Source organism: Lepisosteus oculatus, chromosome 13 (assembly GCF_040954835.1).
Source record: "Lepisosteus oculatus isolate fLepOcu1 chromosome 13, fLepOcu1.hap2, whole genome shotgun sequence".
In the NCBI taxonomy this organism is placed as follows: Eukaryota; Metazoa; Chordata; class Actinopteri; order Semionotiformes; family Lepisosteidae; genus Lepisosteus; species Lepisosteus oculatus.
Genome location: NC_090708.1, coordinates 11,785,912 through 11,899,203, shown reverse-complemented (window position 1 = coordinate 11,899,203; position 113,292 = coordinate 11,785,912). Strand labels below are relative to the sequence as shown.

The following is a 113,292-nucleotide window of genomic DNA, read 5'->3' as shown; positions in this document are numbered from 1 at the left end:
ACAAATGGGTATGTTGTTCAGTAGTATTTTCTTTGAGATACCAAAATACAGTCCGGAACTCATGTCTTGTGATTTCACAAAAACACCAGGTGCTCAGTGGCTTGAGTTGAGTTAAGATTGTCACAATTTTCCATCTAAACATCCATTATTAGAATATGTTCGAGCGGGGAGTGGCATTAGCGTGTGTGGGCTGCAAAGGAACAAGTAAAGGTTTCTGCCCAGTTGTACTATACTATTAATCTCCAGCAGAGATCACGTTAACAGAAATAAAGGTCTCACCAAATATTGTAAAGCAGGAAGCAACCAGAATTCTAGGATTTCTAGGTGACTCTACCCCAAACAAAAAATATACTGATGGATTCCTGAGAAATATTTTGGACCCAAATCCTTCTAAAATTCTTCAAATACACCACACAAATCCTTCTGGAATTCCTTCCAGGAAGATACTGCTAGACTTTCACATGAAAAACCAAAGGATTGCAGAAGGAAGTGTGAGCATGTTTTTGTTGTGGGAAGTTAAAACGAATGATTTCTGTGTGATTTCTGTGTCTCTGGCACAGGGTGGGAATGTGCAATTCCAATACTTAATCCTACTCTCAGCCCAAAGTAAACAGGGACTGAATGTATTTGGTTGTAATAGACAATAATGGCAGAGCATGGGAGACAAGCGCAAGAAATTCTTTGTTACAAAAGTTTAAAAAATATGACAGTATATAACCTTCCTAACTTAAAGGGTGGGGGATTATGAAGGGCAATATTTAGCTCACTCAGCTCTCAAGTGCCATTCGGAGTTAATTTAAATCTTTGGAATTCTAGTCCATTTTTAGCATCTTTCATGCTTTCTTCTTCCTTAAAGTACCATTTCCTGGCTCCTGCCTGAAGGTCACAGAACAGGCCCTGGGGAACAGAGAGGTACTCGGTCCCCTTCTGAAGAAAAAGTAGCCTGCAACACCAAATGCTGCTCTGGAGCCCTGCGAGTTCGATTTTTTCAAATGAGAGCCTTTAATTTTTGCAGGAGCCCAAAGGATTAAAAAACCTTCAGGCCCCAGGCCTTCTGAAGGGATGCTGAGGGAAGAGTCTGGGAATTCATTATCATGCAGTCACTTTCGAAGTGGAAGTTGTTAAAGACGTAGCCCGGCAATGCGTTTAACTGTCGAAATGGTGTTGAGAAAGTGCAGGGTTTCCTGTTTTGCACCTGCTGGCTATAGATAAGCGAAGCACGTCGTCCTGAACAGGAAATCCACCCCATAGCTGCTCTGTAGCCCAGCAGGAAGGCAGCAAAAAGACGCACACACCACACATATACACGAACACACGACCAAGTCAGAGACCCGAGGCAGGGCAACAGCTGTGGCAGCATGTGTCAGCACCGGGATGAGTTACTGGTGGTGGAGCTTTCCAGTTTTGCGTAAGTGCAATGGAAGGCACAGTGGAAAAGAGCACCGACGTGCCCCTGGGGACCCTGGAGAGCAACCACCATGGTGAGGAGGCAGAGGTGTTGGAGAGATCCTCCGAGGAGAGGGTGAAATTCGATGACTCCGGTCTCTCCTCCCAGCTCCAAAGTGGCCTGGATGCATTACGCTTGGAAAACTCCCTCACGGATGTGACGATACATGTCGATGACAAGGAATTCCCTTGCCACAGGGTTGTCCTGGCAGCAGCCAGCAACTACTTCAGGTAAGAACCATTCCACAGCTCTGCCACAATGTTATTTAAACTCATCTTCATATGGTAATGGCAGCACAAAGAAGAGAGCTGTTCTACTACCTTCTTCCTTATACTCTTTTCATCATTAGACTTTAAAGGCCCAAGCAAACAGGTCATTTTCACATCAATCAAAGCTTTGTCAACCTTCATGATTACTGAGAATTCCCATGCATGGAGCCCAATTGATTTCTACAGTATATTGATTTTAGTAAGAGTTTGCCAAGAGAATTAAGAGCACAATTGATTCAAACAAGAGAGAAGTATATGATTATGGTCCCTAGGTTTCTGAAAACTGTAAAAGGCTGCATCACTTCATCAGAAAGACGGGAGATAGTTCACACACAGAATTTACCAGAATTCATTAATTTATACTGATTTTGCACGGCACTCTGGACATGATAAGTTATTCTCCACTGCAAGCTGAAAGGCATTTCTTCCCATTATTTGCAAGTAAAGCATCATAATTCATAAATTAAAACTTATCTTCCATCAAGACTGCCAAAAAATCTCAATGATTGTATTGTGAAGGAAGCAGTTTTAGGATTTCTGTTTTAATATAATTCAACTTGTGCATATTCAAACATAATTATTGTTTGTCAACTATACGTATCACTTTAGCCAAGTTCAAAAAGGTAACAGTGATTAACCAGTTACTTCAGTTAGATGGAGAAATGTCAGCTTTGACTTGGCACCACCATACTGAATGTAGAAAAAGGCTTGGTGTTACATAGCTGGACTGCACTTTTCTAAATGTTGGACAATCTAGGGCAATTGGTTATGAAATCTACCAGTGTTGGAAAAAGAAAAAAGTCTAATGTTGTGTTTGGGTTGTAACTGGTTTAAATCTTTTTTCATTTGGAAAATACTAATTCACAGAGCACAGTGAATTTTAACATAGTCATTTCTGTTTTCCCACACACAACATGCAAGTACAAAAGTATTTCCACTGGATCAAACAGGTTTCTAAAATCCATTCTATTCTGTGGTACACTGAACTACAAACAGAAGCGTTAGATTAGCACTCAAAGCATATTTAAAAGTGATGTACTGTATTCTGTGCTTAATGTACACTAGTAGTACATGAAAAGCTAATAAAGGAAAATCTATGCATTATCCTGAACATAGCATTTGCTAAACTTTTCAGCTGATATCCCCAATACCTTTTCAACTACTTTTCTTTTCTCCTTTAAAAATTCCCTTTAAGAAATCTGCCCTCCTTGTTGCTGGCCTTCTGTGCTAAAGTGTTAATTACACACTTCTTTTGTAATATACATTTTTTCACTGTACACCTGAAAGCCCCATAACTGTGAGTGGGATGAGTCTCTACCCTGTTACAAATTTAGAAGATTTGTCCCTGAAAACTAATCACTTCCTTTTCAAACGTTTTTAACTTGTACAGAATTCTGCTCTCCAGATAAAGGGCCATAGTGGACAGCTACAAATATCAACAGACTTCTCATTTAAAAATAAAGCCTTTATCTTGTTTAACTGTAGCATGTCATGTTGCTATACTATGAATAGTGAATTCAGAGTTTAGGTAGCCAAAGTAGACACTGAAGTTTTGAAAACAATATTTTTCAGGAAGTACTACAGACAACTTGAGAAATCACAGATAGAGAGGCAAAGGTTATTATAGCTATTACTACAAAATCTTTCTCATCTAGGCAAGATTAACAATCTTTACAAACCGCACCGCTCACAACTGTTCTTAAGGTGCATGAGTCTGAAGCATGAACAGCTAGATTGTAGTAGAAATATTTTCAAATTCTCACATAAATTGTTTGCTGGAGGAACCACTCATTTAGTGTAGCATTATTTAGTTTATTTATAAATAAACATTGATTTGTCATTTTTATATCATTTAAAGTTTAATTCAAGAAATGTTAGGATAGTATTCAAACAACTGACACCTCTTTTGGAGGCTTTACATATGGTGTTTTTATTATTAATCACTTACTGTGATTACTGTTTGTATTTTAATTTTTATAAAACTGAATGTAGCTACGCCCATGCCCTGTATGACTTTGTCTCACATCTCCTTAGTAACATGTCAATACTCTTAGACTTACATCTTACATGGCTGTTCAACCAGCAAAAGCAGTATGGCCTGACCTGAGAGAAAATCCCAATTACTGAATCCTGTAGAAATACAAAATGCTCACAGGACTATGTATTACTTTAATACTTTCTGTTTTTCCAAAAAGTGCAAAACTGATGTATCTATACATGGGCCACACATACCTAACCTCAAGATGTGTCCTATTTTTACATACACTGTATGCAAAAGTTTAATGGACAGATGACGTTTCAGCGGCAAACTTGGTTTAACCAATTGAGTAATAGGTTTATGAAATGGTTTTATTTTGAACAAAATAAAAACTTTATGACCCCAGAGAAGACCTTGTTGAGTCAATAGTCAAATTTAGACAGTTGGTACAGAGGATGAATGTAATATAGTTTTCACTCAATCTGTGACACATCTACAGGCTTCAGCAGTACCATCCCTGATACCATTAAAGGGGAAGGTTCCTTATACTGTAGATAATTTCACAAAAGCAAAGGATAAGGTGAGGAAATATAATGGACAGATATATAGAAGCTGCCATCATTTTACACCCATCTTTTATGCTGCTGTAAGACCAGTTGGCCCGATCAGATTGAGAGGTCAGGGTGTTATTCATTGTACAACAAAAGATCCAGAAGGTGAGTGATGTAGGGACCATTGCCATAGCAAATAACCTTTCCCCATGGGAAGAGTAGTGATAATGAAAACAAAATGGCCTTACGTGTTGCTAGCTGATCCATCGTGTCTTGAAGGATTTATGGAAGTGTCAATCTCCACAGAGAAGAAAAAAAAAGCAAAAGAAAGGAGCTTCTAAAATGATTCATAGATATTTGTTTAGCTGTGTTGGTAAGGCTTTAGCTAAATTTCACTCACACTTTAAGCCAAAACCACACTCAAGGTCAGGGCCACATAAATAGTCTGGGAGACAGCAAACAGATGGCAGCAAGCCTGCTTCCACAGCGCTCTCTTGTGGTCAGGAGGGGAACCAATCTTTCCATCCAGGCATTCACACCATGTGTAAACAATTACCACATTATCATAAAACATGTTTTACCATTGATTTTATCATTCTAATGATAAAAACATAATACACACACAAAAATGTGTATATTTTATGGGAAAATATTGCCGTTATTTGTAACGTTGTGGTTTGAGTATGTGTTTAAAAGGGAGGTTTTCCTTTAAAAGCCACAGTGCAGGGGAGCACAAGGAGGGGCTAACAAAACAAAAGGCAGAGTCCCAGGCTATGTAGTTCTTTTGCAGTTCTTTATTTACCTCCTTTAGTCCCTTTTGGTAGGATGCAACTGTTAATGTACCCCCAATTATGTCATATGTATTTTTGTGTGTATCGTATGTATTCTTCTTGTCGCAGTAAAAAAGGTAAACAGAAGAATTATTTTGCAGAGATCAGAAATGATAGACCGTTTGCTGTCCTTGTGTCGGAGGAAGAACAAATAAAACGGGCTCCTTAATTAAGTTCAATCAGGTAGCTGCGTTAGCATGCGTAGGCTGCAGAGGAAGAAGTAAACAAGTCATTCCATGCTTGAAAAGAAAAGACAACGTTTCGGCTGTATTCACACCAGGAAAAAGGTTCCGCAGTCGAAACATTGTCTTTTTTCTTTTCAGCATTGATATAAACCTTTACTTGTTCCTCTGCTCCTTAGTTAATCCACCTCCTTTATCTGACGTTAGACGCTAAAATCAAACATATCCTATATTATTACAAACTGTGTCCTAACCTTGTTGTGTGTCAGGTTGTTACACGGAGGAAGACATTTTTTTCCCTGTGAATGTATTATGTTTATTTAATCCAGTGACAAAATGCTTTTTACACTATGTAACAGATTTTCTCTCATATGCATTGCATGGTTATCACTGCCATGTGTGTAATCTTGCACATTCTGTATGCAGAGTACCTTCAGAAATGTAGTGGTAACACATTCATAGCAATAACAGGCAACTCATTTTTAAAGTTTGTTTTCTAACTCACGATTCGTGGCAGAAAAGAAAACGTGAAGATATTTGACACTCAGATCCAGTTGAAAACATTAGACACTTTTGAGTGCTTCATTTCCTAAATTCCATTGTCATATAACATGAAAAATCTGTGCAGGTTTGTAAACAATAAAACCTTGGGTTTCACAGCACAGGCTCAATACTCAAGCAAAGCCAGAATGAGCCAGGAAATGCAACTCTTGAGCACAAAAGCTTTCTTATTCTTGACACCTTTGCTATTTTTTTTACATTAGATATTTTATTTTGCAAAGAAAATACTTAAACAATAAGTGGATATGAATTGGACCTCATTTAACCCAAAAGGCACAACACATTTAGCAGCTAACATTCATGGGCTTGAAGTTACAAATTTAAAGTCATGAATCAGAGTTTCACATTTACGGCTAACTAACACTCGCAATCTCTTCAAAGAGATTTAAAACTCTGATAGAGCAAGCACTGCTAATTCACTGCAAAATGTGATTCTCTTAGGTTTCAGTTCATTTTTAAGGATTACCTAAGAGCAGGATTCAGACAGAAAAGGAAATGGAAAAAGAAACAGAGCAAAATATCTTTGAAGAAGTAGTCAGTGTGAAGCAAAACAAGTCTTAGTCAACTTTGGATGATGCGGAAAGCTTTTATTATTAAACTAGATGAATTGTAAGACTTGGATGCTGTGAGGAGAATATAACTGTTTTGATAAAACAATGTGATAGCTAGTACCGCATGTTTTAGAAAATGCATTGCAGAAAACTTGAATCTGCTTTTGCCCATTTGAAAATAAATCAACCAATTCTATCATATAGTCATGTAGGCCAGTTCTTGTCTGTTCTCTGTGTGCACCATTGTGAAAGCTTAATTACTCTGCCAACAAGAAACATTTAATTTTCTAGCATTTATTCTTAATGTTTTTTGTTTTATGATAAAAATGTTACAAAATTTCTACTTTAAGACAAACATGAAGTACTGTATGTTGAATAGCAAGCTATTATTTATATTGAGCTTAATAACCAATGCTAGTATGCTTAACTGTATTCAAAAGAGACACAACAATAAACAACAAAGATTTGAAGTTAAGAAGTGTATCGTCAAAATCCCCATTTGCTTGGTTGACCTTAGAATTGGTGATGCACAAAGCTAACAATTCTATATAGTACTTGAATCATCATATCCATGTTTAGATAAGTCTTCACGTACTTCATGTAAACTCGGAATCGTCATTTGGATACAATGATTGGTCATATACAGTATTTTTTACAGATTTACTCATTTTCCGCACAGCAATGTGCTTTTGGTACATTTCCAGACAGGCAAAATCCACTTAATATTTAAAAATATAAAATATTGTCCTCCTGTAGCAATCGAAGAGGAATACATGTAATCATCCTTTTTAGTGGTGAGAATGCCCTCTACAGATTATGAACCCTTAAATTAAAAATTCATTCTTTAATATACATTTCAGGTGAGGCACATCTCAACATCTGAAGCTAAATGGATTCACATTTAGCTTATTATAGAAACTGAAACAAAATAATCTCCCTTCGAGTTCAACAAAACCTTGTTTGCTTAATCTAAGAGGCTTACGGCACATATGTTTAACTACTAGTAGTGCAAAATCTATATTGAGTTGGAATTAAATTCTGAGAATTCTTTAAATACAGAAGAAATTGCTGTGTGGCAGGAAAATACCTTCCCAGTCATTTGACACAGTGTCAAAGGTATTGAGGTTTCATTTGTCAGAAAGAAAGACACAAAACAAAACAGAAAGATTGACTGATGAAATGTTTAGTTTCATTGCTGTGACCCTTTGTTGTAAAATGTTTTAACATATTTAGAAATTCTAAACATAATTTAGAAATTATAAAAGATAATTAAAAGTAAACTAAAGTTCTAAAACTATAAGAGGGTTCCTTATAGTATTCCTTATATTAATATTATGCAAATGCAAAGTTATGGTATGTTTTTCATTAAAAGAAAAATGGTAGGAACACCAGGTGTTAACACCAGGAGGTTAAAATTCTTGTTAATAGTCACGTCTCAGGAAATAACCTGTTAAACTATTCTGATTCATACAATTTCACTAAAATGTCAATTAAAATGTATACAATTGAAAAAACATCAATTATTTAGTACACGATTCAGAGTCTTGAAAATTGCACTAATGTTTTATTTTTTCTTTTGTCAAAAACTGAGTAGACAATTATGAAGACATATTTCAATGATCTATTCAATAGTATATTTAAAATCATAATCAATGCATAAGAGGAACCTTTTTTTTTCCTTTATCACCTTTGATATTTTTTGTTTTATTATATTTTAATAAAAAAGTGGCCTAGGACAGAACAAAATCAGAATGGCTGTTTTATTCACAGTTCTGTTTGCTTTTAAAAGACCTCTTTCTTGGTTTTCTAGGGCTATGTTCTGTAATGATCTGAAAGAGAAACACGAGGAGAGAATCCTTATTAAAGGTGTGGAAGCAGAAACCATGAAGATTCTCCTGGATTATACCTACACAAGCAAAGTGCTCATTACGAAGCAAAACGTGCAAAAAATTCTTGAAGCTGCAAGCCTGTTCCAGGTGAGGCCTAGCTCAGTGAAGGGAAAAAAACTAAAATCTCTTTAAGACTCTTCAAGAAGAAACAATTCTTTTTCAAAACATAGGCTAGCAAATTACTTTTTTCTAAGCCTTTCCATATCTTTCACAGACACCAGAGTGTGTCTCACAACTCTAGGACTAAGAGGTAAAAAGCCCCCCCTCCCCAAAACCCACATATCTCACACACAGCTGAGGAAAGAACTTAAGATCCATAGTTAGTCTTGTTTGCCAATCTTACAGCCAAGATTCTGTGCAAGCATATTAAGAACAGTTAGTAACACTTAACTACATCAAAGTTGTGGCTTACTGTATATAGGTGTGCGTAACAGTTTCACTTCTTTGACAAGTGTTGAGAATTTTCTCACAATTACTGTAAACAGGTCGAACCTTTCCCACACATTAAAAATGAAACCACATTTCACACCGTTGTTAGGGTCTTTCTTTGAACTAAAAGAAATAAAAGCTTTTCACACTGTATTTAAGCGCGGTTTAACTTATTTTTTTATATGAAGTGTGTCAGGTGAACTGACAGCTATGGAAGGCGTGTCCTGGACACAGGGTGTGTGAGCTTCACACACACAAGGGGGAAATGTGCCTGGTAAACTGAGCATAAACATCAAAACATCATTTCACAACAGCATCTTAAAATGCTCTTTTAGTCCAGTCATGTGGAAGACAGCACACAAAAATGGTAGCTCTAAAACATATCTTATTCTTTCAAATACATTCTATGTGATAACTAAGCTTTTATACTTTCCCACCTAAATAGTAAGATTTTGCTTAACTACAGATATTTTATTTACCAAGATGTCTATTGATATCAACCAGGTGACACAAGTTTAGGGAAGTGAAAACTGGTCTTTCTTTGGTGTGCATTCACAGATTTTATTTGTTTCTATTTCTGCATGGTCCCGGGAGGAAAAGAAGGTGCTTGTTTATTTCTCTGATGAGTCACCAGTAATTATTTAAAGACACCAAGATAATTTTAAATGTTTGTGTATTATAGAAACCTGTACTTGCCGTCTACTTAATTTGCCTCCACAGAAGCCAGAAACGTAATTCTAAACTTCTATAGTTAATTCTAACCCGGATACATTTTCTTCAAAATTTGTTCTAGCAGTTCAAACCAGACTTTGAAGTTTTGCTAGGATACATCGTCTGATAATGGGAATATACTGTAATAGGTTGCTTGGAAAGCAACAGGTTCCACACGTGGCTTTAGTCCCTTAATTACTCAAAGATCCATTTTACCAAGAGCTTAGGCAAAATCAGCAGAACAGATCTTGGGCCCCTACTGTACTCTACTAAGCAAAATTTCAAGTCTAGAAAGTTTTCCATAACATGCCTTAATTCCCATCTCTGGACCAGTTCGTTCCAAAGTCTGGACCAGTTTGTTCCAAAGAAACGATAAGGGCATGCTTCTTTAATTATCCGGACATAAAAATGCAGTTTTTGAGAGGTTTATCCAAAATCTGCTCCACTTCTTGAAAAATACATTTTAGGAATCAGACATAACTGATTTGTAGGCCAAATACCACAAGAGATCTGTCCTGCATTCTTGCTTTCCCCAATACCTTATCCTTTCTCTCAGTTCCTGAGAATGGTGGACGCCTGCGCCAACTTTCTCACAGAAGCTCTCCTGCCAGACAACTGTGTGGGGGTCCTGCGCCTTGCCGACACTCACTCTCTGAGCGGCCTGAAAACGCGCGTCCAGAACTACATCATCCAGAAGTTTCCACAAGTGGCGGCCTACGAGGAGTTCCTGGAGCTGCCGGAGGACGTGCTCTGCCACATCCTGCAGAGGGACGATCTGTGCGTGACGGAGGAGGAGCAGGTGTTCGAGACGGTGATGGGCTGGGTGCGGGCGCGGGAGAGCGAGAGGCTGCCCCTGCTGCCCCACGTCCTCCAGCACGTCCGCCTGCCCCTGCTGGACCCCTGGTACTTTGTGGAGAGAGTGGAGGGGGATGGCCTGATTCGGAGGTGCCCTGAGGCCTTCCCCCTCTTGCAGGAGGCACGGATGTACCACCTTTCTGGAAACGAGGTGAGCTGACTTCTAACGAGCTTTCCCGGAGCACCTCGGTGTCTGACTCCCCGCCATCGTAACCTTTTGAATTTTCCTAATTACTTCAATGATTTCCTACACGTACATTTTTTTTTTCAGTCTTGAAAGCCCATTGTTCATAATGTCCATTTCATTTCTTCTGGAAATGAAGCCTTGGTGTCAGCAGGTAAATGTAATAGCTATTTTTTTGCAAAAATGACTCCAAGACGATTTGCAAAAGAGCGTGCAGAGACAGTAGGCCTGTGTGATGACTAATTTTCCGGGTCTGCTTTGACATTTAAATTTACTGCATTTAGCAGCTCAGTCTAAGGAGGGATAGCACTCTTACATAAGGCTCACAGGGTTTACATTAGAACTTCCATCAGAGCTCTTAACTAATTAATCACTTGGTTAATTAGACTCACTTAACACTTCTCATAGGTCATATGTAGGTCATAATTAAAAAAAAAAACTTTAACTCCTGGACACCTGGGTTACTGTGACCTTGGTTAACAAGGCTGTTAACATTTAAAACTGAATGCGTGGCTGTTAGTGAGTTGTCTTGTGGGAGAATTACTAGAAGAATGACTAGACTGACGTTTTCTGGCAATGTAGTGAAACCACAGCAGTGTTAAAAAAGTCAGTGTGGTCAGGAGGGGTGTCTGCTTTGAGAAGCACATCACAATGAGAACCGTCACAAGTTGCAGCCATGATAAGTCTTCAAGGTCAAAAACATTTTCACATAATTAGTTCAGGGGCAACGCCACTGATCAATTTTAAGCCTAATCTGTCTAAACATTTCTTTACTGCGACAGGTCCTCCATAATGATCATAACAATAAGGCCTCATTTAGAATATTGTGTACAGTCTTGGTCACCACCTAATAGAATCAGCCCAGAGAAGATCAAACTGATAGAATCTGGGGCTTATGGGAATGTACTATCATGACAGATTGAATGGACTGTACTTGAACAGAGAAGACTACCAGAGGACTTGATTCATCCATCCATCCATCTTTCAATCACATCATGCACTGTCGTGTGGGAGTTGGAGCCTATCCTGGCAAGCAATGGCAAGGCAGGGTACACCCTGGATGGGATGCCAGTCCATCAGAGGGTTCACACACAGACACAAACATACACAAACTCACACCAGAGCCAATTTTTCCCTGAAGCCAATTAACTGATCAGGATGTTTTTAGACTCCAGAAACCAGACAACACAGAGAAAATACACAAAAACACTCAGAAAGATTCAAACTCCATCCAGATAGCGACTCAGGTCTGGTAGCAATGCTAACCCCTGTGCCATCAAGCCACCCAGGACCTCATACAATACACAGGTGGCACCACTTTACCCAAAGGGCTGTGGGAGCTCAACTCGGCATTTTCTTGAAGCAGGATCCCTGACCTGTTTCACGAAAGGAACGGAAGAGATCCTTGCATCAATATACTGTTGTCTACCAAACAGCAGCCTGCTCTCACTTGTTACTTTTCGTATATTCTTCTCAAAAACTTTCTCCTTTTGATGAAAACAAATGTGTACTGTATCTTTTTTCAGGTCATTTCGGAGCGCACAAAACCCCGAGTGCAGGAGTTTCAGTCGGAGGTGTTCATGATCATCGGCGGCTGCACAAAGGATGAGAAGTTTGTTTCGGAGGTGACCTGCCTGGACCCCCTGCGCCGGAGTCGCCTGGAGGTGGCCAAGCTGCCAATCACAGAGATGGAGACAGAATCTGAGAACAGGAAATGGGTGGAGTTTGCCTGCATCACTTTCAGGAATGAAGTGTACATATCAGGTATGTCAGTCTTCCAACAACAGGAAAGATCCATAGTTGGCACAGTTGTTATTCTAAAGCATCGAGCGTTCCCTTCTTTGTTTCACTCATTAATCTGAATTCTGTTCCTTCTGTTAACTTCCTGTTAGCCACTGGCTCTTGAACACATGAAAAGGTTGGCATTTAACTTGGATCTTTTTATCTATTTTGATATCATACTTCTGGAAAAAGCCTTAGACTTTTTTACTTGGTTCTACCCTTTACAATCAAATGTTTTCCTTCTTTATGCAGAAACCATTCTATGGCAATTTTCATTTTCTTTTAAGATCGCAGATAATTCTGACAGATCTGTGCTTTATAGTAATAATAATAATAATAATTGCTTACACTTATATAGCGCTTTTCTGGACACTCCACTCAAAGCGCTTTACAGGTAATGGGGACTCCCCTCCACCACCACCGATGTGTAGCATCCACCTGGATGATGCGACGGCAGCCATAGTGCGCCAGAACGCTCACCACACATCAGCTATCAGTGGGGAAGAGAGCAGAGTAATGTAGCCAATTACTCTGTAGTACAAATAGTACAAATGTAGCCATGTAGCCATTACAATAGTAATGTAGCCAATTACTCTGTAGTACAAATAGTACAAATAGTACAAATAGTACAAAAACGTAGCTTGTACATATGTGTAAAACATATTACAATGGTTGCAGAAACCCAGAGCCAGAGCCATATTTACCAGTCTTCTCTAATTGACTCGTTATTTTAAATAAGGACCTTTCTGCTAATGGATAGAAAGGATTTGTGACAGATTATCTACATGATCGGTTCATATTGGATAGCTGCATAAATTACCTTAAATTGTTTAGATTGAATTTTCTCTTCACTGACACAAAGACCATTAACAACAGGAGGCAATTCAATCAATTAAGCCAGTTGAAACTACTGTTACTTAGCAAATTAATTTTTAAAAAGGATCTTATTCAGCTGTTTTTTGAAAGAAGATGATATTAGTTTTGACTATACCTAGAGTATTTGATTTTGAAACCTTGAATGTTTGGATCAACTCGCCTTGGAATTTTCCCTGTTCAAGATTGAAAAGATTCAACTCTTTAAGTCTAACAGAGTAGGGCATTCTCTCAAGCCAGGGAATGTAGTGGTTTCCTCAAGTCTCAACTCATTCCAGAGCAGCAGCAATATTTTTCTTGCAACATGCTTGCCAAAACTGTACACAATATTGCTGATGTGGTCTTACTAGTGCATTATACTATTTTAGCATGATGTCCCTTGATTTAAATATACTTGTAACACGCGTATATTCCCTAATGTTTTGTTTGCCATTTTATTGCTTCTCCATTTTGTGTAGACATTATACATTTCATGTTAAATGATGGGTCAAACTCCTATCTTTTTTATAAGTATCATTTCCTAGTTCAGTTTCTGATTTTGTATCTATAGATTATGTTTTTGTTACCAACATGTAGTATTTATAATTTTTGATTACATTAAACATTGTACAGTACGCCAGGTCTTTGCCCTGTCTTGAATTTTATATAAATCCTTTCAAATTTCAATTGGTACCTCTAGAGAGTTTGCCAACTCTGTCTGCAAACATGATACTAACTATACCCGAATCTAGATCACGGATATAAATTAAGACCAGCAGTGGGCCTAGTACAGATCCGTGGTACTCCACTAATCCTATCACCCCAGATTGCACATACTGTACTCCCCTGTCTGTATTCTGTTTTCTATTCATGAACTAGTTCTCAGTCTAACCAAATGCAATTTCTCCACAAGCCTACTGCCTTTAATTTAAAATTAATCTATTTTGGGTACCTTTCTCAATAGCTTTCTGAAAATAAAAAAACATCATACTGTGTGTTCATTATTGTTTGTTCATAGAACTCTGAAGAATTAACAGACCTTGTCTTTTCAAATCTTAATCCTGCAGTTTAGTCCTAATTGCTTCTATAACCTTACATCTAGTCAACATCAGACTTGTTGGTTGGAGTTTATGGATACTGATTCTTATTAAATGCAGTAAAAACAGTCAAAGCAGCTATAATGACAATGTAATTTGATATATAATAAAATGTTATACTGTAACTATCTCACCAGAAGTGGAATTCTAAAGTTCTATAATGAAGGGATTAATTAAGGTTTTGTGTACAGTAGGTTGTACTGATGGATGTCAGTACGTGTGGTACAAACATGATAAACAATACACTTAATGATTGTGTACAACAAACCAAATGATGGGAAGGTCTATTCAATAAAAAATTCAGTGCACCTTTTTCAGAAAATCGTCACAATTCTAATAACTTGTGATTTTATTGCACTTCTACATTTAATCTAAAACTCAGTGTATAAAGCATTAAGCAACTATACATTCTAAGTCTATGTTACGCAATACACTCTATATCTCCAACAACATTTTCTCACACTATTTTACCGCCTCTTAAGCCAGGGAATGTAGTGGTTTGCTCAAGTCTCAACTCATTCCAGAGCAGCAATATTTTTCTTGCAACATGCTTGCCAAAACTGTACACAATATTGCAGATGTGGTCTTACTAGTGCATTATACTATTTTAGCATGATGTCCCTTAATTTAAATACACTTGTAACAAGCGTATATTCCCTAATGTTTTGTTTGCCATTTTATTGCTTCTCCATTTTGTGTAGACATTATACGTTTCATGTTAAATGATGGGTCAAACTCCTATCTTTTTTATAAGTATCATTTCCTAGTTCAGTTTCTGATTTTGTATCTATAGATTATGTTTTTGTTACCAACATGTAGTATTTATAATCTTTATTCCACCCTGATATGCATCCCACACCAATAGTATATGGAAGATAAGACTCAGGGGAGATTTCGCATATAGCATGAGGATGTGGTTTAGGGTCTTTGTATTTGTTTGTTTTCTTTAGTTCAGGAAATGAAACTTTCCTGCCAGTTGCTTCCTCTGAGAAAACAATACAACACGCTTCTCTCAGAGGTGGGTGTTTTAAGCACAAAATGATACGGGCAGCAAAGAGACGCATGAACTCTGCTAGTTCCTAGGGAGTGATATCGCCTGGCAGCACCGTTAGACCACTGGGTTGGGCTGGTCTGTTGTCTGCCCTGTTGTAGATTGGATCTCAGAGGTACACTGCAGCAGCCATCCACTTGCAGACAACCAGAGCCTACGCCTGCAAGCAGTCCTCCCTCACCTCTCTTGAGCATAGCCAGTTCACCAAAGGCCATGGAGAAAGGAACCATTTATAACTGGGAGACATCAGTAACGGCCATGCCAGTATCACTCAGGCTTGAATGTGGGAATGCGAGAATCCTCTGTGTAGAGGGTTACAGATAGATACACATTGACGGTTTTTATGCCCTGAAACATGGTTCCAGTAGGTTGAGCAACAATCAATGATTCAGCACAGTGGAGAGTTTAAACGAAACCGCTTATTGAAATGTAAGTTCCTTCTTTCGTTCATTAGTTCCGTCATGAACATATTTAGCCTTCTTGCAGGTGGAAAGGAGACCCAGCATGAAGCATGGAAGTATAACGCCTCCCTGAACAAGTGGATCCAAATTGAATACCTTAATACGGGCCGCTGGAGACACAAAATGGCTGTCCTGGGAGGGAAAGTCTATGTGATAGGTGGCTTCGATGGCATTCAGAGGCTGAACAGCATGGAAACATATGACCCCTTTCATAACTGCTGGACTGAGGTAATGCTCTTTTTTTCTTTCACAAGCTCGGTTTGGCAAGGTGACAACTCTCCCCTGACGTTTACCCATCTGCTGTGAAAGTCCCTGAATTTCAGGAAAATAGCAGTTATCACTCACAAATACTCCCACCCCCTTAAGAAGTCTAAAAAATACAAGGAGGATTAGTAAAATGCATATTTCTCACTGATTACTTTTCTTTTTCACAAAAAAAGTATACTAATACTAGAGTCATGCTACTGTATCTATCACTGCTGCAGGATAAAAAGTTACCAAAATTAATATACTTCTACAAGGAAAAAAACACAGAAAGCAGGCTAGGTTTGGGTAAAACATGCTGGTTTAAACAAGTTTGAACCGCGACATGGTAAGCCTTTTACAGGACTATATAGAAGAAAGGTCATACATTCTGAGTATCATTACCAAAAGAAAAAGATCCCAACTTTGTGGTTTCATATTGTATAAATTAAAAACTACTCTCTCAATGCACTAGTCCATCTGAAGCAGGGAATTACTTCCGCTTTCAAAAAGCTGATCTTCAAAATGAAGCACCAGTGCAAAAAGTACTCCCTCTACTGGTGGGCTGTAGATACTTTGTTCAATAGAACAGCTCAGGAGAGAAAGCAAAATTCTGTTCTCACCCTGTGCATAGGCTTTAGGATTGATCAGAACATTTCTGTATTTCTTCACAGGCAGCCCCACTGATACTGAATGTGAGCTCCTTTGCAGCTACAAGTTACAACAAGAAACTGTACGTGATTGGAGGGGGTCCAAATGGCAAATTGGCCACAGACAAAACACAGTGCTTTGACCCTTCAACAAATAAATGGACCTTCAAGTCACCTATGCCTACTGAGGCCAAGTGCACAAATGCTGTGACCTTCAAGGACCACATCTATGTAGTCGGTTGGTTTTATATGGCACTTCTTTTAAACACCAAAGGAAAAGGATGGATTTAACCGTCACTGTAACAAGGCGTGCATGTAGCAGTACTAGTATTGAAGTTTGGTAGGCCCAGAGTTTTAAAAATGCCCTTTTATGGTGACTGAGAACTCTGTGCTATAAGATGTACTCTGTAACAGTAGGATCTTGGCTAGCACCAGCTGAATTCAATCTTGGGCCTGCTCATTCATGCCTACCAAAATGTCCCCCTTAATTCAGTGAAGTAATTTTGCTGCTGCATAATGACTGCCCTATATGTAAAGTACTTTGGGATCCTTTTTAAAGAAAAATACTTTATAAATCCAAGGAATAAATACTATTAACCTTTCTTAATAACAGAAGCTAGGCAAGCCCAGGCCTAAGCTAGAAAAATAAAAGACTCATTAATATAAGTTTTTTTAATCAACATTCAGTAATGCACTCATAATGATTGTAAATGGACTAAAACAAAGGAAATATGTCCTGCTGTGTAGATATTGTTTTTCCTCCCTCAAGTTGGTGGCATCAATTAACAGGTCACTCCAGGTTCTAGAGTATACCATGGCAATTTCAATTAAAAGGATGAGACACACAGAAGTTATTGTACAGGTTCTTGCCACTTGGCAAGTGTAGCTTCGTGAAGCAAATGCAATGAGGTATTGGGAAAAGAATAAGATCCTAGGTGTAAAAGCCGAGTCTACCAAAGCACAATATCAATCTGTTCTCCTATTTCTCCACTTTTTTCAAGGTGGTGCAATGAAGGCTCTGTACTGCTACAGCCCCCTGGAGGACTCCTGGAGCTTAGTCACAAGGTTCAGCCACGAGAGAGCGAGCTGTGGCATCGCCGCCTGCAGCAACAAGCTCTTCATCACGGGGGGCCGGGATGAGAAGAACGAGGTTATCGCCACGGTGCTGTGCTGGGACCCAGAACTGCACAAGCTCACTGAAGAGTGCGTTCTGCCTCGCGGAGTGTCTCACCACGGCAGCGTGACCCTCCGGAAGTCTTACACCCACATCCGCAGGATCGTGCCCGGAGCTGTTTCCGTATAAACTTCATATGCAGTCCGATTCGGGAAACTGACTTTTCCAAAAGCTCCGCAAACAGTGCGCAAAACGTACTTTACCTCGAATTCCTCTTTACCTCAGATTGACGCATAATGCCATGTTAACTGCAAAGGATCAGAAGCATGTTGCCCCCGTTCTTAAGGTATCTCAATATAATAGACGTTCACCCTTTGTGAACCCTTGAATTGGAAACAGTCCTAGTTCTACGGAAAACGTCTGAAGATTTATTTGACATGTATGCTTTTTTTAAAAAAAAAACTACAAAGTATGAGATTTATCACACTTGTCGAAGTTCATGCTGTCTGTGGACTGCTGAAAAACAGCTCGGCTAAGCAGACTTCCCTCCTTCCGATTGCCTTCCCTCCTTCATGTTACTGTGTGGCGACAAGTAACTGACATATGGTAGGAGTCAAATAGATGTTGGACCCTAAACGAATGGGGTAACTAACTGATTCCAGGCATAAAAGATTGGCTTTTACCATCGTTTTATATTTCAGTTACTGAAGCTCAAAGAATAGTCTGTTCCCCTGTCACGGCTGTATTTACCATACTGATTATGGTTTTCAGGCAAGAGATAAGTTGCAATCATAGCCTTACTGACAAAAATAATGAAATCTGATTTAGCTAGCAATCCATCAACAACACTGTATTTTAAGGTCTTTCAGTATTAACCTGTAAATTTTTTTTATAATTAAGTTCAATTGCTGGCCTAGTTACAAAGGTTAATCATTTTAAAGGCAATAATTCCCCAAACATTTGTCATCTGTGCTAAAGTGGTAGAAAACTGTTCCTCACAGGCCAGGATCATTGGTCGATTTCCATTATATATGACTTGATAAACAAATATGTAACGATCAATTAAAGAATACCAACTAATTGAGAAAAGAACGATCAAAAAGCACACCTTCAATACACTATGAGAAATGGAATCACTTACCTTATCTGTACCATCTGGCCTGTAGGCAGGAGATTTCAGATTTGTATTTTCCTTATCTAAACATAGTGGATAAATATTGACCTACAGTGCATGTCTGAAGTGTTCTCCAATATGTAACTACAAGCAGACTTGAATTGTGATTTGCTTTGTACCAAGGCTGAAATCTCTAATCCCCTCATAAATATAAACTGTTAAATTAAAAATCATTTACCCCAACGTTTTTCAGATGTGCCACTGTGCATTGCCCTAAAGATTATATATTTGGCATGTTTTATATTTTTCAATTTCTGTGAATTAACAGAGAGCCACTAGCATTTTCTCAGATGACTAGAACAGAGTGGATGTCAAAGATGGTCAGAAGTCTTAGATTTAAATAAATTATATTTTGTAAAGAAAAAATTGTTTTGTTCATTTAAACATACTGTAAGATTATGCAAACATAAGAAAACTTTAAACAAAAAAATTCTCATCTAGTCTAACCATGGTCTGCAGCCTACTTTCTTTACAAAAATGCTTTCTACTTTTGAGACACACCTCTTATTTCTCAGATAGCACAGTTCTCCAGTCACAGGTGGAGCACTGAGCCACTGCTACCAACTGTCTACCCCAATGAAAGATGGCAAAACTGAACCATACATGCAAATTGATTCTAGGAGAATACAAAGCACCTTAAGTATGAGTCTTTCAATTGCATTTTTTTAAAACTTACTGTAGATGTAATACAATGATAGAACTTGTACATTATATAGAGAAAACCAGTTAATATGGTTCATTGAACTTTTGTTTTTTCATATCTGAAATCAATTTGATGTTGCTCAGGCTGAGTGGTCTCAATGGCTTAAAAAAGGCTGCCGTTTTGTACCACCAGCTGTGTTTACATTACCTGGAACAATCTGTTAGAGGATTACCACAGTCATACTGTAAGCAGCTCTTCCTTTAGCATGCCATCATCATAGGTTGATATGAAGGTAAATCACATCTGTGTACTCTCAGATTCTGCGATAGACCTTGGTTGTTCCATTCCAAATCCTCACACACAGTGATTTAACTTGATGCAGTTGTATATCCAATCCAAGTACTTGATAAAGGTATAGACTCCAGGGAACCCTCTTGTCCCACAGCCTCTTCCCCATGAGATCACTCCTAAAAGCTTGTTTCCGCAGACAAGAGAACCCCAGAATCCCCCTGAAGAGAAGGAATTTTGCAAGTTAATTTCCGTTACTTAATACACAGCATAATCTTTAAACCCCCCCCCCCCCCAAAGTACAATCAGAAATTCTCTTTATGTACATACTTTTTTGCCAAAAGTAAAGCTTTTTTAAATGCCATCCATGTTATTTGCCTATTTCATAAAAGTTTGTTGCATATTTACATGTTCAACTAAAGATTGTCAACACACAGAAGAGCAAAACGTGCCATTGTATTGGAGGCATAACTTTGCATTTATCTGCTGTACTCTAGTTCACCTTTACATGAGTTCATACTAAATGGGTTCTTATTGAATTTGAAGACCAAGCTGACTTCTGTCCCCTCAATACCTTTTCTGTCAAAAAACGATGTAGGTCTTGCAGCCAAATAAAATGGAGCAGGATGTTGCTTTGATTCTAGGAATATACTTATCTGGTTGCTGTTCTCTGCACTGATTCCTGTGCAACCATAATATGTTTTGTTATATGATGACCAATGTTGTACACAATATTATAAATCAGGCCTCACTACAATACCAGTACAATGTGCTCATACATAGTACTCCGGTCTTTATCTAGTATAAAATTATATAAAATAGTCTCTGAATCATTCCTCCCCCATTAAAACCCTGAACAACATTGTTACCTCTTAGACACTTCTCCAATCACTGACTCATCTCCATAAGACTACCCCGAGTCTAAGCTGGCCCTGAGTCATGAATTCCTTATTTTGGAATTGTCTAGCATAACATGCTAAATAATATGAAAAAAAGAACAGGCTCTGTCATTTTCTCAATCTTTTTGGATATTTTAGGCTAGTTTATAAGAAATTTCTTCAGGATTCTTTGGTATTATACAGTATCGTACAACTAGAAGTTGGAGAACTTTTGCTTCTAACCTACAGAGGGCACCATTTCTATACTTATAGGAGATTCAGAGCAAAATCAATTCTGTAGTGTAAACCTACACGAGAAAGGTTACAAGAGATCAGGCAATTGGGATTGTCTACTCCAGTTTTGTTATTCATAAGGATTTGAGCCACAGAAAATGCCCATCATGTTCCTAAAAGAAACCAGAATATCTTCAATTACATGGCTGGGTAGCTTGTCTCTCACAAGCCAGTAACATCTGTACATTATGATAAAAAGAACTTACTCAAATTTGCAGAAACAGCAACAACAATTCAATATAGTTCCTGAACTAGCAAAACTATCTATAAATCATTTGCTCCCTTTTAATGCCAATGGCAGCATGATTATTTAAAGATAATTTCATCATATAATGCTCATATAATTAGGTATAAAAACCAGTGCTTTTTTAAAACCCCTTTTTGTTGGGGTGGAGGATGGGTGGCAGTGAGGGCTGTGAACAAGTTCAGATCAAACAGACTGACACTGTGCACTCAGATCCACAGGACAAAGTGAGCTCCACTGCCTGGACAGGCTCCTACTGGGACCGCAAGAAAAGAGCTTTGGGGAACAGAATGAGAAACAGCAGAGATAGGCAAGGGGTTGAAGCTGTGGTGGGTTGGATGCTTGACTATGAAAAGGGCAAGAAAGAAGAAGAGATCAGATGAAGAAGGATTCATTTAGCAGGTGCCAGAAGAGAAAAAGAGACGTGGTGACCACAAGGAACAGATTAGTTCCCAGAGTGTGTGGAGAAGTAGTGGTCAAACAGCTACATGTCCAACGTGAAGTGATATGAACACGGGTTCCAGAAAGGCCAGCAAGTGTGAGGAAAAGATGGAGCAGGAACCAAGTGAGAAGAGCAGGAGACATGCGGGAACAGCGCAGAATGAAATGTGAAATCTAGCAATGCTGAGAGTGATAAATATGGGTCTGAAGAGAGACAAACGGAGCACAAGAAAAGATGTGCACAAAGGAGGCAAACTGTTTGCAAGTTAGTATACAGTAAGTGGGTGATATTAGAGGTTTGACCTCCTTCCAAGCCTCCATTTACAAACCCCATGAAATATAAGAGACAAGCAAGGTAAAAAGCTTCAAGTGGAACCCTCCTATCTGAAAGAAAGGATGTGAACAGAATTCCAAGTGCCCTGTTTCCAGCTTCGGGAGTATGGTCATACCAAACTTTGGTACCAAAAAAAACATCTCTTACCCAACAGGAGTCTTTGCTCCCCAGCCTGTCTCCAGCACACATGTTTTCAATGATCACTCCCCCATAAGTCCTGTTGCATGAATCCCTGTCCTTCACAGACACATTAACAGCCTGCAGCCTGCAGCCTGCCCCTGGTATTGCCAAAGCCAGAGATGAGGCAGCTTTGTCCTGCCACAACACTCTCTTAAGGGTCAGGGAGTTCAACTTGGTGAATGGAGTTTCCCAGAACTGCTGGCCTGAAGAGCTGAGGAGTTGAAGAGATGAACCGTGAAGTCTTTGAGTTCTCAGCAAACAACATTGATCAATAATCAAGCAACAGTTCATTTGCCTAACAAGATGTCTGTGATAAGGAAGCAAAGTCTAATGCACAGTTGAGAGCATATGAGAGAGGGGATTACATTTATCTAAAGACTAAAACATCCGATTTTTGATCTGCCCATTTATCAATGCCTCCTTTTAAACTTGTAGTGCTCACTACCACCTATTTATAGGAAAGGAACTAAAGCCTGGTGACTAACAAATTGTGCTCTTATCTGATACTCAAAAAATGTTTACTGAACATAACCAAATATGTAGGACCTGAGAGATCAAGCATCACTTGCGAGCGTGATATCAGGTCTTAGAATAAATCATTACTGCTGTAAACATCTGAAGACGAAGATCTCTTAGGCTTGAGAGATACCATTAATAAAAACAAGGGGTCTTGGGAGAAAACATTGTGAAGTTTTAAGCCTTTCTTATCAGAGTTGTTCTTTGAAACTCATGGCAAGTCCTACAAAATGTTTGATAAAACAAAATAAAAGACAAAGAAATAAGCAGTCACCTTGCTTCTTCAGGAGGAGCAGTCCTGTTCAGCCTTCGGTATACCGCTGGAGCTAGGGCTGAGACAAACAACCCGATATCAATTTCAATGGGAAAAAGTTCCAACATCCGGTTTACCTAGGGAACATGGAGGAGGAGAAAAAAAAATCGGTCTAAGGTTATCTAGTAGTTATCTTGGATAAGTCTCATTTAATTTGAGACCAGGGCTTTTTCTCGAGACACTTCTCACTGACTAGTTTTGTTGAAGTTGTACGCCCGTAGCCAGGCGCTGAGGAGTGTTTGACCGACTTTAGCACAAAACCGTGGACGTCCATTCAGCTATAGTGAAAGGTGTCAGCAAATGACCTTCTCCACTTTGCCTGGCAGATCTCTTTAAACGATCCTGTCCCCGACTGCTCAAAAACTCCTTAGTAAAGGATCTGAAATCGTTTCTATTATACAGTCTTGTGCCAGAGGAAGGCATCTTATTATTTTTCTTTCGCATATAAAAAAAAACTATATAAAACTCATGACTATAAAATTATTACGGTAGTCTGATCAGCAGACTACTCAATATTAAAGCCTATGTTTTTTTCCCCGCTTAATGAGTAACAGCACGCAAGGTACATATTTTATAAAGTGAAGGTACTCATTACAAAGCTGGACAAGTTATCATGTTAACAAGTTTAAAATCTAGGGCACATCTCCGGTTCATTGTCTTTATTGAGATTTCTTTAAAAATAGCGATTGCTGCGGAGAGCACCGAAAATATTCACCCGTTGTTACCAAAAGCGACAAGTGCCGGACTCTATTCGTCCTGGATGTCTGTAGATAAACCAAAACATGGTGCCTTTATGACGCCGTTGATTAGGAGGAAACATCCGCAAGCAATTCGATTGAAAGTAGTCGTAGTTAAGAACTGAGGTCTTTAGAACCCATCCCAAACATCAATTAAAACTCGCATTTTGCACGTGCAACTGATGAACATTCGGTATGTGTCGGGTTTGATTTTACGATTTCTAATCTCATTGCTACAAGACTGCTACTGTTATACCATAATTCCATTGGACTTTAATGGAATCCCACTAGATTCCAACAACGTAGTTACTGCGCTGTTCAGAAAGTGAGACTAGGAATATCACGACATACTGTGCCTACGTCCTTTAAATAAACATAATGGACTGGCAATGCGTTCAGAAGCAGAATTTCAAACAAAAGTAGGTAACCATTCCAGCATACTGGAGTTTTACAAGTAATTATGCCGTAATTGTGCAAATTTGAATGGTGTTTTTTAGTGTTAATTAAGTTGCCAGTGCACTTCGGCGGTTCAGTCAAAGTTCCGCAAACTGACATCTTTTGTATTGCTCCATCTCTCGGTAAAAAAAAAAAAAGTTATTGTTGCTCTATTCGACAATCATGTGGTTTTAACGACATGAAAAATAACGACATTGTTCTTTTTTATTTTTACAAGAATGTATCTTTTTGCTGCGAAATGCTGTTTTGTATTTGGAAAAATAACTTTGAGAAAGACAATAGTAAACATCCTCAGTTAACATTAAGAACTACGCACATTCTTTGAACTCAACTACATGTCATTCGAAAATGGACAAGTTAACTTTTCCAGTAGCAAACTGACGCACCTCTTCAGCTTTTTCCATTCCAATTAATTTCACTCCTTTTAGTGTGTATGTCAGGTACAGTATATAACCGATGAGATGGCCCTAAACATTTTATACTGCAGCTTACATCTAAAAATCCCCTCAAGCCATAAAATAAAAAATTCAGTTTGTTTACATTTCCCTTATAAATGGACCAGCGCGGCGTAGTTGAGAATCTCGGTTGAAGAAATGGTAGCTAAAAACCTTCTGGTTGTAATAATCACTCACGCACTCTGAATTGCAACCAAGAACTGGCTGTGATACCCAAGGAAGCATACTCCGATCGAGGGTAAAGATGCACAGTAACCTACCGCTGGAAAAAAAAAAAAGATCATGATGCTGCTTCTACTGCGTTGCAATTGTAATGTTTCATTCTTCGCGCAGATCACTTGATCGCTTATAGATTTATTCTGCACCCACTAGAATCCTTTGGACCACGTGAGATGAATGTGTAATGACAAAGTCCCAGCAGAAAGCAAGCAGCGTCTCTCTGCTTGGCATTTCTGCATACTGGCATGGAGATAGCACACCGACGCAATGTTCTAGGAATGGACTTGGATAGTCACTTTTGGATGTAACGGGTTTTTTTTTCTCGTTTTTTTATTTTCTTCGTCTTTTTTTTTTAAGTGAAACAACATCCTTAAACCGAACATGGCTTGGCCATGCATCAGTAGAGTCTGTTGTCTGGCTCGATTCTGGAACCAGTTTGATAAATCCGACCTCTCAGTTCCCCTGACTATTCAAAACTACTCGGAAATCACAGAGCAAGAGGTGAAAGCCGTCACTAAACACGTCCCGGGAGACCGGGCTCTGAGGGATGACTACCCCACAACACCCGATAACAGAGGATCGCCTACAGTCCAGGAGTTTGGGAACAGGAGATCTTGGAAGGGACGGAAAGAGACCAGCTTCAAACCCCGAGAGGATTATCACCCGCCCGGTGTGCCGTTCCAGAGCGTGACCCAGTACAAGCAGGATTTTAAGCCCTGGCCAATTCCTAAAAAGGAGAATTTTCCTTGGATAAGCAATGGCGGCAAGAAAGACGGGTTCTCTGCCTCTTTGTCGGATAGCCCCACTCTCCACTACCCCAGCGCGGGCCAGCAAAGGGGGGAGAGGGAAGACAAAAACAGACAGAAGAGGGGAGAAGAGCGCCCAGAAAAGTCGAAAACCAGCTCGTACAGGTATGTTAACTCGGAGCTGTTCTTTCAGCACCATTTATTATTCCTGGTCTGCCACCCGGGTGGTACAGCGGAGGTAAAACAGAAAGTGTTATTCTGTCTTTTGTACTGTTAACTTTGTAACAGACGCTTCTTTAAAATCTTTACTACCTGAGTCAATTACACTTTTTCTTGCTCCTTCATATGTACATGAAAGTCCCAATCAGGTCAACGATTTGGGTCAGTTTCACTTGGCTACTGTAGTATTCTGTCCATTTATCTGTTATTCATACTTTGGGGATACTTGTGGTATGAGGTTTTATGATTGTAGCTTTTTTTATTGCTGCCGAGACTACTTTTATCCTATATTTGAAAAAAAAAACATTGCAAAAATAAATATTTTTTATGTAAGAGAATTGTTTTTTATAGTTACGTCCATTCACAATGGAATTATTTATGTCGCGAAATCAGAAATTACAGTCGTATTTACGACTAAGTTTTTGATTACTCTAAGAAATGCATTACATTTCCATTGGTTTCCTTATGTTGTCAACTGAGGTAACTTAGGTGCGCTGCTATAATGCTTTGTGAAAACATACTGCTCTCCGATTTCTGTGATGTAAAGTTTGAGCTGCGTTCTCAGCAAAAGTTGAGACTAACAAAAACAGGCCTGGGTTTAACGTCGACTCATGCATATGTGTACTCGATTCGACTAAACAGAAGTCAAACATTTCTACTTTATTTCATTCATTCTGGTACAGGAATTGAAAGCCCTAAAAGATTCAAAAAGCTTTTCTTTGTGTGGAAGATCATACACGCACATACATCCATGAGTTGTACAGTGTATTTGTCATTTATTACAGAGCTGGCGGTACTTGATCGAATTTTTAGATTGTGAAAAATAATTGCTGGTCCGCGGAGATTTCAGCGACGCATTAAATTCAAAACGCCTCTTTGAGTGATGACGACAGATCCTGCAGGCACACAAAATGCAGATTTTAATCTTACAGATCTCTGTGCATCACAGGGATAGTGGGAGGTAGCATTAGTGTACACTTGCAGTGCATTTTGGAATATGAGCGATTCATTCTGGAAAAAACAACATTTAATATAATGAAACACATTTCACGGTCCCTTTTATTACGATTATTTTTTTCCCCACTTACTGCCGCTTAATTTAAATCCTCCAGGTTTAATATAATGAAAATACAAATAAATCGTATATAAAGTATATATAAGAAGTAATAAAATAGGGAATAACAATAAGAAATAGGGACCAATAGTTATTTTTGCGTGTTCGAATATGAAACAGGTTTTAATAAGTGTCACTTATTTCCTTGATCTTGAGCTAATGCTTTTCAAGTGCACCGACAAATATTAGATCCTCTATAAACAAGAGCTAAATTGAACTACCCAGAACGTCTTAACACTCAATGAAAGCTCTCACTGTCAGATGAATGCTAATATTAATACCACTACACTACACATAGCAGATACCTCAGGCAAGTGTCGCAGAAATTAAGAGAAGTTTAATTCTTCTGAAAGATAGAAGTGAAAGATCAGTTTCGCAGTCTGGGGCTGAACCGGGGGTGATCTAACTAAAGTTGCCCCTAAATTCAATCTGTGAAGTACTTTTTCACCTAGCCACCTGATGTGCTGTGTAGTGGGACAACGGCAGCCATGTCACCAGGGTGTGTGCTGCTTTGGAATGGTGGAAATGAATCCCCTGCCATAAGTAAAGTGCTTTGGAGAAGCACAATACGCACTACATGCGATTAATTAATAAGAAGAGCCCTGTTTGGGTTGTTTCTGTAATTTCTTAGATTGTTTATCTTCTCATTGGAGTAAGTACTCTGGCTACAAGAAAGCAGTTTCTGAAGCATCACAAATCACATGACATGTGGAATATTGGTACAGAAACAGCATCTTTCTAATTTCCTTTTCAGGAATAAACCAAAACTCCTCTGCTATGGAACACCCACTCCTCCTTCACAGTTTAAAACCTCACCCCTATCCCAGCTTCATTGATATGTGCTACCCACTGAAAATAGCACTAGCCTTCCGAACGCCATTACTCCTCTTGTTTATTTGTCCTAGATCATGCATCTTTTTTACTTCATGCACTGCTTTTTGATCTCTCAGTTTTCCTGTTAGTCAAGGCTCTGTCCATTTCAGTTATGCTCTCAATGCTCTCATCATCTATTCTCTTCATATGATTTTCCTAGGATGTCCTCATTGTAACAGAATTATACTGTATCTTTCAAGGCAAAGGAAAAATAAAGAAGGAGTATATACAGTATGATTAAATTATGGTCATCAAGTCCCTTGTACTTAATTTAGATTTGGTATTTAATTTTGTCTAGCAAAAATATATCATTATCGTTCCAACGTTCAGTATGTACAGTATACTGATTTTTGCCAACGTTCTTGTAGACAGGAATTTCGCCCCTGGATGGGTGCCAAACCATCAAAGTCATCCCGAAAAAAGCCGACCTACATGAGCTCTAGTACTGATATACCTCCTGAAACCAGCTACAGGGCTGCCTTTGGTGGGGATGTCTTCAAACAGATGGAGACTCTGCAAGTTGACACCAGCACCCAGAGAAACACCTTACCTGACAAAACAGAAGCAAGCACAGGAACCAAGGGGGAGGTACGTTTCTGTGCTCCTTTGTTTTAAAACATAACTATTTGCTGTCTCTAGGCAATTACCAAAGTGTAGTCCTTTCAGCAAGTTAACTCTTATTGTCCCAAGTATTTTTTCAGATGGGTGGGTAGGCTTGTAACCAAGTTAAGACTGAGAAATCAACAATCTTGAATAGATTTTTGCAGTTGGTCAATTAATTTTTCATTCTCAAAAAGCTCCAGCAAACTGTCAAGTGCAAAGATATTCTTTCTGTTGACTCTTCCTATATATGTCTCCTGTTCAAGTTAAAAAGCATTCAAACTACTCAACTCAACAAACAGCAGTTCAACTAGTTCCCAACTGCTGCGAACACTGTACCAATGGTACTGCTGGTAACAGCATCCTAAGAACCTGTAAGCAACCCAGACCACGAGGGTAGTAATAAGAAATAAAGCAGAAATTATGTAAAATTTTGTATTCCCTTAAATGTCTATGTTAATTGGAAAACATGCACCACTGCAGAGTGTGAAATTTAATATTTATATACAGAATCCACTGCTGAATTTTCATAATTCATGAAATCCCAAGATGTAACATTAGCATCTTTTATCTAAAAATGGTACACAACTTTGTTGATGCACTTTCGGCAAAGATGTAGATAGTGTCTGTTTAAAAAAAATCCTTTCTGCATTGTTAATATGTCTATAAATACATGTTGTGGTCTCATCCCTGCTAACTAGATACCCACCCCCTTCTGACTTACCAGAAGAAAATAAGAATATTTTTCAAATCTAGGTTATCCTTTTGCTTTTTCTGTTTAATGTAAAAATGAAAAGGTTTTGCTAACCTCTTCTGTATTTGAATTTTTAAGAGCAGTAGGATTCATTTTGGAAAAATTAATTGATTTATCAAGGTTCCGAGACACAAATTATTTAAAACACTTCCTCCTCCTCCCTCTTACAGTCAATGAATCAAAGAAAAGGTTTTAAAAAAAACAAAACGGTACATTCATTTCAAGACTCAGCATTGGAAGCATTCTTTTCCGAGAAGCTTTTCCGATCACTTTAGCCATCGTTAAGCCACGAAAATTATTTAGGGGGAGGTTTGAAACTAACATTGTAAATGCAGAAGGTGCTTGACCATACATAATGCTTTTGTTTTTAATGTACAGTCTTTGAAACAAAACATATGGAAGAGCCATCAAAATGCCAACAATGCTTCAAGAAGATAGGACACTTGAACAAAACAAATGATCAATCCATGTTTAGTAGTACAGAACAATAATCCAGTAATAGTCTGATAAGTAGATTTTACTGAACGCTCTGAATGTGATTTTCACATAGCACCAGGTGATACAGATGGTCTACAGCTCCACAATCAAGAACCAATCAATCAAGACACAATCAAGACACAATCAATCAATCTATACTCCTGAGTTATTTTAAAAGTGCAGTGAGTTATCTGGCTAGATCCTGGTCTGATTGTGTGCTTCAGGTTGTGAAGACAGCCCAGACACTATTTTCTTTTTATTTAATTTGAAATCTCTCCTAGCAAGGCAGTAGTTGTGGTAGGAATCCAATAGATAAGACTTGGGGCATCAGACACACTGTAAATAATTATTAGCCAAGACAAGGCTGTTTACAAAACAAGACCAGCATGATCTGAAACCCACAATTAAATGTTTTTCAAAGAGAATAATGGAAAGAAAGAAGAGGAAAAAAAACAGTCCCATGCTTCTGCACAAGAACTTAACCTACAGTCAGTGGATTCATTCAGAATGTTCTTTTACAAACTTTTTCTGCCTTTTCATAATGAATTTAAACTGTAACAAGTCCCATCCCAGTACATCAGATCTACTATTTGCTGGATTGGTATGGATCCATCACTGGGACTGAATTACACAACACAGTAGGCTTTGTAGTCCCACGTACTACAGACATATCACCCTACCACACATACATTTTACAATGCCTTTCATTTACAACTACACCAAATTTGCAATTCATTCTATCAAATGGGATTATACTAATTTTACTCATTGATATACTTAACAAGATGAAAAACCATATACTGTATATACGTACAGTATGGGGTTTCAGTTTGCATGAGTGCAGAAGTACTGCCTGTTGTACATATAGTTTTTGTACAATGTGAAAGCCCTTTTTAGATAGCAAATCATGAAAAAAGAATGAGCTTTTTAATATATGACAGTATTTGGATTTATCTAAAGGTTTGACATAAAGCCTGTAGTCCCAGAAGCATTGTTTAGAAATAGGCAACCTATTATCGCAATTGCATTGTGAAAAAAAGGCTGAGGTTTGCAGTTTAATGCAGGATCAGAGCCTGCTGTGTCAAGGGACTTAGTACAACATTCATGGCTGCTGTTCACTTTTAGCAACCCAAGGGAAAACATGATTATTGTATTCATCACCTTACAGCTGGGATAACATGCCCTAAAGGTACAATAATACATATAAACCATACATTCTGTATGTATATGGTTTTCTAGCATGCTAAAATCCTGTTAAGTATATCAATAAATAAAATTAGTGTAATCCCATTTGGTGGAATAGAATATAAGCAGGCCTTCACAACCAGCTTCCACAACCAGAACAACTGGATCTGAACCAGAAGGGAAACCTGCATCTAATTTACAATACCATCCATTAATAGACAGTCATTTTGAAAAGTTCCAATTCATTCACCAGTTAATTGCAAGCTCTGTTACCTTATATTACCACCATCTATCTGCTCCCAATGTGGCATAGGCAGATTCTGACCACCTGGTGTTAATCACTGTTTGATGGGAGTTAGTTTTGACAGTCTTCTCCAAATGTCTCCCCATATTCCTGTTTCTGACTGTTGGCAACAACTCTGAATGTGTGTCTTAGTGAGCGCTTGTCCTTTGCTTGCCTTGCAACAGGCATGATCTTTCTGTTGTTAATCCTGCTTGAACACTGATAAATAATTGGCCGTCTGTATCTCACTAGCTATTTAAAACTATATTTTAACCAATTTCTTATTAGCTTCTAAAATCTTGATTTTATTGCTGTTTAATGCCTTTTTCTTCAGATCATACTGCATGCATTCTGAAAATTAATTGGTGAATTCTTGTTACAATGCAGGGTACAAAGAGTAATCTCACGTTATACAACTGGTATAGAAATACTAGTGAGATCTCTTGTACCTGTGTATGCAAAAGCTCCTGTACCTTTTGAATGCATCTTATTGAAAAATATAAGCTCCATTGTTTTTGACAGTTCAACATTCTGATATGATTCAAGCATATGACAAAGCTGAATGAAATGGGATGCACCTGTATAACATTATTAAAGATAATCTTCCTCCAGCAAACTTTCTTCCCTGCAAAATTTCTCACAATACACTTTAGGCAGTGCTTAGGTGTTTGTCTGATCCCTAAACAGATGGTAAATAGCAATCTGGATGGAAAAAGCAACAGAACAATACACGAGGAGAGGGACATGCATGAACTACTTAGGAATTCAAGTTTCCCTTTTCCCCACAATGACAAAAACACTGCAGTACTTCTTTTTCATCACAGCACATCCTTCTGAATCTTAAGAAAGTTGCCCTGCAATAGTCATTTGTTCATCTGCTTTATTTTCAAGGAGCAGTTGGTGAAAACCAAGTTATCTCCAAATCCCTCTGCCGTCTTTCAAAGTGGATCACGGATCTTCAACATATGAATAGCCTGTGAACCTCTGATTGTAAAGAGAGCCCTGGGATGCTGTAGTTTTACTCCATACAACACAAAATCTATGCAAGAGGACATTCATCGTAAATGGGCAATGCCTTTAAAGGCATGTCTTGTAATAACTTTAAAGACAATGTCTGTATTCTGTATTACAATTAAGTCTGTATACAATAGGTTTTTTTTCCTGATGATTTAACAAGGTTAAAGGAATGTTTTGGGGATAAAATATGCATGTAAAAATGTCTCGATAAGCTTTTGCAGTTAGACTTCTTGACAGAATGGCTGCCCTGTCAGTTTTGTGTGTGTGTGCTTGTTGAACTGGAATGAAATTAATCTTTTTTTCGTACATACTATGAATTTATTTTAAAGAACATCCAACTTGCGGTTTTAAAATGTACGCTACAACCGGTTTGATATCCTCATTATAAAGTATTAAGTCAGCTAGATTTTTATTAATGGCAAAACAATAAATACTAAATATGTTTTTTTTTAAACTAAACCATTGTTTCCAAATTTTAAATCAAATAAGTGTTGTGTTTGTCTCTATTTTTTTTAAACCTGTTATCTAAGAAAAATACTAAAATGAGCAATGATCATGTAAATATTTAAACTGTGTTCAAATAAAGATATTAGGTTCCTAAAATGTTTGTTTTTTCCCCCCAATACTATCAAGGAAAAATTAAATGTTAAACCTATGATACTAAGAGATTCATTAATTGATGTAAACAATTAAATATACTAAGAGGCATTAAAGTAGAACAAGTGCTATTGGTTCCAAGCACCATGCCTGATTGCCTTGAAGGAAAAATGTTCTGAAAAATGCTTGGGCCATTTCAGAATTTACCATTGTCAGAGAAGAACAACAGAAGAAACTGTCATGTCACTGTATAAAACAGGGTCTAATAAAGAGAATAACTTTCTGAAGTAAGAAAGAAAGAAAAGCTTGTCAAACTAGTGTCAAAAAATTTCCGCACAACAGAATGGTTACCATTGAAAATTCTGTCTTGTCTAGACTTAATTGTGCTGGGCCCTTTAATCTGATAGATTCATCTTTTGCATCTCAAACAATTTACAGAATTTGAAGGAAATCTTTTTTCCAGTATCCCCTACATACAGACATTTTAAGCAACTTCAAACCAGACCCATAAACGTAAAGGTTTAATAACAAAAGCTGTTAAACGACTAAAGACAAGGCAGTGGCTCCTGAAGAGAGGTAGCAGTTAAAGCAGCCACCCTGCAAAGAGATCATCAGGAAGATAAAGGACCAGCTGGTGTGAAGTTGCCTGCAGCATATTTGAAGTACAAATAAAAAAAATACAAAAAGGGCTTCATTAGACTTGTTTTTATATCCTTTTTAAACAAGTGGCAGGCTCTATGCTCAGAAAGAGAAAATTCTTAAGTTATATTTGCCCTTCTGCAGAGGTAAGGGTAAAGCCCGATCTTCAGAAGCCATCCTCCCACTCAGCTCCGGAAGCAGCTCTGATTCAAGTCCTCACTACTCTACTGCACTTGGCAAGATCCCAGACCCACACAGATGAAAGACACCTGTCTTCTGAACAGCATCTACTTCAGTGCCTAACCAACACCAGACATAGATGTATTCAAATTCTCAATCGCAGTATTCTGAAATCTGTAGGCAGTTCAGCTTCCTGTCCAGACGCCCAATTGTGTGATGGTTTTGTGCAATTTGTTTGCTGCCAGTACAAGTCAAACTATATCCCAAACTCACTGCCTTAAGATTTCTCAAAATATGCCCCTCTTTTGATCATCTAAGCTGCTGATGAAAAATAAGCTTCCTTACCGCCAAGGAAGAGCTGTAAAAATAGCAACATGGGTGAGCAAAAATATTATCATCTTATATCGGCTGACAGCTTTCATTCAAAGCAATTCACAGGCACTGCATTTTTTAATTTTAAATATATAAACATACCTGTACCTATTTGTAAAGCTGGGTTTCATGAGCAATCTTAATATGGTATCTTGCTCAAGGATACAGCAACAGTGTCCTCAGTCATGATTTGAACACAACAACCTCTAGCCAGAAAGCCCTACCACTATTTTACACTGCTAGTGCAAGTTAAATTCCTAGGGCTACAATTTGAGCGTGTGCATTCCTTTAAAAAGGTGTGGTGGGTCTGCTGTACACATTTCAAGCCTAGCTAAGAATGCTAGATTCATCTCACTAGTGACCTAGTCAAGGGAGATCTCAACAGATTTTAAGCAGGTAGAAGAGCAAAACATCTTAGTTGTACAGTATACTCTGTATCACAGCACCAGGGATGAAATACTTATTTTAGCACAAAAGCATGTTTGGGCTGTAAGTAAGGTGCTTCATTACAAAATACATTAGACTCTCAGGCAGAGGCAAGGCCTTGACTACTATCCCAGGTCACCATTTTTTACCTCTCAGTACCACTCTGCTCCTTGCCTTCAGGTGTGACAAGAAAACGGACTGGCAGGGGAATAACTGGAAGTAATCCCAGCTGATTTTGACTGGTATACTGCCTCCCTCCCTCCTCTTTGGTAAAAAAAAAACAATAAACAGCAAACTACCCATTTTTGTATTGGTAGTGCCATCTGACCTCAATAACTGTTCTTCACAAAGCTGCTTTATTAATAACCCAGCTGTAATCTCTGCAAATCCAGGACAAAAAAGGGAATTTTCAATCATTTTAAGCTGTAGGGAGGACAGGAAGAAGGGAAGAGAGGATCAACCCCGATACATCTGCTCTCCATCGGTTAATGATTACATCAGCTGCTCTTCATCAAAAAAAGGATTTTTTCCACCGGAAAAGGGGAGAGAAGTGGTGCCTCTCAGAAGAACACATGACCTTAACAAAAATGCTTTAGAATCACACACACTTCTCTTTCCGCCCCAGATTAACAATATCAAGTCTAGCAAAATAAAAGAAGCATCACAATTTCCTCATAGTTTAGTTTGTGGTTTTAATATAAGAATATCAATCTTTGCACATTTGGAATGACAATAAAATGGTAATAAATTTCCACATAATACTAGAAATTAAATATTTGCTAAAACAGCCAATATGACTGTTTATTGTGACTGGGGTGTGAAGTACAAATATAAGCCTATTACTGACGAGAATACACTGCCCATGTAAACAACAGAACAGACAAGAGGGTCTCCCGACAGGCCACAGTATGAATAAGATAGCTCCACACTGCAAGGCCAGTGTTAGTATTGAAACGTCTTTTTAAAGTTTGAGTTGATCCCTTCATATGATGAAGTCAAGACAAGTCCAATGAAAGTCTGACTGTAATCTTCTGAATTACCTGCAACACAGTATGGCATTAAGAGTGAAACATTCACCTACAGATATCTGGTTGGATACTGTTTGAAAAAGCTTGCATTAGTACAAATATAAGATCAATCTTCTTTTGTTCCCTCTGTTGATAAACAGTTAAAATACAATTTTATAATATGCATTCATCTTATTTACCACAGCCTTCTAAAACAATACAAATGTTACTGTAAAATCCAACGCCATTACCATTTACCACAAATAACAAGATGCAGACCTTTGGAAATCGCAGTTGTTAAACTTAATGAGCCTCAAAGCAATATGAAAACACTCTGTCGCCCAGTTGTGACAGTTCAAGATTCATACTTAGGGCTGCAGACATCAATGGCAAAAGAATCCTTGTTCTTCTTAGTTGAAATAATTAAATTCATGCTATTTATTCATACATTTTGCACAACACTGGATTTTCTCTTCAATTCCCACTGTATTGATATTAACACTTTGTCATAAATCTCCGACTCTCATTACTCTCAGGCATCCGACCAGGAGAAGAAACAAGCGCTTGTTAATGCATCATCCTTCTTTCCCTCTCCTACTTGAATACTTGAGGAGAATGACAAAAGGAAAAACCACTTGCAAGGTATCTATGAAGGGATCAAACCACAGGTGTTATACTCAGCAAAGACCACATCAACAGGGGCACAACGAACAAACCCAGAATGACTCTTCATATAGCATCAAATGGCCATCAATGCTATTGGGTTTTGTCCTAAAAGATGTTTCCAGGTATGTGAATACAAGAATTTCTGCAGTTGCAAATCACCCAGCAGAATATTGGAAGGTCCTCGTCCTGAGTAGGTCATTCAAGGTAGAACAACTATAATTGTCTGCAGCGACTTTTAGGAATTCACTTGGGCATTCAGTGCCTCTTAGCTTTTATCTCTAACCTTGGTACTGCTGCAAACTGTCTTTACAGTACTGCTCAATTTCAGGACTATTCAAACTCAGTCTATTCATACTCTAAAGCGTCTCTTGTTTCAGCTCCTTTCATTAACAAGCATGTCAAACTGCAACTCAAAGTCGCATTCGCAGCAAGAGTGGGTTTCAGTCTGCATGGCCCTCCTTTATGAGGACACCCATGTGTTTATTAGTGAGGAAGTCACAGGCTGGAATGGTGCTGACAGCTTGATGGATGTTCATGGCAGTTATCTCTCTGGGTACCCTGTTGGGATGAACAAAGGTTTTTCTTTAACTGTTTCGTGTATACTTGGAAGTAAAAAGAAAACTCTGCATTATCAGTGGTATTAGAAAGGCAAACAATTCTAAAAGCATCCTCACAATTATATTAATTTTCAGAAAAAATGCAGATGTCTTAGGGTCTTAGTGCTTCATATCCACAGTGTTTTAAAAAAGTATTTCGCCTTTTCCTTTTCAATTTACAGCGACATGAGTGTTAACAACAATACCTGTTTTGGGGAGACTTTTTATAGGCCACAGCCAGAGCTTCTCTCAAAACTTCACTTGCAAGCTGCTCAGTTGCCTAAGGAAAACAAAAGCAGTAAACTCTTACCATGCACTGAAAGCACTAAATGTATTGATGGATCATCTGTAACTTTATCACTTCAATTATTTCACTGCCACAAATAAAATGAGAGAGCAAGAGAAAAGAAATGAAGTGTATCAACAGAAGAGGAATATGAGAAAGCATCTAATGACAAATACAAAACAGTTTTCAAATGAAGTTTTACTATACCATTACAGTGATTCATTTCAGTGCTAACAGAAACCTAGCCTAATGGTAAGAGGTGTCTGTTTTTGCACACATACCTTTAGAATCATTTCTTCTACTGCTGGTGCATAAACATTCTTTTCCACTTCAACCTGTTGGAATGGAACTCCAATCTGGAAAACAAGCAAAGGAATAACTGCTCTACCCACCAGCTTCCCCAGATCGAAATTTTATGAAGAGACTTTTACAAGAGCTCTATTGTAACATACAGCGCTGATACTGCTAATCCTGCTTCTCACTTTGTCTTTGGAGTTGGACCATTAAACTTACAGTAGAATGAACTCTTTCTATGACACTGCTCTACCTTCTGTGTAGTATATGTGCAAGCGTGTGTCACAGATTTACCTGCCTGTGACAGTGGTGCTCCTGCTTACTTCACTCTGCAAGACTGCTGAGGTGGCAACAGGGTGTGTTTCTCACTACACTATTCAACACCATTCCAACTATTGTTCAGTGAGTGCAAATAGTGCCAAACCTGTTGGGCACAGTCTCTGATGAACTGGGCAGATGGTGAAGCTCCTATATAGAATTTGGACTCCTGATTGAGCTCCTCTTCTTCCATCTTGATCTCGACCTTGACGGGCTCCTTCACGCTCACAATGTCCAGTATCTCCTCCTCTTCCTCTGGTTCTGTCTTCAGGAGCCTCTGCAGCTCCTCCAGCCTCTGACACAGCTCCCCTGCACCGTACAGGGTGGAAGGGCACTCTGCAGAGAGTAAGGAAACACAGGCAGATAAAGCAAACAGCTACTGGAGGGGGTGCCTGGTCAGCAATGTGGTCATACACACTGACCTGGCTCGTTATCGATCTGAGTCAGAATGTCCTCTATCGAGTCCTCTTCAGTCCTCCTGGGCTCTAAGTCGGGTGGTGTGTAGCCACGCTGACGGCACCACTGCATGACCTGCTTGGTTTTTGGAGGTGCAATGCTGGAAAACTTGGGCAATTTCTCAATCACCTCTTGAACAGCCTTCTTTACAGCCACTGCCCGCTGCAGCTAAAGAATCCCAAACAAAAACACATGATTTCAAGAGTGCAGCTCCATCTCCACTTGAATTCATTAATGAAGACACTGGAAATAGAGGTCTTGTTCACTGTAATGACACTTCAAACAAGCTCTGTATAATACAGCAAATTTAAAAACAGAGTTGGAACTCTACTCTGGGCTCACTCACTCAGGAAATGGCACAAGTCTGGGTATATTTAATACAACGGGAAGTAAAACAAAAATCTACAGATGCTCCATTTGTGGTATACATATGATAGGATCTAGATGAAACAAACTGTAGTTTAAATACATTTAAATTTCAATCCTCAATTTCAAGCACAGAAACCTTATAAAAAGTCGTGGGATGGACTTTAGTGTACTGTTCTGTCGATTCACAGTATGATTTTTTTCTTTTTTTCTATGTGATTTCAGAAATGAAAAGACGCAGATAAAAGTGCCTTTGTAAAGATGTGAAGTAGACGCTCTCTTCTTAAGTACTGAAAAAATAATTAAGAGCTGAATGAAAACCCTTGAAAACAAGAAGAGAAGGGTTCAAGTGGGATTAACGAAATATCTGTGGAATCGAACTGTACCTCTGCTGCCCTTCGTTTCCCAATGTTCCAGCTGTAGTACTGCTCAAGGGAGACTGCACAGAAAGCACTGGAATCTTCAGCTGAAGAACAACAGCTACAATTACTCACAGAACAGTCACTCAAGTCCCTGCACATCCATAGCCAATCCATCACACACTTAGTCCACAGGAAGATTATAGGCAGTAAACCTAAATCTCTTCACTGCATTGCTTTTAAACCGGTCTCTAGACTTCAGTGCTTGTGATGTGCTCTTTTATTTTATAGAATAAAGCACAGTCATCGTCAGAAAACAGCAAATTGTGGGGACAAAGAAAAAACAAGTGGTTAAGAAAAAGTAATTGAAACACTGCACAGAAAGTGCTTACTTTTTTCCGGTACAATGAGTGGAATTTTTTTCACCACAGCTGTTAATAACTGGTGCAGGTTCTCCACATGATCCGTGCTGAAAAAAATAACAGGATAACCAAAAACAAAGTACTGTGTTAGTGATGTCAGTGCTTTACTGATAAAGTCACTAAATCACTGACAAAATTACTGTTTTGACTACACAGAACAAGACCCGACTATGCCTGTTACTTATAACTTTTTGCTAGTTATTAATGATCTCAGCATTGCTATTTCATGAGGAAACACCACTCTGGTAGGGGAAATCACCACAAACGTCCGTACTTGATGTATTCGTGAGGTATCTCAGTGCCTTGCTCGACTTTCACTGTCATGGGAGCCGTCACTGAGGGTACTGCTGCACTACTGGTACTGGGTCCTGCCACACCAGGCTCTGTCTTCACTGCAGCCAAGAAAAAGCACAGGTCACAATTAGCTACTAAACACCAAACAGTTTAGATGGGTTTAATGACCTCCTATTGTCTGTAATCCTGCTTCTGTTCTTGTGCTCTGCAGTCTCAGAAGCACGACTTTTAAAGAAAAGATCACAATACAGCCTCACTTGAAAGGTAGTAGCAATGAAATGCCCCTTGAAAGCTACAGGCAAACCTGCACTTAATACAGTACTATTATTTCATCCGCCAGTACCAAAGTCTGCTTTGAAAAACAACAGTTACAACAGAACAGTTAGAACTGTCTGGAACATTAGTCATTATAGTGCAAAACAGTAATTCTTGTTTCTTTCCATGTTTGTCTTTTATTGGTTTATTTAATGCGCCAAAAAATACTCACATTACATAACATAGGCAAATCATCAAGAAAAATGCACAGAAGCAACTTGAAGTAGTACAACAAAGTACAACAAAATACTACTAAAGTATCAATACGTATTTCATAAAATATATTTCAAAGCGACTTTATGGGCTGCTCAGAATGCACACCTTCACTTTAATTTAAAACCCCTAGGAAAAATGACAACTCCAAAAAGTAGTACTGCTTCATTTATAGTACTTAACACCCATTTTAAAAAATCTTTCCCAAGAGACTCAGCATTATCTTTAAATTATTGCCCTGCTCACAATAAAACTGCATAAGGTTATAAATTTCACAAGGAAGAAAGCACATTAAATAGACAATAATTTTTGCCACCTTTCAGATAAGCTGGCAGTCCTCATATATACGAGATGAAATTGGCACAAAGCTTACAAGAGCAATTCCTCAGTAAATATTATCCACTATCCCTGTATGATAAGCAATGCAAGCAGGATGCATGTTAGGATCTTATTTTTTGACACTGTACTCTCTGAAAGCTGATCTAACAAGCACATGCTTAAAAAGTTGTTTTCTATCAATTATGCTTTGTCCATTCTTCAGCTCTCGTACACAATACAACATGCCTAGCACAACTTCTATGGTGTGCATCCATCGGAAAAGAGAACACCAAAAGATTTTTTCTACCCTCCTAAGACACTGGGGCTCCTATTCTAAACATAAGACTGGATGTGGGAGCTCAACCAAGATCCTGTGAGGGCAGGTGGACCGTAAAGTGATGTTTACATGCCTCCTTATTCTAGCTAAAAATACTAATTTTTGTTAAAGCTAACAAACATACAAATGAAACTGTAATGTGAACAGAGACGCAGGTGCTCTCACCCTGTGCTGTGGATGTCAACGGGGGGTGCTGTGCAGAACCACTGGGAACTGTGCTGGGTGTACTGGCTGCTGTAGGTCCAACAGCAGCTCCTGCCACTTTAGTGACAGAGCTGGACTGCACAACTGAAGAAAATGCAACAGACACAGAATACCAATGTTAGGATGACATTAATAAAAGTTACTCAATCAAAAGTAAGATTATTTTCTTTACGTAGGAACACAAAATACATTTGAGAGCAATTCTTAACTGGTGACGGCAAAAGTCATCCAATAAATCTCTTATTTAAGTCAGATCTTCACAATACTGAAATATTATATCAAACATGATTGGTATCAATTTAAGGAGAACATCAAAGAAGAATGCAACATACATTTATTACAATATAAAACAAAACAAAATTAAATTAAAACACAGTACCTGTAAATTACTCATTTCAGGTATAGCAACGTATGAATGAACTAGGTCACAACCAGGAACTTGCATCTTTGGAACCCAAAATTCACCGTTTTTCCTTTTAATTTCCAGACTTAAAAAAGAACCCTGCACCTGAATTATTCAGGTCACCTAAAACACTTCACAGTCAAAAGGGAATGATTCTGTTCGACAGACCAGAGCTGCTTGATAATTTAAACTTTTAACCAAGGCCCACATGGCCTAATGAGGCTTAAGCTGTAATCAATGAACAAAAGCTCCTTTCTGCTTAGTAGTCTGTTTTCGCTCAGAACACTTAGATTTGTGTGGCAAGTATTTGTATAATCCAACGAACTGGGCTTTTTTTAGAGTCTACAAAGATGTTTTAACACTGCTGTCCAATCTCAGGACACGCTACAAATACATCCAGAGGAATTTGAGAGTTAACATTTCTTTGTTAATGCCAATGTGACCCCATGGGGTCCCCAGTGTTGCTGCAGTCCAGTGAAACTGCATATGATTTCAACTTAAAATCACGTTGCCTGGCAAACAGATTTGCACTCGACAACACAGCACGCTGAAAACATTGCTTGTCCCCTTCACCTTTGCTGACGGGCATCAGTATGGTCTGCACTCCTCCTGTGGCAGTGCTCACCCCCAGCTGCTTGAGCTGGTTGGCAGGGATGGTGAGAACAGCCTGTTGTGTGTTGGACTGGCCTGAGTGGATCTTTAGCATGCCTGGAGAAACAAAACACTACTGAATTGGCATTGGACTTTTGCCAGAGTAAAAATGTTCCAGCTTGACTTGGAAAATGAACAGCTGTCATGTCTTAAAACTCTGTGTGGATGGAAAAAAAAATCTGCATACGACACATCCATACCAGCCAATGGATACACGCACTATGAAACTGTTAATTCAAAAATAACATTCATGGTGCACACCAGGAAAAAAAAGACAATTTACCCATTTATGAATGGATTAAACATTTTTGGATGTTATACGTTGCTTTTTATTGTCCTTGTCCGCCTACCTGAAAGAGTGGCTGCTGTCTTCCCACTCACAGTGGTCCCGCTGGTCACCAGAGATGCTGCCGTGACAAGAGAGGGACTAGCACTCTTAGGGACACTGACCACAGCGGAACTGGCACCCTTGGCGATGCTGACAACTGGCACGTTGACACTTTTAGCCACTGTGACCATGGCAGGGATGGCACTCTTGGCCACAGTGGCTGCTGAGCTGCTGGCACTCTTGGCCACACTGATGACAGCCGCCTGGCTGGCTGCCACAAGCACAGGGTGCTGGACCACAGGCTTTGCTCCTGGGGCCGCCAGACTGGAGCTGCCCACTTCAGGAGGCTGAGAAGAAACAATCGAGAGATACTTAAAGCCTGTGGGACTGTGGGAGGGACAAGTCATATTCTGGAAGGCAGAGTATCGCCTCACTGGCTTAGAACTGCCATTTTCCTCTGATCCATCTGTGCTATCATTTTCAGACTGTAGTGGCTACATAACGGGAAATTTCAGGAAATCCAATTCTGTATCAGCAGAATGACCATAGCTTGCTTCTTGCAGGAAAATGACCTGTATGTTTTTTGACCATTAAGAAGTAACACGTTGAGAGCTGGGAGACGAAACTGACATCTTTGGTGGGCCAGGGGAGATCTTTGATATCTTCAGAGTGAGTGGTGGAGCGTTGTAGTTTTGCAACACAGGAGATGTCGCGGTGGGCATGAAGACAAGTGTTGCATTGTTCACGCCAACTGATGGAAGTACGACGAGGTGGAGAGGAACATGGCTGATGCAGGCTGAAGTCAACCTTACAGCTCAGTAAAATACCCTAACAAAATCTATGCGCTAACATTCTTTCAGTTCCTGCAAGTCAGTCCAAGAGTTCTCCTGTTCTAGCAGGACACTAAAAGACCACACAGGGCCATGATTACAATGGCACGACTTATAAGACAATTTAGTCATGGTCTTGTTGTGGCCAGCCTTTTCCCCTGAAATAATATTAATACCTGCAAAGCATTTTATTCAAGTTAAAACCACAGAAAGAAATACAGAGATACTAAGCAGATTTGCATTTCACTATAAAGATCTCTAAAAAACATTCTGAGACTGAAGTAAAATTGTGTTACTCGGGGGAAAAAAGTAATGGAGCCCATGGGGTCTGCTTTTAACGAGCTGATTTCCATGCGTTTTTCACACAACACTCCAGACTTCATCCATATCGTATATCACAATCAACTTCAGTTACTGCATTTTACTTTCAGTAAAACCTTTGAACAGTCTTTTATTTCTATATAAATAAGCACAGAACCACAGAAGGTTTAAATTGAATTTACTTCTAGTTCAAGAAAGACATTTAAAAAAAATGGATCACCAAGGACGTGTTCCTTAATATTAACTGTTTGGGGAAAATATTTTTAGCAGATCTCTCTAAGCTGTCACTGCCTTGCAAGAAAAATAAAACAGATTTTCTGTCTCGGTCTAGCACTTGTTATGCAACACTGTGTACTGTTTAGTAGCTTCTGTTCACAGCATCTGTTACTGTGTTAGCCGCAGTGCAATCTGTTCTGACATTTCTTCCCTAGTAAATGGGGCCTGCATTCCAAACCTCTCGCAATATTTTCTTTCCATGAAGCAAAACAAATTTCCCCTTTGCTCTCCCCCACAACTTTATACATAAAGAGCACTGGGCTACCAAGCCGTGTTGCGAGTGCACAGCTGTCAGGATTTTCTAGTGCAAAACTGTTTGTTCCAACATCTATGATGTTCTCCGGTATAAATCCCCTGGACATTTTAACACTAAAGTAAAATACCATTGAGGCAAAGGGGAAAAATCTAAAAATAGTACTGTTTTAACCAGGAAAGAAAAAAGATAAAGGATGAACGTCTTTTTGCTGATTGTAAAATTAACAATCCTGGTCCAGCCTGATGACACAGAATAACAAGGTCAGGCAATCAGAAAGGACGACAGCAGGCTCTGCCCCTGAAGCGGTTGCTCTCCTGCCCAGCGGGTGCCCAGCGGGTGTGGAGGGACTGACCTGCTGTGCGGCGGGGACAGTGGCGAGGCCAGCCGGAGCTCCGGCAGAGCTGGCAGCAGTTATCACGCCTCCTGTCATTCGCAGAGTGGTGGTGCCGGGCTTCGACAGGTGAGCCGCTTTGACTGACCCGTCTGACAACTTCACCGTGGAGCCCTGGGTGCCTCCCACCACCTTTAAAACACAGGATGCATTGGACCATAGCGTTCACACACTGGAATGTGAGCAGAGATGCAGGTGCTCTCACCTTGTGCTGTGGATGTCAATTAGGGGGGCAGAAGCACTGGGAACTGATGGACATATGGATTGAATGGATATACAGTAATAAGCAGCTGTCTCAGATACACTACTTTTTCTCGAAAGTTATTCAGGCTTCAAAAATCATCAGATACAGGCAGAATGCTTAGAAATTCGACTGCAGTTTTGTAACAAATATTTATTAGCAGTACGCAGTTTCACTGCCTTTATAGATGAACTTGTCAAGGGTCAGCAATGGACGGATGTGACTAGGGCCAGTTATTCCACAGTACTATGTAAAATTGTGTCACTGCATGATAAAAACCACATAATTAAATCTCAATGTTAAATGGGATTTTCTAAATTAAAATTAAAATAGAAACCCAAATGATCTACAGTTATTAACTCTACGTCTCTGGAATAAAGAAGAGACTCTCACACACCAATATTGCTCTTATCTCAAAACACACTATAACTGCTGACATTTAAACAATTAAACTAGAGTGTAATATATGTGTTCCACTGCCTCTTTGCTTTATCTCTCATTTTTTATGAGAATTGTGACCTAACAAAACTGAGGGGCATACAAAATCCCTTAGTTCATTAGGGTTTAAAAATGTCTTGAAATCAAAACGAACCAATTTTGTTCAGATACAAACCACAAAAGAAAAAAAATGTTTCACAGGAACACAACAGCACAGAAAAATACTGCACTACCTATTAAACTCATAGGTTTTAGCTGTTATCACAGAATGATTAGTAAACATAGCTTAATAACTTTACCTTTACCGTGTCACATTTTCGTAACAAACTATTAAAGAATATTGTTTTTTGCCAATTGGATTTTATTACACACTATGCATAAAAAAGTAAAGTCTTGTGAATGGTCCAACTAATGAAAATATAAAGAGGAAAACAATGAGAAATAATGAGACCCACTGTACCATGCATGTAAGCCTCAATGTCACGGTTGTTAAACTTAATCAGATCAGCTGGGGCAGATCGTTTGATCAGCCAAAGCAGCGTGTGTGAAAGGTCCCTTATTGCAGCTGACTGCTTCACAGTAATCATCGAAAGCATTTCTTAATTGCCCAGGCATGCATAAAAACTCTAAATACAAAAAGCAAATAAACGATTTTATTTAAGAGCCTTGACTTTAAAAAAAGGTAGTAAACAGAGGCATCGCTCCTTGCTATACTTACAGTACTTTTAGTGGTGCAACTCCTGTAAGGATATACCTACAGTAACAAAATGTGATTATTTCTCCACAACGACAATCTCAGTAATTAGGAACCCCCATTCTAGACTGCTCAGCTGCAGTCTCTTTTAGCAAAGATCATATGTTGATGACCCAGATACTGTAAGTTACGAAAATTACTCATGGGGCAAAACAAAATCGAAAACTCTTTTACATCCATCATCTTATGATGTGAGAGAAATGCTAAATGATGCTAAAAATGCTGTGCAAAAACAAGCACGATGGCTTGTTGCATACGTTTGAGAAAAAGCGGTATGATAAAACACTTTAATGTTTCCCTTCAAACTCTTGCCTTTGAAGGTATAACGTTTGAAGGTAAACACTAAAGTGATTTAATTCAAGAGTTGGAATATGATTCTATTACGCTTCTTACTGTTCTATAACAATATTAGGAATAATACTTTTTAAAAAAAGAAGATGCACAATATTTGTGCAGCCAGTAATTTTGAGTTCAGAATAGAAAAGGTGCCAATCTAGATTTAGAAAAGCTATTAGCTTAGGAACCCGCCATCACATGTTTTGTGGCAGTGATTTCTCAGTTCTGCTTGTTCATTCCTAAAATAACCTCAGCAAAAGTGGAATCCTGACATAAATAACATAATATGAAATAAAAACACAGCTCAAAGACAGAAAGTCAGAAGGTTGTAGTGATGTGCTTCGCTGTGGCTTTACCTGAGCCAGAATGGCCGCCTTCTGCCCAGCAGTGACCCTGATGGCTTGCTGTGTGATGGAAGAGGGGGAGGAGACACTGTGACCGGAGGAGCCCGCAGCTCCTTGCTTCCCGGAGCCCTGCGGGGCTGGCTGCCCCACCAGAAATGTCCCCTGGAAACATCAATGCACTGTTTAATCAATATGAACTAAAATAACAGCAACATTCTCTAAAAGCACTGGGGATCCGATAACAAGGGCAGTAGATAGCAGCTGAATTACATGTTACCTTACATAATCATCTCTCCCCCTGGCAAGGGCAAAGGAGTTTTTTAAAAGGGGCAGTATGACACACATGTGAAAAACAGGAACCTCCATGGTTTTGTATATCAAGATGGGCTTCAGACCTGTATGATTTCTTCCATAGTCCTACATACTGTATCTCTGCAGGATATTTTCTTTTCTGGATTAACAGGCTGGTTTTCAAAGCAAAACTCACTCCCCATTTTCTGAAGGACTGTATGGGCGTGAAGGTGCAATGCAGCATGAGACAAAACTGAGACGAAGAAGGAAAACTAAGAAAAGTTTCAGAAATTCAGTTGGAATTTGTTTGCTGTTGCAAAAACGAGTCATCACAATTTACACTTTTGAAAAGAACTACTGAAGTGATTCCATCTGCTGGCCCAGTTCATAAGGCATCCAGAAGAGCACCCACTCTTTCACATCTTCACATACAATAGACCAACAGTGTCTCTGAAACAGCCTATTAGCATTATATTGCTCCTGAAAGAACAAAAACTTTAATTCTTTTACAAAACTCAGGTTAACTCATACATTCACATTTCTTTAGTCTTTAGAATATTGTAAAAAAAGTAACTCATTTTATCTTTCACTAACACTGATGCACTGAGCTACTGTAAATAAACTGAAAGTACAGCCTAGCCATATCCTACTCCCTCTGTGTAGTCAACCTTTACCCTGACACTTGGAAAATGAAACGAAAAAAGCCATGGAAAACGAAACGAAAACAATATGTTGATCGTTGATAGATGATGATGTTGTATTCCATTGTCAGGGGTTATTAACTTCAAGGGGAAATAAGAAATCACATGAAATCTCATGTAGAAAGTATAGTACACCCTTTCTTTAATCTTGCTAATGTTTATCACACATGCATTTTACTGACACATTTCCTTGTATAGCTATCAATAGTGGAAAAAGCGGAAAACATGAAATATTACTGGCTAAGAAGCTAGATGTCTCTGTGCCCATCTATCTTTAGAATGATTGTGATGGTTAACGATCAAAGCATCTATCTTTTTTTGGCTTTTCCAAATTCATTCTACAAGTATTGTAAAGTGGATCATAATCATTAATGTACATAGCACAAAAGCAAAAGTTAAATACGTATTACAAATATTGCACTAAAGTATAACAGCAATTGCACTCCAACAAATTCAGGATTAGTTGAGACACAAATTACTAACAAAGAAAAATTAGATTTAAACTTGGAGCTATTGGAAAATGAAAAACCAAAGATTCTATGAACCACAAAGATAAGAATCTGCCAAATTAAAATCTGGAAAGCAAACACAGCCGGCTCCAAGTACAGTATGTATTCATGCTTGCTTTACTTTGTCATCTAGTAAAAAAACAGTTCATTTGTGATATGGTCCAAATAGAGAAAAGCATGGATCTTATACTGAAAATTAAAAAATCATAAATTTCCACCCAATGTCTAACAGACAATATTAGTAGCTACAAAATGAAAGTCAATGCCCTGCAGAAATTTGACATGGGCAGTTAATAAAAGTTTGGGCTGAAGAGCATCTTCAGAAGTTGCTATAAGTAAGAAAAGCTTTGTATACACACCTGTGGTGTTTGTTTGAGGATGTAGGAGGTACACGATAGGTTTTGGGGGAGACTGCTGCTTGTGGGAGTCTGGGAACCTCCTCCACTTGTGGTAGTAGCACTTTGGGACTGCTGGCCTATGTAGAAAAAATCAGTAAGGTTTCTTACACTATGAAAATGATCTAATACTTTAAGCACTACAACCCTCATTGTAGTGAAACCCAGAATGCTCATTATAATGCAGCCTAATATTGTATGCCCTTTTCAGGTTTGGCTAATGAGGCCTGTTATGTGCCACTGTAAATCCAAACTGCTCAGTTTATCTGCTATAATCAGTCAGTTTATTCTCCTCCCACTAGTGGCAAATGAAAGGGTACACACTACGTTTTCACAGGAAACAATGAAAAAAGATGAGATTAAGAAACCACAATTTCTCCAGTAATATATTTATTAATATGCAACTCTGTTATATCAGAAAGAATAAGGTTTAAGAATTTAAAATTAAAAGTGACTACGTGAAGTCACCATTATCTTTGAAACACTAGGAAAGACCTAATGCAAATGAAGAAATGAAGAAAACAATGCAATCCTAGTGCTCCCATATTGAACATCACAATATACTCCTAATAAAAAAATCACATGGTTATTTGCACCATTATATGGCAGAATCTGGAAAAGCACAATCTAAATCTCAACCTTTCATTGTTGTCTGCTTCGAAGACAGCCAAGATATAATTTGGTCTAGTTTTCTATGAGTAACTAGTATTTATCCAATGGGGGAGTAAAAAATAAAAGATGAAGACAAGGAAAAATAATAAAACAGAAAAAGATCCTCTTGAACAACCAATTTATTAAACCTTAAAACGACACTGGGCACTTGATATCAAAGGATTTTGCGTTCTTTCAACGCACTGAAAAGCCAAAAGAAAACAGAACATGTCAGAACGAGGACAGGGCATCAGCGGGGCCTACCTGAAGGATTAGAAGCCCGCAGTATGGCTCCCTGTGGTATCAGCAGAAGCTTGCCTTTGCCTGAAGGATTCTTGCTGTTGGTTGTCAGGTAGAGTTTTGTGCCTGGAGGTAGATTGGCCAGGTTTGCGAGGTTGTTAGCTGGAAGCTGGAGCGTAGCCATAACTAAATAACAAGGAGGAAAAACAAGACAAAAACACAAAAAATCGATTACTGATGATGTAACCAAGTTATAATGTAGACTATTCTGAAAACAGTTAACTCTGAAGTACTTCAGAGAATGATTGGGCCAGCTTTATGCACAATACCTGCTTGGAATAATAACCACAAGACACTAAAAGGGGAAAAATAATAGAAAACAAAGTCCAAATATTTTTTTATTTACAGAGCTAAACCAAAAAAATATATTTAGGAGTAAAAGACAGTGGAACACAGTATTCCTCTTATTGTAGTAAACTAATTTAAGCAAGTGGAACTTTCTGAGATCCCATGCCTTTCAATGGGTAACATTTTCTGCTCAGAGAATTACCTCTGCTACACATACTTAACACCAAGATTAGGATGAAGTGTCACAAAAGCTAATCTTTCTTCCCACTAATGCAATGTGATACAGTGAAACTCCAGTTGCAGATGGACCATGCCATAATGACACTACAGGGAATACTTAAACTTTAACTGAAACTGAAAATCTCCTACTGTATCACTAAAACACATGAAACAAAATGTAAATAAAATAAAAGAATAGTTTTTAACTGACATCCTATCATGTACTCTCCTGCGTTTTCTGCAGACAGTATTAAGGTAGATTTAGGGTCATGCCTATCAATGAAGCAGCAAGAGCTTAATCAAAATGCATTCTGTCAGGTGCATTATCAGTCAATTTTTTTTTCCAGAAGAAGAATAATCAGAACTTATCTCTAAAGCAATTATTTCACCTTCATGCATTTTTGAATTAGAACATTAAATACATCGAGGCAAATCCTTCCAAATTTCTTCTAAATTAAAGCTAAAGTGCAAATCAACTGTTTGTCCTAATCCAAAAAATAAATCTTTTAATACTAGAAGCAAAGATGTCATCGAAAAAAGCTCAAAGCTGAACATAATATTAGGTAACATGAAAAACTCCACTTTACTGTTAGAAAAATTCCATCACTTTTATCCAATGCAAAATTCCACATTTTCTCACCAACAGATTTTAATTTTGAAAAACAAAAACAAAGAGAAATGCAAGATACAACATCAAACTGTGGGCAGCTTCTCTCCCTATCTCTTGAAAGTGACTTGTTATTACAAAGCAGCCAAATTATCCACCACAACAAAAATCAATGAGTGCAAATCAATATGTAGCACAGAAAGAGAGATCTGAACTATGCAAGTTTCCCTAAGAGAAAAGCAAGTACTACAACCCATGGGACACATACAGGGATTGATGCGCCGAATAAAAATCATTTTAGAATAAAAATAAACAGGATTTTTGTTTTTGGTGTCACCAACATTTTTTAGCTCTTCATAATGTGAACCTTAATAATACACAATCAGACTGTTGGTGCTCCTAATTGAGGTTTTGATCTTTCATGGCTGTCATTGATTTAAACTAATCTCAGGATTAGGAATCTGGCAGCTGTCTTGCCTCTCAGGAAGCAAACCCACATGGACTTCCCAGTGCCACAAACCTGGATGGAAACCTAAACTTGTTTCTTTGGAAACGTGATGGCTATTCACTCAGCAGCAAGTTGCAGAAGCACTGAATGGCTACCTAACCTAGATGACCACATAATCTGGGGCATCATAAAAATAGTACCCTGTGCTGCCAACCAGTCTCAATGTGAAGACTGTGGGTACTGCCAGTGATGTATAACACTTGAAATGTGCTAAACTGTAAATGTGCACTCCTTCTAACAGCACACCCAGATTTGTAGATCTGTATATAAAATTAAATGCTGGCATTTTCAAATTATTCAGAATTTAAAAAAATGGGAAGTCTTAGGAAGTGAGTGTCTTATATTGGGGGTTCATGTTTTCCCGTAAAATCATTTTTGTATTGCCGCTGGTTGGATCATTAGCTTTGCCATTTATGCTAGCATTCTCATTGCTGTACTGAAAAATCACAGCATATGCTACTTCATCATTGCAAGAGATATGACACTATCGCTATAGTAATTGGAAAAAAAATGAAATAATGGATATTAAACATGCCTAAGAAAAAAAAAGCTCCACATCTAGTCTGTAATATAATGTCAAAGATATTCTCCTGCATCTATTATAGGCCTAGTGAATTGCCTTTTGTACTTCAGTGACAAGAGAACTAATATATATTTAATGGCCTTCTAAAACTTAGGACACTGTACTTGCACAGTACAACTATCAGCTATGATAACTACATGTCTTATGAATTCTGAAGTATTCTTTCTAATTTCCAAATAGCTTGACAGAAAAGTAAAATGGAATTTTCAGTTTATTAATTTCACGCAAGATTGCAGAACTGCAGGAAACATAAAATGAAACAAAGGACAATGTCCCTCATTCACACTGCTGATTACAAGAGTGCTTTGTTTCTGAGCCAAGCTTATAAAAACTAATCAGTTCTATTTTATTTGAAACGAGATATCGGGGGTAATCTGAAAAATCCTCCCTTCCTTAAACTTCCTAGAACTCTGTTCTACCCTATTTCTATGAAGTAAAAGTAGATACCTGAGTTTAAATTACTTTGCTTCCATATGTTAATGTATTAATAACAATTCAAAAACTGCATCGATTTTTATAATAATTATTCCTTACACTTATATAGCACTTTTCTGGACACTCCACTCAAAGCTCTTTACATGTAATGGGGACTCCCCTCCACCACCACCAATGTGCAGCCCCACCTTAATGACACGATAGGAGTCATAAGTGAGTACACAGTATGCTCACCACACATCAGTGAGGAGGACAACAGAGTAATGAAGCCAACTCATACATTGGGATTATTAGGAGGCCAATGGAAAGTTGGTTTAGGCTAATGGGTAACACCCCTACTCTTTTCAAGAAATGCCCTGGGATTTTTAATGACTACAGAGTGTCAGGACATGGGTTTGACATCTAATCTGAAGGATGGAGGCTTTTTACAGTATAGTGTCCCCGTCACTACACTGGGGCATTAGGACTCACACAGACTACAAGAGTGCCCTGGGTCCCACTAACACCACTTCCAGCTACAACCTTAGTTTATTATATAATTATAGCAACCTTAGTTTTTCCCAGGAGGTCTCCCATCCAGGTACTGACCAGGCTCACACCTGCTTAGCTTCAGTGGGTTGCCAGTCGTGAGTTGCAGGGTGATATGGCTTCTGGCATTTTGTCATCAAGAACTTCTTTGTCACTCAACAGACCATTAAAACTTCTTACAGTGATGTTATTTTGTGCATTACCCTCTTGGCCTTTCATCAGAACTGAGCCAGGCTTTGAGAACGGACACAATCAGACAAACTCAACAAATCAAACCCTGAGAACGAGTTTCATTGACTGTCAGAACAGTTGTGAGGCATGGAAAAGACAACCAAAGAGCTTTGCAAGTATAACTTGGCAGAAATTCTACACAAACATATTTTTAGCACATGTTTTTGATAATACAATGAGAAAATATTTGTTCTAAAACCCTAGTTAGATTTCATAGAATTTGTACAGAGACAGGTTCTTTATTTAATATCTAAGAATATAATGACTTCAGGGTTTTTTGCTCACACAATTTAGATTTTTTTCTTGTAAATGGCTTTAACAATATAATGTTCTCACAGATGTTATCTCCCTTGTTCCAAAGTATCACTGTTGGAAAAAAAAATAGACTAAAAACACTTGTTATTTTCTGAGAAATAACAAGTGAAAGGACTCTACTTATATTAAATCACTGTAAATGTCATGCCAGAAATCTAAGAACAGCAATGCCCCTGACATTCTTGCAGAATGTTATCTTGGAGATTTCACTGCCTGCACAGCTTCTGAACACTTAATTTCTCATTACTCGTTAATTTTGTGAAACTATACCTGTGAGTCTCTCTCTGAGTCGACAGCAACCCTCTCTATTGAGGAACATTCAGAAGCGCCACCTTGATGAATAAAAGGCACTCTGACTCTGAACACCAGAAGGAAATAATACAGTAGCTTCACAGAGCCCACTAGGATTCTGAACCTATCACGTTACCTGAGCCCTGGCCTCCAGTCTTGGCTGTCCCAGCAGAAGAGCTCTGTGCCTTGGTGACGGTCTGCACGGACTGACCAACAATTGTGCCACTGGCTCCGCTCACTATAGCCTTGGCCACACCCTGGGCGATCACCTGTTTCTGCCCCATCACCTTGGAGGCGGCTGGGCTGGACTTGGCTACCAGGATCTGACCACTGCTGATAGCCACTGCCTGCTTCACTGCTGACTGCAGAGCTGAGCCCACTGGGATACCCACGACCTGGGGGGGAGAACACACAGCTCACAACCACGCCTCTGTCAGGGGAGTGTGGGGGCTACTTATTATAGGTTATCTTCGTTTTCATCATCATCATGTTCCCAACCAATAACTGTGTCAAGCCAAGCAAAAGAGAGCAACAGCACATAGATATGGGAACTTCTGCAGCATCACAATTCGAGTTCAAAACTGTTAGAGAGTGGTAAAACAGCAGATGTTCCAGACCTCCATCATCACAAGGGAATATGTGACTACATTTCCATATAAGAGAATTTTGCAACATAATTGGCTGCTGTAAAAATGGTTTAACCTTTACTTCAAGTTGTACAGTATAACATTGCATATATGATATTTATAGTGGCTCTTGAATTGAAATAACACATACTAATAATAAAATACAACTCAATCTGCAAAACTACTAAGCAGAATCCACTGAAGTACCTCAAAACACGGGTGTTTAACTGTATAGAAATAGTACATTTTTGTTACTAATCTACTAAGGAGTACTGCAGTTTAAAAACATCTTCAGCACTTTTTTTAAATGCTCCACACGTTTTGCAGGTACGCATTAAGTAATCCTTAATGAAAATAAGCTGAATCAGTATTCCAGAGGAGTCAGGGGAATTATGCAACAGTCTATAAGGATCTGACACAAACATGAACATCAGCAAGTGGGGGGATGGACTTATTTTGATGTTGCCTGAAGCAGGCTTCTGAACCACTGTAATAAAAAGAAAAAAAAGGGTTTGAACATCCCCTACCATACCTTGTTACTTCTGAAACAAAAAATAACACTTACAGGATTTAACATGAATAAACTATTTTCATGTACAATATATTCACTAATATTTTGTGTGACTATTTTCTTTTACTATTACATGGCACATGGTATTACTAGTACACAGCTATTAAGGTTAGTCATTTTCAGCTCCAGTCCCTGAATGGAAGGCCCCGGGTTTTTGTGCCACTGCACCTTAATTATTTTCAGACGTTAGCAAAGCTTAATTGATTTTTCATCACGGCTTCAAGTGCTCGATTACATGAATATAAAATGTGCAGAGGTTGTAAGTTTGAGGTCTGACCTACGCATCGGCCATTTATTGTTAATACCAGTGGAAGCAAGCCTGCCATCTGTTCGAAGCAAGATACATCACCAATAGCAACTTCTGTATACTAAAACTCCTTTAAATGGATAGGCAGTTTGGTTTTTGAACGCGTGGGAGTTAGAAATACATGAAAATCATGAAAACTAAAATTCTGGAACAACCGGCAACACTATCCCTCTCATTTGACTCATCAGGATGGTGTGTACATGACAAGAGACTTCAGAGACAGTTGAGAAAGATGATGGACCTTGTTCTGTGTGGCTCCAGCACCAGCAGCACTGGTCTGTTTCTGTGGTGACACAGCAATCATGTGACCACCCTTCACTGCGACAAACTGCTGTGCCGGCTGCTGTGAGGTTGCCGTGGAAACAAGCATCTGCTGCTGTTGCTGCTGTTGAGGAGCCTCCCCGGGCTCCTGTTTAATAATGACCTGAAAAACAGAGAGAGCCCAGGGTCACGCTAGCCCACTTTCACACTGCGATATGCATTCTTTTTTCACACATTGCATACAGCCAATCACCTGGAGTTATTCACACTAGAATACTTGTCCATTTAATGTCAACCCTAAGCTCTTTTTTTAAAAAAAAACAACTCTTTAATCCTTAAATTTATGACCAGAAGTTACAAGGGGAAAATGTGTCACAGCGCAAGCTAAAAAGGGACAATTCAACACTGAAAAGTAAAAATAAAAAAGAAAAAACAATGTTTTGGTTGTAGGGGCAGACATGAATACAGTATTTGGTGAGATGAATACTGTCTTTACAGAAAAGACAAGCTAAAGTCAACTCTCCTGTGAGCTGATATGCAAATCTCTGCAAAATCCAACATGTAAAGCTTTATTTTTGGATCCTCAACTCATGTTAAATCTTGTCATTCTGTAGTGGGTCATGCTGACACCCACGTCATTAGTGCTGCAAAGGTTACAGACAGGACAATATTTCATCTTCACAAGGGAAGAGCAATTAGATACTGGTTCCAGGATTCAATGTTTCCTAAAGGGAATCAAGTTATTCTCTGCAGAGAACATCACTGAGGAGATGTCCTACTTATATAGCTTTTGATGTGAATGGCACATACATGTGCCCAAGATAGCATCTGGTTTATTAGTCTGTGGCGATAAAAGAAAGACATTAGCAGCAACAGAAAACTTCAAAAGCTCCTATGTAGCTCAACCCAGAATGAACAAGACAAGATTATGCCAAAACTGGCAGTGAGTTTGGACTCAGGGATACACTAGAAAAAAAAGGTCAACTTGTTTCGACCAAAAATAAAAACAGTTCTACAAAGTCATAAAACAACTGTAAACACATGCATTACTTTTCTTGAATTGACTTTTCTGCACATTAATCAATAAAGAAACATTATTAAATAAATAATTTTTAGAAAATAGCTATAGTTCCATTCACTCATGCTTGTATAAACTATCATGTCATCAAGTGAAATACACAGGCGATCTAATTACTTGTATTATAAGCACATGCTATGACAGTTATATAGGACTCAAATGTAAAAAAACTAATTGTAATAAATATAATATATTTTTATATTTAAACACCAACATTATCAGTGGTCAAGACTATATGTTTCAACAGCTCTGTTTACACAATTTATTTACCATATATTTACACTGATTCCATATGCGTTTCACATGGACACTGAAATGTAAAACAACATCTGGATATACAGTGCATAGGACCATAGCAGTGATGTTTCAGTAAGATTCTCTAAAGAAGATTGTCCAGCTGATCAAACTAATTCCTTCTTAAAAAATGTAAAAGCAACTTCACAATAGTCAGAAACTCAAGATAATTTACTTGTGCCTGGGTAATTGCTTGGGAAACTGGAAAACATTAGGACATTAGATGGAATGATCAAAATAAATCAATCTAGGATTGCACTGTGAAATATAAAGTACCCCTTCCTTAGAATGCACTAAATTAGTTTCCCCCGAAAGCATGTTTATAGTTATGTGCAACTGCTATATGGCTGATGTTTTTTTAAAATCAAGAAAATAATTCAATAGACCTTTATAGATCTTTTTTCATTTTCAACTTTTCCTTAAAGGGACTTTTTCTCCAAAAGCCTCAAAAGCATTCCCTTAATTTCTCATATATTTATTGCTCTTGTAAAGAAATGTGTAAATGAATAATTCTAAGACTTTAATAAAGCAAAAACCCAAAAGTTATTATCAACAAATTAAAATGACAAGTAAGATCACCAATTACTTTTGTTTTGTTTTTGCATTCTGTGACATACTTTTTTGCCACGTTACTTCCAAAGCACTACAGGGCCTGTGCGATTTTTTCCAACCTCTTAATACAGCTGATTTGCTGGCTCACCTTTGTGAAGGCACCCAGTCCCCCGGACAAAGGCTTTGTGCTCTGAACCTTGGACTGGCTTCCAATCGGACAGAGAGGTGGCATGGCTGCAAACAGTGATTCTTCCTGCCAACAAAACAAACAGGACGCAATCATGACCAGCAAGCACCGGGCTTTCTCCAGTTAAAAGATACGAGAAGAGAAATATGCAAAGAAGAACATGCATATAAACTGTATTTCATGGTTGATAAATGTGTTTAGATAACAGATTGTAGGTTTAGGATAAGGAGGAAACAATTTGTCCCTATGTTGGTCTATAGTGAAGGCTGTATGCTTCACACTTTATAATATCAGTGAAAAACAGAAATATAAATTCTTACTTTTCCTTTAGTATTGTGTACATAATGCAAAAGAAAACTGAAAAATCTGATACATCATCTCAGTCATTTGGTATTTTGGAAAAAAGGCATGTGAAGCAACTATAAATAACAGTGACTCAGTCACAACCCTAAAGGTTTCAGGACAGCCTGCAGTCAGGCAGCTGCTGTTGCTGATCCTCTTTAAAAGTTCAGTGTGGCATCTTCACTGTGCTAAATTAAGGATCCCTTTCTGTCATCAACAGAAAGAGGCTTCCATTGCTTTCTCTGGATAAGGCACAACAATCAATAAAGATTCGACAGGCCATTCCCAGCATGTTTTTATGTCTGTATTACAACACATCACCACTTATTGCTATGGGCATGATGTCAATAAGAGTCAAATGCCTTTAGTTTCAGTACTAAACATTGAGAAACAAGAGCACCAAACGTAATATTAATGTACTGTAAGTGGAAACTTATACCTTTCATATTTTGTATGATGCTGTAACATAGGAAAGGGGGAAGATGGGCAAAAGGGCATTGCTTATTTGCAAGAATTATTTAGATCCACCTTTTATACCAGTAGCCACATCATACATACAGTATAGCACATTACTTAGTCAGAGGTGACAGGGCGTATCTTAAATTGTTACCCCATAGTCTCACCAAGCAACTATCCAGTAGAGGGCACTGCATTTCAATAAAATGTGAAGTTTTCTCCATATTTACTACAGGAGAGGCCCAGCCTTTATTTCTCATACCAACTTCTCAAGTCTAGCACATGTCAAGGATGCAGTGCTCCTTTGTCACTGCGCCATTTTGAAGAGGTTTCGGACAAACACAGCAAAAACTAAAAGCTAAACTAGGCAAACTGCGCCCCCATGTAAAGCCGAGAAGACGAAAGATTATACACCTTGCAAGAGATGATACACTGTAAACTGTACACTGATACACCGTAAAACCATGCACAGTTAAGAAGACTTGTGAAATAAGTTAAAAAGTAAAAGCATCACCATAATAATCGTCAGTGTTCTTTTTCAATTTCAAAATGTTGGTATTGGTGTTAAAAGTAAACAAACGTTTAGTCAGATTTTATCTATGCACCTTATTCCTCCTAATTCAGATTAAAGACTTTTTAATTCCTACAAAGGGTTTTTAACAAACCATCATTGAGCCTGGGAGCTTACCTTCACTCCCGACGTGATGAAGCTGGTGCCGTGGACTTTGGGTGCTGGTGATCGTGCTCCCTGAGACACCTGGGGGGAGCTGGACTGCTTGCCTGTCGGACTTCCTGTGGCAAAGAATCACAAAACTGAACTATTAGCTGTCCCAAAAAAATGCAGTATGTGTTTATCACAAAAGCTTCTCTCAACATCTTTTTATTTCAGAATTCCCTCTTGAACTGGGAAGGACAACAACTTGTTTGGTGGAATTTAAGGATCCTACAGGAGCTCCAGGCTCTCAGAATCAAAGATAGTTCCCGGTTTCCACAACATATGTATTGTTCTAAATTAGCAAGACAATTTTCCACAGGACCCTTTACTCCCACCAAAATGTTGAAATACATGAGAAAATTATTTTAATGCAAGTTCATGAGTTATGTAACTTATTGGTAATATATATATATTTAACTGATTTCACAGTAGACAAGTAATTCTGTGGAAAATTCCACATTAATGCGATTCCCCAGGGAGTGATACAAGTACAGTTCAAGTACCAAAAATACACACAGAAGGGCCGTTTAACTGTTTGTCATGCACAACTTTCAAAATAAAGAAAATGCTTTATCAGCTGCTTCAAATCACACTATATTCATGTAGGACTACAGCATAGATGTAACCAATTTTCCAAAGGCAGGTGACTGAAGTGGATCATTGTGAGGAGTATGTAGAATCAAGAAAACCCCTAACAGCTACAAAATGAAACTATGATACTGTTGTGAGCCTGTTGCCTACCTCCCTCATTGTAAGTCTTTAATACCCACCAAGAGCAGTTCCTTTAGGACTCTCATCTATCCTCTTTAATCTCTCCCTGTCACCAGGCCGCAGCAAGCAGCAGGCTTGTAGCCATAGAAACCTTCAGAACAGTGCTTTCTCACTGCATGTTATCATTTTTGTGGGCTTAGAATAAAGACTGTTTTTTAAAAACAAGTTTCCAAAGGCATGTTTATCACTCTCCATAACTGACAAAGGACAGCTGCTCTGGCTCTGTGCAAGCTTGCTCTTTAATGCATTCATATTTTTTTATTTCTGTACAGTGCTTTAAAACTAAGAAATTGTAAGGAGAGCAGGACAGGTACACTAAAATTGTGGAGCCCATGTATGGGATGCAGCTTTGCACAGCTGAGTTGAGTGTCTTTTAAAAACCAAAAGCGAAAAGAGCTGGAAACACGATTGAGTCTCATTTTTTTCTGCATCAGGACATTTAAGATGGATGAGTATGCAGATATGCATAGTTTTTTTCCTGAACCTACCCCTCAGTAAAGGTTTCCTAAAGTGCTGAGACGTACACAGTGAAGAAACCTTAGTCAGCTTACAGTAACAAAACAAACACACATGTGCCACTTAGTCTGGGAGAAATATTGCTTTTGAAGTGTTTGGTTTAGCATTACTCAAACATGTTAGATACAGTACATTAGGTTAAATCGATGGTACACGGTCATACCAAGATAGATATATACAGTAGATGAAACATAGTAGGCAGATCAAATAAACAATGAAAAAACATACATAACGGAGAAAAAGGAAAAATTAGGTCTGTTGATGGCAGATTGTGGGGACACACATGGATACAGGGCAACAGAAAAAAAGAATATAGACATCTTCTAATGATAAACCAGCAGGATACGGTCTCTAAGATGAGAGAGGTGTTAAAATGTCAGCTAGGGGTAGCTGCTGCAGCACTGCAATAGTGAGAAGGCCTTGCGGTACCTGCAGCCGAGGATGCCATGCCAATGCCCTGCCCAGGCTTGTCCACGATGATGTAGGGGTTGTTGATGACAGAGGAAGCCGGCTTCATGTGCACTGGGGTGGAGGTGGGGGTGCGGGGTAGGGGGGAATGACTGGGGGTGGAGATGGGAGAGCCTGGAGCACAGAAAGAAATAAAGACAAGCATTCAATAAGCCCACTGTAGTCAGCAGCTTCACTGACTGGTCTTGGGCAAGATGGTAAGCCCAACCAGGAGATGGCCGTCCTGTCCATCCTAACCAGGTTGTTTAGGTCTGCTGTGTTATTTGTTACTGCAAGCATTTACTTTTTTTTTTTACCAAATAGCTTCCACTCCACTCCCCAGGTCAGCCTACATCATTTGGTGGATAATACCCAAGTGGAGAAGAAGCTACTTTATGTGATCTTTTAAATATCTCAAGTGAAATGCCACAGTCTGTTACAGGTTGAATAATTTAATTTGTTCCTTTCATCAAGTAGTATAGGGCACAAGTAACTACTTTCTAAATTAGAAACCAGATGTCCAAGCTAGTGGCCTTCAAGCACTTCGTTTTATTAGTATACACAATCAAAACTGCAGAGTGCTGAAAGAACTGATCCCAAAAGAATTGTCCTATGCTCACAACTGTAAACATGTTTTTATAAATACATAAAGGATTACATTACAACAGATAAGGAAGCTAGAAGAACTGTTAAAAAAAAGAAAAAGAAGAATTTGGTCAGCAAAAGATCTGAGTGAGTCACCAACAGGGTTTCTAGTTCTGTACTGAAGTTTTTTTCTCTTGTGTAAACATCCTGCACAAGAGTCTAGGAAGGTCCTCTGTGAGGTTTTTAGAATTATTACTAGACAAGCATGAAGAATAATAAAAAACAAGAGTATCAACAGGGCAGCATCACATTCAACAAATGTAATACAACACGCTTGAAGCAAAGTAACTTAAAAGTGATTTACTTTTAACCAATATAAGACGACACACCTGCTTCAAGAGAACTTGGGTACCTGATACAATCTTGCAGCTCATAGTGATTGGCTGGAAAGACTTCCCAGGGGACTCCGCAGGGTTGGGTGCCTGTCCCTGCGGCACGATTTTACAGCTTGCTGTGATTGGTTGAAAGGCAGAGTTCCCATGGGAACCAAGAGTGATTTTCTCAGTGGCTTTGGGCCGAGTTGGTGTGCGCTCTGAGGAGAGGAGGGTGTAGCCAGTGGATCTGCCAGCTTCACTTTTGATAGGGAATCCTAAAGGAGACAGAAAGTAAGTAAGCTGTTTGTTGGAGAACATGACTTCATAACTGTAGATTAATATGCTCCAGGATTTTCAACCTGCTGCTGAATCACCAATGAAGTAAACCTTTGGCAGGTGAAGAGATCAAGTTAATTCATACCTTTTCTGTTTTACTCTTTGCTGTCTGACACTACTAATTGCAAGATTAACAGCCTTTCATAAATCATCCTTATTAGCATACAGCAATGTTAATTTTGGAAATAGAGAAGACTAAGATGAAGACAGTGGGACATTATTCTGAAAAGGCTTTGAAATATGAGCAATTTCTGAACATTCCACAGCTTGCTATCTCTTATTATGCATTTGAACATCATACTGTAGTATTAATTTATGTTGCCCATGTATTTCTCATATGTCACTTACATTTCTACCCATTTATACACCTAGGCATTAACTAGAGCAAAGCAAGTGAAGTTCCTTGCTCAGGGGTACATCAGTAATGTCCCACCTGGAATATGAACCCCCAGAACAAAGTATTAAGTCCAGAGCCCTGTCCACTCCAATTTTCACATGGCCTTTTAACATTGTGACCTTACACAGCTATTTATGAAGAGGTTCCTACCAACTCCATTTGTGTGTCTTCCTAGTTTTTGAACATCATGTGCTTTCTGCTTAAAACAGAGCTCTGCATCAATTAGGTTTTGCAATAATGAACACAATTCTGTGAAAAAATACCCTTAGAAAAACCTATAAAAGAGGACTGAAGTGAGCAATTTAAAGTTTAGCTCTGTGCTGGCAGTGACATGCATGTCCAAAGAATTACCTCCAATATAAATAACATCTTTTCAGATGCTACTGTGGAATAGTAGAATGGAATTTCAGTATTAAATTTCACATATTGGAGATATGAGTCATGAAAAAAAAATCACACATTAGCTCTATGGACAGTGATAATTAATCAACAAAGATCTCTTACAGTTTGCACATTAAAATGCAATCTGTTTTTATCAAGTAGGCGAAAAACTGCTGTGTGTCTCAAGACATTATCTTCACCCCTAGATTTAACAGGAATTGGCTTTTCAACTTTGGCGAAGAGAAAAATCAAAACAGGAGGGGGCAAAAACAATTGACTATCCCAAAGAAATAATATACTCCACACTGAAGTCTGATAAGCACACAGGGCACCACCTACTTTATCACTGCTTCACTTGAGAAATCATTTCCTCCATGCATTCGTTTTCCCCAGAAAAAAACGTTACGGTAGGAATCCCAGCGAAAAACAAGGGCTGAAATGAAGAGCCTTCCACGCGGACACCTGCTCACCTTTCTCTGCCGTGCTGAGTGAGTCCTGAGTGAGGCGGACCGGGGAGGACGAGCGGCCTGCCGAGGGCCCGGGAGTCTGGGGAGCGGAGGAGGGGGTATCGGGCTGAGCAGATGCTGGCTGGCGGGAGGAAGAGCAGGGGAAAGGGAAGAAGTCCTCCCCCAGGGAGTTTCGGTGCAGCTCCACGTCCACCACCTCCCGGGCAAAAAGAGAGAGGTGAAGAAAGAGTTTTGATTGTGTAAATGAAGAGGGTATTGTGTTTGTTACTATTGGGTGGGCAGCACAGCACTGTCCTGTTAAAACGCCACTAACGGAAAACTGGAAGGGCAGAGAATGAAAGAGAGGGAAGAGTGAAAGAGGGCAGAAAATGGGAAGAGGACTGAAAAAGACTGGAAGGAAAGTTGAAAATAAGAGATCAAGTTCTTATGAAGGCCAGGGAGGAACAAAGAAAGGAAAGGAGATGTAGGAAGTCAGAGTATGCAGTAACACAAGTGAAGGGTGTGACTGAAGTTCGTTCCCAAGCGATACACAACACAAGTTGAAGACAACAAGAAAGGATGTTTTCACAATGAGATGGTTTGGCTCTTCCAAGTCACCCAGTCATTTGCAGCTGCAAGGACTAATTAGGAACACATGCTTCAGTTTCAGATTTCAGTTTTTAGCAGCTTGCTTCGTTTCATTCTGAGGTTAAAACTTGACCAGCATCTTTCAGTACCGCCTAGCCAACTGGTGAGGTTTTTTTCTAATGCTTTTGTTTTTATGCTTTTACATAAAAACAAGGTCACAATAATCACCACACTCTATGAATCATCACACAGATTAAAACGAATGTCACCTGAGACCACTGTTTATGCTTTTTAGGTACACAATAGTCTTTATGAAGTTCGAGGCCAGGAAATCCTAGGAGAACCTTGTAGGCCGTGTAGTGTTAATTGACTAATATCAAAACAGAGAACAAAACCGATAAATCAGATGCTACAAAACAAGGAAAGGTCTATGGCTGCATATTTTAGGCATAACATGATCAAACTGTTCGGCCTCCAGCTCACGGCACCTTACCGTTTCTGCACCAAGGGTCTGCAGACCAGTGTAAGTTCTGTCAAGCTGTGTGAAAAGAAAAGCAAGGGGAATAATCAGGTGAGCAGCTCTACTTCAGAGAAACAAACTGCCTTGCCTAGAAGGCAGCTAATTGAAACTGCAAAAAAGAACAGCAACACAGACTAATATAAATGTATTCCACGCAAACAGCAACAAGAAATGAATATGTCATTATAACAAGTTAGTATATTCAAATAAAAATACGTACACTTTTAGGTGGATTTCAGCAGACAAAGAATATATTAAAAACTGCCTAATAGATATTTATCTGACTTTCATTACATACTGGCTCTCAACAGGATTGTCTGCATTTTCCCGTTTTGCTTTCATTTTTTCTTTTGTACTTCATTTACTGTACAAAAGTCAATGCAGTAGTTTACTAATGGTACTGTCTTTCTCGGTGACCCCTGCTGATCCCACGCTGCACACATCCTCTCTTTTAAGAATGCGAAATGCCAGCGGAAACAGAGACAGCAGACTTGATTTTCCCAACAGCGGTCGCCCTACCTTCAGATGGTGAATGATATCGATGCGTTTGTTTCGGGGGTCCTTGAAGTGTATCTGCACTCGAACGGGAAACTCCCCCCAGCCTCGCCGGGTCAGGTGGAAAGGTGGCTCACTGTGGCACAAAGACATCAACAAAGCACGACACTCAGCTGTCAATTACAGAGCAGTAAAGATACGTCTCAGGGCCAAAGCTGTGATTGATCGCACTCACAATTTTAAAAGCCAAATTCAAAGACACAGTCAAGGTTTACTTACTAAACCTTGAAAATCAGAGCATTTCCCGACCACCACTGTCTGTTTGATTTACCCAACAACGAAAGTGTTTGGCTAAGCTTTTTTGGGGGCATTTGCCTGGATAGTACCTGTTCCTTTTTCTTGTGCCCTGCTCTTTATTTGTTCTGCTCTAAGTTCACAAAATGTTGCACACAAAAATGCTGCTTTCATTGAGTTTCCAGCTAGCTTATCAGTACTTTGAAACACTTTGAAAACAAAGATACGAAACTGCACATAATCCCTAAGAGGTGAAAAATGTAACAGCACAGAAAACGGAATTGAGATAGGAAGCCACATATATCAAGGAACTAACAAGGCACACTTCAAATGAGTATTTAAGAGTATTGAAAAGAAAAAAGAAAAAAAATATAGAAAATCAGATATGACAGACCCTGAAAACTGAATCCTGAGGCTTAATGGTTTAAGTTAAACACTCACCCACAGCAAACTTCTAAAAGAGTTTTCATTGAAAATGAAACAGGACCCATTTAAGATCAACATGCTGTGTCATTAAAATAAGGCTTGCTTTCTAGAGAGGCCTGTCCTGGAATGGCATGATCTCCTGGTCTTTTTACATTAGCGAGCCAGTGGCTGGGGCAGATCACTGTTAACCTTGCTGTGTAATAGTTAATATTTCTTAACAATGTACAGGGGAATGTATGTAAATGTACCACTGGTGTACATACAGTACAGAAGGGGTCCCTGTTATAATTCACTCTGAAATATGTTTACCTCAATAATGTTGTCAAGCTATTGGGGCTGCAGTTAAAAAAATCACTTGCATTTACGTGTACTGTATTTGGGTAGCTACAATCGACACTTAGTCCCAAACCCTACTCTATTCCATTCATTCTTATAGGAAAAACCTCTCTGATTTAAGGTGAATTTAAGTTTATGCCCTTAACATCCCCAACCCTTCATACTTACATTTTTCTTATTGGGAAAACTTTCCCCATATATCTTATCTTGCTATAAGTTACTTTCTTATAACAAATATCGGAGACCCTCTGTATATGCCTTGCTACCATTACACTGGTAATGCTTATTTTAGAAGGTAAATGTTTTTTTCTTCAGTACATAATGCTGGGTTTTCTTGCATACATATGGGTTCTCTCATTATATTTAGTTCCCGTAAATATTTGTATACTAGTTATGTAAGTAACATATCTAGATATATGTAACCATTACGTGCAAACCTTACATGATTAGTATCATGGAAGAATTTAAGATTGTGACTTCACAAGCCACTTGAGGGCAGTGTGAACATAAGAATATAAAGCTTTTTTAGTGTTAGCTTAAATACAGTTTGAATTCTTGTGACACTAAAAAGTACTAAATAAAATATGGCCTAGAATAAACCAAACTGAGTATGCGAGGAATGTCCAGAATCATGTTAAGAAAGACAACCTAGTGACCGGCAGGAACTATTCAAGATGACCGCTGGCACTATTGTGACATTTTTGGGGTCAAATTCCAGTCTTCAAGAACAAATGGGTCTCCCCAGACAAGAAGCACTATTGTCATTATCCTGTATCTAGTCTTTCTTTATCTGTATCTAGTCTTTCTAGTCCTTCTAAGTACTAGTACGTTTAAGCATGAATGAATGAGCAATTCTAGTCAGCAAGAAAAACTAAATGAGTGGCTGCTGAATCTTTCATAAGTACAAACTGAAACTGCAATCAACTATAGGCCTGGTGACAAAAGCATCTCTGCCCTCAGGATTGTCCAAATAACTTCAAAAAAGAAACCGCAAGTCATACAATGAAAATGAACTGTTTTTTTCTATGTAAACACATCCTTATACTGTGGCTGAATTGTTTTAGATTTCTATAGAATACAGCTTCTCTGTCAACTGAAACATCTTCAGCTGGAAAGGAAATGTAGCCTCAACAATTCACTTTAAAAATATGCCAATCAATAAACAACTGAAAGCAAACAGCACAAACGTCCTCACTGAGCACCCCTTTTCCTAAAAAAGGGCCAATGATGGAATCAATCCCAATGACCTGGAGGCTTCTTCTGAACACACCTGACTTCCACCAAATCATTGGGCTTGTAACTGGGATGTAGGAAGAACCAAACTTTTTTGACAAAGTGATCGATGGTGGGCTCTTTTCTGGAGCCCCTGACATAAACCATCCACTTGTGTGTTGACTGGTCATTTTCTTCCCTCTTATCTGGTGGTATGTACCTGAGAGAGAAGAGAAAAAAACTTAAAATTTGGGTGTTCATGACTTGTACTGCTCGCATCTGCTACTTGATCAGCATCAGTCGATGAAATGTTTTACTTGTTGCAGTGTTTTAGATACGACCAAGCATTTCAGTACAAAAAAACATCAAAAACATACGCAGTTTGTTTCATGTGAAATGTGATCAACTTTAGAATAGAACATGCATCTTCAAAGAGTCACGAATGTTCAATGTGCAAGGATCTGTTCTTCTAATTGACATAGGCCTAAATGACATGAAGGAAAAAGTAACAACCAAAACAAGAATTTTGCCTTTGTAAAAGGAATCCAGTCCCCTACTCATGAATCAAAACATTGTGTAAGACGTATCCTTTATAACATCAGACACTTATTAAACATCTTGTGAGATCATCATTATGTGAGACAATGATTCTCATTATGCACTATCTGTCAACAGCCATTCACACAAAGACAAGTTCCAAGAATTCTAGCTAGTCTGCATCCTGTCCAAAAGAAACAACGCAAGACATGCATGGGTACTTCTAAGAAATTGTACCGGAACCTGATGTAAGTGAACAGTTTAATATGACGCTCTATATTCTGCTTAAAATGCTACTCAATCATCGTTACAGGCTGTTATTTGAATAACTGATATGGTATAGAATGCAGTATTTCACTACGTGAAGCACTCAAGTAATATTTACCTTATAAATAGATTCTACCACAATGTAGATGACAACATTAAAGCACCTTTTTTTCCAGGTAAAGCCGGTTTAATATTATGTAACAACTTTATTTTTGTTCTTATTTATTTCCCTGTCTGCACTCTTCCATGTATTTATATCAGGCCCATGATTTAAAATAACACAGAAACAAATTATAACAGCTGAACTGTAACAAGACAATGCATGTCTGACTGTGCAGTTCGAAACGAAAACAGGCAGCATTGGGACAGGACTCAAGAGAAAGCGTCTGGCATACCCTGGAGGTATATATAACCCACATCTGGCATTATATCAGGGTAAACGTGATTCTTCTACCAAGCAGTGCCTGGCTGTGCACATTCCTATCACCATATGGTTTCCACATGATTGTATAAGAGCTTCTGAAATCCTTCAGTTTCTTTCTTCCTTTTTTAAAAGAACTCAACATCATAATGCTGCTATTCTTAACCATAAGTGAAATGGAGAAAGCTTCATAGTAACTGGGGTGCACTTTTACAGACTGCTGCTTCTAACCTCCCTATCTCCACCACCAACAAGCACACACTTACATCATGATATAAAAGTCTCATACAAAATTCTCTCTTAAATTATGAAACTTTTTGAGAATGTTATTGCGAAAGTCACAAAAACATGTTACTAGAACAAGTTTTCTACTACATGTTTGGAGACATGTGGGATCTTGTCTTATTCCAGAGTCCTTTAAGACTGCTGTGGCAAGAAATTATTAATCAAAACAAAAAAGAAAAGTTTTTTTTCCGTAAGAAAATTTCTACTTTTATATATTGGAGTAGTATATGGTGTCTTTGACAAACTCCAAAAGATGCTGCACAACATTAGCTTTCATATTGATTACCAAGGCTTTTAATGATGCACATGAAAAGAAAATATTCTGTTTGAGATTCTTCTACTTTGATCTTCAAAAAAGAAAAAGACTTTCTGAATGCTGTTGAAAATTTAAATTTATTTGAACTGTAAATGTCTTTTATACTGTCTATATAGTTGGCACTATATCTGGTGTAATTTATGTAGTCATGCTCCAATTTGATGTTTCTATTTCTAATGTAAAGAATACAAAATGGCTCACTACTTTTTTTATCTAAAAGATTCAAACAAAATCTCATTAAATATCCAATACAAACTGAAAACAAAACTAAAAACTAATAATAGTAGCATGAAGCAATGCATTCTTGCAAAATGTATGTAGTATATTCAGAAAATGATCACATGTTATTTTGTACAATTGTGACACAGTATCATGAGCTCTGGTTAGGTTTTAAGTAAAAACATACAAAACAGGGGATAGAAAGGTAATTAAAGCAAAGCAATTATTATATTAATCACGTTTCTACTGGTGATCAGTCCTTTAGGAGTCACCCTTTATCTTATTTCTGTATTTTAGTTTTATTATCTTAGGAATCCATAAAAAAACAAACGATGTTCTCATCTCACCGCAGGCTTTCTGATGTCAACTGTGTTACCAGCAGTTATCGACATTGAAAGCTTCGGACAGAAAAGTATGTACAGGCCTGTTCCCAGATTTGTCTTGTCTTAACACATTTGCCAGGAGTATGGGATTCCAGCAAGAACTGCAAGGTACATACTTGGAGACGTTTCCAACAACAATGGTTTTCTTCACATACAGGCGAGAGGAGTCTTCCCCAGTGGTGAGGAAGGTGAAGCGCTGGTCTTGCTCCTGAGGGGCAGAGACTCCAAAGGTATCCTTCAGAGATAAAGAGGCAAAACTCTGCAGCCACGGCATTCTGCATTATATGGCACTTTCCGCAGCCCAATAAACGAATAGGATCATTTAAATGCAATCATGCTCTGAACATATTTTTCTGTTAAAATCATCCCACCATTAACAATATATAATTTTATTTCTCTGTAGTAACACAAGCAATGTAGAATCACTGACTGGCTTTTATGGTCGAGGTGTCAGTGTAATAGATTCTGAAACAATAAAGGTCAGTCAGTGCTCTTCTGTTTTACCCTAAATGAGGTGACTGCCAAGACTCTTGCCTGTATTTTTAATTATGTGACTGTACCTCTGATGGCCTGTATTCTACTTTGCTGTGAGTATGTAGCACTGCACTTTATGGACCGCCTTCCATCAGATATCTCAAGTGCTTCAATGAAACATTTGTAAAAACGGATCAATTACATTCAGGTCATTTTGCAGGGCCAGGCTGCATTTCTAATTCATTTTAAAACTGGGCAGTTTGAATGCAGTACCTATGTAACATCTGGAACACTATCAATATTATAACATCATTTAAATTACGGCAAAATGATCAATGCTCTGCAAATAAGTATAGTTGACTCAAACCGCACAGAGAATTAAAACCAGAGACCCTAAGGCCCTGTGGGACAGGTGTTTGACCCCCTTCCTGCACTGTCTTTCGCTGCGGCCTTGTGAGTTCGCTCACCTTCCCCGTGTTTCTGCCCGGCCTGCGCTCCTGCTTGCTGGGCTCTTTCCAGGAGCTCTCGCCTTCTCTGTCAAGCCCCTCGCTCAGCTGAGTGAGGGACTCGGTCTCCGACGGCACCAGGGAGGGGGTCTCTGAGCCCTGGTTCAACGGAGAGGAGGAACGGGAGGGCGACTCAAGGAACCGCTTAATCGCTGGGTGGTTGAAAACGGAAGGGTCACTCTTTGCCCCCTGCAGGGATAAAAAAAAACCTTCTAACTTCCACGGAAGGTATCTCATACTGGGAAAGTCTGGAATAAACTGCTACCTAACACAGGTCTCCACTTACACTTACTTGAGTTAATGCTTGATTCTTTTTATCAAAGCAAACTGTCATCATTTCGCATTCTCTCTTAATAAATCACTGTGATTATATGAAGGCAAGGAACATGTTACATGTGTAATAAACTCATGAGCTGAATTAGCAACCTGTTTTACAATAAGAACAAAAGACTGTTTTGTTCATTTGGCCCATCTGGTTTGCTGGGTTGCTAATAGCTAATTGATCCAATGATCTATTCCAGTCATTTGTTGAAAGAAGCCAGGGTATCCACTTCAATAATATGGCTACGTAACTTGTTTCAGGCGCCCATAGGCTTTTGTTAAAAAAAAGAATTGATGCCTGAAAATGGTGGTATAAAGCATAGTCTTGACAATAAGCATTTTTGCCTTTTTAATGTTTTTGTAAGTCTGGTCCAGTTTACGAAGTCCTTGATGCATGTTGAAGTTCCTGCCTCAATATTTGTTTTTATTAATAATTGTACACCTGCATGTGTGCAGGAAAGCCTACTTACGCAGTGACACTAGGGAGACAAGAAAACAGGTACTTCAGAACTGGGGAGAGAAGCACTGACTGGCTCATTCTTTTTGAGGGGACACAAGAACCAAGAAACTAATTTACACAGACACAAATATTCAATAATTTCCTGACAAAGACAAATACCTTTCTAGTGTTAACACTGCAAAAATTTCTTGAACTTTTCTTCTTATACTATCAAAATCTGAGGAGCCCAGCACATCCTAAACAACAGCCAGTGTAAATTTGTGCAGGAAATATTCCGATTCACACAGGGAAAACACCAGGGAGCACTACATGTCAATATGGAATGTCATCACATTGCTTCCTTTCCATAATTCCTGCACTTCAAGCCAGAAAAAGTTCAAAATTTAAGTCGCACAACGGAACAAAACGTTAAGATTTGTATACCAATGATCTTTATTGTTTTAGCACTGATGCTTTCGGTTTTCTACAAATGATGTTATCATAATTACAGTATGAATTTATTTAGCTCTAGTCCTAAATGTGTCTAGAGAATAGTAAGCAGTGGAAGTACTGTTAATGCTAATAAGTATCTGTCAATATTGTTAAAGGCGTATATGTTTCAGAGGTGGAAATGTCTTATGTCTTATAGCAGCCATATCACCCTGCAACTCACAACTGGCAACCCACTGAAGCTAAGCAGGTGTGAGCCTGGTCAGTACCTGGATGGGAGACCTCCTGGGAAAAACTAAGGTTGGTGCTGGAAAGAGGTGTTAGTGGGGCCAGCAGGGGGCGCTCACTCTGCGGTCCATGTGGGTCCTAATGCCCCAGTGTAGTGACGGGGACACTATACTGTAAACAGGCGCCGTCATTCGGATGAGATGTAAAAATGAGGTCCTGACTCTCTGTGGTCATTAAAAATCCCAGGGAGTCTCTCGAAAAGAGTAGGGGTGTAACCCCGGTGTCCTGGCCAAATTTCCCATTGGCCCTTACTCTGCTCTCCTCCCCACTGATAGCTGATGTGTGGTGAGCGTTCTGGCACACTATGGCTGCCGTCGCATCATCCAGGTGGATGCTGCACATTGGTGGTGGGGGAGGGGAGTCCCCATTACCTGTAAAGCGCTTTGAGTGGAGTGTCCAGAAAAGCGCTATATAAGTGTAAGCAATTATTATAATTATTATTATTATCAATTATTTGAGTTTTACAGTGAAGAATCATCTATCATCTACAGTGCACAAATTGAAGAAGCAAAACAATTAGTTTCTATGCTTTTTGCTTATGATGAAAAGCATGTGTTTGTAAGACACTGAAGGAAAGAAAAAATAGTGTAGTATGCATATAAATTAGTTCAAGTGTAAGATTTCAGATGAGATAAGAACAAACATAACCACTTATTTAAGTGCATCAATAAAAAATGTGCATCAATATTGACATTTTGTTGTGAAGAGCGATGGTTATTATTGGCTAGGCACAAAACCATGTATTGACATAACAACTAGGTGCCTGGAATGTAGTTCACTTAGCTCATACAATTAAAGACACAATACAAACATATAATACAAAGCCAACAACAGACTGCATCCAACCAACACATTTACAAAGCATCCTAAACACACAGCAGTAATAAAATAAATAACTGGGAAACAGATCAGAGTTGGACCTGATGGAGTTACAATAAGTTGTGCAAAAATAAATTTTAAAGTGACTTTTAAAGTAGTTTATGTATCTCACAGCCTCCAGGTAGGTGCTGTTACAGAACCTAGCAATCCTTCTCTTAATAGACTTTTAATCCACTCACCAGAGGGGAGAGAAGTAAAGTGGTTCGGCAGAGTGAAAAGGAAAGGCAAAGACCTTAAGAGCTTTGCGTTTCAGTCTAGAGTCGTAGAGTGAGCCCACAGAGGGAAGATGGCACCCTACAGTTTTGGAGGCGATATACACTACCCTCTCTAGCTGCTTCTTCTCCTGGGTAGAAGTGTTGCCATTGGACACAGTGATGAATAAGGTCAACACACTCTCAATGGTAGATCTGCAGATCTGTTTTACTGACATTAAGTTCTAGATTGTTTAAGTTTGCACCATTCAACTAATTCAGCTACTTCATTCCTCTATACCAACTCATCACTGTTTGTGATGAGCCCTGTGAAAGCAGTGTCATCAGTGAATGCAAACATTTTGACTGAAACTGAATGTGAAATATAGCCATTTTGGTACAGAGAGTAAAGCAGAGGTCCTAAGACAATCCTGAGCAATGCACATCCTTCAACTTCACCACTTGCTTCCTATCAGAAAGGAAATCCAGTAGCAAATAACATAGAGTTTTATTAACACCCATCTCTACTAGTTTGTTAAAAGGCATGAGAGGGATCGTTTTGGGAAAAGCAGAACTATAGTCAATGAAGAGGATGCTGGGTGCTTCTAGGTTTTGAAAAAAATCATGACTCCCCAGAGAGACTGCGACTGACCTGCTCTGTAGGAACAATGGCATTGTTCCAAGTGGATGTCGGACAAAAAAAAACGGCCATAAGTTGTCAAAAACAGACAAGAAGTCAGGCCAATGTTCTGTAGTCATTGAGGCAATTCACAGTAGAGTTCTTAGGTAATGGAATTCGTAAAGCAGTGCAGTACCTTAGCCTGCTTAAGGGACAAATTGAAAATACCTTTGAAGATAGGAGGCACATTTCAGTGTTGCTTTGCTGCTGTTCTGTTTGCAGAAACTCAGCTTACATCATGGTCCTGAATGATAAAGAGGGGCTGGAGAGGCTCTGCTGCTGTCTAGGTGCAATCTGTTGCATTCTGTTTTGTGCACCGAATCCGCAGTAATTTTCATTCAGCTTTGTCTGTGAGAAAGGATTGTCAACTGGAGCAGTTTGTTTCGGCTTGTAGTCTGTTTTTAGTTGAAGGCCTCAGCTGAAGATTAGTTTATTTTCTACATTGTTCTTATATTCCAATTTGGCCCTTTTTACTGCATGTTTGAATTCATATTTGCTTGATGTGAAGTTGGCATCATACTGTATCTCTTTGAAAGCCCTGTTCTTCTTTTTTCCACAGGGTTTTAACTTCCCTGTTGAGCCAGGGTTTATTATTATGGTAGATGGTGACAGATTTGCAAGGAATGCATTTCAGAAGCAAATATACGATGCTACTGCATCAGTGAGCTCATTAAGATCAAGGCAGGCCTCCTTAAACATGTCCCAGTCTGTGATATCAAAACAATCCATTAGCACTTCTTTAGATGCAGCTGACTATTGTTTTACAGTTCTTTTGGTTGTTTTAGGAACTTTGATCTCTCTTGGGATAAGAAATACGACCTTATGATCTGATTGGCCAAGAGGGGTGTGACTAATGCTCAGTATGCTTCAGAGATAGCAATAGCAGTGGTCCAGTACCATCAAATGGAATTATTAAGCAGCATTGCCTAACATTGTGTAAATCTGCCTCAGAGAAATAAAATTAAAAAACAACCCACTAGCCAGAATATTGGCTCCCCATGCCAATATTCTCACAAATTCTCATCATCGGAACTTGCCATTGGGATCTACAAATTCTCCCCAATGGTCGGGTCCTCAGTGACCTGAACTACAGAGGTTTAACCAGTAACCCAGATGAATAAAACTCTGGGTGTGATCTACAATAAGAAAAATAAAAATAGCTGCAAGGTATAAAATAGATAAAGATATAAAATTGCAGATAAATCAATCCTATTTTTAATGCAATCCCATACACTGTTCTACAATCAACTGAAGGTGTAATTTACCTTGGGTAATGTAGCCCAGTAGATTTACACATTAGTCGGCTATATTTTGAAATTCCTTAAGTATACAACATACAGCTGCCCAGTTGTAAGAGTTTCTAAGAAAAAAAAGCTAAGAATTTAAAATTGTAGCTAGTTATGTTCTGGATTCAAGAGGGACATTGCGGACATAGCTATCGTTTAGGAAGATTTTGCCCGTCTACAGAGATCTGCATGGAGTACTGACATACAGAAGACATGATGGATGGATTAATACCCTCATTCACTTATTTATTTTTTTAATTGTATAATGTTAGCATGCCCAAAGGGGTTAAACAGCCAGTTGACCTTGGACTCCTAGAGCTTTTTTTCTCCTTACTAAGGAGAAGTTTTTGGTTCCTCTTCTCCGTTGTCTTCTGGTCTTTTCTGTTCTGTATTCACAACTTGTACGGTCACTTGCAATGTTAAGCACCTTGAGGCAACCTTGTTGTGAAAGGCGCTATATAAAAATAAATTGAATTGAATGTTCTTTATGTGGTTTGAATCCTATATTGTACATTGTGGGATATAAACCATAGAGTTTATCATGAAGTACCATGTGACTCTGAGAGGGTGTCACATTTTGACAGGGGATTGTATCTGACACGACGTACTGTAACAGTAGAGTGAGGTTGCTTATCACAACTATCTTAACCTCAGCACAGCAAGGTTCAACAACAAAAACATTTCAGAGCCCAAGGTTAATATGTCTTACCTCTGAAACTTTTGGCTGCCCTGCGCTGGCGTAGTAATTAGCCACAATGCAGGCCCTCAGCTTATCCATCATCCTCCTGGCTTCATTAAGACGCTAAAAGAAGAAAATGATTCATTAGAACACTTCAAGAGTTGCATCAGTTAATATCATTTATGTGTTTTTGGAGCACTATCACTTACTACGATACCAGATTTGCTCTTAAAACCACTGCTGAAATCTCTAATTAGAACAGATTTTTTTCCTTATGTTGTTATTTAGAAACTCAAGACCTCATCCCAGAACAAAATTCTAAAACATATTAGCTTACTACCGATTTTCACCAGTAAGTTCTCATTGCATGGCTTGCAAATTGATGACAAACATTTCATCCAATCCCAGCTTTTTAGATCTTGACGAAATTAACAATACACTCTTATTTTTTACATTTCTTCGGTGCTTTACCTGCACAATAACTTCAATCTCATGCTCCTTGTTCTTCAATTCCAAAGAAAACTGGTCTTTTATAATGGCTTCAATCTTTTGTATTGTGGCATCTCGAGCTGAATAACAACACAAACAAAGCAAGCAGGTAATTTCCAAACAAAATGGAAAACGAACAGAGATAATGTTATTCATATTTGAATTTTCATCGCTTAACAGTGCAACACCTAAGTTTATTTATATCATATGTTTCTTAGTTACAATGCAAATTATTAGACTCTACAGGGTAAAAAGATGTTTTCTTGTATAGTAACATTAGGTTGCATCTCGTGCCCAGAACTCTATTATCAGAAGTCACTAGCAGCCTTCCAGCCACAAATCATCCAAGATGTGAGGTGACTGTATCAAAACACCTCATTACAGGTGATCAGAATGTCAGTGTTTTTATACACATCTATTTCGCAGAACAATGCATTTTTAAGGAGTTCAGATGAAGTACACAAAAATGAACAAATTCAGGACCACATGCCATAAAAAAATAGGAGTGATATACTGCATACCTGAGACTGTCAGGTTGTGAACATGAGTAGTATTAACACTACTTTTTTTAGTCTAAATACAACAAAAGGAAAAACAATACAACAGCAGTTTACCATTCTGCTCAACAGCTTTCTGCCTTTTGTTTTCATGTACCACTGAAATGTCTTCATAATCTGGGTCCTTGTCTTCAATTTTCCTTTTGATACCTGACATGGTTTTACTTTACAACGCAAATGCTGTGAACAAAAAAGAGAACAAAAGAGAAAAAAAAAGAACATAAATGAACATTAATATTATTTTTTAGGCTCCGTTCAGTCAAGGCTGGTCCTTTGATTACTCTACCGAGGAATAAATCGCACACGTAAGGTGACCGTATCTTTCCCCTCACTGTCCCTTTGGTACTGACTGCCCTTCCTCTGATGCTTCACTTCAAAAGACTAATTCTTTGACTCTCTTCAGATCTAAACTCAAAACTTGGCTTTTTTAGGACCTGTGTCTGTTTGCCTTATGTTCTATCCTATATGGGTTTGGAAAGGCACTGAATAATAATAATAATGATTATTATTATTATTGTTGTTGTTGTTGTTGTTGTTGTTGTTGTTGTTATTTTATTAATAATAATTTAATTATGATTATTATTTTATTGTTGTTGTTGTTATTCATGTGAACCTAGAAAAGAGCACCTGGGTACAAAAGAAGCTGGAATGGGACTTAGAAAATTGTATCTTATCACTTCTGTCAGTGATGCTTTAAGCACATATTTTACTGCTCATACTCTCTTCCCTGGTTTTTGGAACAACCCTTGGAATGACTTAAAGTTCACACCACTACAATACTGTGTTGCTGCCTGTTTTGTTATACATCATTGAAATAACATAGCAGGACTGTTATGCATCTTCTCTCTTCTTCACATCACACAAACCAACCTAATACATTTTCAAGTTATTGTGATATATTAATATTTACTTAGAATACCTGCATTGGTTTAGGCTGTAAATTCTACTCAAGATTTAAAAAAATCTCCAGGTCAGGGTAGCCCAAATCCTGTAGGATTGCAATGTCTGCTGATCAGCAACTAATGAGCTAACTGCACTATTTATTTGCCTATTTATAGTTTAGGTAATGCTGATTTATAAAGACTTTTAACACCTGCTAGGCAGCACCCTTGTAGAACAGTCACTGAGTACCCACTACTCTTAGGCATAGGAATTAGCTGAACACAAGAAGGCAAACTTTTTCTAACAATCCTTTGTTCATTTTGGGTTTTGTGTTGTTAAATACATGACATACAGTTTCAGTACTGATAAAACATAATAATAGCAAACTTTCAACAGAGAAAACTGCAGTCCACTCAATGGGGAACATTTACAAATTGCAGGCATTGCTCCATGGATGTGGCTGTCACCTGGGAAACTGATCAATTTCTTACCCAAACAACTTCAACATCTAACACCCATCCAGATAAATTAATTGGGCTACGTATGGTTACCTGAACCCAATGAGACAATAAAAAGCAGTGTAAACAACAACCTACAACTTCGAGAAACTATTTCCGATTGTACTTCTGAGTTACTATGTTTACAACATATGGGGATAATTTTTTTACTCGCTAAATTGTTCATATGACACGTACACAAAAAGACCTTTCCTGGATGTTCAGAAACACTACGCAATGTTGTACACTTTAAATACATACACAGTTTCCTAAACTTTAATTTACAAAGAATGCGAAGCCTGGGGAGATTCACATTTGAATTTCTCGAATTAATAAAATAGTGGAACTCCACAATAAAAAGATTAATAATCAAATGCACTAAACTTCGAATCAGTTGTATTTTCGAATAATTACGTTATTTGCCTGAAATCACCGGGTAGTAAACTGTGCTGCGGACATCACTTTTAAAAAACGGTATGAATTGCAAATAACTACAAGATAAAACCATGTGTCAGGCACTAATAACGCGTAACGCTATCAAGCATGAAACTCACACAGCTTGGAGCAGATCCATATTAAAGCAAAAACACACTATATTCTTCCGTTCTGTGTTGCCTTAGTACTGCAGCTACTACCCGGAATGATCATTAATCGAGTCCGGTAAAAGCCTGCGGCCTGCACCGAAATAAAATTTTCAAGCTCGCCGCTCAATTTTATTTTGAGAGATCCTAACAAACGAGCAATAATCTGGTTATACTGCTATTATAAAATCGTGGATTTCGTGATTTATAAAACGGCTGCTGTCAATTCCTTACCCAGTTCCAAGCAGCCCGTCTTCCCAAACTTCCCCAATCTTATGCCCGGGATCAGCGCCGAGAAACTGCAGAAACAGACGGGGATACGCAACTTAGTTTTGGCCTGGAGGTGCAAAGAATGTAAAAGATGACTATTAGCGCGTTGATGGTGGTATAATTCCGAGAAATTAAGCGCCGAAAAGGGTAATATATCACCGGGAGATATGATTCAAAGACAATACTTTTTTTGGACATTAATGTGTGAGCGCCATGAACCTGCAGAGAACGCTAGGCCACGCAATACCGTCAAGTAACCGGTAGAGGACATTGCTCTGTACATCCTAGCAATGTTGTGCCAACGAACACAACAGGTAGTGATAAAGTCCAGTACAATAATTGAAGTTTTCTAACATTTATGGGACTTTATAGTATTAAGCGTTGTGTATGACAGGCAGAGGAATATAAAGTCACTTCGTTTCCTAAGATATTTTTATTAATGCGATGAAAATAACAATGATGTCTATTTTCATAACAAAAAAAATAAAATAAAATATACCCTGTTCTCTGGACCTGATAAGATCGCATTTTCATTAAAAGAGACATTATGAAAATGAAATGTACTTAGGCATTGTGATATTGCCAGTATTCTTGGCAGCAGAAGTCACTGGTTTTACTTAAATGAAGAACAAAAGAAAATGTTATTTCTTCCGTAAAGCAATGGAAGGATGTTTTGTGAAGGATGCCTGCAATGCTATCAGTTGTTGTTTGCTTAAGGTGTGCCCAAATGTTTCCACATCTTTGGACTTATTCATTTTGTAAGCAGACAAAGCTTCTGACTTCCAGTGAAAACTAAAAAGGATGTCCTGAATACAGGAGCTGATTTCACAGTTTCAGTGCCATTTATGCCAAGAACCCAGTGTTTAAGTTATGATCATTGATCAAAATATAGATGTTGCATTTTTAGTGAGGTCTTATTACCTTAGAAGAACACTGGGCCTAAGTACAAGGAACACGATAACAGTGCAGTGCTCAGATGCAGTTATTGCGGCCAATGCAATGCACAACAGCAGTAAACAAATACAAAAGTTTGCATTTCCCAGGGGTTTAATTTGTCCACATATTCTTGTCCACAGAGAATTTTACTTTTTACTTTTTCCCTGCAACACATTTTTAAGAAGTCACTTATTGCATGAATTTACAAAGTGCAACAAGTTCTCACACCATCTTATGGGAAAACTGAAGCCCATTTTAAAGTGAAGGATCAAACATTTACGTCTCTTATTTCACTAATTTGCTTTTACTGTGTAAATCATTTACTAACATAATTTTACTAACTATCCTGCTAGAATAATGGAAAATTACTAACTGCAACTTAAGTGTGAGCCGGCTACATACCTGGAACATGAAGGGCAGAGCCAGCATCGGACAACCTGAACAGAACTGAGAGTGCCCGATATCTGCTTAACCCATGATAAACAAAATCTAGAAGTACATACTGTCTGCTTAAACAATAATTAAAGGAACCCAAGAATATTCTTACAGTTTATCACGTACAGTACCAAGGCTAGCAGCCTTGGCTTTACAATATATATGGCATGGAATTGTACTGGAACTGTTCTGGGTGGGTTTTCTGTTTGTGATTTTGTATAAAAAGCGTCCTTTTGTATCTGAATTGAGTCATTGGCTTTGGCTCCCGTATGCACACGTAATAAAGGTAATAGTAGTTCAGGTGGGTAGCTGCGTCAGCATGCATAGGCTGCAAAGGAACAAGTAATATGTTTATTCCATGCTGAAAAAAAGAAGAAAGAGAACACAACGTTTCGGCCGTGGAGCCTTCTTCAGGTGTGACACACTTGTACTACCGTATAAGCTTGTGAACTAGAAGTAGCTCAAAAATGGCAAATTTTAGAATGAGGAAAATCATATTAAGCTTCACTGAAGGATTGCAAATATCTTGATTACTAATGCAAATTACCAGTGCTATTCTCTGGTTTTATGATATGTGTGAAATATTATCATGCAAGAGATATAGTGTTAAGATATTTGCTTGAAAGCCTAACAATAAGAAACGAAACCCTTTCTCTTGAATTCTTGCCATGAAATGACATGAGGAATTTTTTTTTGCCGCGCTTCATTAATAACCACTCCTGCAGCCTCAGAAACCCTGAGGTTGATTTGTCACAGTTTTAACAAATTAATTAAATGTGGAGAAATCAATTGTAATGTCTTTAAGCATTTTTCTCCATGTAAACCATAACATTTATATATTTAGTAAGAAAATCTGCAAAAACAGCACAACTGCAACTAAAATAAGAACAACAATAAAAGCAATAATTATAGTTGTTGTTGTTGTTGTCATGATTGCTTTGATGTGCTATAGGGTGATGCAAAGCTAGGAAGAGATTAGCAGTATTTATGTAATATGGACTGTAACACTGAGTGGAAAATAAACATCATGGAGTGTACGCCCTGTTTCATATGAATATTACTCACCTGGTCCCCGCCATGAGGACCTGTTCAGGGCACTCCTTTGTTCTGCACACCTTTCCTTCTAGAAACTACAGCACCCTGTGGGATCAAAATACTGCTGACGTATTATTTCACCCTCTGCTTTTCACCTGGATTATGTTGATACAGATATACAGTACACAGATACGCACACTTTGGTCAGTCCCAGGAAGCTGTGGATGAAATCTGCTCTGTTACAAAAATGAAATGGAGTAGTCTAATGTTAGCTATTTGTCATGTTAAAGAAAAGCATACAGTACTGATCATTGTAGACCAACAAGTATAAAATACCATTGAATTATTTTGTTTTCAAAATTAGATTAATATTTTTAACTTGTTCGATAACTAAAAAAAAAGGTACTTGCTAAGTAAAATATCATTATTGTGTTAAAGGAACAGTCTAGTACAGTATGTGGTTCTTTAGATGCCATTTCTACACAACCTGATATCGCGGCACTGATATCTATCCACCTTTACAAAATGGTGCAGATCAAGACAAGAGTATTCCTAGCGTCTATTCAAATTTTCTAAAAACCTGACCATATCTTGGATTAAAGCAACAATATCATGCTTTTGAATCGCTTATTTGGAAATTTTTGTGAAAAGAAAAACTGGATCATTTGAGCCCTTTGTCTGACAAACATATTGACGTCTTAGGTTTCTTTATTATGACACTAAAGACTCTTTCTACACACAAAAGAACAAAGGTCTGCCCAGTTTTGCTGAGGTTCTATGAATGTTGTGTAAACAAACTGGTACAATGAAGGAGCAGTTCTTTAATATTCTGTTTTGAATCTGTTTGTGAGGGCAGGTGTTGCAAATGTTTGACATCTGTCTTCTGGTATTAAATCCTTTGTGTAGACACCATACATTAACCCCTTACTGGAGTGGCACAATATTTCTTTTCTCACATTCTAGTCTTCATGTGTTGTTTTCTGAATCTTGCTATTTACTGTGCCAAACAAAAGTGAAAAGGCATTTCCAGTCTGACTACTAGGGAACTAACAAGGGAAACCAGATTATTTTGCACGAAGCCTGTTAGTGTACTTCTTCACCTCCATTCTTTCTGCAGAACCACATGAAGCCTCTCTGAGGCCCACTTTTCCTTGATTAGAAATGAGCCTGTAAAACAAAATTCTAAACCGAAACTATGATTTGAATCAAATGCAAAAACTGCAGAACCAGAGAGGCAAGCAGAAAGACAAGAAAAACAGGTGTAATTAACAACACCTTTATAAAAAGAATGACTTTTGAAAGCTGATTTACAAATAGTGAGATCCAATCATGTAGTATAAATATATGATTTTGTTTTTGTCTACAGTAGTGTTAACATTTAAGAAAATGCTGGTGTGCATGTTGTAACATATGTTTTGTGTATAGCTTTATTACCATGTTCTAATTACAGTATATGTCTTGAATACAGGACTGAGTAATCAGAACTAAAGTACTGAGCAGGTACAGAATACAATGCAGTAAAGTAAGGCCATGAAGATAAGGTACCAAAACTGTTGAAAATCTACCCCTGCCCAACTTTGGGTTTTGCGACTCGAATATTTGCTCATGCTCAGAAGAACAGTTTTACTGTTTTTGAAGAAAGCACAGTGAATTCAAACAATACACACACCTGCCAGTTGGTGTTCAGCATTCTTCTAATGATTCACCACATCCAAAGTGTTTAGATTAGGTAAACTGGAAACTGAGGACAGTACTGTGGTCCTGGTCCTGTTCCTAGATTCCTCTACATTGATTTGGGGTACCCAGAAAAAAAGGACTATGTTTTGAAAGTTGTTTTAATCTCACCTGACCTGACAGATATGCATGTTGCATTGCTTCAAAGTGCACTTATGATGCCACTGATGCATACATTTCTAGGTCTGACTTTATGAATTAAGATGCTGCAGCAAGGAGCTGTGTGTTAAAATGTCTTGGTTTTAGATTTAAACAATCTTTAAATTCTTCATAAATGGAGTTGTTTACATGTGGTGTCAACATTTTCACAAGCCTGCACTGCTTAAGTTTAAACTTTTAGACTACTCACAATGTTAAACATAAAACATTGTTAAATGTCTAAAACTCTAAATGTTATGTTATACATCATCAACTTCAGATCATTTCATGTAATGCCTAAACAACAGTAATCCATTTAAATGCTACTAGCTAGTTATGAGAGCTTAATAAAAATTTAGAACTTTAGTTTGCAATAGCTATGCTGGCTAAGACTCAACAGAGATTTAATGAAAGGCTAGTCAACACGTGAGGTAGAATATACTGCGGTTTTTGTAGTGCCAACTTCAACAAACTACAGTTAGAAAACAAAGTATATCTTATTTAATACTTCAACATATTACATTTTACACTAGTAGAACCAATTGAACATATTGCTTAAGTATATTCCAGATTTTACATGTATGTACATTTATTATAAAAGAATAACATTTCATTTTCAAATTCAAATATTAAAATATATTTATCTAACTTGAAACCTAATGTAAAGCACATTTGAAAAACAATGTTAAGTCTATCACTGCATGGGTTTTGAAATACCAAGTATCAGTTCTGAGAAGCAAAACACATACAGTACCACAGCTATTTTGGTATATTTGTATAGCCTTTAGCCTGCTATGACATTTGCAGAATTAACCATCAAGTTAAAGAGGTATTTAACTGTTACATTACCAGTTGAGGAAAACAAACATGTCGAAGTGACAGACCTGGCTTTTGTCATCCTTAATGGCTGAGTAGTAGTCTGTAGATTTGACGGATTAGGGTTCATAGATCATCCCATGTGCTCAAATTCAAGTTGGTAGCTTGCACATGATTCACTGAAACTAAGCAGCTGTCTGATGTTCAAGACTACTGTTTCTTACGCAAGATCAACTGGTAAAACAGTTTATACAAAAATATTTTTCTGTAGTGCGCTGTAGGAAAAAGAGTTTCAGCAATACAATGTATTATCCATAAGTAGTCGGTGTTTTGAATTTAAGAGTATATAGGAGTTTGGACTGCTTTTTCGAGGCCTAAAACAAAAAAAGTGCTGTAGGGGACATAAGTTCAAACAGTGGCAGGATGTGGCTATGGATTCCTTAGCCATTTGTACATCTTTCCAAAGTCAGCAAAAGGCCCAGTCATTTCACAGTTGAACCAATATGATGAATTCTTTAGGTTTCTGAAGTTGCATATAACAGGATTACAGAGGAAAAATACAAAATAAGAAAAGAGGACGAGAGTATTTATTGTAAATTCCTCTGCAAACTGTAGGCTTAAGTGTAAAACAAATGATTTCTGAATTTGTTTATGATGGATAAATAACATTGGGAAATTTGACATTTTCAACCCCTTTAATGTACATCAACACTAACAAGTCTTTACATTTTTTTTCTTTAGGCAAACACTGACATTTGTTACATAGCGGCTTGATGTGACTATTAAATAGGAATAAAGTTTTTGTTGATTTATAGGATTTGCTACATTTCAATAGTTATTTTATTTCAGACTCACTGGGCAAGAAAAGGTTTTGCAAATGTTTAGAAGCACGAAAGCAGCCACCACCCCACCAACATTTTCAGGCAGTGATGAGGCCCCTAGCTCTTCAAAGTAAAATTACAACAGAAAAGTTTCAATAAAAATGGCAATCATTTAGGAGAAAGTTACTTTATTAAGGCATCAGTGATACATCTAGTACAATCATACGCAAGTGGCTTAACACACATACAAAATGTTTAAATAAAATGAAAGGTGAGAGAAAAGAAATTATCACGCAATACTATAATGCAACCATTACACAACATGTCAATTACTGGCTTATCAATAAAAAGGTTAACTAGTTTTAACATGCAGCCTTTACATAACAACAATCTCTCCAAATAAAATAATGATTTGTGGAATTGACCATTGTATGGCATACACCATCAACTAAGTTTGCTCCTGAAATTCTTGTGTCAGTGTACCAGTTATGTTATGCTATAAACAGTAAATGTGAGCAGACTAATCAGTACACTTTTCACTTTATTTGTTCTATGGAATTCTTTGATTTACCTTTTACTTGCTAAGTTTAATTTTTCCCTCTCGATATAGGTGTTCTACTTAAACTGGCTTGAATGTTTTCCTTAACCAAATGCTGTGTATTCTCATACTCTAATATTAAAAAACAAACAAACAAACAAAATATTAAATTGATATATAATTTCAAGGCACTTGTGTTGTAATTAAAGGCAAAGTAAGATAACTAGTCTAGTAGAAAATTCAGTAACAAATCAACTTAGCACACCAGAAAAGGCTATTATATCACCTGTCCATGATTAAATGAAGGCATGCCACAATATCTCAGCATCAGTTACAATCATAATTGGCCTTCACTGCATTGTTCTTGAGATGACAGACTATTAATCTTTAAATGTTAAGCATATATAATAAACAGGAGATCAAATAAATCCATTATCTGAATCACAGGGTGTGTAAGCTTGAATCTTTGGTTGGAGAGGCTCAGTTCTATAAAATAAATGTAGGAGGACAATTCCAATAAGAATGGTCTACCATGCAGACAATGTCTTTATTAGCCAGCTGGAGAACTCATAAGGGAGTGTAGTCCCTTCAACACAGTCACAATTAGAACAAAACCACTTTTCTGTCTCCCCTATAGGTATAATATTCCGAATTGCCTGGGAGTGTGTGGTACACCACTCACTTGCTTCGTCTCCCACAAGACTGACATCCCTTGCCACTTCAGACAGCCTCTCCATGTCCACAGGCAGCCTCACCCCTGACGGGCTGCTTTATCCTCTACATTTCACCAGTTTCTTCCATTTTGACAGCGGCATCACATGGTATATACCAATAATAATAAAACAACACTCAAAACACAACTCCAATAACCCATTAAGAAATGAAGAATAATAATTTAAAAAATCTTGTTTAAACCTTTAAAACTTGGCATTCGTGTAAATATGATACTCACTAAACTTGTAGCCACAGCCGCATTGTCACAATCCTGCTCAATCTCACTGGCCCTTGACTGAAACCAGGAGGTGGGAATTACACAGACACACAGAAAGAAATGGGAGAGAAATTATTTCAGAAAATGTATGGTAATTCCTTTCAGTAGACAATTAGAACATGGCATGAAACAAGAGGCAAACCTGTCTGATCGTTCCGTCTCACCTAATCATACACTAGCACAGTATTTCCAGATTTTTAACTTCCTGTAATTGATCTCAAATATTTATGCTTCAAAGTCTTTATTTTAATATTTAATCATTTCTTTGTTGCACTTCCAATAAACTTCAATTTAGATTTCTGTTTATATTATAATCTCATGATTTTAACCCCACGTCTGTAGATATTAATCAGTAGTTGTCCCACTAAAAGTTATTTTGTTAAGGCTTTTTTTTTTAAGACTTCCAACACATCCTCATAAAATTCAGATTTAACATGTTGTCCTTATTAGAGAAATTCTTTCCTTTATAAACTTTAAGTGCACACTGAAAACTTGAGGAACTAAAATTAACTGCACTCTGTTTATCTCCATTACCAAGTCCTTGCCTGATATTAATGACACTAGAAATACCAACATTCAAAAGCAGTCATCCCCAAGCACATTAAATACTATACCTGAAGCTATACGTAGACTGTGAAGTATATAAAATTGTAGCTTAATGGAAACAAAGAACTACTATAAAATCAACAAAACACAATTTGTCAAATACTAAATGCACACAACAGCATACGTTATTACCCAAATGTAATGATTCAGCTTTCTTCCGAACGGCAGATAGTATCACTCTTTCCTACTGTAAAATCACAGGTACCAACTAAGTTCCATGAGGCAAGGAGCTAGGAAAATGCAGACAGGATCCACACACTTCTCTTACATGAACTCAAGTGATAAACGTTTACTGATACAGTAAAAATAAAAAAGTATTTACAAGATATTTCTAAAATATTAAATTAAGTCTACCCAAAAACATTATCTACAGATAGTGGTGTCCAGGTGGGGCTTTGTCAAAAGTTACAGAATACAAAAAAGAAGGACGTAGAAGAGCCCCTGTTATAGAACACTGCTCATGAAAAGTGACAAAATGGCCTGGAAAGAAAGACAGCTTATTCACAGCATGAGACTCTGCACCTAAGACTTGGAAAGCAGAGTAAACGTTTACTGACCAGTCCACATTCATCTCATAGCTCCCATGAAGTAGGTGGCCTTCGGCACAGTCTTGCCCGAAATAATTCTCTCCGGAAAATTGTTAAAATGCGTTTTTTCAAATCTCAGTCTACACAGCTCATCTAATGCAGACTGATTTTGGAGCACGTGAAAATCACTGATCAAATAAAATGTCTATTGCAAAACATTACTGGGTGCATTTATCAAAAGCAGAAGCTAGTCACTACACGTTTAAAATATGTTAATATAAAACAAAAACCGTAGGCCTGCCTCATGGTTGTTACAAATGTGTTAGCTTTTTGAAACAATATGGAATATGGGTCTCAATGCTATGCAGGTACATGTCCTGCATTTGCTCTGTGCTTATTTTATTTTAATGCATTGTATGTTCTGGGTGTCCTGACAAAAGCACAGTGACACTTTAGCATAACTTGCAAAGCTGCTGATAGATAAGAAATCATGTTTTTTTTTCCATCTGCTACAAGTAATTCCTCCCTGAAGCTCCTAGTGAGGGGGAGGGCAAAGGAGTCAGAGCCTACTGGTTATTACAGAATTATGCTTGTTATCAAGATAAAATGTTGGATCAAAAACAACAAAAATGCAAAACATCACTTTATAATAAAAATAACAAATAATTAAAAACCAGACAAAGATAACTGATTATTGTACAATATAAGCTGACAAAAAGACAAGTATAAACATACATGAGAAACATAGATGCATTATAAAAACAGAGCACTTTAGATTACAGGGCATGAACAAACATGATCACATTACTATAAATGGATAATTACCCTCCCACATCATTTAGTTATTACTCAGAACCTGCAATGTTTAACCTACTAACTGCTGAATGACTGGACAATTTCATTTCCTGTTTTTTGTGAGTTGGAATTCTGAAATTTTTATTAGTAGTTTATTGTTCATACTGGTGTAAATGTGCATATCATTGCTTTGGAAGTTCTCACAGTTAGAAAGGACCATGGCTTCTCTAATTATTACAAGGAATTAAACCCCAGAGTTAATCTGACCATATTTAACTTTAAACATGCAGTATAATTACTCAGACCTAAACTCCAAATATTAATATGCTTACAAACTCTAGCATCCATACTATTTACGTTGAGGGTAGCAACCACACTTTCTGCTTCTGCATACAAGATTAAACCAGTTAAAGCGGTGTATTCGCTTGTCCTGTAATCTAAAATGGTACCAAGGCACAAAATATTGCTACTGCTGGCTCAGCTTATATCTACTCTATGGTTTCTGTGGGGGCACCCCTGGGCTTGATGGCCTGGGAGTGCCAGTCCTGCAGCGGAGGCCTGTCTCGGGCAGTGGCTGGTCAGGAGTGGTAGTACTTCTCATTGTAGCGGTGGATGGTCACACAGCCGTGGTAGGAGATGGGTCGTGGCATGGCTGCCATCCCAGTGATGATGCCTGTGGCTGGGTCATAGCACAGAATGTTGTCTGAGGCCTCTCCGGTTTCTCCCCTCCCACCCAGGATGTAGATTTTGCCATTGCAGACCGACATGCCACAGCTCTCCTGCACAAAGTCACACAGACCCAATCAATGGAGACAAAGCTGGACACACTCTTGTGGGAGAATAGTTTGTTGTTGTAAAAATTCTCACAACTTTGGTATAAAATGTAATTAACTAGTTCAAACAAAGACTTTTATTTCTTTTTTTGATCAGACCAGTCTTACAACTGCCAAATTTACTTAAACTTTTCAGGCACTACTTAAGGACTTAAAGGACTACTGATATCCTTCTAATTGTAACAACACCAGACTTCATAAACATGTAACCTACCTGTTTACTGAACGTATGCATCACATGTATCCAGTAATCCTCAATGGGGTCATAGCAGAAGATGGACTTGGTCAGGCCTCCAGACACATATATGAGGTTGTTGAGAGACACTGCAGTGATGCAGCGTTTAGCAATGGGAATGTTAGACCTCAGCAGCCAGGTGTTGGTCTCAGGATCATAGGACTGGACCTGCCAATGAAAACAGAGGTTATATACTGTACTGTATGTACTTTTCCAGCTTGTATAAAACTGCATAAATATACATCTAAACATTTAAAACCTGTACACATTTCATTAATCTTCACAGCAGTCCATTATTAAGAGAGATTAATTTATTGTAAAGACAGTATGACAATGAAACCTAGATGGTGAGCTTATTATATTGTTACTGAATAATTCATTTTGAATCAGAATAACAATCACAGGATAAAACATACTTTACATAAGATTTTATGTTTCTACATTTCATTAGTGCATGTCTTTTCTCATGAATCAATGGATGACAGTTTTCTTTGAATAGTGTTTTATTCCTGTTGTAATACTGAACAATCTTGACACAGATGTGACAGCTCTTGGGGACTGGGTTTATTTTAAGTAATATGCAGATGCAGAACCCGGATATGTGAACTAGTAAACCTCCTGGTTTTCAGAGCTAAAAGGAACACACCACACCCTGTTTGACCCTGGCGGTTTCTCCAGTAAGTGATGTAACTCTGCTCTTTAAAGTTGTGTTTCAGTACAGATTAACATCAACGTTGTGCCACTAAATTTACAATTTCCATGACCTGAGCTCTTCTTAAAGAGAATGACATGATTTGTATGGAATACTAAAATGAGAAGCAACAATTGTTTTGGCCAGCCTGGCTCTTGCAGTAATACAGTGTGTCCTGGCACGACTGTAAGCCAGTTTTTGAGTGCATGACTGGCTGAAACTGGTAGACACATGGTCGTGATTAGCTGTCAAGAGACTGTGGCTATGTTTTGAGTGATGGGGTGGCACCCACTCAGTTCAGACATCACTAATTCAGAGCTATGTAAATAGGAGGTAAAAAGGTTCTCCATTTATCCCTGGAAAGCCTGGTCCTGGACTCATCGAGAAACACTGCCAAAGCATTAAAGAGAAATAATTCTTCTGGTGAAGATGGGCACATTAAGCTGCAGATGAGATGAGAGTTGAATTTATATACAGCATGTTTCAAAAGACAGCAATGAACATTTATAACTAATCTGTAATAGTTTACATTTTTCCTAGTAATGTTCATGCTGGGAGTCAGAATGATAAAACCTTTTTCCTCTAATGTTACAATAAGACAACTTTAATAATCTGTGTTCTTGTAGATACATAATCCTATATGCCAAAATATTATAATATTATGTGTAAGTGACAAGGCCAAACAGTATGTGCTGACATGCTGAGTTCAGAATTACAGTATATGTGCTACATAAAATATTTGAAAATGCATCCTCCACATTCTTAATTTGTTCAGAAAAGAAATACTGTCCACATTTTCTGCACATGGTTTTCAAGCTTGTGTAGAAAATGTGCTGAATGGCAACCTGTCTTTATGTTGATAAAAGATGATGCAACAAATCAAAAAGAAACGGTCACATTCAGCCATCTCCTTCAGAGAGTGTCAAGAATAAATTGGCCTCCATAATCACTGACTATATATGTACTGTATATTTCAGTCAATAAGATCACAGATCCAAGAAAAAAACCTTTTTATAAAAATCTAGTATTATTTTAAAATATCTAGCAGTATTTTATCTGAAATAACAACAAACAAAACTACTGAGGATCTTTTCACTTACCGATCATCATTTAATCAAATGATAGATTCATTAAAATTTAAACAAAAACTCATAATTGTAAGGACTATGACTAAGGCCAGGAAACATTTTGTAAGCCTACAGCACCAAGAAGAAATGATTCCAGATGTGAATGGAAAACCCTCCAGACAGAGCTAAGTTCCCTAGTGTTACAGGCATACTTTAAATGTGTTAAAATAATGCTGGTCTCAAACCTTATAACCACATGCTTTGCTGTTAAGGAATGCAAACGGGTTCTGGCCCTTCTTCAGTTTTTAAGATAGTTTGTCGGGATATTATAGTGCAAGTACACAAAACACTTTACATTCTGTGACAACAAAACAATTTGAAATCATGCACACGGTAGCAGGTAAAATACAAAATATCAGAAAGAGAACACCAAAACCTGTGCGCACAATATTAAACACAATATTCTGAATACAAGTGTATACAGTCCTTTTAAATGGAATAATAGCTTTTGACAAAAAGTGGAGATGGTCAAGGAAAAGGAAATGGATTTAAAGCACCAGTAAATATCACATAGTGTTCTGGAGACGGGGCCATATCCTCTAATTTAAAGATATTCCAATAACAGCCTATGTTTTATGAGCTTCACTTCCATATTATTAAAAATCTATAATAAAAAAATTGATTGTTGCTCTGGTTACCAGGTATCCTACCACTTTAGTAGTATTGTCAGTAACTGTACGCATTGTTCAGTGTGGAAAAACTGAAGATGCACCAGTGCAGGTGTGTGCTCTGAAGCCATTTATCTGTAGGTGAATTTCTCGGACTGAGCAGCCATATGACACATCCCCACAAACATCCCATACTGTAAAGCAGTACAGTAATTAATAGGAAATTCTTATCTGTACTTCCCTGTGTGTGATCATGAAAACGTTTAAAATAGCTTCAAGCACATAAACACAATGCAATTGATGATAAGTTCTAGATTTCAGACAAGTTTTGCTAGAAATGAAATTACACTACTTATGAATCATGATTGCTTGGAGCAACCACAAATTCATTAACATCCAAAAAGGCCAAAGGTGCTCCACCTCGATTCACCTGCTTTCATAGCTTAAATTGTATTAGCAAAAGATCCAGAATTACAACAGACTTTATCAAATGTAGAAAAACAGCAGAATTAACATTATGGGAGCCTATTACCTATCTGTGAAATAGTTGTTAACAACATGCTGCCTTATACCATCATCACATTGCTAACAATTAAGATTACTGGAAGTGGTTCACCTCTAATTCTTCTCACTATTGTAGGTACTTTATTTTAGGAAAATTCACCAATGCACTATGCTGTGTGTCCTGGGCGGCCCTTAGCCAGTGAGCTGTGTGACATGTAAACATGTGCCAACAGATGGCTCTCAGAATGTGTGGCAAGAAGGACCAGAAAACAGATGGAGATTTACACTTGTCTGCAACTCGATACCAGGTCTTTGCTTTCTCATTGTCTGCCTGTTTTCCTGTCAGCCTCAGAGCATACTGGGCTTTTTATATTCCACAATAATTGCCAGCAGCTAATGTTCCTTCACTGTCCTGAATTTTATCATGTCCCAGACTGAAAAAAGGATCTGCTGTCAAATAAGAATATTTCACTAGCAAGAAATTGTTTGCTAATTGCATTCTTTTTAGAAAAAAGTTAATGTCCCATGAACTTTATCCTAAAAAGTGCAAACATTTATTGCCTCAAACATTTATCTCAAAGACCATTATTTATTATACACTGTCAAAAATAAAATCATGGTTTTACAATATGTGTTGTGCCTATTGCCAAAATCCGATGCAACCCTTTTGTAACAATCATTACTCACACATTATTTGTTAACAATTTATTGTCTTCCCTGATATTACAGTACTTAACTTGTGGTTGCCTTAAGACCAAATGAAATTCTAAAGGCTCTAGCTGGGAATTTCTCCGAAAGCTCTACTGAAGATGCTGAAATCAGCCACACTGTCAGCTCACCTTATCGGAGCAGCTGTTGTCATCAGGTCCTCCTCCAATCACGAACAGCTTGTTGACACAGCTGGCGACAGCTGGAGAACTGACGGCCTCTTTCATAGGTGCCACTTCTGTCCAGCGGTTAGAGAAGGAGTCGTAGCACTCCACACTGCTCAGCCGGCTCTGGCCATCATATCCTCCCACCGCGTACACCTGCAGAGCACAGGCATGGACGAACACTCTTCAGACACGGACAACAGCTCCATCAGATGGTTTGAGGCAATGACAACTCTCCTGCGATAATCAGATCATTTTTGAAGGAACTTTAGGAACCCCTGTGTTTTCTTTTCTCAATCTTTAAGCTATAATTCATGTAAGACACAAATGTAAGTTTTACAGTTTACTGAAAGTATGAGCATATTACTCTTTATATTAAGATATACAATTCTTTTGTTTCAGTAAACATAACACCTCTCTTGCTCTCATCCCATTCCTCCCAAAGCCTAACGTCAAGTAAAAAACACACCGGATACCTACATGTACCAGACACCCCACCCTCGAAACAATATTTTAACCTAAACCTTTACCATTTATCATGCTACATGCACTTACACAAGAACTGAGGAAGTGAGGTAAAAAACACACAAAACAGGTACAAAAGGGTATGTGCAGTTAAAACTTATAAATCTGTTTTCACTAAAGCCAGGTCAAATGAAGAGAAACAATCTAGTAGGGGGAATACACAATATTTAAAAGGCTAATTTATAAAATAGTATAGTATTTCTTGTTTTGCAAATTTGAGTACCAACAGTACAATGATGCATTTAAATGACCTACATGTGAACAGTATTAAACAAATTGGCATTAATCCAAACATTTTTTAGTTCAGTGAGTTGCATAGCTGGACAATCATCCAGGTTATGATTTCATAGGTTTAAACAAATGATTTTATAAGACCCTTGGATCAACAGTTAACTGATAAGTATGCTTCTCTGTCTTTCCAGTTATTTCTTCAAACATATTTTAATAGAAAACAATACAAACTACACATTTTAAAAGTTTTTTTAAGATCAAGAATGCAGCATATTCAAAATACACCTACAAGAAACCTATAGCACTAATGGAAATACTGTATATGCTGAACAATAGAAGCCCTGCAGCTTATTTTCAGAGAAACTGGTAGAACAAGTTACCTTATTGAAATGAAACACTACATAAAACAATAAGTTCTTTGATGTGTGCATAAGGTGCACTTTGCTGTTAGTAGTGTATTGAGACAGTATTGTTTGAAAGCTTTCACTGTACTTTACTGCCTACAGAATGAAACAAAATTGGTATTCACATTATAATGTGACGTACAAAATGTAAACATTTACTTTCAATGTCAGGCAAAGAGGTGCGTGGGGTGAGGGATCAAAATTCATACAGTACATAAATAAATGCTGCAAACAGATTCATACATGGCTGAAAAACTTGCACATCTATCTACTCCTAAAGCTCATGTTCAAATACAGATTAAAATTGTGGATTAAGATTTTAATTTTGGACTAAACATTTACTAGTAGAACCTAGTAGATGGTGTATGTTATGCTCCGTTCTATTTCTTTATCGATCCCTTCTGTGAAGGAGGTGTGAGAGCACGACATGAAAAGGGCCAAGCGAAATATCTTCACCTGCCACACTTTGGCGTGCACCTCCGAGCCGTGGTCAAGAAGACACCAAGTGTCAAAACCACCCCGTACGCCACCAATTTGCTTTACTGCAGCCAGCACCCCTTTGGTTCTCAAAATATGTTCTTGCCTCCCTTATCAAAAATCGCTGAAGTAGGTTAGTTTTGTATATACAAGATATATTATAACATATAACTTATTCTATAATTTATTTTAATTACACAGGAAAATTAAGAACACATTAAAATAATATATCATTTTTAAAGTTTACCTTAAAAGACCTAGGTTTGATGAAACAGAGTAGTTGTGCTTGGTTTTGATTTTCTGATGATTAAAAAAAAATCTGGCATGTCTTGCACCTACAGAAAGGGCAGTTCATAGCCCAGGCTAAGACCCACTGCCTTATAGAGTTATTTTAACACTGTAATAAAAATAAACACTGAAAGATACGTGTTGAGAACTGCTCTCTTCACAGGACGGTTCTGGACTGGCCAGTGGCCAGGGAGAGGGGGAAAGCACTTCCTGTGTTTTCCATTACAGTGAGGGGAGCGTAGATTACTGCTTATTGTCTGAAGTGCAGCCTGAGATGATATCCAGTCCTTCGTATTCCTCAGGCCTCTCTAACTGCCTTTCTGACAGCCTTGGTTTGAATCTCTGGTTCAAACGTTTTGTGTAATGTTTAAATTTGAAAGGTTAATTTCAGGTGCTCCTCTGTACTTACTCTCACTTACGGAGTGGAAGAGCAGAATTTAATTTCCAAAGGCCTAAAATTATAGTATATTATGAGACAACAAACACATTCTGACATTATACAATTATTTTTCTTTTAAAATATATATTATTAATAGTTCCTACCTATTAAATGTACAAAACATGGCCACACAAACCCTTATTAATAAACTTTCTGTTGTATCCTGTGATAACTGAAGGACTTCATACATAGTCTATATTTTCAATTAATTTTGTTTATTGTTCAACCCATAATATGAAAAGGTCTTTGGGTGAATAGTGTTTTATGTAGAAAGGCATACAACTTACTTTAAATTGAAAAATACACCTTTTACTCAATAACTGAAAAAGAAAGATCCTTTTACAATGTGACAGGCTTCTAAGTTCACAGCTCACTTCACAGTTTTCACGTCTCAAAAAAACCATCCTTTGAATTTATGAACTGTTGACAAGGGACCATTAATTAAGTGTGAATGGTGAAACAGACAATTGATAGAAAAATCATATAACAACTTAGTAAAATATGTATTTTCACTAAGATTAATCTCCTCATTTAGATTTTTGAAAAGCTGAATGAATTTACACAGCAAATCAAGTTAAAAAAAAAAACTTAGAATAGTGGTTCTTTAAAAAGTTAATCTTCCAAAGAAAATACACTTGTAAAATGTCGACATGAACTGTTGACCCTGTGATAAAATTTAGTCATGACTCCCTAGACACTGTTCCTTAGTTTCAATCTGTGGCTATGTTCCAAGCTGTTGTATCAGAGACAGCTTCTGATTGTCATGACCCTCGGGGACTAAACAACTCTTTCATATATTCTAGGACACACACCAATACCAAGGAAGAAATCCAAGCTGCAAGCTCACTTTTCTAAAAAACAATTAAGCAAGACTGTCAGTACACCGAACACTTTGTTCCAAAACAGTAAGGTAATGTAAACATTCCAAGGGAAACAGTCTTTTGTTGCCAAGTAGTGAAAATCAAGACATGAGTTTATTTTAATATAAAACAGTAATATTTTATGTATATTATACATACCTTTTAAACTTCTATCTGAACATGAGTCATACACTGTCATAGACAGAATGTATTTTTTTGTTCTTTTCTGTATTAAAAGAGATCATGGATGATCTCACTGATTTTAGCTTAATTCTTCTGCCTTTGTGACAAACTGCTTTGACAGAGTTTAAAAGGCCCATATGATGAAGGCTGTTTTATTTGAATCATAAGCTGCTTAGACATGGTAACAAAGTTAAAGTTTTGTGACCATATTATCCAAATATGAATATGAATATTATCCGTATTATAACAGCAAAGAGCTGTTAAAGTATAGAATCTGATTAGTTACAAAAGAAAACAGAGATTTATGCCTGCATCTCACAACAAATTAACCAAATCTGGATATCTTTGCTTTATTTATTTCAGCATTTAACAATACAACCAACCAACAGGTGGAAGTGGGGCAAATAGGACAACTTATATCAAGTACACAGTGATCTTACTATGCTCTGAAGACAATGGCCTTTGGCACTCATAGTTCATCATTCCTCACCACACAATGCAGGCGAAATGCAGGCGAAAATTATCAGAACCAGTAGGGCAAATAACTAAATCTACCTGCACAAGATGCAGCTTTGTTTTTCAGATAAAATCTTCCCGTTGACCTAAAAAATAATTTCATTTATATGTTCAACAAAGAAACATGAACCATGTTAAGGAGCTGGATTTGTATTGCATTCTTTCTAACAATAGTCTGTTTTTTGTTGCATGTCTCTCTACTGTTACTGCAGTAGCAGGTCCAGCCTTAGTTCTGAAAATAATACCTTTAAGTGTTGTTTACACTAATTAACATGTCTACAGCTACTTGCTCCTACAAGTCATCATTCAACACCTGGGGAATACCTCAACACTGGTCTTAGCACTTTGCTTTTGTACATTAGTGTTTTGGAAAGATTTTAAAAAAAAGTTTGCACTCAACCCAGGGCATACCTGTACATATGATTTAAGAGTGCTTATTAGCCATTGCATAGCTTAGAGTATTCTAAAAATAAGACCTCAAACACATCTCTTCGCTTACAACAGCAAGGTGTCACCAAAACACTCACAATATATGATTTGAATCCAGTACTAAAGGGCCTCACATCTACATAAACAGAAAAAAAAGTTCCCTTGAACATTACTGACAATATTATCTTGGCATCATTTCAATTGTTGCCTAAGTATAAAAAGTGCAGTACTAAGTGCAGTGGCTCAGTATAAATGCTGGACTTACACACTATGTTCACGGTAAATTAGAACACACCCAAATACATCTAATAAGAAATATTTGACTTTTTAAATAAGAACAAATTTGCTGCTAAAGTCTTCTATAGAATAAAGGACTCAATGTGTTGACAACATAAAGTATACAAAGAGCAGAACCTAGACCCTGGTGGAAAAGTACAGAGAGGAACTACAACGTGTTGTAACAGATACTTGCACAAAGGAAGGCTGGAAAAGCTCCCCATCTTCAACTGAGTGCCAGACTGGTGCAGTATCAATTAATTTACCTCTCATCCCAGTAATTAGACACAACAGGAGAAGAAAGCATTTCTCTGCCTACTTAAAGACAGAAACATACTGGATGGTGTACAGTTAGTGCCAATAAAAGAGAGACAGGGTTTAGGTTGCTTATATATAAATATTGCTTAGGGTAAGTACTAAGAATTTATTCATAAAAATAAAATGGCTGAAGAGAAAAAAAAGAAACCAATGAAGTTTATTTGTCCCTTTGGAAAAAGTTCTTTTTGTGAGCAAAAAAAAAAGGGTGAAAAAGCTATACATTATGCTAACCTTTCTTTTTTTCTCAACCCATACATGGAATATTAAAAAGGCAGTCTCTGCTTTTATTGGTGGAAAAAGATGCACGTTCACATGAGAACTGAAGCAAATGCTGGGATCAGGCAAAGGATTTAAAACCCCAAATGACATTCAAACACCATATACTTAAACGTCATATCTTTTTCCGTGGATAAGATAGACAAGCATGAGCACAGCCATGAACTAGGCAGTGAATTAAAATGATGCTCTATTTTCATAGCAATTGCCATGGACACAGAATAATGGAAGGAGGTTCACAACACAACAATCTGCACTATCCAGTATCTGATCTGGAAAAGAGTAACAGACTTCGCCATATCTTTCACACACATTATGTTTAAAAGAGTATGATTGAGAGAGATTTTTGAAACCATAAAAGTTGTACTCTTAAAGGCTTCAAAGTATAAATATTGAAAATATTACGCAGGTGTTAATCTCCTAAATGCAGATTTGGCAAGATCTTTCTTTCTTTAGAAACTCTTCATATCCTTGATAAGATATTAGTCATACTTAAAATGGTCATGAACCCCCCCCAAATTAAGAGGTTAAATTTTCAAGGTGTTTTCTCAAACAATTTTGAACCCATACATTTGCTGTAAGCATAAGGTTGGCTCACCTTATGTGGGATGTCATAAAATATCACAAAATATCAAATCCTTATATAAAATCCTGGGTGATGAGAAATGTGCAACAAAAAGTATGACAACACATAGCTTATAGAAGACTGGTTGGTGATGCTTGAGGAAAATATGCATAGTCTTTACCACTCCCATTACAAAGTTAAGTGTGTAACAGTTCTTAAAGATAAACAATTGGTAAATTTAGATTTGGAGGACATTAAACACTACAATTTTATCTAAAAAAATAAATGTACCATGTAAATATTTATAAAACACTTAACTATATCGACAGTTCATAAATAACTATAGGGGATTCTTCCTAAAACAGAACAACAGAAAACGATAAGACACTACACTGGCAAGACTGACATATTTTTAAAGTACAGAACAAACATTTTAGTGATCTTGGTGATGTTGTCCATGTCCAACTATGAGTAAGACATGAGTGCAAACTTTCATGTTATAGGTACAAATACAACAAAACAGGACTGATGATTATTTACCTTGCCCAGGAGGACAGCCATTTTATGACGCCATCTGCCTTTGTTCAAGGAGGCCACCCTAATCCAGATGTTGAGCTGGGAATTGTACATCCACACATCCCGACTGTTTATGCGACCTCCTGAAAGCAAAGACAATCCAGAGCTACTCAGTTAATTAGCTAGATTATTTCTATTCTTGTTATCCAAAGACATCCTTACTGAGCTTCAACGACATCAGAAAGCGTAAATACAATCTCATTGAAAAACTTCAATGAGATTACTCAGTCAGATGAGTCTGTGTTTACAGAGTACTTTTTCTTAATAAACTACAGACACAAAAGGGGGTTGACTCTGCTTCGCAAAGTTGAGTTAATTCATCAGCTTGTGTTAATTTTGTGTTCTAATCTTAATTTAATCTTCAAAGATCAAGAGACTGTACAAGAGACACACTTGCCCAGACAGATCCTCTGTTCTAATGTCACAGTTTCAAATGCAGTACTTTACAAAAATAAAGTGTTCCCAGGTATGTGCAAGAAGCTGAAATAAATGGCACAAAAATGTCCAAATTTACAGCATTGTAAGTCAATTAAATATACCTCATTCTATGAGGTGAATTACCAAGTTGTGAAACCAGTATTTATTGGATACTCTATAGTCTTTATTCAAGTGACAAAATGAAAATGCATTCTAACCATTTTATTTTGTGTCTTTCTCTGCATGTGAATATTGAATTTCTATCTAAGTGTATTGTCACTCCATTCAAAACAGCCCAGAAGAAAGCTTTTCCCTAGTCAGCCCTAAAGGCTTTCAAAAATTCAGTTTAACGGCTAACATTGCAGCTCCATCATTACAGACCCTGGAGCCTCCAACTATTGGAGCGCAGCCCTGTAATTTGTCTGTTGCCAAACATTCTTTTAGGACTAAACTAATGATGATATAGCTCAATCTAGCAATCTCCTTTCGAAGAGGAATAACAAGGGTCCATTTTCACAGGGGAGGAGGGGTTTATGCAAATCTTTCAACTGCTATGCAAATGTCCAAGGAAGAAATGAAATTCCTCTTTCTTTGCACTGTTGACTGCGCATAATACAGAACAGGCTCACAAACAGCACGCACATACGAGCCAATCAAGGACAATCAACCTCAGCCTAGAACACCTAGGTTAGAGTGTTCATTTCGATCTTTCATTGGTTCCTCTCCAAGTGTTTGAAGATACAGTAGATCACAGAGACAGATAAAGTTCAGGGAAGTTTAATGAGGAAGCACTTCATTACAAATTAGACAAAAAAGGCAGTCATACTGGTAAAAAACACAAACTGCAGCACAAACAGGCCATAGCACCATACCACCCAAAACATGCTCTAATGATAAGACAAATGTTAAGACATTAAAAAGCAAGTTGAAATCAAAATATACACAGTAGTGGTACTTTCCACTTTTCTTTACTTTCTTTATGAATATCCCATTATTTTTAACCCAGGTCCTGAAAGCATTAGCCTTTGATTAAGATTTGGGAAGTTATAATAAGTAAGGACAATGTCTCTCATGCTACTTTCTGCAAATTAGAAAGCGAGTATTGCTGTTCCTAAAGCCTTAGGCTATACGTTCCAACTTATTAAAGCCGTGACCAGTTAATTGTTCTCACACATTCATTATCACTGTTCCTTTTAATTAAACTATATTCCTTTTATGCTTACAGTACATGCACTTAGGTCTGCCACTTGTTTCTTTGTTTAGTCTGCATTGAGGTTACCCGGTAACAAGAATATATCACTTGTATGAATAATGAAAGTGCATGTTTTCAACAAACAGAGATTTTCATTAATGGTTAGCTTTAGTCCTTATGTAAATTTAGAGAGAACTGGAAGCCAGCCTGAAGCCAGATTTAAAAATAAAGCACAGAATTCTGAAAGAAGTAACATAAAATGGGCTCTGTATAATTTCATTTTTGGTTAGATCACTTTTGGACTTTTAAATTAAATATTCCAACAGAAAACACCACTTAGAGGACTCCTCAAAGTTACATGGGAGTCTTGGAGCCCTGTACATTAACCTGCAAACTATTTTTGGAATTATCTTCAGAAAGTACTTTAATGGAATGAGAGAGGGTCACTCGTAATTATTAATAATGTCATTCATAATAGGATACGAAAGTGAGAAGTTTATATCAAATGGCTAATTTTTCCATTTCTGTACCAACATATGCTTTTCTACTACATCACAGAATAAGGACCACAAATTATTAATAAACTGCATACACTATGATGACTTCCAGCAGCAAGTGAATGAAAAGCAAACGAATGACCATTATATTAAGGTTCAACCTTGGATTTCACCTCATTTTCATTTTGTTTTAAAAAGCATTGATTGAATCTGCTTATGACTCCCATTCAACTTCTCGTCCTAGAAGTCTACCCATTTCATCATTTAATTTATCCTTTAAATAACCGGCATCAACACATTTAAATAACTCCTTGCAGCTTGCTTTTAATCTGCAGTCAGCACGAAGAATAAACAGACAAAATGTCCTTTTCTGTGTGGGCAAACAGCCCAATGCATAGTTATGTAATCACATAGGCAATTTGCCCATGGTTTATCCACAACTGAAAATTAGGCCTAACGATCAATTTAAGAAAGGAACTTACGAAATTAAAATAAAACAAACTAGTTTTACTTGTTTAGCTTGTCATCAAACCAGTTACTGTAAAATGCCAGTTAGTCAGTATCCACATCTACAGGTAGTAGAGGCTTGGTAGTTTCATCCCTGCATCACCCACTCTATTGTCAATACTACATCTGGCGCCATTTCACTTCCACTTCAGGCTGGCTTCAAGTTTTCAAAGTGGGCTCTTATACCGGCATCTTATCTGTATGTCATTTTTGGTTGGATTGGTTTTCACTGATTACAATCTTTTTTGTTTTCCCTGTGAAAAGCCTACTTGGAAAAGCAGAAGTGGAGGATTTGATGCCCCTTAAATCTTTTCACACCTTGGCGCCACAAAAGATGTCTCACTGCTCACACTGTGTTAAATTCAGGACACTAGGTTGACCCTGACTCTTGTAAGACAGGACACAAATGACCATCAGGTCTCTGGGCCTGTTATGATGATATTTGTTCTGTTGTCAGGTAAGACAATGGAAATGTAGGCAAATAGTCACGCAATGGCTGGTCTGAGCTGTTTTCCAGTGGCTAGTAATTAATGCTTTGGGCCCAAGGCAACAACTGAACTCATTTTAAAGGAGTCCTATGCTTCTTTATGTTGCTTAAAAAAATAAGGCAGGTTGCAAAGTTGCACAATCTCCTTTTAACTGATACATTATAGAGTGATGCTAGCATTACACAACCAGTGGAAAGCACCTAATATTGACACAAGACTTCTAAAAACTTGCCACCCAGGTTATTCAAGCTTTTGTTTTCATAATAGTATTAGGAATCAATTATGATCTTTAATCACAAAACATGGCATTGACCCATATTAATTTTAAAAAGACACCATTAATTTTAATTTGTTGTATGTTGTCCCCATGAAATGCAAGTAGCATGGAATTATTAACATTACAGGAAGCAAGAAAACCGTCAGGAAAGTGTTTTTAAAACATTTATCATCAAGGTAACTTAAATAGTACCTTTGTGAATAGTACTCATTTTAAAATCTCAAATTGAAAATACAGTCTCCTGTTTCCCCAAGCCCTCTCTGGTTGTGAGTGCACAATTAACTTGTCATCTTGGATTATGGACACTGTGGAAGTAACAGTTACATTTAATGCTCTTAATCATGACCGTTTACTAGTATTGCTCATTAGTTTTATCTGAATTTGAGTTTTTTTCAATCTGGATTGAGAGATTAGGACATTGTGGTCTGAAAGAAAACAGCACATTAAACTGCAATTTGGAAAAAATGTACATGGTTAACGCTGTTGAATACTTCAATTATAAGGAAGAAATAGCTGGATTGGCAGTTGTGAAAATCTCATAGTACTAAATACTGTAAGTGTTAGTGTATCAGTCATATTAAATAATAATTACTTGTTCCTGTTTTAAAAAAAAACCTGATTTGGCAAGAGAGAGAGAACCTAAAATCATTTTAAGGCCAAAGAAAACTGACGGACCACATGTCCCAGTGACAGTAAATGAAGCTCCAACAAAGCTCTTCTAAGTGCGGGCGATATCACAGAATTGAAACTTCCTTTCAGAAACGCTGCATCTGAAGGCCTGACCGAGAAGCTAGGAGAACTGGTAAATTGTCCTTGGCATTCTTGGGAATGTGGAAGAGTGGACATATAAATCAACCTTTAAGATCCCAGAGCACACGGAGCCACACAGGGTGTGCTCTGAAAGCTGTGAGTAATACTTTCAGAGTACTTGGCTCCTGCGGCCTGCATTTTCAAGTTCAGGGTGTTCACTCAATGGAAATTCCGTCCAGACTTCGCAAGATACATCGAGGAACAGGTTCCATGCTCCTCTCTAGTGACAGGACATAGCAAAAATTACCTAAAACATAAAATAGCAGTAAATGGTCTTCTCTAGCAGGTAACCTACGTATCTTATAAGTGAGTCAGATTCATTTTATGTAGGACAGGAGGTAAAAAAACAAGAATCTTACACCAAAATAATGAACCTGCAATACCATTTTTTTTCTTTTTTGTGAATGCAATATACTGTAAATTACCCCTGGACAAAAAGAAACCAGGTGTAACAGTGACAGACGTCTTTGTCCAATTTAGCCGTAAATAGCCTTAAGTATTTTTGCAACAATAGATGGGTAGAATAGCAAACAATGGTTGCGGGAGAAACATCAACAGAACAGGAAGATCAAATGTATCACAAAATATAACCTGTAAACATAACAGGAATATAAACATACAAACCCTCCTTTCTGATCATGAAACCTATCACTGTAAGGTGACCAATTACATATTAATGGAAAGGTATTCTTTAGCACTGAATATGTGCACAGCAATTTCACCCTTTCCTCGTATTTTCCTCAAACTTTTATGTTGGTTTACAAAGTTTTTCTATAGATTGTAGTGGTACAGTGATTTCACCGCTACAGAACCATCCCATAAAGCTTTCTAGTAAGAAAACCTGGCAACACTATCAAGTCAAGCCACAGGAAACGGTAAGACCTCACATTCTTGAATTTATTACCAATTACTACTAACTCACAAAAATAACACTTATTCATGCCTGGGGGGGGGCAATGTCGTGAAACTTATTCAGAGCGATGAGGAGTATATTGAATATATTTTTAATTAGATGAGTACTGGATGTGGTAATAATGAATTCATGACTTGCTGCTGTGTAGGCCGAGAGCCATGTATATATTTTTCACCATAGCCTCAACTCTATACTGTTCTCCAGTTAAATGCAGTACTAGACAGACTGTTTCAACATGCAAGCCGTAAAAATGCATTAGGCCACAATGTTAAGGAAAAAAAATGAGGTGCCATCTTTAACAAACTTGGCATTGAGCCATATTATGGAAAACATACAACAGTAGACAGGCCTTAATTTACGGAGGCCACCAATTCACTTTACCTGAGACCAGGATGTCATTCCTCAGGGCACAGACAGCATATTCAGACTTGGTGAACTCTGGTAGTTTGGCCAGAGATTTCCATTCTCCAGTCACCGGGTCATAGCATTCAGTGTAGGGAAGGTTGAAGCCCCCCACTCGCTCACAGCCACCAACCACCACAATGACCTCTGAGAAGCCTGTAGACCTGTGGGGGGTGGGAGACAAATGTGGCAGTGAGATTCAATAACTTCACTAGACTCAGCAGGTGGGGCTGAGTGTAAACCTACTGACATTGTAAACTGCTTGTAAACTTTGAAAGAATCAAGAAATATACAGTACCGAAGCCTGAATAACAGACGAAACAGGCCAACAACATTGTTGGTACAGGAATAAACACTTGATGTCCAATTTACATTAGGAGTGTTGGCAGATGATAATACAAATAATTATATTTCCTATATAGTGTATATGAATACTGTGTATACTGATACAACGATTAACTTACCTGTTCTACAATTCTGTGCACCTGGTCTCGACATTGTCTTCAGAAAGTCACAGTGAGTTAATAAAAAGGTATAGTCAGCTAAAAAACAGAGTTAAGGCAATTCACAAACTCTGCAGTGGTAGAAAATTAAATAGGCTACTACACAGTCTTTAACAGGCAGGAAGTGGAGGCCCTCAGGGTGCAGAGAAAGACATCATCGTTCTGTTTTCTGCCTCGATACTGACAAGGCAGAGTAGGCGTCATCCAGCTGCTACCTGACACCGGGCTGCACTCCAGTTAACTCCTGCCTTGTCTGCAGAGCCAGCTGCCTCCTACGTGGGTTTATAAGCCAACACCTTCATCCAAAGAAGAATAAGGGCTCTGTGTATTGTCTTTTTTCAATGTTACAATACCCCTACACTGTAACTGAAGAGATACAATACCCCTACACTGTAATGGAGGGAAACAAGTATCTGAAGATAGACCTTAACGGAAAAGCCTATTCTTTTTAACATAGAATAGGCATGAACAGAAAACCTTCAAACTCTAACGATGATAGTACTATGAAGTGATGCAGAACAATTTACAATAAAGGAAAGTCTTTTCTGTTGTTTTGTTATTTCAGATTTCAGAAATCATACAGTTATATGCTGCATATCTAACCTGCAGAAGTCCTACATTTTATTGAAGAAGTCAAAAACTGGATCGATTGATTGTGCTGATTTACATTTGTCATTAAAGGATTCGATGAAAATGGCGTCTGTTCTGAAAGTAATAGGCAAGTGTGTGGGGTCAATTTTGGAAGCAATTCAATTTCTACACGTGACACATACTCTGCGCCTGGCTGCAGATGTTATCTTATGGGAATTTGGCCCATTCTACTTGCACATTCTGGACAGGCATGTGCCTGTCAGCTGATCCCTGAGTCCTAGATTCCACACATCGTCAGAGCTCAACCCACAGATGTTCACCAGGGCTCCAGTATGATGAGTAGGGCACAACTTTCACATTCTCATCTCACAAGAAGGCCATTGTTACATAAGCCTTACGTACTGTCCTACTCTAATACTGTAATGGTGTGACAGTTAGGGCAGCAAGTGAAATGCCAGGACTTGAACAATATATATACTGTACAGTATATACCTTGCCGTTAGGCTGCCATTAATCACCACCAGTGGATTTCTGTAAAGACTAAACTCCTGTCCAGACCATCCCTCTTGGACGATTATTATTCTGAAAATCTGTGGCACACTTACTGATGGCCATCAGTGTGGCGTATACAAAACCTTGCTAAACGTGGATCCACTGGTGCTTACTCCACCTTAGCCCAGACTCAATATACTGTATACTATTGGCTCAAAGGTCTTATTCTTAAGATGTACTAAAGAGATGACAACCTTATGCAACAGTCAAAGTGACTTGGGTGTATCATGGTCAGTCATGAATGATCTTGAATCAAAATGATACCAGAACTTTTCATCAATACTCAGTTTTCCAAAAACATGCACGGAGTGACATACATCTTCTGATGCTCAGTACACATGAAGCCAATTGCCAGCTAGATGGTCTGAAGGAACAAGAACAATAAAATCTGACAGACATCAGGGAAGCATAACAGTATTTATTGGATTTTATACCCTTTCAAGTTTCAGAAGAAAAACCTTATCACCTGCCACTATCTGCTTGTTTTGGCTTTCTTATCATTAATTTATGTTTTTAATAAAAGAGCAGGCTAGCTGATGTTTACTCCACAACCCCAGCCTTGCCACTTCAAAAGAAAAAGAAAAACAAAACTATTTGGTAAACAAGGGATAACTAGAAAGCACAAGAATGAGAGACTATCATGTCTGAATTCCCCCAACAGGAGGTGCACTAATCATATAATTACAGCTAACCTCTTTATAATAATGACAGGCAGCTCATCTGAAAGGTGTATGGAAAGGAGACATTGAAACAAAGAATTCTGACAGAGCTGTTCTAGCAACACTGACAGTCACTAACTTATGCCTAATCCTTAAAATAAAAAAACACATGGACAAAAGACCAAGTTTCACATTTGGTCAAATGAAATCCAATATACCTACACCATTACAAAACCTCCCCGCAGACAAGCACATTCAGACACATTTTGCCTTTACCTGCGAGGTCGGGTTCTAGGAGACATCATCTCATTGCCCAGCACGTGGTACCTCCTGGCCTCATGGAGCAACTGGTAGCATTCAGGGGAGTTCTGGATGAGACGGTCCCCCTCCACAGTCTGGACAAAGTAGTTGGGGTGCAGGAGAGGCATACGAACATGGTGGAGGAGGTCTTTGAGCATGGGCCGGCGGTACTCCACGTCATGGTAGACCCAGCGCATGACAGCCTCAAAGACCATCTCCTCCTTGTTGATGACGAGCTCGTCGCTGGAGATGTACTCCTCCAGCTCATCCCGCCGGAGATCGAGGAACTCTTCATGCTGGGCCACCTCCGTGAAGTTCTGCATGGCGTAGGTGCGGCAGCGGCTGGCCAGCTGCTTGAGGGAGTGCGTGTCAGCAAAGCGCTGGATGCCCAGGCAGTTGCAGGGATCCAGCTGGTCCTCCAAGAACTTGGCACAGGCATCACGTAGGGCCCCAATCTGGAAGAGGCTAGAGGTCTCGAAGAGGAACTGTACATTTTCTGTGGTAATCTTGGCCTTGCCCGTATAGACGTATTGCAGGAAGTTGTCCATAGCCTCAGCGAGGATGCCGTTGATCTCCACCAACATCTCGCGGCTCTCCCGGTGGTCGTTGCAGAACATGGCCCGGAAGTAGCTGCTGCAGGCGGACAGCACCGCACGGTGGCAGGGGAACTCGCGGCCCTCTACACAGATGATGACATCGGTGAAAAGACGGCTGTCCCGGAACTCGTTGAGCACCTGCAGTATGCTCTCAGCGTGCGAGGAGCCTGACGAGAAGTCAAAGATGTCGTGGTTCACCAGTGTCTTGGAGTCCACTTCAAAGACCTTGCGCTTCACTGCAGGAGAATCACGGACCCCTACATCTTCCCTGTTCAACCTTCTGCCCAGGATCAAGACCATGGCTGCATCCACCTTTGGTGCACTTTATTTCCTGCAGGGACCAAAGAGGTCACAGTACGCGCCCTATGACAACGAGAAAGAAAATCTCTCACTATAAGATGTAACAATAGCAGCAGGTTTGACGTAAAAAACACAGCACATATACTTAACTTGCAAATGCTAAGTGTACTAGAACAAAGTGCAAAGAAGAACGAAACGGTGCAAAAATGTTCTTTACAGGTCTCAGCATTGATAACAATACAACTGTGACACACAAATGAGTTCAGGTGTTATTATATATTCAGAAAAATGAGGCAATGGTTAGTACAACATTCAATAAATAGATTTTAGGAAAACAACTCAGTCTATGTGGGTTATCAGTTCAAAACATAAGGGAGCTACGTTGCTAGAACATTAGTTTAAAAGGTCAACTTAAAAAAAATCCAAAAGAAAAAAAAGTATTGCGTAATTTTCTTCAGGGGAGCAGATGAATCCTACACCTCATGTACAGTACAATGGGTTAACATCAGCTACAAAGATTACACAATGTCCGTTTTTTTTTCTTTAAGTCTTCCTGTAAAACAAATACTAAATTACACTGGTGCCAAGAGAACCATTTACTTCCTGCAAATATCTGTTCACCTGTACTGTGCATGGGGCTACAGTGAAACCCAAAACCAGAACGACTTGTTTTCTTGTTCACCCATCAAAGAATACAATATCACTTGCCTTCATATATCTACCTGAGAGTGCAATTTAATCCACGAGTGTTGCACAGTCTACACTAAAAGCAACAGGCCATTTAGCTTTAAAGGAATATTGTTGTGTACTTAAATGAGACAACTCAAATTGTAAGCATAGTTACGAAAGACAAACATTACCAATATGTTAAGTAAGGACATTACAAGGCTAAATAACTCCACCATGGCTTCTCCACTATATGGTGAGGCAGAACACAGGCATACTGTACAGTTCTCCGCAAATATGTTAAAAAAGTGCATGTCAGCTTGTGACTTGTAATATTTTATTCAATGCCATCAAAAGCAAAAGTTTACATTTTTAGTGTTGTGACTTTTCAGTATTTTTACTGCTCCAAGAAAATATTTGAGAAATTCCATATTTTTTAACAGTTTATCATCACATCCAAAATCTGAAGTATTATGCAGAAGTTATAGTACATGCATCCACTTAGTGGAAAGGCTGAAACATGTAAGACAGTATAGCAATCATCTGGATGTGTTGCGAAACCATCTATTCCAAAAGCTGTTAATTCACCTAACAAAACACTCAGTACTACTAAAAGACACAAATGAGTCATGCACACTGATAACCTATTTACAGTTCTGTTCACAGTGCTTATAGCTGGAGCTGAATGTCTCTTCTATTTTTTACATTTCTAAAACTTATCCAACTAATATACATATCCATCAAATCCCGAGGAAGACCATGCCATCACTAAAGACCCATCTCATATTCTACCTGAAGGCAAAAGTTACAAAAAAACGATGAAGATGTTTTTGCTATCCATGGTGCAAGAAGAAAATAAAAAATAGAAGAAAATGTAGTTTCATTGCACAGGCCATCAGGCTTACTAATAATGTGGGTAACGAACAGTTTATCAATGTGATTGATCTCTATTGGATAGAGCCTCCTCTGAAAATGTACATGTACTTTAATATCCAATAAACTGATTATAATTTTGTATTGTAGTATAGGACCATACAATACACATGCACTTTAATTACTCTCATAATCATTTTATGTACCTTCTGCTGTTTTGTTCATTGATTTTTTAGAAATATTGTTATGCTTTGTTTTTTTACCAATTTTATTTCAAATATGTTGTATTTACACTGCTTGTTAACACTTATCCGATGGGGATGAATGAAGTACTTTGCATTGAATTCGTTTAAAATTTACAGAACTAAGGTCAAATTAACGATCTGTAGCTACTTTAAAACTATTGTCTTGGGCCTCTTCCGAGCTGACGGAGAATATTTTAACACGTTATGAAAACAATCACGCGGAAAATGCCCTATTTGAGATTCTTATACACTAGTTTATTAAGTGAGGTTTCCTATAATCGAAGAGTAATTGAGACTACAGGTCTGTTAAAGCAAACCAACGATAAAATAAAATTATCTTTCATTCGCCGTAACAGCTAATTGGGGGATCTCAGTAACACCTTGGGGGTTAGACGAATACCTCTCTCTTACTATTGAATTACTAAAAGATAAAAAAACCCCGAATAAAACCATTTTGCATTAAAACTTAAAACTAAAACGTAAACAAAACTCTGTTGTACTTAAGAAAATGATACACTTTTCTGCACCGATTAACTTTATTTCATCTTCTCAACACTGACATCAGCATCACCGATAAAGAGAGAAGAAATGGTCGCGGAAAATACAGCTTTTATTTGCGTTCCAAGCAACACATAACCCAGGCTGCTCGCCAGTCCCACGCCGGAATCAGAGATATTCAATCATATGACTTCGGCGAGGAAAGATAAAAACACTCTATTTCCCTGCGGTGGGTCGAAAGACAAGAGTCGCTATCTAGGTGCGGACATTTCGTAGATATAAGGAACTCAGTAAGCAAAACAAAAGTCCAAAGACAGAACTTACAGCTACAATGTAACCACAACACAATACTTTACCTAAACAAACTGCGCCCCCCCGCGACAAAAGGCGATTTCCCCCATCAGAAGGTCTTTCAACAAAGGGTTTGGATGCCCCAAGTTCAACCAAGAGGAAAAAAAAGTCATTTTGCAGTATAGAGAATATATAACGGCTTGTGGCGACTGGAATTGTGTAGCTATTAAAAGATCTAACTCTAGTTTTGATTCGCAGTTTGTTGCTTAGAACGTCTAGATGTAACTCAATTTTTTTTTTAAATCTGCCTCTTAACAAAAATGGATGTAAACAACAGCCTGGTCCCCAGAGTCTCGATCACATGCCATTGCCTGATCAAAATATTTAACAAGCCATTACGGGTTTATCATAGATAGTCTAATCTTTACAGCTCTCCTAGTTACATATGAAAACTAATCCGACCTAAATTCAGCCCAAACCAGACGTAATTTGAATTTAGAACACCCTACTTTCCTCTTTAGCGAACAATCACCCCGACAACCAACTTCCCGTCTTATAAACAAACACCACTGTCTACAAAACGTATAGGAAATGTCAAACAAAAGATACCAAATTTAAACAAAACTAACAACAATAAAACAATAACGTGATCACAGCTAGTGGTACCACGTATGAATGTTAATGCTAAATGAGAATAAAAAAAAACATTTAAAATCTTTCACAACATTCACACATAAACGGTGTTATTTTGCAAACTCGTGTCACCTTACAGCATCCTTACCTTTCTAAATTTAATGCGGCCGCAAAAGAATATTTAGACAAAAATAAAACCGAACGAAAAAATAATAAACCGCTTGCGAAGTGACTTATTTTTATCAGAAGGCTTCTAATCCAGAATTAATGTATAATTCCGAATTTTTTCTCCAGCTTCCTTCTTTCGGCAATTATCTATTCCACCTTGACCGTCACATTCTGTTTAACCTAACAAACAACTTCATAAAAACGGTTAGGACAGCACAAAAAACATGTCATCACATCCCCGAGGACACGCAAACAGCAGCCATCCAATCATCTTAAAGTGTTGAGGTTTGTGGGAGGTGTATTTCATTAGTCGTGCTATTTCTGGAAAAAGTGGTGTAATGCACTTTCTTCAAAAACTACATTTCCCAACATCCCCCGTCTCCACGTGGCCGGCTTTTGTTTGCAAACAAAGTGCCAGTTCCAGGTAAACGACTGTACATGTATTATTGCGCTAGCTGTAACTCACGTGGTCAAGAGCTCCTTTTTTTAAAATTCCTCGGATTTCATAATCATCACGTAAACAACCATCTGCTCCTCCATATGCCTCGATTGTGTCTATAATAGACTGTATGGCAGCAGAGCTCCAGGAAACAGGTTTTGTTTTTGTATCATGCGTTTCAATTCTGGTTTAATCAGCATAGTTACCTTGAATTACTACAGACTTTTCAAACAAAGAGAACCTGCTGAATTTTAAATATATATATATAGAGAGAGAACTGGGTTGGGAGTTGATGTAAGATAGTCTGTATGCTGTTATTTTATTTTCCTGCACATTAACTACAGTATGTACTTGCAAAACCCATGTCTAGTTGGAATTAATACATGTATGTTTAGAGAAAATTGAAAAATAGTTACATGATTGTCAAACAAATAAGGGGAAATTGAATTATTATGAGATTAAATAGCATATTTCCCTGGTCTCTATGCAGCTTTACCAACTAAAGGCTTTTTATACTGTTATTAGTTTTCCCTGAAATATACTACAAAATAAAACACTGTCGGTGGACACAAATCAAGAGGCAATCTCTTTAAAAAAACACCACACAGCACAACAGGATCGAATAGGAAACTCTAAAATAGGAAGTGTTACAACAGAAACAGATGGCTCCTCGCCCCACTCCCAAAATATGAAGAAGTTCTGTTTTTCAATTCTAATTGTGTGGTGCCTGCTGTTCCTTCTTAACGTTTATGCTCTGTTTATGTCCGTATTTACAACATCTCCTGGTTTCACTTCATTCCTACTTGGTTTTGACTGTTGTTTTTTCGCCACACAGTGGAACGCCTGTGTCAGAAGACGGACACATTACAATACGCGTTAGCGTGGAAAAGCTTCATGTTTTCGCGTGTACCAAAAAGTCCCGTCATTATTTTTTGCTTTAACGTTTTGTGTGACCACATTTTTGGGGCCTTTTATGACATCTGGATCATTAGTGTATTCTGTGTGTAAAACAGTAAAAACACCATTCAACACAGTGCTGTGATTTTCCCCCAAGGGCTGCTAGATACTTAATGATGATAAAAGACTGTCTGCTATTACCTTTCCAGAGCTGCGGCAATACTTTTTTTCACACTATATGAATGTAATAAGGGTGGTATGGTGGCACAGTGGTGAGCAATGGTGCCACGCAGTGCTGGAGCTGGGTGAAATTCCAGACCTGGGAGGCTCTCTGTCTGGAGTTTAAATGTT

The 113,292-nt window shown here is 38.1% G+C and overlaps 4 protein-coding genes across 7 annotated transcripts; 2 read left to right on the top strand and 2 right to left on the bottom strand.

Moving 5' to 3' along the window:
* The first annotated feature begins 1,187 nt into the window (after positions 1 to 1,187).
* On the top strand, positions 1,188 to 19,227 carry klhl6 (kelch-like family member 6). Its single transcript, XM_006637768.3, has 7 exons — positions 1,188 to 1,677; positions 8,180 to 8,345; positions 9,955 to 10,404; positions 11,964 to 12,201; positions 15,706 to 15,908; positions 16,598 to 16,811; positions 17,575 to 19,227. The coding sequence occupies exons 1-7, from the start codon at positions 1,418 to 1,420 to the stop codon at positions 17,874 to 17,876; spliced, it is 1,833 nt and encodes a 610-aa protein (XP_006637831.1). The 5' UTR covers positions 1,188 to 1,417; the 3' UTR covers positions 17,877 to 19,227.
* A 5,800-nt stretch (positions 19,228 to 25,027) lies between these two features.
* map6d1 (MAP6 domain containing 1) lies at positions 25,028 to 32,754 on the top strand. The gene is made up of 3 exons (XM_015361312.2): positions 25,028 to 25,770; positions 28,180 to 28,399; positions 32,002 to 32,754. The coding sequence occupies exons 1-3, from the start codon at positions 25,241 to 25,243 to the stop codon at positions 32,077 to 32,079; spliced, it is 828 nt and encodes a 275-aa protein (XP_015216798.1). The 5' UTR covers positions 25,028 to 25,240; the 3' UTR covers positions 32,080 to 32,754.
* Positions 32,755 to 35,008: 2,254 nt separating this feature from the next.
* On the bottom strand, positions 35,009 to 81,129 carry yeats2 (YEATS domain containing 2). 4 transcript variants are annotated; one of them, XM_015361288.2, is made up of 32 exons: positions 81,059 to 81,129; positions 78,587 to 78,651; positions 76,450 to 76,572; positions 75,818 to 75,915; positions 75,377 to 75,469; positions 70,096 to 70,323; positions 69,271 to 69,389; positions 66,785 to 66,946; positions 64,483 to 64,594; positions 63,937 to 63,981; positions 62,880 to 63,072; positions 61,334 to 61,570; positions 60,319 to 60,471; positions 58,576 to 58,679; positions 57,051 to 57,155; positions 54,959 to 55,141; positions 53,350 to 53,608; positions 49,173 to 49,334; positions 48,222 to 48,337; positions 46,374 to 46,523; positions 44,210 to 44,380; positions 42,197 to 42,521; positions 41,769 to 41,903; positions 40,754 to 40,876; positions 39,386 to 39,503; positions 39,082 to 39,158; positions 38,717 to 38,796; positions 37,931 to 38,132; positions 37,615 to 37,844; positions 37,178 to 37,252; positions 36,817 to 36,890; positions 35,009 to 36,572 (listed from the first exon to the last, which is right to left on the bottom strand). In XM_015361288.2, the coding sequence occupies exons 3-32, from the start codon at positions 76,547 to 76,549 to the stop codon at positions 36,455 to 36,457; spliced, it is 4,347 nt and encodes a 1,448-aa protein (XP_015216774.2). In that variant the 5' UTR covers positions 76,550 to 76,572; positions 78,587 to 78,651; positions 81,059 to 81,129; the 3' UTR covers positions 35,009 to 36,454. The 4 variants fall into 4 exon arrangements, with proteins under 4 accessions (XP_015216774.2, XP_069053459.1, XP_069053460.1 ...); XM_069197358.1 differs by lacking the exon at positions 81,059 to 81,129 and having other exon boundaries at positions 78,587 to 78,865; XM_069197359.1 differs by lacking the exon at positions 81,059 to 81,129 and having other exon boundaries at positions 69,271 to 69,362; positions 78,587 to 78,865.
* Positions 81,130 to 84,708: 3,579 nt separating this feature from the next.
* On the bottom strand, positions 84,709 to 111,854 carry klhl24a (kelch-like family member 24a). Its single transcript, XM_006637765.3, has 7 exons — positions 111,586 to 111,854; positions 107,312 to 108,294; positions 104,710 to 104,894; positions 99,192 to 99,310; positions 92,832 to 93,020; positions 89,042 to 89,230; positions 84,709 to 88,773 (listed from the first exon to the last, which is right to left on the bottom strand). The coding sequence occupies exons 2-7, from the start codon at positions 108,229 to 108,231 to the stop codon at positions 88,573 to 88,575; spliced, it is 1,803 nt and encodes a 600-aa protein (XP_006637828.1). The 5' UTR covers positions 108,232 to 108,294; positions 111,586 to 111,854; the 3' UTR covers positions 84,709 to 88,572.
* Between the last annotated feature and the right edge of the window lie 1,438 nt (positions 111,855 to 113,292).

What these genes read in the sequence shown, in the direction of transcription:
- map6d1 (XM_015361312.2), top strand. Translation starts at nt 25,241, where the DNA reads ATGGCTTGGCCATGCATCAGTAGAGTCTGTTGTCTGGCTCGATTCTGG. An exon ending in TCGAAAACCAGCTCGTACAG is followed by an intron (nt 25,771 to 28,179) that starts GTATGTTAACTC and finishes ACGTTCTTGTAG; the next exon opens with ACAGGAATTTCGCCCCTGGA. An exon ending in GCACAGGAACCAAGGGGGAG is followed by an intron (nt 28,400 to 32,001) that starts GTACGTTTCTGT and finishes TTTATTTTCAAG; the next exon opens with GAGCAGTTGGTGAAAACCAA.
- yeats2 (XM_015361288.2), bottom strand. Translation starts at nt 76,549, where the DNA reads ATGTCAGGTATCAAAAGGAAAATTGAAGACAAGGACCCAGATTATGAA. An exon ending in TCCTCAAACAAACACCACAG is followed by an intron (nt 46,524 to 48,221) that starts GTGTGTATACAA and finishes TGATGTTTCCAG; the next exon opens with GGGACATTTCTGGTGGGGCA. An exon ending in ATACCTCACGAATACATCAA is followed by an intron (nt 39,159 to 39,385) that starts GTACGGACGTTT and finishes TATTTTTTTCAG; the next exon opens with CACGGATCATGTGGAGAACC.
- klhl6 (XM_006637768.3), top strand. Translation starts at nt 1,418, where the DNA reads ATGGAAGGCACAGTGGAAAAGAGCACCGACGTGCCCCTGGGGACCCTG. An exon ending in ACCACCTTTCTGGAAACGAG is followed by an intron (nt 10,405 to 11,963) that starts GTGAGCTGACTT and finishes ATCTTTTTTCAG; the next exon opens with GTCATTTCGGAGCGCACAAA. An exon ending in GGACCACATCTATGTAGTCG is followed by an intron (nt 16,812 to 17,574) that starts GTTGGTTTTATA and finishes ACTTTTTTCAAG; the next exon opens with GTGGTGCAATGAAGGCTCTG.
- klhl24a (XM_006637765.3), bottom strand. Translation starts at nt 108,231, where the DNA reads ATGGTCTTGATCCTGGGCAGAAGGTTGAACAGGGAAGATGTAGGGGTC. An exon ending in GAATGACATCCTGGTCTCAG is followed by an intron (nt 99,311 to 104,709) that starts GTAAAGTGAATT and finishes CTTTGCTTTCAG; the next exon opens with GAGGTCGCATAAACAGTCGG. An exon ending in TGCATACGTTCAGTAAACAG is followed by an intron (nt 88,774 to 89,041) that starts GTAGGTTACATG and finishes GACTTTGTGCAG; the next exon opens with GAGAGCTGTGGCATGTCGGT.